Source organism: Ovis aries, chromosome 5 (genome assembly GCF_016772045.2).
Source record: "Ovis aries strain OAR_USU_Benz2616 breed Rambouillet chromosome 5, ARS-UI_Ramb_v3.0, whole genome shotgun sequence".
NCBI classification, from domain to species: Eukaryota; Metazoa; Chordata; class Mammalia; order Artiodactyla; family Bovidae; genus Ovis; species Ovis aries.
The window spans coordinates 58,548,847-58,682,710 of NC_056058.1; the positions used below are offsets into that span (position 1 = coordinate 58,548,847).

The following is a 133,864-nucleotide window of genomic DNA, read 5'->3' on the forward strand; positions in this document are numbered from 1 at the left end:
GAACGAAGGCTGCTTTAGGCGCTGAAGTTTGAGCAGCCAAGTATTCTACACTGGCGGTTGGCCGTCTTCTCAAAATTAACTCTAAAGTGCCAGCTATTCTTACCTTCAGAAAACACCGCCTGAGCCCCTCAGCTGTCTTCAGAGAGCCTAGGTATTTTTAGCCCCTAGAACAGCTGATTTAGGATTTGCTGCAGGGGCTAGGAGGGCACAGGAGGATTGGATTGCAAGGGTCTAACGGATGGGGTTGGGGGAGGGATTAGCATCCAGGGGTTAGAAGCCAGCAGGGGCTTTAGGACAAGTGAGTCCATATAGCCTTTTTTTTTTTTTTTTAACTTTTTGACTGTACAGGATGTGGGATCTTAATTCTCCAACCAGGGATCAAACTCACACCCCCTGCATTGGAAGGCAGAGTTTAACCACTGGACTGCCAAGGAAGTCCCCACACTGCATTTTTGATCAGCAAAGATTCTTGGTATAAGCCAGCAGTTCTCAAAATGTGGTCCCCATACCAGCAGCGTCAGTATCACCTGGAAATCACTGAATTAGAAACACAAAGTCTCCTCTCAGTCCCCTGCCCCCTGCCCCGCCCCCAGTTGCACACTCCCCACCTCCGCGCACCCCCCCGCCCCCCACCCCTGCAGAAAGGGCTTGTTTGCAGTGGCCCTTCACTTCACCAGGGAGAATCAGCCCTTGTTCACTCCTAGATAGGTTTCTACCAACAAAGCTCCAATAACGTGACTGAAATAAAGGCTTATAAATGCAAAGAAAGTATCTGACTGTCCTAAATGGTAGAAAGGACTTCCTAGGTAACTCAGATGGTAAAGAATCTGCCTGCAATGTAGGAGACCCAGGTTCAATCCCTGGGTCGGAAAAGTCCCCTGGAGAAGGGAATGGCAACCTACTCTAGTATTCTTGCCTGGAAAATTCCAAGGACGGAGGAACCTGGCAGGCCATAGTCCGTGAGGTTGCAAAGAGTCGGACACGACTGAGCGACTAACACTTAAATGGTATAAATGAATGTACAGTTTTGTAATAACCATCTCAGTGTTGAAGAACTCTGGGTGATGGAAAATCTTCCTCCACATTGATTGAAATCTACCTCCCACCCAGTTTTGGCTTCAGAGCCACAAGGAGCAAACCCAAGTGCTTGCTTTACAAAAGACAGCCTTTACTTTTCATCGCCTTGCTCGGCAAGGGGGTGTGGGGAGGACTGTCTCAGAAGATGCAGGTACAGCCTACGGCGATGGTCTCCATGACCGCGCGCTGGCGGCAGGGCCCGGGGCGTGGTGGCGGCGGGCAGAGGCGGCGACGCACAGGCACCTGGCTGAACACGGGCACGCTCACCATGCTGCGGTCCTCCTGCATGGTGAAGGGGTTCACGCAGCCCAGACACAAGCACTGCGCCTCTGGCAGGTCTGCAGGAATGCGGCCGGGGTCATGGTTGATGCTGTGGGAACGCAGGAGAGAGCACAGGGCAGAAAGAAGGACAATCGCGGGAAGGACAAACCGACACCCACCACCACGCCCCTGCCTTTCCTGGCCCAGGTTTCAGCACAGCAAGCATGTGCCATGTGGAGGACAGGCAGTGAACTTGTGGGCCCGCAGCCCTGGAGCTTGTTAGAAATGCAGAACCTCCCCCTACCCTAGACCTCCTGAATCAGAGCCTGCATACTCATAAGATCCCCGAGAAGGTCAAGGGCACAGCAAAGTAGAAGCCTGGCTTCAGAGGGTCTTTATAGACCCTTTCAGTTGCCACATTCAAGGTATGGGAGCCACTAGCAACATGGGGCTGTTCGAGCTTAAAATAATCAAAACTAGCTCCTCAGAGACACTGGCCACATTCTACGCGCCCAGGAGCCGCATGAGGCTAGTGGCTACCACGTTGGACTTTACACTGTCACAGAAAGTTCTATGAACATACTGTTCTAGTCTCAAGATATAAATTATGTGGCTAAAAGTCTTTGGCCTGGGTTCGTGAGTGAGAACCCCTCAGGGTCAGTCTTTTTCTTTATTATTTAATCAGCACACATACACGTGGCCCCTTCTGTGTGCCAGGTGCTGTGCTGGGAAGTGGAGCTACAACCAAGGTAAGACACCACTGCTGTCCCCCAAGGGCAGCGGGTCTTGATTCCCAAGCCCAGCAGTGTATCCTAACCATGTGGAGATGTAGAAAATGCCACTTGCTGGGCCTCATCCCTGGAGATTATGATTGGATGGGGCATGAGAATCCTTAGATGATTCTGATACAGGCACTGGGATGGTCCCATCTAGCGTGAGAGATGGATGTGCACACAGCCAACTCAGCACTGCCTGAAAGTACTGTAACTAGCGGTGTGTACAAGGCAGTCCGAGCTGGAGGACATGGCATTAGGGGAAGGCCTTTCAGGCCCTTCACTGGAGACTTGGAGAGCACAACATCAGAGCCCGGCATAGATGTCTCGTTCCATAACAAGTCAGTGAAGTAGATAACTACTATCACCTCCACGTATAGTTGAGGAATCTGAGGCTCAGAGAGGCTAAGCAACTTGCCCAAAGCCACACAGTCAGTAAAAGGCAGAGCCAGGATGCAAACCTAAGCCTCTGAATCCAAGGTCTTCAGTCTTGATAGGGAGAGTGGGAAGGGCATCCCCTGCAACCCCCAACACAAAGCTTTCCCACGGTTGCCTGGCCTAGCCTACCTGTAGCCCCAGGGTGACAGGCTCCTCTTGTTGGACAGCCACAGTTGCAGGTCGACCTCGCACTTCCTCCTGGCCGGCTCGGAGCTGTTCCTCAGCTGGGCCACCATCTCCCCCAGGTTCCTCTCATATTCCTCCATGCGGGCATAGGGCTTTGCCCGGGACACCAGGTCCAGCGGCAACTGGTGAGGCCCAGGGGCCAGGGTCCCAGGCCGCCCTGGCCCCTTTCTCTTGCCTTTGGGGTTCCTGGGCTGGCCCAGCCCCAGGAAGATGGAGATGGTGAGAAGGAACAGCTGGGGAGGAAGGCCACAAGTCAAAGGTGGGAGAGACAGGTCACTGCCTAGGCCAAGACTCAGGGCACAAGGAAGGAGGAGGGAAGAAGAAAGGCCTCTAGGGGAGCCACCTGTCAAGCCCTGGCCTGGCCCCACCAGCCCGCCAGACCTGCACTGCTACATGTATGTGCCGCGTCCATCACTAAATCCTGCTGCACCTCTTAAAACCTCCCCACCCATCCCCTTCTCTACCTGCACCAACCTGTCACTTCCCCGGACAGCTCAGCAGCCTCCTACCTGGTACTGCGTATCTCCCCATCTCCTCCTGACTCCTTCCGATCAGTTCTCCACACCTGCCCAATGATGGGTTGGAATGCCAACCTACTAATATCACCTCCCCAGGCCAGACCTCTGCTGTATTCTCCCTCCTCAAATCACACCTGGTTTCCTCTTGCACCCATGCTTCAGCCTCAGGCCTTCTCTCGAACCTTCCTCTCCTCGCACAAGGACTTCACACAGGCTGCTTCCTACAGTCACCCCACATGTCTTGGCTCCAGTGTTACTTCCTTAGGGAGGCCTCTGTGGACCTTCTTGGGCTCTCAGCACCCCCATGCCTCCTTCACAACTGCCGTCTTCCAGTGTACGTGTGCTCCTTTCACAAGTCAGGCCCCCACTAAACACAGGCTCCGTGACAGCCAGTGCTCTATCCATTTCCACATATTGCCTTGTCCCCCATGTTTGCACGGTACTGGGCACTTAGGTATTCAGTGAACATTTGCTGAGTGAATGAATGCCTGTCAGCACCCCTGCCCGTCTGTAGCTTGCAGTCTGGCAAGGAAAACAGATGGTGGACAAGAAACAAGCATCTAAGCCTCGCTAGCAGCAGAGTGGGGATGGGGCCACACAGCGGGCAGTCAGAGACAAGCAGGGCCACCCGCTTAGCCTGGTGGCAGTGGGGTGGGCTTGCAAAGCCTTTCTGGGGAAGGGGGCATGACTGATGAGGTTTGAAGAATAAGACAGAGGCAGATGTGGGCAGAGGGAGCCTAAAAATGGTATAGAGGTGGGGGAGGGAACCATGTGAGAGGAAGTTTCAGTGGCTTAAAACTTTGCTGAAAGGAAACGGTGGGGCTGAAATAGAGTGGACAGGAGATGAGGGCAGATGAAGTTGGTGATGTGTGCAGGTCATGGCCAAAGACCCCTGATTAACTCCATGACACTGGTTCTCCGCTCCTCCAACCCCCAACCATCTGCCTTCCCGACTCCTTGTCCACCCCCACCCGCTGCTGTCCACCCCTCCCTGCACAACAAGCAGCATCAGGAAAGCCTCTCATTCACATGGGAGAGGACCTGGGTGCCCAGCAGAATGCAGACTCCAGAACTGGAGTCTGGAGAGGAGGAAGCTGGGAAAGGAGGACCAGGACTTGGGTGGTCAGAAGGGAGAAGACTCCAAAGGGGACTTCATCTCCTTCCTGAGCCTAGCCAGGCTCCTACCTGCCCTGTACCCCTCACCCCGCCATCCACATGGCCCGTGCTGATCTCTCCTGCCTACCCAGCCAGTCTTGACCCTTGCAAACAAGTTTCAGCAGAGCCCCTCTTGGTAGAACCATTTCTTGGCACCAAATCCATGACAGATTCAAGTCATTGGTACAGAAAGACATCTCCCTAACAATAGGCTTTCTCATCTGAGCTGCTCACATGGCATTCTTAAACCCTGGCTCTCCACTCAGAGAAATTCAGAAGAGAACCCGTCTCCCTCCATCCCTTTATAGATGGGAAACAGAGAAACAGAAGGACCTGCCCAAAGTCACACAGCCTGGATCTCAGGACAGAGAGACTCTGGAAAAACCCCGATAACTGAGATTGCCAAGATCTCCTCAGTTGCCTTTGGCCTGAAAGGGCCTTGGTGCAGTGGGGCTGCGCCCAGCTCAGGAGCCGGAGCCGCTGGCCATGGCTGCAGGCTCTGAGACCAGTCTCTGTTTCTCTCTCATCCTGGGGGACAGGACAGAGGGAGAACTCGCCTCTGCAGATTCCAAGCCAAACAGAGGTGGCTATTAATCAATGGAGAAGAAGTAAAAAAAACACTCAGGCCCTAAAAAGGAGTGGGGGTGGGGTGGGGAATCGCCACGTACCAGGTTATGCGGCCAGTCCATCCCTCGAGCCAGGCGATCAGCCTGCAGCTGCCGCCCGCCTGGAACCCCAGATGCCTCCGCCACGAGAATGGCAGCAACAGGACTCAGCGCAGCAATTATAGCTCGTCAGGGGGCTGCCGGGGGAGTGGGTGGGTGGGCTCGTCATCGCCTGGGAACCTTGGGCTCCCAGCTGGCGGGCCTGGCGCGGTGGCAGGCGGTGAGGGGCGTGGGGGCAAGCCAGGAGCCGGGCTGAGGTGCCCAGGGGCTGTTGACTGAGGGACAATGCCCTGTGTGTCTGGTGGGGCTCTGGCGGGTGGCACCTCCGCCTGTGGCCTGCGGCCGGCCGCCCAGCCAGCACCCACAGGGCTACCTAAGACAATCAGCTTCGTTAGTTTGGGGGATGGCAAGGGGGCGAGGGTGGAGGAGGGACAGGCTGTCCGTTGGTCAGGACAGCAAATGTCCTTGGAGCACACTGGCCAGGAGCAGGACACAGGCCCCATCTCCCAGGGAGACAGCCTCAGGCACCCCAGCCTCAGCCAGCCCCAGGTAAGCTCAGAGGCCCTTGGCACCCCCATAGCTCCCAGGCAGGGAAACTGAGGCCAGAGTGAAGAAGGGACTTGTCTAGGATTATACAGTGAGTGAGGGATGCCAGAGCCGGGATTCATACCTGGTCTCCGGGCAGGGCTATATCCACCCCCAGTGTTGCTTTTCTTGGCATATTTTCTGCACGGTTCAAGCCTGCTATGAACATGTTTCTGAATCTGTGTGCTCTCACGAGAGCCAAGTCCATGAGGTCCGTGAGGACTTGATGGTGGGTTGTCCTGGGCTTCCAGATGCAATGCTCCCCCTCATGTAGAGAAGCTCTCCACTCCAAGGGCCTGTCCCTGCGTGGCTGCTTGTGACTTCCATCCTCTCTCAGCCTCAGTTTCCTTCTCTGTAAAATGGGAGCCGTGCCCATGAATCAGTGGTGGCCTGGCCCATTTCTGCTGGAAATCTTTCTGAGTCTCATTTCCCCTGTGTCTAGAACAACCTCTAGGGGTTATTACTAGGAGTAAGGGAAATAAGCCACATTAAACAGCTGACATAGTGCCTGGTGTGTAGCATGTGCTCAATAAACATAGCTGTTTATTATGAAGACTATCACCATACAATAATGGTGAAATTGTTCTTGGGAACATTCAGTTCAGTTCAGTTCAGTCACTCAGTCATGTCCGACTCTTTGTGACCCCATGAATCACAGCACGCCAGGCCTCCCTGTCCATCACCAACTCCCAGAGTTCACCCAAACTTCTGTCCATCGAGTCGGTGATGCCATCCAGCCATCTCATCCTCGGTCGTCCCCTTCTCCTCCTGCCCCCAATCCCTCCCAGCATCAGAGTCTTTTCCAATGAGTCAACTCTTCACATGAGGTGGCCAAAGTACTGGAGTTTCAGCTTTAGCATCAGTCCTTCCAATGAACTTCCAGGGTTGATCTCCTTCAGAATGGACTGGTTGGATCTCCTTGCAGTCCAAGGGACTCTCAAGAGTCTTCTCCAGCACCACAGTTCAAAAGCATCAATTCTTGCTGTTCTATTTAGCATTAGAGCAAGCACAGTTCTCATGGCCCAGACAACTCTCCTTTCTACCTCTTTGGGCCCACCCTCCTGGCTGAGAGCTTTGGACCTCACAGCCTCTGGCCAAAATTTCATGAGCTTAGGTAACCCCAGGGTCCTCTTGTCTAGGAATCATGTGCTGGATGGACCTGGTCTGGGTCTCTCCCCTCAAGTGAGCAGCCCAGCTGAATGTGAGCAAGCGAGCTCCCCTGAGGAGGAGGTAAAAGGGGGTGTGAAGAGCACAGGGGAGGGACACAGAGAGCAGGCTTCAGGACTACACCGTCCTGTTGGGGCCACTCTTGGCCATTTACAGGAATCGCCGAGGGGAAGAACGCAGGGTGCAAGGCGCTCCTGAATGTCACAAGATTAATCTGTCCGGGGCAGGTTTCCACAGCATAACTGAGAAGCTGGCTGAGGCTCGAGCTCATGAGAGATACCACCATATTTGGTCAAATACTAGACAGGGCTCTATTCTATCACTGGAAACTCCAGAGGGAGGGGGACTCTGAAAATACCTCCTCAAGCAACAAAGGCCCCCAGTCCCACCCCAGGCTGCCCCAGCCCCAACACCACTGTCCTTTGGACGTGTGAAACAGCCAGCATGAGGAGGCAAAGGATGAGGGCAAGCTGGTTGTAACCTGTGCAGCCTTCTTGCTGCCCTTCTGATGTTGCTGCTGGTAGGGTCCCACAGACATGCAGCCGGGGGCCCCCTCCCTGCATCCACAGAAAGGGAGAAATTAAAAGATGGGGATTGGGCTACAAGGGGGCTCCTCAGTTTCTCAGGACCCCTGAAACCACCACACTCTTCTTCCCTGCCAGCAACACACACTGCGGGCTTCCATCTCCCAAAGACAGGGCTTGGCTGCCTCAGCTTCCAACTTCACAGATTCCAGGGTCCTGGCCCCAGAGTTCTAATGAGGCAGTCCCAGAAATCTGCACCTTACCCAGGCCCCAGTCAGGGAACTACAGGGCTCCTCACCCATCACCTGCCCCATCACCATTCTACCACAGGAAGACCAAGGCCCAGGGAGGGACAGGCCTTACCCAAACTCACACAGCATGTTGGTGCAAAGCTGAGTAAGGCTGGTTCAAGCACAATTTATTCTCCTAATTCTTAAGCAGGGGGCCTGGATTCAGTCCCTGGTCAGGGAACTAGATCCCACATGCTACAACTAAGGGTTCGCGTGCTACAACTGAAGATCCCATGTGCCACAACCAAGACCTAATACAGGCAAATAAATAAATTCAAGTATTTTTTTAAAAGACAGAGAACCTAGAAGCCAGGCCAGTCCTTCTGGTGGCCCCAGAGAGAGGAGGGGGATCTGTGGATACTTAAGCAGGTACAGTGAGGAGTCAAGGATGGACCCAGTCACCATCATTGGGTTTCCCATTCCTGGGCCAGTTCAAGCCAGGAAGCAGGCCCGTTCTTCCAACTTTGGTTTCTAGAAACCACTGAGAGGTCATCAGACCTGAAGGGTATCCTGAGGATGAACCCTGCCTGACCACTGAGGGACCTTCCCCTGCAGGTCAGAGCCAGGCCTGAAGGAGGCATGATAACAGAGACCCCACAGAGACCCCTTAGGTCTTTTCTCACAGTCAGTGATCAATACAGGGGAATGAGGGAAGGGCTACATGGGCTGGAGAGCAAGGGGCAGGAAATGGTTGTGCTCAGAGCTACCAGGTCCCTCAGAGGCCGCCCAGCTAGAAGCAGTTCTGTACTCACCGCCAGGTGGCACCACCAGAAAGCCAGATGTCCCAGAGGAGCAGGCAAACCCTGGCAGAACTTTGACGCCAGCCACTTCTTTTCCCTGGATGAAAACAAGGGAACCAGGTAAGTAAAAGACTTGTGCCTACCCATGGCCGCCGGAGCAACCCTAGCGTTGATGAGGACCAGTGCCCGGGACACCTTCCAGATCAGAGTAGGAACTGTATGACACACAACCAGCCAGGAGTGAGGGGGCAGGGGCTGGGTGGTAGCTTCTGTCTGCTGTGTGAGTGACTGCCTTTACTTGGAGCACCTACCATGTGTTAGGCCCTAGGCCTCTGGCACTAGGACAACGTAATCTTCAGGAAAACAATAAGTAATAATAGCTGCTGCTTAATTCTACTTACTCAGACTACCTGCATGCATGCATGCTCAGCTGCTCAGTCTCGTCCAACTCCTGCAACCCCATGGACAGTAGCCCATCAGGCTCCTCAGTCCATGGGATTTCCCAGGCAAGAATACTGGAGTGGGTTGCCATTTCTTCCTCCACTTAGACCACCTAGTACAGTGAGAAGTCTCATGTGCATTGTTATTTGTGGTTGTTTGTTTTAAAAAATCTTTTGGCCACACTGCTCAACATATGGGATCTTAGTCTGCCGACCAGGGATTGAACCTGCACCTTCTGCATTGGAAGCATGGAGTCTTAACCCCTGGACTGCCAGGGAAGTACCACATGCACTGCTTCATTAAATCCTCCCAACCACCCTGTGGTGAGGTCTTAATTTTATCCCGAATCTACAGATGGGGAAACTGAGGCTCAGAGAGCCCAAAGTCACAGAGGATTCAAAGCAAATTTGATTCTGAGAGGGATATCACAGTCAGCAAGGAGGCAGGAATGTCCAACTGGTCAGCTGGTCACTGAGGAGGGTCTATGCTTGCCTCAGCCACACCTTGACATCGTCAAACCAGATCCTGCATGTTGGGGCAGTCACTGAACCCAAGCCCAAACAGAGTCCTCATAGAGATGTAAGAGTTCCCAGGCTGTGGGTCTGGCACCCAGCAATATTCCTGGCTCATAGTAGGCATTCACTAAATACCTGATGCATTCAATCCAAACAGCTATATATATGTGACACATGGTGGTAATGCTGGGGTGGAGCATGGGAGGCCAGAGCAGCAGGGAACCAGAGAAGGAGATGCAGCCCAGGAGGTCAGAGTTCAGACTCCAGAGGTTGACAGACCTGAGTTTTAATCCTGCCTCTGCCACTTCAGAGCTGTGTAATCTCAGGAAAGTTACTTGACATCTCTGAACTTAGTTTCTCATGCACAGTGGAGATAATAGTAACTTGGCTCTCAGTGGATGGTTGTGGGGATCAAACGAGATAATGCATGTTATAGCCCTTAGCAGAGCACCTGACAAAAGTAAGCCCTCAATCAGTGGCAGCTGCAATTGTCACTGTGATTGTTAAAACAAGTTTTGACTTGGGCCTTCCAAAGAATGCTTCTGGGGACCTCCCTGGTGGTCCAGGGGCTAAGACTTCACCCTCCCAATGCAGGGGGCCCAGGTTTGATTCCAGGCCAGGGAATTAGATCCCACATGCTGCAACTAAGAGTTTGCATGCTGCAACCAAAGATCCCACATGCCACAATTAAGACCTGGTGCAGCTAAATGCATAATTTTTTTTTCTAAAAAAGATTGCTACCTAGGATGTTCCTGGGTAGGAAGGGCATTGTGATAGGGGGACAAGGATAGAACCAGCAGAAGAATGTAGCAGTCCCTGTTCCCTGTGGGCCCACCCTGGAGCCTTGGCTGAGCCAGGAAGGCCTGTGGGATTCAGTGTAGAGATTTGCCCAAGTTGACCCAGTAAGGTCAGGGGAGGCAGGAGGAGACTAGCAGGCGCCTCTGCTGCAAGATGGAGGGGGCTGTGGCCAAGAGGGCGCATCCTCCACTGGAGGTCTTGGCTCTCCTGCCGAGCTGCCCACCCCATCCCCCACCCTCTCGGGGTAGGAGTTCTTCTCCCAGGCCCATATTTGCACAAATGCCTCCCTCACTGCTCGCTTCAGGGCCCCAGCCAAGAGGCACTATTTTAAGCTCCCTGGACGGGAACGCTGTTGGTGGGAACAGACCCAGCCAGAAAGCTCCCAGTTCTCAAAAAAGGGCAAGGCCTGGGTGAATGGGCGGCCACTGGGATATGCAGAAGGCCCACCAAGTCCACATGACCCTCTGCCCAGGCCAGGAGCCAATGCCTCCGTTTCCAGAGGCAGTCAAGGAAACATGAGTGGAGGCGGGGTAGAATTCTAAGAGTGGGCTTGTGCTCTGGGACTGGGTGGCCGAGGCCACTCTTCCACCCAGGATCCAGCCTTGAAAATGTCAAGTTTGTGTTTCTGGGTTGCAGATTGACACTGAGGAATATCTTATGTTAGCCTTTACTAGTTTAAGAACTCCTTTTAAAGCATCTTTGCTGGACACCTCCAGTGTAGGGCAATCATTTGTCTCTGAGATTGCACATCCCACTCTTTGGAGCTTTAGTTGTTGAAAATAACTGTGATAAAGGTTTTGTCTTTCATTATTCTTCAGTCCCCTCCTATCATGCAATAGGGTGTAGTGGCAATTGCAGACTTCAGAACTGGTGCTTGAACACTTGCTCTGCCGCGTCCATTTTTTTTTCTAACTTCAATGAGCCTCAGTTGCCTCATACGGTTGTTAAAATGGCTTTATCATAAAAATTATGATTGGCCCAGCATATAATAGATAAGATTTGGCTAGTTTGGGTTGCTTTTATAGTAATGTGATTGGTTTGTGTGTGACTGGTTTGTTGTATGGATGTTTTTGTGGTATGTGTGCTATTTTTGCTTTTTGATCATGAATAACCAGTATAGGTTAATATTTAAAGCATAGACTTTGAACTATAGCAACTGCATCCCAGCCCCACCACAAAATAGCTGAGTCACCTCAGGCAAGTAACCTAACTCTTCTGAGCCTGTGTCCTCCTTGAAAGGAGGGAAAATTTAATGGGAAAACGTACCTAAAGCACCTGGCACAGTGTGGGCTCAGTGAATGGCCGTGCTACACGTTATTCTGAGCTGTGCTCAATCAGGTCACACCAAACAATTCCAGAAGCACTTCCTTCTAGAAAGTTTCAGCTGCCAGAGTGCCGGTAACAGCATGGACTGCCCTGGGAAAGAGTGAGCTCCCCATCCGAGGTGTTTTAGTGGAGGCCAGAAGACCAGTTGTGAGGGAAATTCAAGAAAAAGAGAGAGTTGGGCTCTTTAAGCTTTATAAGTTCCCTTCTAGCCCAGAGAGGTCGAGTCTGACGTCTGAGGCCTCAGGCCCCCATGCGGGGCCGTCCTGCCTGCCTCTACTTGCCCAGACTGAGACAGGAAGGAGCCCAAGGCGGCCTGTGAAGGATGTGGAATAAACAGCCTGTCCTCAGGGCAGATGGAGGCGCCGGGCCCCCTGCCCACCAGCATATCCTCCCCTCAGTCCCAGGGGATGTTTATACTCTGGTCAGAGTTAACAGGACGTCTGGACTTACAAAATCCAGAGTTCTGATTTCCTCCCCCACCAACTGTCAGCCCCTCCTCTTGCTGGGTGGGTCTGCACCTATTTGGGGTGGGAAGCCCCATCCTCTAGGGGAAGCAGGAAAAGGGTGAGAAATGTTCTCTTCAGTCCCCCAGAGCCTGGACCCCAGAGGCGGAGGGAGCTTGTGCTGTGGGGGATGAGCAGAGAAGGCGGTGGTGTCTCACAGCTGCTTATGGGAGAGGAGTCCTGGGAGGGAGAGACAGGGGGAGGGGGGACACTTCCCTTGCAGCTTGGGTTCAAAGACCTGCTCCCCCCAACACAGCTAATAGTGGATGGTACTCACCAAAGTCTGACTTACATATTGGTTTCAGCTACTGGCTCGGATAGTGCTGTTTTTGTCGCCCAGGTTTTGGAGTATACCTGCACGACCGCAAATTTGTGGATGGGGTCTTGCCTGTGGGTGTTTTGTTTCAATATTGATTTGAAGAGTCATCAGGCGGAAGCTTCTTGCAGGCCTTGGACACACCTTATTCATAAGTGTTTCTCAAGCTCCTGACTCTGGTGTCTGGGCCTCGCTGTGACCAGGGCAGGATCTGCTGAAAAAAGAGAGAAACCCTAAGGCTACTCACTATGCACCACTTGAGGGACAGGCAGAGACTTCAAGATCCCTCACCTTCACTCTTTAGCAAGGAGCCCTGATGGCCACAGCCAAGGCTTCTGTCCCCACCCTGCCTCCCCCGACCAGAAAACAGCCTGCAAAACTTGCAGGCTCTTAGAGCTGCAGTGAACTCAACCCAGGCCCCCCAACAGAAGCTCATCCCTGTGGTCTGAGCCTCTTGGGAGACGATATTGAGAAGACGCACCAAGTGGGGGTTTACACAGCTTGTCTGGGAGGCTCTGTAAGTTTCTAGGAGCTGTGACCTTCAAGGTAGGAGCAAGGAAGAGCCTTAAAAAGTCTTGAGAAGGGTTTGTTCCCTTCATTTAACACATATCTACTGAGCACCAACTATGTACCAGGCATTGTTCTAGGCACTGGGTGTACAGCAGTGAACAGTTAAAACAGTTCCTGAGCTCATATTCTTTTAGAGGATGGTAGAGGTAACAGTATCAACATTTTAGGACAAGCCTGTGACTTAGGGTCTTGCTGGGCCCCTCTCTTCTCAGTCCCCTGTACCTCTTGTATCCGTGGGAACTCCTGCATCTCCTGGGAAGCCCATGACCTCAGCCCTCAGGGCATGTGGAGGAAGGTACAGTGTCTCCAGAATGTGAAATCTTGCCAAATTTCCATTGGAAGGTCAGTTCTCATAAATACTATATTTGTGGGGAAAGAGGAAGAAGTGCCTAGCATGGAATCTATTTCCAAAGTCTGGTTCCCAGGAAAGAAGCCACAATCCATTCTTCTGCTGTTGGAAGACAGCTCCAAGGTTTCTGACCCTGGGAGACGGAGGTGGTCCAGCCCTAGCACCCAGGCAGATGCTGTAGTTGTGCTAGTGATGACAGTGATACCTCTCTTACACTGGTCACACTCTACAGTTTACTAAGCACATTTATATCTGTGACTTTATTTATTTCTGGCATCAATCCTATGTAAATGTAAGATTTTCACAGGAGCTCTCGTAAGTAGGCAGAACAGTGAGAATTCAGATTTTTCCCTAAGATCTCTGCTTAATTACCCTACTGTGCTATCTGAAATGCTCATTTCCAAGTTAACACAGATGACTGAAAACACCAGAAGCTAGACTTCTACATTTAACAGGAGGTTATACATTAAAAGAACAAAAAGAAAAAAAAAAAAGAAAGAAAAAAGATTTTCACAGGAGTTGAAACTGAGGCCCAGGGAAGGGAAATAACCTGCCCATGTTCGTATAGTAGGTAAAGGGTGGCAGAGCTTGAGATGAAAGGCTGGGCTCCCAAAGCCACTTTTGACCCCCACCCAACCCTAACGTTCGCCCCAGTTAGGGAATGAGCATTGTATGCAGGCTGTGGTTAGAAGTGGGCAACCTGTCGTTAGGCAGTTCACACAGAGCACCAAAGCCATCCAGATCATTTCTGACACAGCCTGGCTATGCTCTACGGACAAACCTACATTCGAGGGAAATGTGTCTGAAGAGAGGGCTCAGTGCCCAAGGGATATGTTTTCTGAGTCAGCGCTGGAAAGAGTTCAAAGGTCAGGCTAACCGTGATCTCCATCCATCCTACCCCCCACCTCCACATTGTGTGCTCTTGGAAAACACTGGTTTGGGCTCTTCAGTCACGGACATAACTATGTCCATAATTTTTTGTCTTCCATATTGGGATTCCTTTGCATTCTATCTTATTATCTCAACCACAGAGCCAGCTCTGACCCTGTCATTCCAGAATCACTTACGAATCTTGTTTTTAGACCATTTCTTAGAATCACAGACTCAAGGGGACCTTACGCGTCATTTTGCTGGCGTCTCAGTGATACTCCTATCGGATGGTCCCAGTTTCTTATTAGTTTCTACTTCTTTTAAAAATGTCTATCTCCCCCGTTCTTCCATCTGCTGATGACATTTGCTCTTGAGAATACAAAGAATAAAGCTGATCCCTCTCCCTGTGACAAGTGGTATCAGTCAGGATGGGCCAAGTTGTGCTGTAGTAACAAGTAATCCTCTTGGAGGCTCGGCCCAAGGCGCCTTTCTCATCTACAAGTCCTATGTAGGCTGCCTAAGTGGGCTCTGCTCATCAGAATCACTCAGCAACACAGTGTGGTGGAAGTTTTATCGTGATACTTGCTTCCACAAGCACCATAATTGGATCAGAAGTATACAGGCAGTGGATTTACAAAGATCAATGACAGGTTCTGGAGTCTTGGCTCCAACCACTTATTTTCTTCAAGCAAATTATTTCATCTCTTTAAGGTTCTATCTCTTATCTATAAAGTGAGGATCATGAGAAAGTACCTATCTCGCAGATTTGCTATGAGATTAACTGAGAGGACGGATGTAAACCCTTGGCCCAGAGTCTGGTTCATAGAAAGAACTCAATAAATCTCAGTTATATATAATGTTACCATGGAATTATGTTAACTGAATAGTGCCTACCAGCTCCAGACAGAACAGTGGTTCTTTCCACTGTTCCTCATGTTGACCAGTTTGAATTCCTTTGAAGAGTTTTTTGTTTTTTTTTAAGAAAAATAGTCAGTTTAATGATAATTACAACAGAACGTGAGAGTTTTTTTTATGATGCAACTCATTTTCACATTATTTTTAATGTACTTTATCTCATGAGAGAGGCCCTTAAGAGTTCAAAGCTGAGGCACAAAAGGATACATCCATGTGTCTTTCCAACCCCAACCAATTTATCCAGTTCAAGGCACATTACCAAGTCCTTTTGAGGAATCCAGAGAAGAGAAGTAAAATCTGGAGAATTCTTGCTTGAGTTACAACCCTATGGCAGAGAAACACAGCAGTCAAACTGTAGAATGTCAGAGTGACAAGAAACTTTTAGAACAAGAAGGTCCCATCACGATGTCTCTTTTACAGAAGGGTAAACACAAGTCCAGAGAGGGAAGGGGGCTGATGCAATGTCACACAGCAGTTCAGTGTCAAAGCTGAGACCAGACGCACTTCCTTCAATTACAATCTTAGGGCTGTCCACACATCACATAAGGGAACAACATTCTCTACCACTGGGCAAGGAGTGGGGCAGATATCTCGGAATTATAGCTTGTCCTCATTTCACAGAGTTGTACTCTGATGGAGCTGTAAAGTTAAGAACTTTATAAACATTACCTTATTAAGGCTTCTTGGAAACCCAAAGTCACATCTCCTCTGGGTCATGGGACATGCGTTGAGCATCCAGTGAACAAACAAAGGGTAACGTTACATTTTTCACTTCGTTTAGGAAACCTGGCTTCTAATTATAGGATTTGTTTAATAATCCCGGGTGGTTTACAAAGGCTTGGAGTCAGCCTGCAGTCCTGAGGGCTGCTGAGGAGTGTCAGATGTGGAGACGCGGGTGGGGTGAGGGTAGGGAGCAGGGAGGGGGCCTCTGTGGCAAAGGGGAGAGATGGATGAGCAAAGTCAACTGAAGCCGAGGCCTGGAGGGGACTATTAAAGTAATTTTGCCTAATCCTGCCAATCAGGTTGCTCCCATCTGGAAATTATCTCCAATAACTCCCCTCTGTTACCATAACCCTTTCATACAGGGGCAGTGAACCTGAACTTGCTCTGTGGCGTGCAGGTGAAACAATGGTCACACTGCTCTTGGCTTCTACAAAAAACTGACCCCTTTCATTCAGTCATGATTAGTGCCCTTCTCCTTGGGGGAACATGGACTAGGAGTTGGTTTGATCTCCATGGTTATTTAAATAAATATATTTTATTTTAAGTAAGTTATTTTTAAAAATAAATCTTTACAAATTTTGTAAAGTACTGCTATACTAATATATTCTATCTTAACACACAAAAAAGAAATTAGATAGAAATAAAAATATAAGTCCCTATATTGTAATAACTGTATATATAATAGAATATAACTAAACCCCTTTAGTTAAGTTCATCACCTCAGTGCAAATCAGGAAAAAAAAATCAAAAACAGAAAACTACAATGAAGTAAGACAAAATCACCCAAATTCCCATATTCTTGCAAACATCCAACAGTGTATTTTCGCACACATGTGCAACCATACGCACACTCACATGTGTCACAGGCAGTTCCTTTGCACCATTCAGGTTGTGGTTACTGTGGCCCAATTGCTGCTCAGACGTTAAGTGTTCAAGGCCTCATATGCCAGTAAGAGCACAAAGCAAAGCACAATGCAGCCGCTCTCCCGGAGGCTCTTACCACTGTTCTCTTACACACCCAGCAGTCCCCTAATCCTTACGTATAGACAAGTGATGAGCCCCATCTGGTGCTATATCAACGTGTCGACCATGATAGAAGGACATGACTGTCCAAGCAGAAGCTGCTCCTGGTGAGTTACATCCAGAACTGTGGGTCAAGTTCACAATCCCCAAAGGGCCTTCAGAGTTGAAAGCTAATATTCTCCCTAGACCAGGGAAGGGCTCCAAGCCAACTGCCTAGGGCCCTTCAATGGGGCAAATCTGTCCCATTTTCCAACAGCATTGATATGCCAGAGAGTCACAGAAATTTCAAAGGACTGTACCACACCATTGCCCCTCCCCTACAACTGCTCCCTCCCCGGTGATCAGCACAAAAGATTTGATACATCCTTCTCTCCCTGCCTTTCCCAGAAATACTCCCTTCAGACAGTTCATAATGACCTTCTGTCCTGGTCTGTCCATGCGGTGGACTAAGGCAAGACGAAACACAAACCTAACCTCCAGCAGGGCATCTTGCTACATGCACACTTACTCCTCCATACAGACACATCATTTATTTTGTTATGGTAAAAATATGCACAACATAAAACTGAACATTTTAACTTTTTTAAGTGAACAATTAAATGGCATTAAGTACATTCACACTGTCGTGCAATATCACCACTATCCATTTCCAGAGCTTTTCCATCATCCCAAACAGGAACTCTATAGCCATTAAACATTAACTCCCTATCTTCTTCCCCCCAGGCCTGGCAACCTCTATTCTGTCTGTCTTTATGACTTTGTCTAGATACCTCATATAAGTGGAATCATACGGTATTCATCCTTTTTGTATCTGATTTCACTCAGCATAATGTTGTCAAAGGTCACCCACGCTGTTGCATGTACCATAATTTTGCTCCTTTCTACGGCTGAACAGCATTACACTGTATGCATGAGCCACATTTTGTTTATTCACTTATCCATTTATGGACACTTCAGCTGTGTGCACATTTTGGTTATTGTGAATAATGCTGCTACAGAGGTCAGTGAACAAGTGTCTAAGTATCTATGGGTTTTGGTGGTGGTGATAATTATTATTATTATCATAGCCATCCATCCTGAAGAGTGTGAAGTGGTATTTCATTGCAGTTTGGCAAACACATCATTTTACTTAAATGGTATTATTCCATATATCTTCTTCTATACCACAATCTTTAACCTCAAATATGTTGTGGACAGCTATCTATAAAATATTTTTGAGGGACTTTCCTGGTGGTCCAGTGGCTAAGACTCCATGTTCCTAATGCAGGTATGATCACTGGTCAGGAACTAGATCCCACATGCCACAACAAGAGTTTGTTTGCGTGCCATAACTAAATATTACACGTGCCACAGTGAAGATCCCACGGCCACAGTTGAGACCAGGCGCTGTCAAGTAAGTAAGTGAAATAAATAAATATTTTAAAATACATGTATTTTTTAAAAATTGGTTTGATGACCATTATAAGCAGTTCTTCACTAATTGTTTAATACCTCTCAGAATCAAACTAGGTCAATGAAACAAAAGTCGTATGCTCATCACAGAAACATATGGAGCTTGATTTTCAATGTTCCAAAACATGTCTCCCAAATGATCACCTCTGAGGTCTGCCTTTGGGCCGAACTAGCATCAAATAAGGGTTAGAGGGGCCAGGGACAGGTTGGGGTGAGAACATGAAGTGTGAGATAAAGCTCACAGGACCTAAGGGCTGGAAGGGACTTGTCAAGCTGTCGTTCAGTCTGTTAGCTGTCCTGGTAAAGTGATGAGTTCTCTGACCCATCAATTTATCAAGACAGCCCATTAGTCCATCTCATCCTTGAGTAAATCCACTGACTCAAAAAGTCCTTCCTGCGACTTCCCTGGCAGTCCAGTGGTTAAGGCTCTGTGCACTGGGGGTGCAGGTTCAATCCCTGGTTGGAAACTAAGATCCCACATGCCCCCCCGCCTCAAAAAAAGTCTTTCCTATGCAGGTCTAAACCCCATCTTCCTTCAGGTTCAGCTGCACCAGTTCAACCTCTTCCTTGATCACCAGTAGAGGTGGAGTAGCTTTGCTCCATTCCCTTGAGTCTCCAGGCCCCTCACCCTCCCACTAGGGATTACCTTGCCCCTGACAGCACACACCCTCTGAGGACAGGGAACTCACCAGACACTCTGATTCTTAGCCCCTAACAAGAGGCTCCCCTCACCTTCCCAGACGCCTTACTCTGGCCTCCTCACAAAGCCAGTCTCTGCTTCCCCTGGGAATGGAGGGGTTTCATGGCTGCCTCGCCACAGTGTGGAAAGAAAAGCCACGTCACACAATGGTTAATGGTTAAGGCACTAATGACTCCCAAGAGAGGGCGTGAGAGCAAACAGAAATGGTTTCCAAAATGTTTGAGACAGATCTGGGGAGACTGTGTCACAAATGGCTGCCATTTAGTTAGTCTCTTGAGATATTATGGCTCCGGGACACCTCCTCTCCTAGGATCTGCCTCCAGGTCATTTCAAATCCTTGCTCTGACCTCTAGTAAAAGACTTCCTGATAAAGGAAACTTGGCTCACAAGGGTGGCCGACTCATGCTTGGCCAAGCGCAGAGTTCATGAGTACTCAAATGGTGGGTCTCTCCGTGACTTACACTGGTTATTTTTCTGTTTTCTTCTCTCTCTTGATGTAATATCCTGATGAGACAGTAGCAGGAGTAACAGAAGCATAACTTAAGTTTCACAGCTTCCAAAGTGGGCTTTCCATAGGGCTCCATCGGGCCGGTTTATCTTTTCCCTGCGATCCGCTGGTGGTGCTTTGGATGAAAACACTGAGCAGAGTAGAGGGTGGGCCTAGAGCCTTCCTCGCCACAGTCTTACACCCCAGGGGCACACGTGTGAATGGCATCCATCTTCTCGGCTCAGGAAGGAAGCAGATGACACGAACAGCAAGCCTGCTATGTGTCAGGTGTGGGGTAGATATCCAGCATTTACTGAGCACTTATTCTGGGGCCACACAGGACTGACCCCTTCATAAGTACTGTCTGGCTTCATCTTCACAGCAACCCTGGGAGGTGAGGGCTGCTTCTGGCTCCATTTTACAGAGGAGGAAAGTGGGGGTCACAGATGTTAAACACAGTTCCCAGCCCCACCCCCTCCGGGAAGCGGCAGAGGCAGTGCTCCAGGCTTGGACCATCCCCCAGGACTGCACCCTACCTGACCCTCACGGCAACACCAAATGGCAGGCCCTGTGCTCCCCACTTCACGGAGCAGCAGCTAAACAACTGCACCCAGACCTCACAGCCAAGAAACTGCCAAGGCAGGGACAAACACAAGCTCCGAGAAGAGATTTCTTTCCTCAGAAGGAGCAAAGTTGGGGTGAAGACCCTCTTACTAGGCCAGGAGCCTCTTAAGACCAGGTACAGTGTAGGGCTCAGCATGCCACATCCCTGGGGCACCTAGCTGCCCCACGTAAGATGGCCTGAGGGAATTTTAGAGGTGATCCTGCCCCAGGAAAGGGGAGGGGAGGGGGCAGCAGTCCCGTGTGGGCCAGGGGTCCAGGGGACAGTGAATGAGAGTCTGAATGAAGGTGATTGGGGTCCAGCCAGCCTCACCACAGAAAGGGAGCTCTGAGCAACAAGGCCACTGGGAGGAGCCCTCCACCGGCCTCAGCTCCACAGGCATCTCACTCCTCTGCCCATGGCTGCTGGCTCCACAGGCATCTCGCTCCTCTGCCCATGGCTGCTGGCTCCACAGGCATCTTCCTGGCGGTCCCTCGCCCACACTGCAGGAGGCCTGGGGACTCACCCTCCCTAGGGGAGTTGCGCTCTCTGGGAAGAGCCAGATGACAAGCAACTACTTCACTAGATTCATACGAAATAGGCACAGCCCTGGAGGGCAGCAAGCAGAGGCAGCGATGGAGACTAACACTATGGCCAGACAAAGCCTCTCCTGGAGGTGACTTCTGAGTCCAGAAGCAGGAGGAGGGGCCAGCCATGGGAAGATTACGGAGAGAGCACTTTTGTCAGAGAGGACTGCAATGCAAAGGCACTGAGGCATGAAAAATGTTAAGGATTGTCTAAGAGCCTCTGATGGCCAGAGCATAATGGGAAAGGGTGAAGGACAGGCATTTCTCTAGACTAGGACTCCAGGGGAAGGAGAGCCCTAGAGGCGGGTCTTCAGACTCCTCTCCTGCTGGTTGCAGGCCCCATGTGTGACCAGGGCAGGCCCTACCCTTCCGGGGCGCCAGCCTTCTTTGCACAATGATGGGATTGGCCCCCCAGGGTCCCAACTTTCTAAAGAGAGGATTTACTTCCTCATGGTCACCTATCCCCTGCCATTCCCACCACCCTCTGGACCCCAGGAGCCAGGACGGGTATCTTCCCTGCCAGAGATTCCCAGAAAAAAATCTCAGTACTCCCACTCCAGCCCTGGGACACAGGGGCCAGGGGAGAGGGAGGAAATTCTCACACATAGCTTGCTCCCAGGGAGTTTGCTCATGTTCCCAGGCTGACAACTGGCAACCCTCAGAACTCCGGCCCCTACCCCCTTCCTCCTCCTCCTCCTCCTCTCCCTGCCTCCCGCTCTTCCCCCAGCCCCCCTTCTTGAGCTTAATGACTTCCACATGGGCCTCTGGCAGCTGGAGCCAAGCCTCCCAGCATTGTCTGAAATCTCCAAATTTAGAAGAAATATGAAAATTGTCAACCACTCCTTCCTTAGGGGGTAAAAGCAACATTCGGCACCGGGGGCAGGTCAAGGCGAGGCAGTCACGTGGCAGGCGCCTGGGCCAATGGGGGCCCCTGAGAGGACTCAGCACCCGCCTCGCCCCAACACCAGGCTCGCCTCTTCAGCTCATATAAGGTAAAAGGCAGAGGGGTCTTTGCGGCCAGGGAGCAGCGGGCAAGGGGCTAAGGGGAGGGGGGCCCAGTGCCAGCTGTTTAAAAGTGCCCCTGTGGCAGTGGCAGTGAGGGGTGCCAGAGGTCCAGTGAAGTTAGTTGAGAAGCAGTGATACCTCCAACCATTCCCCAAATGGGCTGGCCCATGTCTCCAGGCCACAAGGAGCCACACCTGGATGGACCCCGAGAGAGGTAAGAACCAGTGGCAGACAGGGGTCTGTGAGTCTAGTTGTGTGTATGTGTTGTGTGTGTGAGGGGGGTCTCTGTGGTATCCTCCTCCCCCGGGAGACCCCGGGGGATGCTGCGTCGGGGTTCTGATCCTTGCTCTCTTGCTAACCCCCTCTGGGCCTCAGTTTCCTCATCTGTGCAGAGCCTGGACTGGATGATCTCTATGCGTGCATCTTGCCCTGACCAGATGTGCAGATCTGTGATCCTGTTGGCTATGGGGACTCCTTGTGGCTGTGGTTAAATGCAGGGGGTGGGAGCAGAGGGAGGGGATGGCGTTGATGTCCCACCACCTGAGCATCACCGCTGTACCCGAGTCTGGGCCTGTCTTGCTGACTTCGCTATAGACAATGCTTCTTCCTTGTCTATGAGGTTTGATTTCTCAGCCCTAAGAGCCTGGGGCTCCTGGCAAGTAAAATTGTTTTCAAATAATGATTTCAAGAAACAAAGCTGTTGGAGAAGCTATGTCAGCTCAGGTTCCAGCAGACAGGCAGTGAGGCGGGAAGGCCAGGGTGTTGGCTGAGAGGCAGCAGTGGGTAGGGCACACTGGCTGGGGGATGGGGGCGCAGGCTCCAGCCTCAGCTCTGCTTCTCACTGCCTGGTCCTGTGGCCCCAGGCAGACACCCTACCCTCTCTGGGTTGCAGTTTCCCATCTGTACTGTCAGGCCATCAGACAACACAGTCTCTGTGCTTCTGAGGATGTGGCTTTAGAGCCCTGTTTGAGCCTAGAGGGCAGCTGATGTTGGGAAGTTTCCCCAGGAGGCCCTGAGCTGAGTCTGCCATTTGACAACAGGTTTAGAGGCCAAGCTGACACCTGGAGCCTGGGATGTTCTTGGAGGTTGAGCCTCAGGAGGTGGAAAGAGCTGAAGCATCTCTGACTGCAGGCTTGACCAAGGGAAGGGTCAGCCCACAGCCCCGAGACCTCAGGATGAGCCTGCCCCGAGGCAGCCTCTGCTGGGGAAGGTGCTGGTCTCTAAATTCAGTGTACTAAGGGTTCAGGATCTTGGAGGGAGATGGGGACAGCAGAGAGTTCCAGTGAGGTGAGGTGGTGGAGCCAGGGGATTCAGAGGAAAGCAGAGGACTTGCAATGGGGAACGTGGGAGGCAGGGCTGGAAGACACGGCTCTTCTGAGTATGCTCTGGCCACATCTAGGGCCCAGAATGGACACAGTCCTACAGTGTCAGCCTGCCCAGCACTTTCACCTCCCACTAAAAGCAGACTCTGGAACCAGTTGCCTGGGTCCAATTCTGGCTTGTTTTTACTTACAGAACACATGACCTTGGGCAAGTCACTTGCCTTCTCTGAGCCTCAGCTTCCTCTTCTATAGAACAGCTATGGTCTCTGTTCTGACCTCACTTGGCTGTCCTAAAGCGTAAGGGACATATGTACCTAAGAGCAAGCTCCTTTGTCCATGGGATTTTCCAGGTCAGAATACTGGAGTGGGTTGCCATTTCCTCCTTTAGGGGATCTCCCCAATCCAAGGATCGAACCCACATCTCCCATGTCTCCTCCATTGCAGGCAAATTCTTTACCTGCTAAACTATCGGGGAAGCCTAAAAGCAGAATAAATGGGGCTCATGTTCATTACGTTTGGACCCTAGTCCTGTTGTGAAGCAAGATGACCTTAGCTATGTTTAGAGAGAAGTGAGAGTGAGGACTGGCCAGGGAGCACCCTAAATTGCTGAAGACAGAACAGGGTCTGGAAAGAAGCAAGAGGGGTAAGTTCAGAGGTCAGAGGTTACAAGGCACAGGAGAGGGTCAGCTTGAAATGTGTAAAGGGCTAGGTGAAGTCTCATTTTCTGCATATATAATAGGGCCTTCTGTGGGTCATGTGTCCCAAAGTGTGGTGTCTGAAGCACTGCACACTCATCAGCTGACAGGGAATCCTGGCTCTGGCAGGAAGCTGCACTCCAGCCTCTCCAGGAAACACCAGGTGTATGGAGTTTGGAGAATTCTGTGCTGTCAAGTAGCCTGAGGCCCTTACAAACACAGTCGAGGTCACTGAATCCAGAAGAAGAGAAGACTGCTTTAGGTCACACAGAGAGCTGATGGCAGAGCACAACAAGCCTCTGCCAGCAAGGTGGCGCGGACAGGAGAACCACACTGCGATTGCCTTTACACAAACTACAGTCATGCACAGCAACCCTGCAAGGCAGGGGCAACAATTAGCCCTGTTGCACAGACAAGGACACTGAGAAAGAGAGGTTAAGTAGCTTACATAAGGTCACACAGCCGGTGAACTACTACACCTGGACATGGTATGTCTATCCGCTGCTCCTGCCCCTTTGTCCCCAGAGGTCTCCTACCTCCTGCCCTGCTCCTTGGACACCACACTCCATAACTTCCTGGGGACCCTCCAAAGCACCTCATGAATATGTACAGGGAATCTCCCCTCTCTTGCATTATCACTTAATCCTCCCAGGATTACCCTTGGGCAGGATCAGCATCATTCCACCATCCTAATCCATATGGAAAAAAACCACTCGAGCTTACCCAAAGTCACACAGCTAGAACTGGCGGAAGGGGTTTGAACCCACTCTGCAAAATGCGTGCTTGTAGTCTGCCCACCAGGACCCCTCTGAGTGCAGGGATGAGGAATCCCACTTCTCGAGGAGACCGAGGCTAAGCGGGTGACCACACCAGAGTTTGAATCTGAGTCTTCTAGTTCCAAGCCCATCGCTCTTCCTTTAGCTCCACCACTGCCAAAACAGAAAAGAGTCTGCTTGTCATTGGTCCCTAGGAGCCACAGGACAGCTCTTTGGGCAAAGTCAGCCCTTTCCCAGGCTGGCTTGTGCCAGGGAACAGCTGACACACACACAGCCCCGAGGAATACAAAGCTCCAGTCCCGGTGCCACCCCTGACCCGTGGGGCTGTCTTATTCACTGTGTGAGCCCTGAGGGTGGGAGGAGACAGCCTCTGAGGTCCTCATCTCCAGGCTATGCCTGGGCCCTGCCTCAACAGTGATTTCCCAACTAAACAAGCCCTGGGGCTCAGGGCCTTGGGTTGTGCAAAGGATCATGATAAAGCTTTTTCCAATTGTGGTTATTATGACCATTTTTGTCCATGTCTCCTGGGGCACATGAGCCAGAGTTTCTCTGGGATTCATATTTAGAGATGGATTGCTAGGTTCTGGTGTGCATGACTATCAACATCACAGGAAAGCACCAGATTATTTTCTAAAGTGGCCAATCCATGTCACAGCTTCCACCAGCAGTACAGTATGTGAGCAGTCCCTTCCTTGACAAGCCTTGAAATTACCTGAATTCTTGTTATATACTTTGTTCTTATTGAATTTGTATAATTAAGAAGGAAGAAACAGAAATGCTTTAATGCTACTGTCCACATGGGTATTTAGAAACTTGCCCTACATGCACCAAGTTGCAGGGCAGCCTGCAGGCCCCGGAGTAGGGGTGGGCACAGCCCACATGGCCCTCCCCCAGCCCAGCAGTACACAGGGGCCTCGGGCCAATCGGAGATTGCCTGCGATAGTCTGCAGGAATTTGGGGTGGGGAAAGAGCCCACGTGTCTGCCACCTCCTAACGGCCTGTCTAGACAACCCTGGCCCCACGGGGCTTCACCACACATGGTGAAACCCCACAGAGACCGGCCCCCTCCCTTCTTGCAAAAGAGGCTTGTTGGCAACAGTGCTTCATCACCAGAAACCTTTTCTCCAATTCAAAACAGGAATGCACCGCATGAGTCACCCACTCTCGTGGCCCATCAATCACCCACTCATCAGGCCCCTTTTTGTTTGGATGAGAAAACAGAGGCTGACTCTGGAGCCAGGGACCTTTCCAGTGTGGGCTGAATGAATCCCCATGCCCAGGTGATAAGGGGACCAGGCGGGTCAGAGCACTGCTTGAGTGAGCTAAGATGCAGCAAGCAGTTCAGTTCAGTTCAGTCACTCAGTCATATCCAACTCTTTGCGACCCCATGGACTGCAGGCTTCCCTGTCCATCATGAACTCCGGGAGCTTGCTCAAACTCATGTCCATTGAGTCAGTGAAGTCATCCAACCATCTCATCCTCTGTCATCCCCTTCTCCCACCTTCAATCATTTCCAGCATCAGGGTTTTTTCAAATAAGTCAGTTCTTCACATCAGGTGGCCAAAGTACTAGAGTTTCAACTTCAGCGTCAGTCCTTCCAATGAATATTCAGGACTGATTTTCTTTTGGATGAACTGGTTGGATCTCCTTGCAGTCCAAGGGACTCTCAAGAGTCTTCTCCAACACCACAGTTCAAGATGCAGCAGGCTGGCCATTAAAGGTGCCAGAGAGGAGTCAGGCTGCTTGGGTTTGCATCTCAGATCTGCCCCATAACAGCTGTGTGACCTTGGGCAAGGTAAGAGTACCAGCCTCATTAGGTTATTGAATCATCTGGATTAAATGAGTTACAACTCATGAAGTCCTTAGATCAGTGACTGGCACATAGTACTCAATAAATAAATAACTGTCCAAATGTGATGACAAAAGGCAGTTTCTTTAAGAGGGAGGAGGTGCCATATGAAGCCCCAACTCCACCCTCCACCTAGGGGGATAATCTACTCTTGCTCCTTCAGAAATAACAATAACTATATATCAAGTCTTCCCAAGCAGCCAGCTCTCCACCCAGCACTCTCTGAAGTAAATACCATGATCCCTCTGGAAAGCCAGAGGCTCAGAGAGATTGAGTGTCATTTGCCCAAAGTCACACAGCTTTATATAAGGCTCAGCTGGGGCTCAAACCCAGGTCTGGCTGACTCCAGAACCCATGCACAGAAACCCTAGCACTGTCCTAACTAGTCTGTGAGCAAAAGCTACTTCTGGTTGTACTCGTCTAGTAGGAAAACTCTTGGCATTTAGGAAGGGGGCTATTTGAAGAATGATGCCTTAGTAAGATAAAAACAGAGCCCCCCTTTCCCATCCCCATGCTCGCTCAGGGGCAAAAAATTTCAGACAATACTTCTCACCGGTGAGCATATCTTTCTGTGGGCTGAGTGCCCTCAGGGCCTGGTCAGTCCTGGGCTGCCCCTGATTGGCACAGCTCATTGGTGCTTTGAGGAGGAAGCCGCCTCACTCCTGCACATCCCTGAGAGCGCACATTCTACCCACACGCCTAGGTGCCCTCCTGTGAGGTCCTCCTCTGACCCAAGCGACGCTCCGAGGAAAATGGAAAACACACTGGACACTGCAAGCTTGGCAGGGACACTGCTCGACTGCCACTAGCTTCCGCCTCTACCCTCCTCCTCCTTCAGGGAAACAGCTCAGGTTGAAGTGTTCAGAGGCAGGCTGCCGCCTTGGGAGGCCATCCATAGTGGCCATGACATCACCCTGGCAGGGCTGCTGGGCTCCGGGGCCACTGATCAGTCTGCCCAGGGCCTGCTGGACCTCAGGCATATGACCCCAACAACCCCACTGTGTCTGAGGGCATCTGATGAGATAAACTGAACAAGATGGGGAGAAAGGGAAAGAAACAGGCTAAGACGCTGGCCCTGGCTCTACAGCCAACAGAGAAGTTAGTCCATCCCTCTGGGCCCTGCAGGATGAGACGCTCCATGATTTGGGATGGGAATAGGACAGCTCCCGTCACCCCTTGTATGACAGTGGACACTCAGACTCTTAGGGAAGATAAAGCTGGGGTGGGGTGGTCAGAGTGGCAGTGGCACACTTTGGACACACAGAGGTGAGAGAAGACGGCACCCCAGGGGAGTCCTGCCTGCAAAGGTGGGGAGGCAGGGCTGGAAAAATGTTTTCAGAAGAACAGCAAACAAGTGGTTTGCTGTTGGTTCCACTCGGCTGGAACCAAGAGTGGGTCAAGACCCGCTATGATTTGAGGCTGGCTAAGTGGTGAAGGTCTGGTCATGGAGTGGCTTTGATCTCCAGAAACCAAAGCTCCAGAAGATGGAAGAAGTGTTCCTGGGAGGGACATTTGTACCCTCCCCCAAAATACCATCAGACCAAGAGCCCCAGTGGAGGAGAGAGACCTGGGAATTTGGACACTGTTGACTCTGAGGTGTCAAATATGAGGCTGGGGGGTTAGGAAGCCCGAGGGCTGCAGTCATCATCTTTGAGATTTGAAGAGCTCTCTGGGGATCAGGAATTTGTTCTTTGCAGCCTGAAAACACAGGGCATGCAGCCCCAGACAGGCAAGTATCTGCAGGATATTAGGAAGAAGTCTTCAACAGTTTGTCCACAGAGAGATGAGGTGATTGGAAAGCAGTGAGCTTCCTGTCACCAGACAGGTATATGAGCTTAGCAGGGACACTCTAGAACTCAGCATTAGAGGAGGTTAGACCTCATGGCTTTTCCCACCACCAGTCTGAGATGTCACATGACAGCCCTAATGGCCCTGGGATAGTCTTGTGGGGCTGAACACCCCCTGCTGCCTAGATGTCAGATTCCCAGCTGGGCATGACATCAGTTCTGCCCTGACTTCACACAGGGGCCTCTAGAGACACCCCTTCCCTTTTCCTCCCACTTCCTTCCACCCCTCTGCTGCCTTCTGCCCTTTTCAGAGAGCACCAGGCTTGACCAGAGAGACCTGGAGCCTGGTTGTGAGATCAGGTCCCCAGGGAACAATCTGCCCAGCAGGAATGAGGCAGAGGGGGCCAGCATCCCTGGAGGCCCTGTTCACACGCCCCACAGAGACTGCATGGAAATTCCAGGAGAGTCACAGGGAAGATTCCAATTTAGAACAAAATGCTTTATTTTTGTCCCCTTTCCTTTCCCCTTACTGGGGGGAAGGGGAGGCTGTCACAGGAGGTTGGGGGAGGAAAGCAAGCATCCTCGTTGGGCAGAATCACAGGAGGACCAGTGTGGAGAGATGGGGGTGCAGGGCAGAGAGGGAAGGGACCCAGATGGGCCTGGGGAAGTGGACTCCACATGGGAGAGGGCGACGGGGAGGGCAAAATCGAGGGGATAACAAGACCAGCAGGCATTTCTGGACACTCAAGACCAGAGTTACTTCAGCTCTGGGTTCAAGCTGAGGTCAGAGAATCAGCCGAGTTTCCCAGAAGAGACAGATGGTATCAGGATCAGTTCTTTTGAGACTCTTGGACACTGGGGCCAGGCCTTAAGGGACTGTAAAGCTACAGAGTACTACTAAATCCATCTCATTCACCCTGGTGATCCTGGGAGACACTTAGTAAACACTCCTCATGTTGAATCCTAAACCCATAGCATAAAAGTCCTATTAGAGCCAACAGGGACCTTTAAGTGCATCAAAACCATCTCCTCGTGTTACAGATGCAGGACCTGAGGTCCACGATGGAAGGAGACTTGCCTGAGGTCAGACTGCCAGAGTGGCCACCCAGCCCTATGCATCTTTCTTTGCCTCTTCCCTGCCTTCTAGCCAGAGATGGAGACTATGGTATGGTCTCCGCACAAGGAGGGAGACAAAGAAAAGGCAGGTGCCCTGCCAGGACATAACGGTCTCCAGGAGGTAGTCAGAGGAGAGAGTCATAGCTTCAGTCCTGGGAACTCTGCCCAGGAGGGTGCTTTCCTTGGCCAGACATGGTCCCCAGAGTTGTCAGCTGCTGCAGATAGGGGACTCCTACAGATGAGAGCGCCCAAGGCCGGAGGGGAAGCCCTAGGTTCTGTTTCTGGCTCTGCCCCAACTCACCACATGACCTGAGATAGGGTCTTCTCTGACCTCAATGTGCCTGGTGAGGGGCTGGACCCAACCAGCTTGGATGGTCAGAGATTTCATCCATGGCCTGCCTCAGTCTCCTGAGTGCCTCCCCCGTCTCTCAAGCCATCTTAGCTTTTGCTTTGGTACAGAAGTAGGCCAGGCACAGGAGGGAAAAACAGTAGCCTGCAGATCCCCCTCTGCTGGGAGCAGCATCCTCTATGCCCTAGCTTTGCTTTCCAGCCTTGGAATTCCCGGAGAGGCAAAAACCTGGGGAGGCTCTCCTGACACTCAGACCAGTGCTTTCACTGACCACACCTTCCAGGATGATAGGCGCATGAGCCAATCTCATGTGGACCTGGGCATTGACTCACTTGACACTTAACACTCCCCACACAGGGCGCCCATACTCTCCCACCCCTCTCTGAGACTTGGTTTCTTCTTCTATCCAACTGGGAGATGGGGTGGAACAGATGTCTCTAGGAGCCCTTGCACTCCAGGACCCCAGGGTGGCCTCCTCAGCTCTTTCTTCACAGAGGGTGGGGCTACCCAGGCCAGGAAACCCCACCAGATCACAACCTCCATCCAGCCCAGTCCCACCCCAGACCCCAGGACTGGGTTTCATCCAGATCTACAGGCTCCAGCCCAGCTCCCTCGGAGGATCTGGGTTTTTCTTACCATAAAAGGGCAAGCTTGCCTCTCTGGGTCCCCACTGCCAGCCCCACTGGGGGAAAGGCGGAACTATTTTTAGAAAACTCTAGGGTTTGCTCCTGAACTCAAGATGGAGCCTGTCTGAGCCTGCACCCGGGGAGCCCTCTCCCATCTCCCTTGCGCACCTGCCCTCTGTCTTCCTCCCTCTTCACCCGTTGCTGTCTCTTCCCTCACTCCTCCTCTCTCTGCCTCTGTCTTGCTCTCTCTCACTCCATCAATCTGTCTTCCCTTTCCCTCTCCCTCTCCTCCTCTCTTCCTTCCCCTTCAATTCTCCCTTCTCCCCAGATCTCCTCTCAGCCAGCTCCCCTTCCCCCTGCCCCTCATCCCTCCCGCAGATCCTGTTTTTGGTGGTTGGAGAGAGTAACACATCTGCACCCCCACACCCTTCTTAAACACTATTTACAACATAAATTCCAAACATCCGCCATCTGGTTCTAGAAAGGGCCAAAAGATATTTAGAAAAGGAAGTCATGATTATTCCATCTTCAAAGCCAAAGGAACATAAAGGCCCTCCTCTCTCCCGCCTCCCTTCCAGGGCCCCTTTGTTAAGATCTGACGGATTAGGATTCTTCAGCGAGTGGAAGGGGTCCCAACTGGGCCTCTGATGGGCTGCATCACTTTAAGCTTGTTATTTCTCTCCACACCTCAGTTTCCTCATCTGAACAGTGGGAACACGACTAATGCTCTGAGACTTCATGTCCTAGCGCAGGAAACCCTGAGGCCCATGTCCCTGGGGCCCACCCTGGGCTGAGCAGCGAGGGTGACTCTCCCCTTGCAGCCCTGTGCCTTTCACCCCAACGAGATCTATGCATTCCTTCATGGTGGGGGCAGGAGCGGAACCAAGCCATCTCCCTTTTTGTGACCCCAGGAGGACTCTGGATTCCACAGAGTCCAGTCCCTTCCCTACATCATAGTGAGGTCCAGAGAGGGGAAGGCACTCATCTACAATCACACAACATGCCTACAGGAGACCCAGTACCTAACCTGCTGCTCTTCCCTTCAAAAACCTTCCAGAAGAAACCAACCTTTGTATTACCCAGAAAACATCACTGAGCCCAGCAAACTGGAACCCTAGAGGTCTCAGTTCTTTGCAAAGTAGACAGGAGAGAAAGAACTAACTCCTTTATCATGGAATTTTCTTCAAATAGACCACATACAAGGGAGAAATGCTGTGGGAAGTCCCCTGTTTCCAGAGACACACATTTGCCAGTGCTGACAGAGCCTTCACTTAACTGAAAATGTGCTCTCTGCTCACAGCCCCCTTTCCATAAGGATGCTTTCCATAATACACATTTGACGGCATGTCCTAAGACACTGACTCATGACTCAGGCTGTCTCCATGAATAGTCTGGTCTTACAGGGGAGCCTGAAAAACACAAGCTAGACGGCAACCCTGATTCTGACGCCTACTAACCGTGTGACCTCAAGGGACTCCTGTAACTCGTGAAAGCCTGTTTCCTCATCTACAAAACAGGATAAGAATGGTACCTGACTCATAAGCAATGGTGAGGATGAGAAAAACCTGTGTAAAATAAAGCCCTTAGCAAGTGTGGAGTGCATCGAAGACACCCAGTGGGCCACCTGTAACATGTACTGGCCATTGTTAAGATTATGGCATGTCCCAGTGTGGTAGGTGGGGGGTGGCTGTCACCGCTGTCACTGTTCTCCCAGTCTGGCCACACTGAAAAGTCAGGGTGATGGGGAGTCTCAGGGACCCTGGTCTCTACCCCCAGCCTCCCAGAGCCCAAGCTACTCAAGGCTGGGTTTGGGATTGTAGGCCATGGGGCTGGGCTCCTTTCTTTCCCTCTCTTCCCTTTCTCCTGCATCGTCTTGTGTTAGCCTCAGACTGCATTCCCAGGCCTTGCTCAAAAGTCCCAGGCAGCAACCTTCCCTGGGGAGGAAGTGGGGAGCGTGTGAGGCTGGTGAACTCAGCGGGGCTGTCAGGGGGTGGGAGGGCGCTCTGGGAACACAGGCCCAGAGAAGCCACACAGTGGAGGGGACACGGGAAGGGGCCCTACACGGCAGCTCCCACATCTCGAGATGCCGCGCTGGACCTTTGCCCTCATCCTTCCTGCTCTCTTGCTCCCGTGGTTGTGTCTCACTGCCGGCTCATAATGGAAGCTGCCGCTGCTCATTGTGGGCTTACAATGTGCCAGCAACCGCACTTGCACTTGACATCCACCTCATTTGACCTTCACAAACAAGCCAAAGTCCAGAGAGGCAAAGCCACCAGCTCGAGATCACATAGCTAGAAAGTGCTTTGGGTGAGAATGCAAACAGAGGTCTGCCGGGCTCCAGGGCTAGCGTCTTCTCAATTCTCCCCAGACATATGCCGGAAACCCTAGGGCCCTGGAACCCAAGGAGAACACAGGCCGGAGGACTTGTACCTGGGTGAGGGAGCCGAGGAAGGGGAGTTGTGGGTAAAGAAGCCCATCCAGAAAAAACTGGCGTGGGGTGGTGGGGGTGTATTCACATGGGGCCCCAACCTCAGCCATCTCCCAGGGTAGTGCCATCTGGCTTGCAGATGTGGCCTATTCCCAGCCCCTCGGACTTCTTGGAAATGAGCAAGACCAGGAGAAGGCACAGGGCCTTTATGCAACATCTATGACGACGTGAGCTCTGTCTTGTGGTCATCCAGCCGACTGTGGCCCAAGCTCAGGGGACAGCTGGGTTGAGAGTGAGCAGCCCAGGGGTCAAGCTGACCTCTGATACTCACCAGGCGTTGACCTGAGTACACTGCAGAGCCTCTTGGAGCCTCAGTAAGCAAGGAAGTCACTCCTATCTCTGGCAGGGGTTTTGAGCATTTCCGAAGCTATGGGAGGGAGCATTTTGCAGGCTGCAAGCCTTGTGCAGCTGGAAGTGGTCACAGGTAGCCCCAGGGCTGTCCCTTCAGTCTTGGCTACTATGTTAACGACAACTTGCCATCTACCCCTAAATGGCTCCTTATCCCTGGGTGAGTCTAGAGGTGGGGGCATTGGTTCACTGGGGCCTCTGAGAAATTTCCTTCCAAATCCACACTTCTGCCAATGGAGTCTTGGTGCTCTGAAAAGGGTAGGCAGCCCCTCTTGCTCTTGGAGCCTAGAGCTCCTCAGAACAGCCCCTTTGAAAGCCGGGCAAGCATTGCAGAAAATGGCAGCCTAGGGGCAGAAGGTGGAAAAGGCAAGGGCACCCACTCCAGTACTCTTGCCTGGAAAATCCCATGGACAGAGGAGCCTGGTGGGCTGCAGTCCATGGGGTCGATAAGAGTTGGACACAACTAGGTGACTTCACTTTCACTTTTCACTTTCATGCATCGGAGAAGAAAATGGCAACCCACTCCAGTGTTCTTGCCTGGAGAATCCCAGGGACTGCAGAGCCTGGTGGGCTACACAGGGGTAGCCCACAGAGTTGGACACGACTGAAGCGACTTAGCAGCAGCAGCAGCAGCAGGGGCGGAAGAACAGACGCCTCGAGGCCTGGAAAATCCCCGCAGACTCGGCCTGAGGCTTCTAAGGACCCAGCAGCAGCCCAGGCTCATCCTCAATCCCTCGGAGCCCAGCAGCCTGGTCAGGACCCACAGGCACCCCAACATTCTCTGATGGGGGCATCCTTGTTCCTTTCAGGCAAGGGCACTGGCTGGTGGGAGCCACCCCTTTTCAACCCTCACACTGACAGAGCAAACACCCCAGACAAGGGCCTCCTGAGGACCCGAGGAGGGCAGGCAGCGGGTTCCCTGGACACAGAACTGTGAGTGCCACCCCTCCCCACCCACTGGCACCCACATCCTCCCCTCTACACCCCGCCGACAATAAACTCCCCATCCCATCCTCAGAATGACCACGAGAGCAGGCCTCAGAATGGGTTAACAAGGAAGGCCCTGTTGATTGACGGGCTGAGGACAAGTCAGGGCTGTTGGGTTGGGGTCGTAGGTGAAAAGAAATGGAACCAAGGAAGGGAAAACCCACCAGGAGCCAAGAATCCACCCCCATCCCATGCTCCCTACAAACCTACAAACACAGAGCCTGCATGCTACCGAAACCAAAGGACTTGAGAGAGCTGTGGAGGATGGTGGTCTTCTTCCCTGGAAAGGAGTAAACGGGGTAGGATTCTGAAAGCAGGTAGATGCGGGGCTATCAGGTTGTCAGCCTCTGATAACAGAAGCCGCTCTCAGGGCTTTGAGAGGGCCAGGTGTGCGTGCGGACTCACAGTGCTTGGAACACGGTGAAGCTCTAGAAACCCACGCGGTTGTGTTCACTGTCCACCACGTTCTTCCCACGCTTACAGCTGTTCGTGGAGCAGGCAGGGTTAGGGACCAGCTCCATAAGACAGGTGGAGAAACTGAGGCCCAGGGTGGTGAAGGGACTCCACTCAGAGTCATTCAGTCTCAAGTGCCCAGGGGCTTTCTGGTACAAGATCTCACAAAGACGAAAAAAGAGGAAGACTTGGAAGTGAACAGAGGAAGCAAGACTTCGAGAAGGAGCTGACAAGCCAAAGACATAGGGTGCCCCAGGCCTGGATTATATAACACAGCACACCTGTTTACCTCTGCACACCGCACACGTGCGTGCAAACGTGCGCCCCAGCACAGCACACACACCTGGCCCTCATTCACTAGCAAATGAACCTCGGAACTGGGTCCAAACAAATTGGATTAGGAGGGCTGCAGGCGCCTCCTCCCCCACGCTGTCGGCTCCGACACTGAGCAGGCCTGCAGAGCAGCCAGCTGCGGTCTCTCGGCCATGCTGACAGGTCGGCCTCCTTGGTCCCCTCACCCCGCCCCTCGGCCCCGGGAAGGGGCCCTGGGTCCCAAAGAATGCCATGATGATGGATGGGCTGAGGGAGGTTCCAGGGCTAGCTCAAGAGCACACAGGATGTTCGTGCTTATGCGAGGCTCATTTCTGAGCTGTTTCCAGCAAACCAACTCCACCTCCCTTCCCTCCCTCCCCTCCAGCAACCTCTCCCACGGTCACCCGGTCACTGCTGCCAGAGCCCAGACCCCGAGCAGATCTGCCCCCAACTCTCGGTCCCACAGCTGGACTGAGTGGGAACTGGTCACTTAGGAGACAATGCCCTGGGGCTGAGACACAGGCACTTCAGAGGGGAAACAAAATCTGTGAACTGAGACGATGCCATCATAAAAGTGGCATCTCTGTGCTTTCTCATCCATTGCTTTATTTGATCCTCAGAATGTACCAGGGAGTTGGGACATTGTGCCCATATTACAGACATGACTACTGAGCTTCATTCATTCAGTGATCCCATAGCCCTCCTGTCCTGAGCCCTGTGTCTGCACCAGGCCCTATGTGGGGTGCTGGGGAATGACTTGCAGCCTATGCCTGCATGACTTAATGGAACAGTCACCTTTAGGCCAGATCAGTCTTTTGAAGCCTGTTTTTCCACCTGTAAGATGGAAAATACAAAAGCTCCCACCTCGTAAGACTGACTGTGAGGACTAATTCTTATTTCCCCTACGCTTATTTGGGACACAGGGAGAAACAGGGGCCTGAAGAGTGAAAGGGCTCGGCCAGGGTCACACTGGGGGTTAAGTCATAACCAGGTGGATCCCTTCCCCTTGCCCCCCAACCTGCTTCACCCTAAGGAGCCCAGAGCCACAATAGCTGGCCAGTTTGTGCAGGGCCCACAGGGACATGTCCTGGGTCCTGCCCTCCTTCTTGAGCCCTGCCCAGCCTCTGCAGCACCAGAGTCCCAGGTGGCCAGCGGTGACCCCCCGCCCACAGAGAAGGCGGGGGGTGGGGGCACTTAGCAGCAGGCTCCCAGCCCAGAGCAGCCTGGCCATATAAGGGAAGGAGCCAGGAAGGTCTCCTCCTCAGGCCTGGCGAGAAAATCCAGACAGCCACTGTTTATTTTCTCCTTCCCAGCCTCCCCAGAGCTTCCCGACAGAAGACACAGGCTGCCCCCCGGGGCCAAGCGACATTTCCTGAAGACACTGGGGAACAGTGAAGAGAAAACAGTCCGTCCTCCAGGAGTAGAAGGATGTTGACAGCCAGCACCAGGTAAGATTCTGCCAGGTAAGATTGTGAGGCCACCTGTTTGACCGCCTCTTTTGATGAAGTGGGAAACAGGGAGACAGTGAGAAGTGCTTGTGAGAAGGGATCACACCACCTGAGTCTCCCTAGTGGGACCCATCTCCTGACTGGGGACCCAGAGCAAGGAGGGGCCTCTTGCAGAGTAAGTGGAACAGGAGAGCTATAGACCCCCTTCTCAATGGGGCCTCATTTGAAAGAGAAATGGGGTCAAGGCCAGCTCTGTCTGCCTCCCAGCAAGTATGCAAAACTCAAGGGAGGAGTTCCTGGAGCCAGAGAGCGACATAATGACATCTTTCCTGCACCTCTGCCCTCGTCCCAATCCAGCTGCACCACCTTCTCCAGGAAGCCCTCCTAGCTCCCCCAGGGAGGAGGAACCTAAGCCCTCAGCAGTCCTCTCTGGGCTGTCTCTAAGGCCACTTGGGTCTGTCCCCTATTCAACTCACCAAGGGCATTTATCCTTCCATCTCAGCCTGACTGCGCTCTTCCAGGATAAGAACCATATCAGATGCAGGCCTGTCCCCTCTGCACGCAGAAGATGTATTTGGTTTGCTAAATGGATGGATGAAAGGTTAGACCCTGTCCTCAACCCTGATAGACTGGTATAGTGGTCAGGGGAGGAAGTGTTCAGCACAGAGGTTAAAAGTCATGATCCTGAGGTGGCTGTTCTGATAGGAACCAAAGATGGGCTCCTAGCTCTGTGCTCTTAGAAAATCCCCTTCTTGTGGAACCTTGGGATGCACAGGGATTAGCACAATGAAAACATTCAAAACATGACCGTTCTTTTTACCATCAGCGTCACTGTGGTTTTTCTAGAGACAAAGGAACAGAACCAGGCAACCTACAGCCACAGAGGATACGGAAGCAAATACCTTCCCCTGGTCAAAGGCCTCAACCTCTGGCCCTGTGTCAGAGTTTCCCACAGGAGCGTGGGACTGCCTCCCATCCATTTCCTGTCTCTGCACCCAGGAGAGCTGCTATCTTTGCGGCAATACTCTGAGCCCAACGGGGTGTGCTGGAAATAGCTGCCAATTCCCCTAGTGCAAGCAAGGCTGTGACCCTGGAACCATCTCCTCCCCTTCCTGGCTCGCCATGTGCAGTGATAAAGCTCCCCTGACCACTGCACAGCAGTTCTGCAGATTAAACGTGGTGGGGTGGTTTTTCAAATGGCAGGCACTCAGATGCCACCCACCCTTTTTTTCTCAGATGCCCCCTTTTTAACTTTTGCCATATCTACAATCATAAGATTTTAAAATTTGAGGTGAGTCTTTTTTCAATACCTAAATAGGAAACTAAACACTGTCCATAATTAGGAGATAATAAAGATAAGACAGACAGTAAATACTCAGCGGTGCTCTTACTCCTTCCCCTTGAGCGATGGCTTGCAAGGCCCTGGACTTGAGGGAGATAAACAGGAGCCTGAAAAGTGTCAGAGACACGATAGCACCAAACTGAGGCTCTTTCTCCCGGAAAACAGAAGGACTGGAAGCAAACTGACAGGGAACAGCCTGGGTCACTGTGTTTTCCAAAGTCTGTGCTCAGGCCACATATGCAGCAGAATTGCGAGAAGCCAAAAGTGGTCAGGTGAAAGAGCTTTGGACAGAGTCCCGCACCGAGGAATGCAAGGGGCTGGCCTATCAGCTGGCCTCCCAGCAGCAAAGGCTCACTTCTGCTTCTTAGCAAAACTTCCACGTTGGCCAGGCCAGGCATCTCCCCTTGCAGAACTAGTGGGAGCAGTCCGAGAGTGGAGTAGACACTGTGGGCTGTCCAGGACCCCCCAAGCTGGGTCCTGTTGTTGGAATCACTCCCCAGCCAAATGCAGTTTGGAAGAAGTTCCTACTCATATTAGAGGAAGGCAGTTCTTTGGGTGGGAATACCTCACAGAGGGGCTGACCTACCCCAAGTAGCAGACCAAAGGAAAACACTCTGCTGTTTGGGGCCTGATGTCAGGTTTCCATCCGAGGCATAAGAGACACTAATTTTGGAAGGATGTGAGTGTTTCCCTGCTCTCTCCCAGCCCTGAGAAAAGGCTGCCGGCCCTCTCCACCCTTCAGACATCCCTGAAAGTACATGTCATCCAGCATCAAGGCCATCACAGTGGTATCAGCAGTGCAGGAGGGGTGCCCTGAGATCTTGGCGGGACAGGAGAAGGGGGTACAGGGCTCTGCCTGCTCACTCAGAGGTTCCCATCTAAGCCAGGTCTTAACAGGAAAACGAATGATCTACAAGGCCATTCACTCATCTACCAGCAGCACTCCCTGGGGTCCCTCACCATGTACAAAGGCCTTCACAAGGCCCAGGGATCCCCACCACGAACAAACATGGGTGCTGGGTCTACCCCAGTCAGACCCAGAGGCAAAGAGCTCTGACACTGGAGAGATGTGGCTGAAGAACATGATTCATTCACTCGGACAACACATATTAAGCATCTACCATCACAAATGCAATAAAGGATGAGAAAGAGGGCAGAGAGGACTTCCCTGGTGGTTCAGTAGTGGAGAATCTGCCCTGCAAAGCAGGGCACTCAGGTTCAATCCCTGCTCAGGGAACTAAGATCCCACATGCCATCGAACAGCTGAGCTCCCACGCCACAACCACGTACCGCACGAAGACTGCACGTGCCGAAACTAAGCCCTCATGCAGTCAAATAAATAAAATTTAAAAAAGAAAGAAAGAGGGCAAAGGATGCAGACCGGGGAGTTCTGACGTCTGAAAAAGTCAAAGGGGGCTTCACAGGAAAAGTGGCCATTTAAGTAGAGACTCATCCCACCAAGAAGAGATGGGCAGGGGAGTGAGAGGGAGTAACATGGTTCCTGGGAGCCCCAAGGTGGTGTGCACAGGACTCCCTGGAGGAGTGGAAAAAGAGGGCAGGGGCCCAAGAGAAACAGCCCAGCTGGGCCAGATAGGGCAGGCCTATAGCCTTTTGTAAGGGTTTTAGAATTCAGCCAGAAGGAGACTTTTCACCATTTTAAACCCAGGAGAAATATGGGCACATTTGCATTTTGAGAAATCATTCTGAGAGGATGGGTGGGAAGTTGGTGGGAGCAGAAGCAAGGGAAGCCAGGTGGGAGGCTGAAGCAAATGCTTGATGGTATAAAATATAAAGTACCATGAATGTGCCATTTGGCTGGGCTACACCAAGCATAAACGTGAGGTATGGGGTCAAAAAGGTAGACCATCACCCAGGGTGAGGGGTGAGGGGGCAGTAGAGGGTTCTTTGGGAATGATGAAATGTTCTAAGATTGTGGCAATGCTTGTGACACTCTGTGTTTTTGCACTCACGCTCGGTCGTGTCCGACTCTTTGTGATCCCATGGACTGTAGCCCACCAGGCTCTCTTCCATCCATGGAATTTTCCAGGCAAGAATACTGGAGTGGGTTGCCATTTCTTCCTCCAGTGGATCTTCCCGACCCAGGGAAGGTCCCTCATCTCCTGCAACTCCTGCACTGCAGGCAGACTCTTTCCCATTAAGCCATCAGGGAAGCCCAACTCACCACTCTGTGACTGAACTAGAAGAGCATTTCATTGTGTAATTTGAATAGGAGGTTTATATCTCAACAAAACTGTTTAAAAAGAAAAGGAAGGGTGAAGCTTGGTCCCAGAGGGCTCAAATGCCAGGCTGAGGGCAGGAAGCACACCAGTGTAGCTGCAGCAGCCTCCAGGGCAGGAGCTGGAGGGAGGAGCCGAGGCCCCTCTAATGCCCCTTCTCCTGCCTAGGGTGGACTCCCTGCCTTCGGCCCCTGGTGCAGAGCGGTGTGGCGTCCTGTCTCCCAGCCTGAGGTGCAGTGCTGCATCTCTGGTCAGTTGGGAGTCTGAGATGAAGCACTGTAGCTCGGGAAGGGAGAAGTTGTTCTACAGCCGTCGCCAGAAGTGGTAAGTGGTATGGTGCCTGCAGGCACCAGGAAGGACGGGAGTGTTTCCATTCTCCAGAATGTCCGCTGAGGAAGCACTGGACTTGAGTCCTATCTGTGCCACTATCTGCTTCATGTTTCTGGGCAAGTCCTGACTCCTCTGTGCACCGCAGTTTGTTCATGTGTAATATGAGATTTTGGAGCATTTGGTGGTGGCCATTACCCAGTACCCTGACTCTGCTTTCTCCTGAGCCCATGGCAGACATGGCTAATCAGTCAAGGCATCCTTTCCTAAAGCATTCAGATGCGGCTTCAGAATCCTTCTTAATGCTAAGTCCTAGAGAGCTGCTATTGATTCAAAGCTGAAACACTTCATCATTTGTGAACTGGTCAATTCCTAAAAAATCTTTCAGACTAAAGACAAAGTCCTGGGCTCTGAGTCCAGCTCTTTACTCTTTGAGGTGTTGCCTAAAATAATCCAGGCATCTCTCAAATATCTGATCCCTCTCAGGGGCTTCAGACTAGTCAGAAATAGCAGAGGAAAACCACTGGGCTAAGCACAATTTATTTAACCTTCCTACAAGCTTGGGAGGTGGATTTTATTGACACATTTTCCAGATGAGGAAACCAAGGCTCAGGTAAGCAACCTGCCCAAGGTCACACATAAATTATGTTGAGCTAGGCTTGGAACCTAATCTGTCTGCCTTCAGATTCATGTTCTTACCCACTGCATGTGACTTGGGAACCTGGGATTAGGGGAGCAGGAGGAGAACATAATAAATCCTATTCTAGTCTTGTCCTTACATCCTGGGTCACTTTTAGCAAAGACAGACTGAGACATTTTCCAGTAATCCTATAGACTTCCTTCCTCTTCTTCCTGCCCCCCACCACTGTATTTATCTCACCTTTCAAGTAGGTCCTATACCATCCCATTTTATAATTGGGGAAGACTGAGGTTAAGTGAGTTGCTGGAGGTCACCGGTAAGGAAGGTGCCAAACAGAGACTGGGAACCAGAACTGTCCAGGTGGTTTCGAGTAGAACCCTCCCTCTGGCTGGAGACTCAGGAACACACAATCCATGGCAACTGAACCAGGGGGTGGGGTGTTACTAGATGATTTCTGGTCGACAACATGGCCTCTGACTACAGGAAGGTACTTTCCAGGGACACTGAAGTTCCAGTCACTACCCCCTCCCCTGAAGCAATCATCCACATCCCGCCAGACATGGTGGCCACACTGGCTTCTGCAGATGGGGCTGGATGCAGAAGAAAACTCCAGTTGGTCCTTAGAGATATGGCAGGGCCTGGGTGCTGAAGGCCACTCTCTCACCTTGTCCTCACGGTCCAGTTTTCCCAGGAATCCCTTAGATGCTAAGATGGGGATTCCTGGAAATACTGTTCTTGAGGTCATGGTTTAACAGCTGGATTCGCCTCCTTCCCACCCCAAGTTGCCCCCACGGGACTTGGGCTCAAGCACGGCATGAGGTCACGTGGAAAGCCATGCACTGGAGGTAAGAGGACTTGAGGACTGCGTTCTTGACCTTTAAATTGCTTTTCTTTCCATTTTGTCCATTTCGCAACATCCTGTGAGGCTGGAATGGGAGCTTCACCTCTGTCCTACTCTTGGGAAATTTGTCCAGACACTCAGTTGAGCAGTGGTTGAACCAGGACACCATAAAGCTTGTGTCTCTTTCCACCTCCCCCAACCCCCATCCCACTTCCCAGCATGCCAAGCAGTGGTGGGGGTGGGGTCACAATATCAAATCCACATTAGTGATAAATAAATATATGTGAATTTATTTTAAAAGTTCACTAGATCAGTTAACGTAAACTAAAAATCTGTAAGTTTTAGTTCGATTTGGAATACCACAGAAAAAGTTTGTAATTTTTCATCAAGGTAGAGAAGACAAAAAAGCTCAGACTGCCCTCTTGTGGTGACGCCTGCCACAACCCTGGAGAACCAGGAACACTGGGCTGTCCTACACACACACATACACACACACACAGACTCCTTTTGAACCAGCTTAAGTCACACACACTCTCTCTCTCACACACACAAACACACATACACAGAGACTACTTTTGAACCAGCTTAAGACCCATCCATCATTTCATTACCAATGATGTCTCCATCATTTAGTTTAACTCACATTACCTGGCTTTGTCCTCAAAACTCCTGAAGGTCAGTGAGATGGTGAAGTTCAGAGAGGTGAAGTGACCAGCCCCTGGTCACCCAGATAACATTAGGCAGAGCCAGGATCTGTTCCGAGTTCAGTGACTCAGCCAAAAGTAAAAACTACAAACATAAAAAATAAAAGGAAGACATCTGAATAGATGCAGAAAATGCTGGCTGAATACCAGAGGCCTGATGTGGTCCAGGGGCAATCCTAGAACTTTTCACAAAACCTTCTCAGTGCTTTTTATGGAGTTTGTAGAGACAAGAGGTGCCATGACCCCAGGGTCCTTCCTTTGGGGTCTAGTAGCCATGTTCCTAGGGACCAGGTGGCTCCCACTTATGTATCAGGCTGTCTCTCTTAACAGGCCAGGCTGCAGACAATTTACAAAGTATCAGATTCCCGTCCCTCTCCTCCTCAGAGACTGGAGCTGGTCTGACCATGAAGAAATCTGATTTGCTCCAAATGATAATAATAGCTTCCACTTACTGAGTATTTGCAACTTACCAGGCACTGTGTTAAACATTTTCACAAGCATTGTCCCATTCAATCCTCACAACAACTCAGTGAGATAGGTTCTATCACTTATTCCACTTCACAGATGAGGCAGCCAAGACACAGAGACGTTAAGAGACTTGTCGAAGATCACACAGCTGACAGTTGTAAGACTGAGTCAAATCAAGTCTGTGTTTATACCTGTCACCTGCCCTTGCCCCCTCTCTACCATTTGGCCTGGTCTGGCTGGTAGAGCTGTCTCCTGTGGCTTCCCCTGGGACAGATGGTAAAATAAATCTTCAGTGAGACCCAAGCGGTCCCTCCTGTGTTCCGTGACTACAATAAAGTGTGAGACCCTTGACTTGTGTCCGTGTCTTTTTGGGGAACATGAGAGGAGGAGAGGGGAGGTGAAGGCAGCCTAACAGCCTGTATTAGTTCACGAGGGCATCCGTAACAAAGTGCGACAGCCTGGGTGGCTTAAGCAATAGAATGTTACTTTATCACAGAGTCTGGATGTCTAAGAGCAAGGTGTCAGCAGGGCTGGCTTCCTCCGAGGCCTCTCTGTCTTGTAGACAGCTGTGTTCTCCTGTGTCTTCAGTCAGTACACGTCAGTGTCTTAATCTCTTCAGACAAGGACACCAGTCCTGTTGGATTAGGGCCCACCTACAGGTCTCATTTAACATAAATTATTTCTTTAAAGACCTACCGCCAAATAAAGTCAGAGTCTAGGTACTGGGGTTTAAGACGTTCATCATGAACATAGTTGGGGGACACAATCCAGCCCACAGCACAGCCCCAGTTGAGGTAACCCTAAGGTGACTTCACACTGCTGGACATTTCCAGGGGCCAGCTACACAGCAACCAGGACCCACACCAGGATAGTCAGAAGCTCCAGGAAGGTGCCAGGCGGTGTCTGAGAACACCCACCAAGGGAAGGGGGAACGTCCCCCAAGGTGAGGTCCCCTCGGGCGGGGGCCAAGGCGCAGGCTGAGGAGCCTGGCCACGCGGCAGCCTCTCCCCTTCAGTCCCAAAGGTGTGACTGACCAGGTGGAGGAGGCGAGACAAACTCTGAAATCACACCTCACACGGTGCCAGGAATCAGAGTGAATGCAATATCAGCTGCACCACAGGCATCATCCCAACTGTGCAGACATGTTAAACACACTTCTCTTCCTTTGGGGCTGACCCTCCAAACTCCGATAAATTCTGAGGGGGAGAAAAAATCAACATGACTTCCTACCTGCTGATTCCCAGATGCCCAGGGCCTCCCCTCAATGCTCCTTTGAGCCGCAAAACAAGGCCTGCATGCCTGCGCCGCACTGCAGAGGAGCCCAAGGTCCCACAAGGCCCAGGGGAGCAGCTGGGGAGCCACAGGGATGAGGAAGAGGCAGGATGGAGAGCTCCCCCGCCACCACCCAGCCGTCCACCACACCCCACGCCCCGACGACACACCCTGTTCTTGTTCAGCTTTGGAGCGTCAGTCACTGGGGCCTCCTCCAAACTCACGGGCCTGGTCCTGCTGAAGTCCTTCTAGAACTTTCCCTCACACCCCTGGGGCATTATCGGTAAGACGCAGCTTTCTGACTCCCACAGGCAGGTTCTGCTCTGTGGTTTGAGATTTCCCCGGAGTGGAGGGAGGGGTGGGTGGGAGCTTCAGCAAATGTCCGGCAAAGCTGTGTCCTCTCCATTTACCCCTGCCAGCCTTCTTGACTGGGCGCCCGGATGCGCCCGCTGCTGGGGACACAGCAGTGAACCAGACTACCAGAGAACTCCGCCTTGTGAGGAGGACTCGCTCACACACACACACACACACACACTCACACAACCAGACAACCAGAGAACTCTGCCTTGTGAGGAGGACTCGCGCACACACGCACACACACACACAACCAGACAACCAGAGAACTCCGCCTTGTGAGGAGGACTCGCTCACACACACACACACACACACACACTCACACAACCAGACAACCAGAGAACTCTGCCTTGTGAGGAGGACTCGCGCACACACGCACACACACACACACAACCAGACAACCAGAGAACTCCGCCTTGTGAGGAGGACTCGCTACACACACATACACGCACGCACATACACGCACGCACACACACACGCACACACACAGGTGTGAGGTCTCGCACTCCTCTTCCAGAATTTCAGCGTCAAGACCACTTCTGACCAACACAGCCATAACACTCTCTCAAATACGTCCCGACATGCCCAGGCAAGCCATGGGCCTCTGTCCTGTAGGGAGAAGGAATTGGCACCCTCTGACAAGTCTGGTGACAGATCTTCCAGCAGTGAAGACCGGCACCTCCTTTCACTGACAGGGCAGCCGGGACCAGGTGCCTCCTGGGGGCGTGTCCAAGAAGGCGGCGTGACGCACGCAAGAAGGAGGCGGTGCCCTCTTGTGGCCCACCCTGGAAAGACAGCTAACTTAGAAAGAAGTGCTTGTTGTTATCAAAGACCATTATCTAACATATTTGCATAGGATTCTGCATCTCCAAAGGGGGTTTCCCAGGTGACGCTAGTGGTCAAGAACCCGCCTACCAATGCAGGAGACAAAAGAGACAGGGGTTTCGTCCCTGGGTGGGGAAGATCCCCTGGAGGACAGCATGGCAACTCCCTCCAATATTCTTGCCTGAAGAATCCCAGGAACAGAGGAGCCTGGCGGGCTACAGTCCATGCGGTGGTAAAGTGAGACACGACTGAAGTGACTTAGCACATATGCACACTGCATCTCAAAACACTTCTCATCTCATGATCTCACTTGATGCTTGTTTTAAGAAGGGCACTCCAAAATTGCTACAGGCTATGGTCCAAGGATGCTTTTTGGAGAAGGAAAACAGCAACCCACTCCAGTATTCTTGCCTGGAGAATCCCATGGACAAAGGAGCCAGGTGGGCTACAGTCCATGGGGTCGCAAAGAGTCGGACACGAGCAACTAACACATGGTCCGAGGATGCAGACAAAGGAGGTGAAAAGGACTGCTCTGACCCTGAGGGATCCAGAGCCGGAAGCTGAGAGGAAGACAGTCAGTCTAGTCCAGGGAAGGTTGCATGCCTCCAGGAGTCCTAGGGGCCTGGCTAGCAGCCTGTGCAAGCTAATCTCCTTGCTGTGAAAGGAGAGTGGCCAGAAGAGGGGACTCGGGCCTGTCTGGGCATTTCAGACCTAGACAGCCCTGCTCCAGGTCACGGAAGTAGGCACAGTGAAAAGCAACCCAACAGGGAGGGGATTGGTCTGAATTTGCTCCTTCTATGTAAAATATGGGGATGGCACCCAAGTGGCCTCACTTTGGGGACATCAAGAGCCATGTCAGTTGCACTCCAGTCTGTGGGAGCCTGGAAGGAACCACAGCTGTATTAATTTAGAAACTGTCCCCTTTGCCTTAATCCATCTACCACTCTGAAGTCTGTTTCCTTCGCCTGCTCATGGCACAGTTTCTGACAGATGGGCATGCACATCAATTTGCACACCTCCAGTGACAAGGACCTCACCATCCTACCAGCCAGGCTATGTCCTTGATCAGCAGGGATTGTTAGGAGGTCCTTCTCTTGGAGTAAAAGCTCTGTCATTTTCCCTAGCTCCTTTGCTGCCCACAGATATGAACTAAAAAAGACGCACAACTTGAGAGTTGTGAGTGAAGTTTTATTTGGGGCAGAATGAGGACTGCAGCCTGGGAGGCAGCATCTCAGCTCGGAGAGACTGCTCCAAAGCGGCAGTGGGGGAAGGCCAATATACAAGGTTTTGGTGAGGGGGGAGTTCAATACCATGAAGTACTCATTTTACAAAAGGTTTTTTTGTTCCTCGTGAGGATCTGATGTCACCATGAAGGGATTTAGTGCTTCTCTATGAGGAGATGCAAGGATTGAGATCATAAAATCTGTTCCTAAAAACATCCAACTATCTAAAGACCTGTCCCACCAGATTCCCTGGAGAACAGAGTGTCTCTCTCTCCCCTCAACTCCCTTAGGGATTGTTGAAGGTCAATAGCTGAAGCAGCATGAGTTTCAATCTCGGTAGAGGCAGATGGCAAATGCCTTTGTTGTTCAGTCCTTGGTGATGCTCTTGGTAAGTGCCAATTTGTAGCTGACACAGAGATGTACAAACAGTGGCTTTGGCTTCTTTCTTCTCCTCCAAGATAAACATGCCCAGGGCTCCCAGTGGGCCTCTGAGACTGAATTTAAGTTTGTTTCCCTGCCTGCACAATCAAGACCCCTTCTTTGGGGTCAGGACGTTCTTTGAGAGCCTAATAAAAACAATCAACCATCTCCAAGAAAATAGCACTACTCACTCCTTTAGAGAGTTCATAGGCCCTTTCTTTAATGCATGGCACAGTTTCCAGAAAGTGGTTGGCCTTTAGTACTAATTTATGTATTCAACAAATGTTTACAGAGAACCTACCACATGCCAAGCACTGTTTCTGGTGCCCAGGATGGAAGGGTGATTAAAACAAATCTCAGCTCCAATAATTTACAATCTGGAGCAGGAGAGAGACACAAACAAATCAGCCACCACATCTTTAATTTTCTATTGTGACAAATTCAAGGAAGAAAATGGAGAGTGTTACAATGAGAAGTGGCAGGATTAGGAGAGCTGTTTTAAATTGGAAGGCCGGGGAGGGCCCTGGAGGGGATGGGATGGGGCTGACATTTAAGTAAAGATCTGATGACCAGAAGACATTGGGGTGGAAGGGGGTAGGGGTCAGGCAGGAGCAAGGATAGGTGCCAAGACTCGGAGGCGAGGGACTTCTCTGATGGTACAGTGGCTGAGACTTCGGGATCCCAATATAGGGGGTCCAAGATTCAATTCCTGGTCCAAGAACTAGATTCCACATGCTGTAACTAAGATGAAAGATCCTAGATCTCGTGTGCCACAACTAAGACCCAGCACCACCAAAATAATCAATTAAAAAAAAGACTCAGGCAGGAGACTAGGAAGGCTACAGCCTGGAGTGAAGGAGGGTGTATAAGACGTGGTTGGGGAGCACAGGGCCAGGCTGACTGGATGGTCTTGGTCCCATCTAAGGACAGTGAGTGATATAGTCAGGTGTACATTTGAAAAGATCACTCAAACTGGGGAAGGGAATCAAAATGTATTCCCCTCTCATGTTTCCTAATATCTGCATAGAGAAATCCTAGAAAAATACAAAAGAACTTAATAAAGAATGGTTACTTAGAAAAGCAAGACTTCTCAATATTTACGTATTATGTTGTTTTGTTTTGACATTTGAATGACCTGAATATTTTACCTGTGTTAGTTTCTTGTAGCTGCCATAAGAAATTATGGTAAACTAGGTGACTTAAAACAATAGAAATGTATTCTCTCATAGTTCTAGAGACCAGAAATCCACAATCAAGGTGTTGGCAGGGCCAGGTTCCCTCTTAAGATCCTAGGGGAGTTTACTCTTGCTTCTTCCATTTTGTGGGGACTCAGAGCATTCCTTGGCTCATGGCTACGTCACTCTGCTCTGCTCTGCCTTCTTCTCAATGGTCTGACAAATCTCCCCTGTGTGTCTCTTGTAAGAGCATTTATCACCAAATCAGGGCCCACCTGAATAATCCAGTATAATCTTTTTATCTCGAGATCCTTAACTTAATGACATCTGTAAAGATCCTTTTTCCAAATGAGGTCACATTCACAGATTGCAGGAATTACTGTGTGGACTTGCCTTTTGGTGTGCCACCATTCAACCCATCACGATGCCTATCCGATAAGATCAAAGTAAACTTTAAAATGGGGCTCTAGCTCTGGGGTGGCAGAGGGACTGCACATTGACAGATAGAGTAGGTATGTATGAGAGCAAAGGCCCACTGGACTCTGGAAGGATCGGAGGCAGGACGGAGTTCAGCTCAGTTCAGTCTCACAGTCTTGTCTGACTCTTTGCAACCCCATGGACTGCAGCACACCAGGCCTCCCTGTCCATCACCAACTCCCAGAGCTTACTCAAATTCATGTCCATCGAGTTGGTGATGCCATCCAACCATCTCATCCCCTGTTATCCTCTTCTCCTCCTGCCTTCAATCTTTCCCAGCATCAGGGTCTTTTCAAATGAGTTAGTTCTTTGTATAGGTGACCAAAGTATTGGAGTTTCAGCTTCAGCATCAGTCCTTCCAATGAATATTCAAGGCTGATTTCCTTTAGGATGAACTGGTTGGATCTCCTTGCAGTCCAAGGGACTCTCAAGAGTCTTCAACACCACAGTTCAAAAGGATCAATTCTTTGGTGCTCAGCTTTCTTTATAGTCCAACTCTCACATCCAAACATGACTACTGGTAAAACCATAGCTTTGACTAGATGGACCTTTGTTGCAAAAGTAATGCCACTGCTTTTTAATATGCTGTCTAGGTTGGTCATAACTTTTCTTCCAAGGAGCAAACGTTTTTTAATTTCATGGCTGCAGTCACCATCTGCTCTTACAAGAGACACACAGGGGAGATTTGTCAGACTATAGAGAAGGAAGCAGATTTTGGAGGCCCCAAAAATGAAGTCTGTCACTTTTTCCATTGCTTCCTCATCTATTTGTCATGAAGTGATGGGACCAGATGCCATGATCTTAGTTTTCTGAATGTTGAGTATTAAGCCAAATTTTTCACTCTCCTCTTTCACTTTGTTCAAGAGGCTCTTTAGTTCTTCTTCGCTCTCTGCCATAAGGTTGGTGTCATCTGCATATCTGAGGTTATTGATATTTCTCCCGACAATCTTGATTCCAGCTTGTGCTTCATCCAGCCGGGCATTTCTCATGATGTACTCCACATATAAGGTAAATAAGCAGGGTGACAATATACAGCTTTGATGTACTCCTTTCCAATTTGGAGCTAGTTTATTGTTCCATGTCCAGTTCTAACTGTTGCTTCTTGACCTGCATATAGATTTCTCAGGAGGCAGATCAGGTGGCCTGGTATTCCCATCTCTTTAAGAATTTTCCACAGTGTGTTGGGATCCACACCGGCAAAGGCTTTGGAATAGTCAATAAAACAGAAGTAGATGTTTTTCTGGAATTCTCTTGCATTTTTGATGATTGAACGGATGTTGGTAATTTGATCTCTGGTTCCTCTGCCTTTTCTAAATCCAGCTTGAACATCTGGAAGTTCATGGTTCACGTACTGTTGAAGCCTGGCTTGGAGAATTTTGAGCATTACTTTACTAGCATGTGAGATGAGTGCAACTGTGCAGTAGTTTGAGCATTCTTTGCCATTGCCTTTCTTTGAGGTTGGAATGAAAACTGGCCTTTTCCAGTCCTGTGGCCAATGCTGAGTTTTCCAAATTTGCTAGCATATTGAGTGCAGCACTTTCACAGCATCATCTTTCAGGATTTGAAATAGCTCAGCTGGAATTTCATCACCTCCACTAGCTTTGTTCCTAGTGATGCTTCCTCAGTCCCTCTGGACTTCACATTCCAGGATGTCTGGCTCTAGGTGAGTGATCACACCATCGTGATTATCTGGGTCTTGAAGATCTTTTTTGTATAGTTCTGTGTATTGTTGCCACCTCTTCTTAATATGTTCTCCTTCTGTTAGGTCCATACCATTTCTGTCCTTTATTGTGCCCATCTTTGCATGAAATGTTCCCTTGGTATATCTAATTTTCTTGAAGAGATCTCTAGTCTTTCCCACTTTATTGTTTTCCTCTATTTATTTGCACTGATCACTGAGGAAGGCTTTCTTATCGCTCCTTGCTATTACAGGATGGAGGGACCCTCATAAAGCATGCCCCCACCATTCCTGGGTCTGGCTTGAGCAAATGGGCAGATTTTGGTACCTTCCCTGAGTCTGGGAAATCAGAAGAAAAGGAGGCTCCAAGGAGGTGAGATTGGGAGGGAGAAGTTGTAGACATTTAAAGAAGTTACCATGAAGGAAGCTGGATGTATGTGGCAAGGCCTGCAAAAACCTTCAAGGGAACAGAAGCCTCAGGTGGGACAACAAGCCCAGGCTACAGAAAACCCATCACCTCCTTTGTTCGGAAAGCTCAGCATCTGCTGATGCAAGCCCACATCCCAGCCATATCACAGAGGTAGCTGTGACTCAGCTTGGGAGATCTAGGTTTCTTCCATCCTACATTTATGCTACCAATGCTTTGACTCTAAATGCAAGACTTCTTGTCTTCAGTGTAAATTTCAGGATCCCTGTGACTAATCTTTCCACATGATTCTGCCTCCAAACCAAACAGGGCAGTATGCATGGTGTGATCCTAATTTCACAGGAGAGAAAACGACTCTCTTTAGGTGTGTCTACAACAATAGTCATCTTCACTGAGTTATTATGCTGAGCACTGCATGCTCTATTTCATTTAATTCTCTCCATCACACTTTGAAGTAGGTGATATCATTGTTCTCACCTTACAGAGAAAGACAATGAAACTCAGAGAGGTTAGATGCAGTTCCCATGGTCACCCAGCTAGTAACTGTTAGGACTGGGACTTGTACCCTGGCAGTGTTGGCTGTTGTGTCTATAATCCACTGCCTCTCCTCATTCATGCCCTCTTATGGATATAAATGCTCATACAAAGTTCAAGGAGATACCTACAGGGCTGTTAATAGTGACTGATTCTGAGAAGGGTATGAGAAGGACTACACAATCTCTAGTTCTGCCCTGCTTTGAATTATCTTCAAGGAAAATGCTTTTGTATTAATATAAAAACTTATCAAGAGAAAAATCTGGAAGAGCATACATCAAAATGTCAACAGCATTTACAGCTGGGGAGCATGAACAGGAAACTACCTTTATTAGTTTAGTGTTGTTTGAACTTTATACAACAGGCATATACTGCTTTTGTAAGCAGAAAAAGGCAATTAAGACTTTAAAAAGAGAAGGAAAGCGAGGAGGGGAGTGACTCAGCATCTCTCCTGGGATCCCCAGCAGCTCCCAACAGAGGCCCCGCCCACCTACACCAGCCCCTTTTTCACTTCTCCATCCACCCCCTGTGCACATCCTAACCAGAAAAACCTGTGTCTGGGCAGCATCTGGCCTGCCTCTCCCTTCTCCCAGCCTCTTAACTAGGCCACTGCCAACCCCAGTCCCACAAGGCAACACTATCCCCTCATCCTCCATTAGCAGTTTTGTAGTTTATGAAGTGCCTTCCCATGCCAGCTCACAGATCATCTTCCCCAAGACACTGTGAAGTGGATATTCTCATGCCCATTGTACAGATGTGGAAGCTGAGGCTCAGCGTGGCTAAACTCATTGCCCAGAGTCACACAGAGTCTGGAATTGTGCCTGGACTGAGATTCCCAGGCCAGATCTCTCCAGTGCTGCATCAGTTCAAGCTCATGTCGGAAACTTGTTTCAGGACCTAAAGTTGACCTGTTGGATCTTGTTGAGACCTGTGACAGAGGCGTTCCTGTTCACTACAGAACCATTCCTGCAGCCTCCTTGGCACACTCAGCCACAGCGCCAGGCACCTGAGACTCGTCAGAGCCTTACTGTCCACTGCCGAGGCCCTGGGGCTGAGCCTGAAGAGAAGGCAGAATGGAAGAGCCTTTGGGCCCAGAAGAAGGAGTGTGGGAAAAGGGAGCAGGAAGCCAATGTGCTTACAAGGCAGGAGCAGACAAACCCAACAGTCTAGGACAGCACGTCATGGGCTTGGGTGGAATCCTGGATATAACTTTGATCAAATCACTTAGTATCTCTCGGCCTCAGTTCTCTCATCTGGAAAATGGATATTATAATTGCATCACCTTAGGGAATTCCCTGGTAGTCCAGTGGTTAGGACTCTGTGCTGTCACTGTCAAGGGCCCGGGTTCAATTCCTGGTGGGGGAACTAAGATCCCACAAGCGGTGCAGCCAAAATATAAATAAGTAAATAAAATAATACTATCATCTTAGAAAGCAGTGCTAAGGACAATGAGCAATTCTTGTAATGCATACAGCACAATGCCTGGACATAATACATGCTGGCTAAAAGCTTCTTATTATTACTAACAGGAGTGAATTGGTTTGCCCCAATCAGTTACGTTCCTTCCGGTGAACATTTACTGAGAGGCCACACTGTGCCAGGCCCTCGGCTAAGCACTGGGGACATAGCAATAAAGTGGACGCAGCTCCTGCTCACTTAGATCACAAAACATCAGGGGAAGCCAGCCCAAAAGGAAACTAACCATTCCTATAAACCTGCGGTGGGAAGGAATAATGGCTGGGGTGGCGTTAGGCAGGACTGGTGGAGCCTTGAAGGCCCAGGGCGGGTTTCACAGCAGAAGAGTGGCTGACCCAGTCATCTCACTTAGAAATGAGATCTTAGACCCTACGGCCCCACAGGGCCCCTGGGCCATCATGGAGGCAGGCATAATGGGGGAAGGGACAGAACAGGAGGGAGGTCACAGAGGCCTATCCTTGAGGTGGAGACAATCTGGGTTCAAGGGACAGTGGCTGGGTGGACTGGGTGAGGCCGCCCGGAGAGGTCAGGAAGGAGAAGTTCAGTCCTGGAGAAGGTGGACGGGGAGGAATCCATTTAGCCTCCGGCAACAGCAGAGTGAATGGGCCTATTTGGGGAGTGGGGCTGATCACTGGTTGGTACCTCAGGTGGTTTTGCTTTCTTTCTGCTTCTCTGTGCTTCCCCTTTTTCTGCACTGAGCAACTAGTAAAGAAGGGAGTGGGCTATCTCTGGGAGCCCCAGGCTGGGAACCAGGTGGCCCTGTCTCACCGGAGGGACACGCCCAGGGCAGCCCGTGAGAGCAAACGAGCCCCCCTGGGGAGCTTCTGGGTCTGGTGGGAGAGGCTTGAACACCTGCAGGGGCCTTTGGCAACTCAGCCTCTGGTGTCTCCCTCTACCCCGAGGGATAATGACTCTATAGCAGAGGCAGTGGGTGGGGTGGACGCGCCTAGGTTCCCCCTCCCCCAACACACACACACACACATACCCTTAGGCTCCCGGGTGTGTCTGTGTCAGCAACATTGTGCACCCGGGCGTGGGCCGCCAGCTCAGCAAAGTCGCCGTAGGACTGGCCTGGGCACCCGGCAGAGGCAGGCTGGGTTCTGCTCCTCACCGCCCACTTCCCCAGTCTGGCCCCGTTGCTCCAATTAGTAGGGCAGCCCAGTGAGCTGAGAAAGGTTCATGCTGAGCAGGAAAAGGCCAGGACTCGCCCGCCTCCCCGTATCCATGAAGCTACGGGAGGGCAAGCCTTGGGCACTTGATAGTCTGCATTCTGCGTGAGCAACCAGCTCACTGGGTTCCCCGACCTGGGCCTCAGTTTCCCCTTCGACCAGTGAGCCAATGTATACATTCATTTTCTCTTCCTGGCATCCAGCGAGTGTCAGACCTGCAATAAGCATCGAAGAGACAATAAACTCGGATCCTAGGCCTTGGAAAGCGTCCCCCTGAGCCCTGTGTGGCAGCAAAGCGGGTGGGGTGCGGTGCGAGGCCGGCTTCCCTCTGCGTCCGCAGGCGACGGACGCCCAGAAGAGGGCGGCAGAGAGCGGGATCCCAGCGCAAGGGAGCCGTGACCTCGTCAGTCCACGAAGGCGGAGGCCTGGGGATTTTCAGCCTCACTGCTGTCAGGAAAAAGTTTCACAAGGGCCTCTGGCGCAGCGGCATTCTCTTGGATCTCGGCCCTGGGGCGGCCCACCTCTCATCACTCTCCTACCCGCGGAGGGGCAGAGCAGCCTTGGGGCTGGGGCGGGGCGGTGCAGGGGCAAGGGCGAGGTGGGGATGCCCCAGCCGTGATCAGCTTGCGGAAGGAGGCCACAAGGGCAGAGGAAGGGGGGGTGGGGCGGGGGTGGGGATGGGGGCGGGGAGGCTGCCGGGACAGTCTGTGGGGAAGGGTCACAGGGTCGGGTAGGGGGCTGGTCCTAGAAGCAGCTCACACCCAGCACTTTCTTTGTCTGTGAACCAATCCAGAAAACTAGGTTTTCTGAAGATCACGCTGATGCTGTGATGGGGAGGGACTTAACCCACACACACTCAGCATACACTCCTGTTCTCCCATCAGCATGCTCTCAACACACTAACATGCATTTCCACCCACATCACACCCAACTGATACACACATAGACATTCATATCGCACCAACACACACATTCATGATCACACGCACGTTCACACAAACACCCTTGCACACACGAATCCACATCCAGTTTCACCCAACTTTCTTCATACTCACACTTGTGTACACGCATAATTCACATACATTCATACTCTCAAGCACATACAAGCACACACCCATTTTTTTCACCCACCTCTCACAAGCACTCACACACACAACTTGTACACATATACACTCACACACACTCACACATTCACACACCGGAGGGCCTTTCCCAAGAAAAGCCAGTGGAGTCAGGGGGCTGTCTGCCAGCTCTGGTCCCTCATGTTGGGTTCCAGGGTTAATCCCAGCTCTCAGAATACTGTGAGCCATTGCCTCCCACCCACTTTCAAAAGGGATTTGAGATGATTTAGAAGGTTAAATCCTAAATAAAACAGGATAATGAAAAAGAAACACAAGAGGGTAGAAGCATTAAAAGTGTAACACTTGTTTCTCCAGACCTGGGCCTTCTAACCTTGTAAGGACCCAGTGATCTGTGATTTCAGAGCCCCAGGGCCAGCCTCATGATCTCCTGACCATCCCTCTGCACTCGCCTTCCCATCCACTGCCAGTCAGCCTCTTGAGCTGAACCCTTGACCTTGGCCTCTCTCTCCCACCAGCTGAGTTCCCAGCCACTGAAAAGCAAAATTCCTCTCCTCATCGTCCTAGAGTCTCAATTCTCAAGCTCCATTCATTTGACCTGTGGTCTTGACCTTTTCCACCACCACCTCTCAAAAAGGCCCTCATTCAAACAAAACACCCAGTAACACATCCTGATATTTTAAAGTTGCTCAAGTGGGCATTTCAGTCAGCTATCGCTGTGTAGCAAACTGACTCAAAACTTAATGACTTAAAGCAGCAATTGGAGGGCGTCTCCTGGCGGTCCAGTGGTTAGGACTTGGCCGTTACACAGCAGGGGGCACGGGCTTGATCCCTGGTCAGGGGACTAAGTTCCCGCATGCTTCGTGGCAACAAAAAGCAGCAAGTTTTCTTTCTCGTGATGCTTAGGTTTGGGTGGACTCATCTGGGCTCTGTTTGGTCTCTATTTGGTGTTGGGACTATTCCGTCTACTGCATTCAGTTCAGTCCAGTTCAGTCGCTCAGCCGTGTCCGACTCTTTGTGACCCCACGGACTGCAGCACGCCAGGCCTCCCTGCCCATCACCAACTCCCGGAGTTCACTCAGACTCACGTCCATTGAGTCAGTGATGCCATCCAACCATCTCATCCTCTGTCATCCCCTTCTCCTCCCACCTTCAATATTTTCCAGCATCAGGGTCTTTTCCAATGAGTCAGTTCTTCGCATGAGGCGGCCAAAGTACTGGAGTTTCAGCTTTCGCGTCATTCCTTCCAAAGAACACCCAGGTCTGATCTCCTCTAGAACAGACTGGTTGGACTGCCTTCAGGCATGGCTAAATCCAGAGGCTCAAGTAATGTCATCGGAGTGTACCACACTTCCTGTTCTCTGCCCTGCTTGCCTGGGGCCAAATGTCCAAGATGGCTCCCCTCACATGCTTAGTGTCTGCACTGCGGTGCCCAGAACATCTGGGGCTGCCTAGACCTGCTCTCTCACATGCTCTCTCACATGATCTCTCTAGCAGGTTAGCCAGACTTCCTTATATAGCAGCTCAGGTTGTAAGAGAGCAAAAGCACAAGCCGCCAGTCCTCTTAAGACCTAAGCCTGACACTATCGCAGCATCCCTGAAATCACATTGTATGGGTCAAAGCAACTCATAAAACAAACCAAGATTCGTGGTTTAAGAGGAGAAAAATGGATTTCACTACCCAATGGGAAAAGTGGCAGCCATGCATAGGGATGAGAGGAATCACTGGCAATCACTCTTGCAGGCACTCTGCCACAGTTGGCACGCTCGTTAGCTCCCAACACATTTTCTGTGAAAGAAACTGAGCAGCAGGTAAATCTAGCGTCTGTGGTACCGTAGCATTCTTAATCACAAAACTCTTATCTCCACTTTCAGGCAGAACTGTAGTCTGGCTAGTATATAACTGAGGACTATTTCATTTGTGAGTGATGGGAACTGAGTTCAAACTGGCTTAAGCAAAAAAAAAAAAAAGAGAGAGAGAGACTATATTGACTCATATATAGGGAAATTTAGGGAAATACTGGGAAATTCAGGAATGGGCTGGCCTCAGAGGCTCAACTCATGTCATCAGGAATGTGTTGCTCCTGTCCTCTGTGTTGCCTCATTCCCTCATTCTCAGGCAAGCTCTTTCTACAAGGTGCAAAGATGGCCACTAGCAACTTCAGATTTGTGTTTTATCGGCTTAACGCCCCCAGTGGAAAGCAGGTACTTCTCCCACTCTTTAATAATATCTGCAAAAGTCTCAAGGGTGTCATGTAAACATCCCAGAGTGAATCATAATCCAATTCAGGAAGCAATCACTGTGACTTCAGTTGGCCAGGCCTGCACACTGTGCCTTCCCCCTGGAGGAGAAGAGGAGGCAGAACCAGCCCCAGCAGAACCACATGCACTGGAAGCTGCGGTGGGGAGTTGGCATGGGGTGTTCCCCGAATAAAAGCTGGTGACGCTACCAAAGGGAGGGGAGTCATAATGCTAAGACAGCACACACAACAGAGGGCTGCTATGTTATCTGATGTGTTACAGAGAAAGAAAATCACGTGAGCCCAGCTAGAGATAAGCATTTCCCTGATTCTAAATTCCAAACTGGATCCCTTCACACAGCAGTGAAATCCAGTGCTGTTTCCTGACATGGTGGACGGCAGCTTCACCCCCTTTTTGGCATAGATATGGAAACATCCTTCAAGTGTGTGTTTTGTAAATAGCCCACCTGTGAAAGCCAACAATGTGGAGCCATACACCAAGGTCACAGATGTGGAAGCGCTATACGAAGGTCACGTGATAAAAATCTCTGGAACTGATCGAGCCCCACAGCAACTGTTGTCACGAGCCTCTGAATCAAGACTGGCCAGTTTCCTGACCCAATATGAGGTTAAAATACCCACCCTATTACCTACCCTGTAGCATCCTAACCAGGTGACTGGTTATCCTAATGCCACCATTCTGGTAGGAATTTTCTCTGTCTTGAGATTATAAAAACTGGCTGCTAGCCTGCCAAAGGGTTCTGCTCTCCCCTGAGCCAGCACACTGTTCTAACAGCGTTTCCCACCCACTCCAATAAACTTTATTCTCCTCTCATTCTGCCTCATGTCTGGAAATTCTTTTCCAACCTGCACATGGACCACAACAAACTACAGAACATTTCATTACCTCAAGGAAAGGCAATTTTGTAGGTTGCTGAGCTCATGGGTTCCTGGTGAGAGGCTTCCAAATATCGAGTCAGCACTCAGCATGGAGGAGAGAGAGGCAGCTCCCTCTCTGATACAGCATTTCTGTGATCCTTCCTGCCTTCCCTTAGCAGTCTTAGCCTGTCCTATTCTATTCAGATACCCACTTTGGGTCAAAAGTAAGGGTTTGGACCTTAGTTACAGTGATACAAGGTCAAGAATCACAAGGTTATGGGCTTTTGGAACTGAAGGATATCAGAAACATGCTGATTGCTCCTCAATCTCGATTCCCTCCTTCCGCTAAAGGATTTATTAGCTAGAACTGTGGCTACCTAAGGGGCTTCACCTTAGAGACACAGGTTTGATCCGTGGGTCAGGAAGATCCCCTGGAGAAGGGCATGGCAATTCACTCCAGTATTCCTGCCTGGAGAATCTCCATGGGCAGAGAAACCTGGTGGGCTACAGTCCACAGGGTGGCAAAGAGTCAGGCACGACTGAAGCGACTTAACACAACGGGTTTCCCAGGGGGCTTAGTGGTTTGCCTGCCAAAGCAGGAGACGCAGGAGACGCCAGTCTGGAGGAGGAAATGGCAATCCACTCCAGCATTCTTGGAGTGGAAAATTCCATGGACAGAGGAGCCAGATGGGCTACAGTCCCTAGGGTCGCAAAATCAGCCACGACTGAATACACGTGCTCACGCTAACGGCTACCAAAAATAAAGACTACGTTCCATTTCCCATGCCCCTCTGCCACTAGGTGCAACACGTGACTAAGTTCTGCCAGGAAGACGTGGCACTTCTGAGTCTTTCTTTGCTTCTCCCTTCTTTGTCTGCTCAGCTCTCTGTCTCTGTCCCTTCAGTCTTGCTTCCTGGAAGGTGGGTGTGACGGCCACCTGTTTGTACCACTAGGGTGAGTGCTGCATCACAGGGAGGTGGACGTGAATGAGCTAGGAGAGCCACCACGGCCCTGGACGTCCCGTCTTTATATTTTCCACTTTATACTTTTATGAGAGAAAGAAATAAGCATCCATCTTGGGAAGCCATTGTTTTGAACTTGTTTCCTTTAGTCAAATCAATTCCTAATGGATGGCATTATCTCTTCCAAATTTTCCATATCCTCCACCACACCCTCAAGAACCCCATCTTTCCATCCAAGGCTTGAATCCATTCCTTAAAGGACTAGGACAGCTCACACAATTACTACCTCTCGAAGTCATTTCATCTTTAGAACTGAATTGTTAGGAATGTGTTAGAAAATTCTCCCTCATCTTCATTCATTCAGTCTGCATACAGCCAATTTTCTCCCTCAGGAGGGTTAACCAGAGTCCTGCTGACAGTGCTCACAAGGGCCCAGAGCTTCTATTCCTGACTCCTTCCTTTCCTCCAGGATTTGCCTGTGTTCAGTGTATCCCTTATGCCATTTCCCAGAGCCCCATGAGAAAAGAGACCCAGTGTCCGCAGCTTCCCCGCACATAGGTGAGGCTTCAGGTTTGCAAGCAGCTTTTGATTCTGCGATGCAATGTATTATATATCAATGAAGTTTGAGACATTTGGAATATGTGATAAGAATTCCTTCTATTTGCATAGCAGCTTACATACTTTCTCCCATATTCTTTTTGTTTTTTCCACATTCTCATTTTACTACTATTATTGGTACTACTATTAGTAATAATAATAATGTTCCCATTATAGAAATGTAAAGAAATATGTAAAATGTAGCATGAAAGTGCAAAGTTAGGAACAAAGGGAAAAAGAAAAACAGAAGAATGGATTACAAAATATAATCAGACAATAGCTATAAATCATATATACACAGGGCATAACTAGATACTTTGCTACCATTTATTGAGTACTTATTCTTCATAAGGCCCTGGAATAAGCTATGGAATTAAATCCTCGTGAGTATCTTGTAAGTTAGATATTTTGGCTAATTTAAGATGATGACAATGAGCCTTGGGGAGGTTAAGGGTCCTTTTTACGGTCCATGGGCTCTAATGGTGAAGTTAACACCTTGGTCTGCATGCCCCCTACTGAGTCTTTCCTCCTCACTCCTTCAGACAGACCAGTCCTGCAGCCTGGAATGCTCTCTTCTGCCCCTTTCTTGATGACATGGGCACCATCTCTTCCCCCGCATCTCAGCTTCAATGTCACCTCCAGGACAAAGACTTCCCTGCCCACCACCCGCCATCTCTCACCACTCTGATAGTTTATTCATGTGGAGTCTTCTCCTTCTCAACACACTTAAGTGTCTGGTCAATGCCTATCTCCATCGCTGGTGCCAGGGATTGCATCTGTCTTGCTTGCTGCTGGTTTGTTGGCACCTAGAACAGAATGTGGCACATTCCGTGCACATTCCATCTTGGTGAATGAATGGCAGCCTGGGCTCACAGCCCCCAAATCACCCTGCCTCCCCAGGACTTTCCGCTGACCCCTGGGCCTGAAGGGGCTCTCAGAGCTACCTAGTCCTACCCCTGCATAAGAGAAAGGGGAAACTGAGGCCAGAGAGGGAAAGGCACCTGTGAGGGCTCCACAGTGGTTAGACACACAGCTAGGGGAGAGCAGGGTCCTGGTTCCAGGGCAAGGACCAGAAGCCAGTGGGTGGCCCCGACTGGCCCAGTTTCCTATTTGTGGAAGGATAAAGTGATGTGGGATAGTCCTGAAAAGTGGCTGGTGGGAGGTGCTGCCTAGAACCATGTGGCCAGCCTGGGAAGGAGGCAGAAGGTCCTGCTGGTCTGGATGGGAAGGAATCCAGCAGGGCCCTTGCTGGGTTTCCTCTCAGCAGGGGGGGGAAGTAAACACATTCCTTGGCCATGCAGGCATGCCCCGGCTCCAACCGCCCCACCAGCTGCCAGGGCCTTGGGTCCAGTGGTCTGCTGCCCTTTGGAGGAAAGGGCCTGGAGAAGGTGTGTGACTCACCAGGGTCAGAGATGTGTGTGGTGGCTGGTACCCTGTGCCAAGCTGCCTCCTGCCCCCAGGGCACAAAGATGAGAAGAACAGTGTGTCCCTCTTCCCATCCTGCTCCTGCAGAAGCCCAGGGACCCCTGGGCCAGCTCCCAGCCAGGACAGTGAGGAGGGCACTGGAGACGGCCGACAAGTCAGGAGTGGCTATAGAAGCGCTGGATCCTGCCTCTTACTGTGCTTATGTCCATGTGCTCAGTCGCCTCAGTCGTGTCTGACTCTGCAACCCCATGGGCTGTAACCAGCCAGGCTCCTCGGTCCATGGGATTCTCCAGGCAAGAATACTAGAGTGGGTTGCCATTCCCTTCTCCGAGGGATCTTCCCAACCTAGGGATAAAACCCACATCTCCTGGAGTTCCTGAGGAGCAGGCAGTTTCTTTACCACTGGCTAGTGGTAAAGAAAAAAGCCCCCTCTTACTGTACAGATGGGGAAACCGAGGCCCAGAAGGGCAGGGGCTTGCTCCAAGAGCCGCAGCAAGGTGGTAGCTAAGCCAAGACCAGAACCCAGGTCCCGAGGACAATGGTGTCATGTCACTGAAGCCAGGACTCAGGCTGCTACCTCCACCTCCTCCTCCACCCCCGCCCACCCTCCTTCTCCCTTCAGCTCTGTCACTCTTTTACACATGCTGATTCTTCTGCGCAGAATTTCCTCCTTGAACTGTCTGGACTGGGCAGACTGTTACCTGTACCTCAGCACCATTCTGTGCTTTCTCGGCACACAGACCAGCTGCCCTGGGGGCAGGGTGCTCCCTGCAGCAGCAGCAGCAGCAGCTGTCCTCGGAAGCCAGTGCCAGGGCTGCAAGCACAGCAGCTGTGAAACCTGGTTCTTGGCAGCAACCAGCAATGATTCACAGGGAGTGGGAAGACAGGAAGGCTTGGGTGTCACCCTATGTAATAAGTCTGATGTCAGGAAAAAGAGCCTGGGGTTCGGATCGGGAGAACCAGCCTGCTTCTCTCTCCAAGCTGTAGGATCTGGTGGAGGCTCTTCAATCCCCTGGAGAGGAATCACTGAGGCTCAGACTCCTGGGTCTGGAATTGGAACCACAGGGCAGCTATTAACCCTTCTGTCAGATCCATTTGGTAGATAATAGCTCTGGATGGGGCACTGTGTTGAGGAGGATTCAGAGGGAGGAAATCTGATGGTTGTTGTTCAGTCGCTCAGTTGTGTCTGACTTTTTGCCACCCCTTGGACTGCAGCACCCCAGGCTTCCTTTCACTGTCTCCTGCAGTTTGCTCACATTCATGTCCATTGAGTCGGTGATGCCATCCAACCATCTTCTCTGATGGGAGACCTGTCATTATTTGATACCCCTGCGCTGGGATCTCTCTAAGGGCCCTTCCTCCCTGATGAACAGACTGCTGTGATCAGAATCAGCAGCTGTCCAAGCTTTGGCAGGGTCCCAGCACAGGCAACAAGGCCTTTGGTCAACACAAACACACACACACACACACACACACACACACACACACACACACACGAGATAGGGGCCCTTCCCAGGCAAGCGGCTCCGGCTGTGGGCTCCAACCCTCTCCCTTCTGTTGGCCCCAGATAAACATTCCTTCCAGCTTTGCCTGCTGAGCTGCTGCTGGCTTATTCATGCCAGATCAGCACAGCCCAGATCTCAGCAGAGTATCAGGCTAAGCTGCTTCCTGGGAAGGGCTGAGGGTTCTGGGCCTGCAAAGAAAAGGGAAGAGGGCTGGGAGGCTGAAGTCCAGTCCCTGGGCTGATAAGCAGCCTTGGACGTTGCCCTAAGAATTTCCTGTTGTTGCTTCCTTCTTCCTCATAATTGTAGCTCCAGTCTCTCGTCTAGCAACCTAGCATCTGATCGCCATTGCAGACTCAGAGGCCTTTTGTAGGTCAGGGACCTGGGTTTGCTGTACGGCCCTGGGCTGGTGTGTGCCTTAGTTTTCTCATCTGTAGAATGGGGGAAATAATACTGAATGCATTCTGATAGGTGATAGCTAAGGGATTGTACTGGGTTGAATAGTGTCCCTTTAAAATTTACACCCACGGGAAGCTGTGAATTTGACCTTACTTGAAAATAGAGTCCTGGCAGATGTGATCAAGAGGGCATAGTGCAGTAGGATTGCCCTAAATCTATTGTGACTGCTGTCCTTATGGGAGATTTGGACGCAGAGACGAAACACAAATGCCCACAGAAAGAAGGCTGTGTGAAGACAGAGCCAAGACCGGAGTGCTACAGCCACAAGCCAGAGAGTGCCAGAAGCTACCAGACTGGACGAGACGGGGAAGACTTCTCCCGGGGCCTTTGGAGAGGGCATGGCCCACCTGATACCTGGATTTTGGGCTTCTGGCCTTGGGAGTTGTGAGAAAACAAATTCCTGTTGTTTCAAGTCACCAGTTTGTGGTAATTTGTTATAGCAGCCCTACAAAATGCCTACAGGGACGTCTATATGCATGTGTCTGCCACACAGTGGCCACTCAGGAGAAGGACTCCCACCCCCACGTGGCTCCTGTGATGTTAGTGCTTCTTCTTCCTAACCCTGACCCTAAACCTTATCCCTAACCCTGAATGCCTCCCTCTCCTTGAGCACGGGCTCTGCCAGCACCTGCCAGCCAGGCTGGGTGGGAAGGCAGAGCAGTACTAGATATGTGCGCATGATATCAACCTCACCAGGGCTGGCTGAGACCAGACCCAGAAAAGACCAGTTTCCCCACAGCGTGGAGGTCAGAAGTGGGCAGGAGTCCCCAGCAGCCACTGAATCCTAGACTCTATGCTCCGTGGGGGCAGGAGGCAAATCTACTTGGTACCCTCAGCACCTGGCACAGGGCCTAACACTTAGTAGCCCTACTATGTGCCCATCCTACTTTAATCCCTCACCGCATCCTTGTCAGGGGCCCTCACTGCCCCCCTTTTACAGCTGCGAAAACTGAGGCACCGGTAGTTTACATGAATTAGTCAAAGTCTTACTGTTGGTAAGTGGTATATCCAGGGAATCTGGCTGATAAGCCCAGCCTCTTATCTGTTCATCTTCAATATTTATTGAAATAATGAAAGGCTAGAGCCAGGCTGCCAGAGAAGGCAATGGCACCCCACTCCAGTACTCTTGCCTGGGAAATCCCATGGACGGAGGAGCCTAGGTGGCTGCAGTCCGTGGGGTCGCTGAGGGTCGGACATGACTGAGAGACTTCACTTTCACTTTTCACTTTCATGCACTAGAGAAGGAAATGGCGACCCACTCCAGTGTTCTTGCCTGGAGAATCCCAGGGACGGCGGAGCCTGGTGGGCTGCCGTCTAGGGGGTCGCACAGAGTTGAACATGACTGAAGTGACTTAGCAGCTTAGCAGCAGAGTCAGGCTGCAGCCTCTGATGAGTTCACACATGTTCTCTTATGGCCCAATTCCCCACCCCCAAGAGAGATTTACTAGACCCTGTGAGTGAGAGGTGGTGCATAGAGAGTGTGCTCTGCCCACAGTGGCCCAGGAATGTGTCTGGCACGAGTTCTAATGGAAGTTGGCTGTCACTTTAATCAACCCACCCAGGATCTGCCCTCTGGAGCCCACCCTGACAAGCCATCCCTAGCAGAAAGAAAAGCCCCTTTGGTCAGAAACAGATTGAGCGGGTTGGAGGGACCTGACTGTTTTCTTTCTCTCTTTCTTGCTGTGCTGGGTCTTGGTTACTGCGCATGGGTTTTCTCAGGTTGTGTCAAGCAGGGGCTGCTCTTCGTTGCGGTGCATGGGCTTCTCATGGTGGTGTCTTCTCTTGTTGTGGAGTGCAGGCCTTAGGTGCACAGGCTTCAGTAGCTGTGGCTCGCAGGCTCATAGCACGGACTCCATAGTTGCGGTGCATGGGCTTCTCGTGGTGGCGTCTTCTCTTGTGGAGCACAGGCCTTAGGTGCACAGGCTTCAGTAGTTGTGGCTCGCAGGCTCAGAGCACAGACTCAATAGTTGTGGTGCACGAGCTTAGTTGCTCCGTGGCATGTGGGATCTTCCCTCACCCAGGATTAAACCCATGTCCCCTGCATTAGCAGGCAGATTCTTATCCACTGGACCACCAGGGAAGCTCTATAGGGCCCTGATTACTGATAAACCAGCAAGCATGGCTTTTGCCCTCCCACACCCTCATCCATGGGTACTGCCATAACTGGTGTGTCAACTGCAGGAACTGGGAGGTTGTCACTCTAGGGTAGTATATCACTAACCCCATGCAGCTTCTCTCTTCTCTCTGCATTTCTGTCTGTTGATCAGCTTTGGTTCTTGCAGTCAACTGTTATCTTTGCCTTCAATTCCTGTTCCCCAAAAAGAATGGTGCAGTTAATTTCCTACCATTCCTACCAAGCTACCTCAAAGGCTGGTGGATCAGACTGTAGACTGGGTCCCCACCCATGGTCCAGTCGGCTGCAACCAGGGAGGTGGGGGGAGGCGTCACGTAACACCAACATGACTGCTTCTGAAGGAGATTGTGGGAGTGGCAGGCAGGCTGAGGCTGGCTTGGACAATGTGCTACTGGATGGTCATGCCCACAATTGTCTCCTTCATGCCTTGGCTCCCTTATTAACGGCTGAACCCAGCTCCCTCTCACTAGCTACCCCCAACCCCAGGAAGGACCCCTGAACTGGCCCACAGACCAGAGCCAGGATGTCAATCTGGGGCAAACCCGCCACTCTTTCTTTTCCCACCATGGCAGGTGATACCAGTGGATTGCAGGTATCTATTCACTGAGCTGAGCGCTGAATCAGACTCAGAATCAACAGTTTTCTCCAGGAAGCCATTGCCAAGCGATTCTAGCTGACATGAAAGAACTAGATAGGATGGGAAGATCTCTAGAGTTGCTTTGGGCACTGGCGTAGCTTGTGTCTGAGTCAGCGCTCCCACCTAAGCAGAGCACCCAGCCTGGGAGGGGCCTGAAACCAGTGGTCAGGGCGCCCCAGGGGAGAGAGTCTAATTACTGATAACCCTTAGGATATTGGCATCAGTCCGGCTCGTGAGGGGATGTCCAGGTCAAGGAAAAGGCTGAGGGTGAGACGCTGACTCACTGGCTCTGGGTTTGAAGTTCTTCATCACTTGCTCTCATTTTGTCTCTGTCTCTCTGTGAGTCAAACAGGCAACATCCCCCACATCAACAGGTGCTCCTCAGCCAGCTTAGGGAGACCTGCCCAGGCCTTTGAGAAGATGCCAAAGCATTTACCAGGTGGGGGTGCGGTGGGCGGAGGGAGCTGCCCCAAAGGCACAGGGACTGTCTGAGGAGGCACCCACTCCTTGTCTGGGGAGACACCCACTATGTCAGATGGGAGCCATTATGCTTTGGGAAATATCAGGACTTCCCAGAGCCTCAATATATTCATGTGGTCTGGGCATGAATAAGAGCAGGAAGAGTACGCAGGGCTTCCTCAAATTACTGGACTTATTTTGACAGCTGGACAACATGGGACTTAAAGAAAATTCACCTCCCTGTGGAAGAATGCAGATAACAGAAAGAGCGAAGAGGACTGGATAGAAGGAGAATGGGTCGCTGTTAAAATGATCCTGCATGAAGAGCTAAGCCAGAGTGAGGACCCTTGGCTCCTGCTAATTTTTCCACACAAGAGCCCAGTCCCAATGTTACCAGAGTTTCCAATTTTGCAACAGAAGACAAAAATCCAGATTTCTATGTGAAATACTTTTAAATTGTGGTAATTCAGAAAACACATTTTCACTTGCAGTGTTCGATTTGTTATGTGTGTGTTTAATATCCCTAGAGGAAGAATCTCAGGTCTTTTCCTCCAGAGTTGTCTGTGAGCTTCTCTCATGTCAAGGGCTGAAGACACCAGAGCCTGAACTCAAACTGCAGATTCTAGCATGCTTTGGCCAGAGCTCCGATCTGTGCCAGCCTCTGGGCTGCTGTCTCACTGTGTTTACATTCCAGTGAGGACCAGAGAGGCTTTCCCAGAGCCACGCTCTGCTGGGTGCTCACACGCTCCAGAGCCACCCACTTCGTCATCATAGAAACCAGGCAGATCCGATCAGCCCAGGGCATGGCTTCTCTTTTCGGTCGTTTTGGAGTCCTGAGTGACCAGCCAGGATGCCCACACATACCCTTGTGGCGGTGGCTCCAGGAAGTGGCATGGAAAGAGTGTAACATGAGGCCAGCCCAGGGAGTGCTGGTCCATTCAAACATTTCATAGCATTCTCAATACATCAAAATGTGAGCCAAGCACGCAGAGCAGGCTGACAGGGTGGGTCTGGACTGGGTGCTGTAGAACAAGATTGGACCCACTGTGAAACCTACTGTGAGAACCCTGCTGTAGAGACTGCTCGATGCAGGGCTGGGCTCCGAACAGGGAGCCCAAGGGTCCAAATACCAGACATGCCTCCAGGCTGGGCAGACCCTTCCAGAAAGCCCACACCTGAAGGCCCCAGAGGGTGTCAGAGGAGCCTGGTGGCAAGTAAGCATACAGCATCAGGCAGCAGGTGAGGAGCCTTGAGACCCCAGGGTTCAAGGAAGGCCTGGTCCTGGGAAACGGGAGCGGTGGGTTTACTCTGGTCACGAGAGGGCCCGAGTTATAGCCAGAGCTGGGACCTTTCCCAGGCCAGGCAGGGTTGTGGCTGGTGCTCAGGGCAGGGTGGAGGGAGGTGGAGGAGGGCAGGAAGGGAGTGGTGCCCACACCTGGTGAGGCAGTACGCATATTAAAACAGCACCGTCCCTTAACTGCCTTCTCTCCATATTGAGTCACGGCTGTGGCACCACGTCCCCCCACCTTATTCTTAATGCCATCTTTAAAAATTAGTCAAAAAGGAGGCACTTCTGGCGAATATGCTCAGGGGAGTGGCCCCAGTGACAATGTGGTGAGTGAGGATGGAGAGCAGAGAGGGCTGGAGCAGTGAACAAGTTCTGGAACAAAGCTACGAAAGTGTAAGTTCCGTCTCTGCCAGTTACTAGCTGCAGGACCTCAGGGAAGCTACCTGCCTCTCAGAGACCCATTTCCTCATCTGCAAAGTGGGAGAATAATAGCAGCTACTGGATAAAGTGTGTGGGAACCTTTGCCCCTGGCACTTAGGAGTCACTCAGTGAGTACCTACTGTCATTTGAGGTAAGGAAGAGCATCCAAAATTTCATCACCAAAAGGAACCATCAGTTGGTTTACATGCGGGGAATTAGAGGCCCAAGTCTTCCAATGCCAGTCCAGAATGAGCCAAGACCAGAGCCCAGATCATCTGCCCCTCCCAGCACACCCCATCTGGGGAACAAGTCAAACCCAGAAATGATGACTCCCGGAAAACCCCGCTCTTTCTGGCACCCTGAGGAAGACAAGCAACAGCCAAGTAGCTATTTAGAGCCCCGGGTGCTAGCACAGCCCTGGCACTAAGGATGTACATCTGAGAATTGACGGAGACCCCTTCCTTCTTCCAGCCTAATGCAGAGGCTGCAAGAGCTAAAATCTGGCCCTCCCAACCTCCCTCGACCTCACTCAAGATCACCCAAGGAGCTGGGTGATCTAAGTCAGGCATGAACCTAGGCCTGACAGCTGGTGCCCCATGCTCTACCTCTCTATACAGGACACAGGAGACCTTGCTCCTGCCACAGCATATTCATTTTCAGGATTGGTTCAGGGTCATCCCTGTAACAATCATTAGAACAATCAATAACACTGTGTCCTTAATATGTCCATGGGCTGTGCTAAGTGAGATTTTTTTGCCTTTTTTTTTTTTTTTTTGGCAGTTGTGCACAGAATGTGGGATCTTAGTTCCCCAACCAGAAATCCATGCCCCCTGCATTGTGAGTGTGGGGTCTTAGCCACAGTACCACCAGGAAAGTTTAAGTGAGGGTTTGTTGTTTTTTTTTTGCCACCATTTTATTTTATTTTATTGCCACTATTTTATAATGTAAGGCTATAACATTATTATTTCCATTTTATAGATGGGGAACCTGAGGCCAAATCAGACCAACTTCCCCTAGCCAATAAGTGAAGAAAACACAGTTTGGACTCAGGCACATCTACTCCCTCTTCACCACTTTCTCCAGACATGGCAACACTTTCCTTTTGTGGCTGCGCCCTTGCTGTTCCACTCCGTGGCCTTGTCAGGGTCTTCTCCTAGATCAGAGGTCCATTTAGGATCTTGAAGAGTAAAAGAGTAAAAAGAAAAGGCTATTGTGGTAGCTCCTCTATCTTCAAGCCAGACCCTCCCGCTGTGGGTGTGAGACCCTTCCCTTTCCCGACTGCAGCCTCTGAACTGTGTTAGTAGGTCCCTTCCCTAGTCATTGACTTCAGTCTTCAGGCCTTAAGAATGCGAGGGAACAGAGAGAAGCCACCAGGCTTGGCTGTGAAACTTCCTGCTGCTGTAAGAGTGGACGCCCCCTGGCAGGGAGAGGGGCACACCTGCCCAGCTGGCAGGGCACAGACAGCCCCTCGGGAGCTCTGCTGCTCCCACCTCAGATGCTCCATCATCCCAACTCTCTAAAGCCCCACGAGGGGCAAGCCTCAGTCTGTACTGTGATAGTTTGTTAGGGTTATTGTTACGAAGTGCCATACACTGGGAGGTTTGAGTAACAGAGGTGTATATATGAGGGCTAGGAGTCTGAGATCAAGGTGTCAGCACGGTTGGTTTCTTCTGAGGGTTAATTGTACCCAGACCTCTCCCTGAGCTCTTGGGGGTTTGCTGAGAGTCTTTGGCATTTCTTAGTTTTCAGACTCATCTCTGCTTTCATCTCCACAGGACCTCCTCCCTGTGTGTGAGTCTTTGTGTCCAAATTTCCCCTTTTTATAAGGATGCTGGTTGAACTGGATGAGGGCCCAGCCTATGACCTCATCTTCACTTCATAATCCACAGTGACCCTGTTTCCAAATAGGTCACATTGCCAGTTACCGGAGGGTTACGAATTCAACATCTTTTAAGGGGAGACACAATTCAACCCAGAGTACCACCTCACAGAATTGCAGAGTGGATTAAATGCACCAAGGCATGAAGCGCCTGCTGCAGATTCATCACTCACTCAATAAATGTTCATTATTATCATATTGTTATTTGCTGTGCAGTGGCTGCCAGCGTGCTGCAGTGGGTCTTGTGGGGCAACTGCCACAGGGACAGTGTGAGCATTCTCCGGGAGCATGGCTCCAGAATCTCACTGCAAGGAGGACCTTGAGGGTGGAGGGGCTCAGTGCTCACCGATGGCCCTGACCTCACCAGCAAAGACAGCAAGGGTTCTGAAGACACTCTGAGTCCCATTTAATCTATGACTGAGGGACTGTCAGTTGTGGCCCATATCAAATACTATTTAGAACCATCACTGCTATCAATCTTTCAGGATGGTTCCTAAGTCATCACGGATGGTAGGTAGCGACCAAGCACTCCCAAGGCACCCTTGACACAGAGTATGCCATGTCAGTGTGTTGTGGACAGGCCAGGAGCCCCAGGAGCTGAGTCGTGGGGTGACTTTGGGAATCCCATAATGTCCCAGCCCCCTCTGTGTGTGGCCATGTAGATGGGGACCACAGCTCTCTAGCTGGGAGGCAACAGCCCCTCCTGGGTGGGTGGGAGCAGCCCAGGTGTCTCCCTAGAGGGGCGGGGGGCAGATTGAATCTCAGATTGCTACCTGCCTCCTGCACTTACGCTACCTCTTCACTCAGCACTTTGCGGGGCTCAAGTTCAAAGTCCTGCCAGAAAGACCTGATAATGAATCTTAGCCAGTGAGGATACAAAGCTTTCATTATGGTGCTTGTAAACGTATATGTGTCCTTCCTCCTGTTCCTTCTGGTTTCCGGTTGCTTCCCTGTCCCTATTTATAAAAGCACTTTGAAAGTTGGGAAACTTGAAGCCTGAGCAGGTAGCCCAGCAGGGCTGAGGAGAGATGGCCAGGAAAGAGCTACGGTTTGGCCTGTGGGGCAAAGATCCTGGGAGACAGTTCTGGAGGAGCGTCAGGTGGTGTAAGCAGTAACAAAAACAACTAGCATTTATCAAGCGTCTACCATGCCCTGAGCACCAGACTCACACATCATTTTCTTTAATCTTCACAGCAGTGACACGGTGGTAGTGTAATTATAGTTCCATTTTACAGTTGAATAGAAGAAATAAAGGGAGACTTCCCTGCAGGTCCAATGGCTAAGACTCTGTGCTCCGAAGGCAGGGGGCCCTGGTTCAATCCCTGGTCAGGAAACTAGATCCCACAAGCTGCAACTAAGAGTTCGCATGCTGCAACTAAAGATCCGCATGCCTCAACGAAGACTGAAGATCCTCAGTGCTGCAACTGGGACCTGGTGCAGCCAAATACATAAATAAACAAATATTTTTTTAAAAAAAGAGAAAGAGAGAAAGAAAAGAAAAGAAACAAAGGTTTAGGGACTCACCCAAAGTCACAATGCTGAGAAGTGACGATTAGCGATTTGAACCCAGACCTGATTCCAAGGCCCAAGCCCTTTCCCACAACACTGGTCCACTTCCCATGGTCTGTGATGAGGTCCCCAAGTCTGGAGCAGAGCAACTGAGTCTCTCTCTAGCCTGTGTGTCCACGAAAAGCCAGAGACCAGAGGGCTGAGCCAGTGTGCGGGGGCTCCACATGTCCTTTGTGAGGCTAATGAAAGATTTGGTCCAGATCTTAAAATCTATGTTCAAGGGAATTCCCTGGCAGTCCAGTGGTTAGAAATCCAAGCCTCCACTGTAGGAGGCAGAGGTTCAATCTGGGCAGGGAACCAAGACATGGCATGAAGTACAGTATGGCCAAAAAACAACAACAAAACAACAAAAACAAGCAATCCACACTCAAGAAGACGTGAAGAGGAATATAAACAGCGATAATAATAGAAAAAAAAACCTCCTGTAACACAGGAGAATGCAGGAAATCCTCACAGAGACAATGCTGAGCAGAAGAAGCTGGACACAAAAGTGCCGTGCTGTATGCTATTGTTAGAAGTGGGGACCTGTAGGGAGACCTTGTGCGGAGGGAGAGATGGCTCAGATCTTGAATTGTGTGGTGGTCACCCAGGTGGGTGTATATGTAAAATTTTCCAAGCTGCAGGCTTCAGATCTGTACCTTTTATGGAATCCATGATTAAAAAGATGTGGAAAAAAAAAAAATAACTGGAGATAATTCAGTCAAGAGTAACAACTGAGACCAAAGGGCGGATTAAGCGCTCTGTAAAAAAAATAGAAGTGTGTTTGGATGGGGTCGGGGAGTGAATGATGGCACTTGGTGGTTTTATCAGCTAAGATCCTGACCCACAGCTTGGCCCCTTTTCTCTTACAAAAGTCCACATCTGGCATTTTTCAGGATTTCCATAACCGGGAGGGAACTTCCCCTGCCTGGGAGGGCAAAATAGCATATGCTGTTCTCTTAATTAATTTCTGTATCCCCTCGCTCAAAGGCATTTGTGGAGGGCCTGCTGTGGGTCGAGTACGGGCCTGCGCTCCAAGGATATAGTGGGGACAGAACATCTGCTCTCACACTGCGGGCATCATAGCCGGGCCTGAGATGACTGTTACTTTACAATGATAACTAAAACAGCCAGTGCGAGTTTTAAGTCAAATAACCAGTATGTTGCATTCATGCTCGGTCGTGTCTGAATCTTTGAGACCCCATGGACTGTAGCCTGCCAGGCTCCTTTGTCCATGAACTTTTCCAGGCAAGAATACCAGAGTGGGTTGCCATTTCCTCCTCCAGTGGATCTTCCCAAACCAGGGATCAAACCCTCATTTCCTGCATCTCCTGCATTGTAGGCAGATTCTTTACCGCTGAGCCATCAGAGAAGCCCAGCCAGTATGTTAGCTGGAGAAAAATAAAACAGGGAGCGGGGTGAGGAATGAAGGGCGATCTGCATTTGCCAAGAGAATGGTCCTGGAAGGCCTTCTCCCTGAGAAGCTGGCAGTGAGAGGTTGAGAAGAGGGAAAGGGAGGTTAAGGGAGAGCCACACAGATAGGTCAGGGAAGTGTCAGAAGGCCTGAGGGAAGGGCTTGTGTAGATTTGGGCTTTACCCAGACAGAGGTGGGGTTTTGCCTGGGGGCTGATGTGACCTGGCTAGGTATCTGTAGAGGGGAACTAGGCTGTCGCTGCTGCACTGGGAGACTTCAGGAGGGCCGCGGGCCCCAAGGCTCATTCACTGCCTGTTCTCCCTACTCCACCTTCTCCGGTGGACCGTGACTGCATCCAGTGTGGCGGAGAGGAGAAAGGCCTCCCTGTGTGTGGAGGCTACCAGGACAGGCTGGTAAGGGGGTGAGGAGCAGCCCAAGCCGCTCTGGACAGAGAGCATGAAGGTTTTTGGAGAACACAGAATGCAAGCAGGGGCAGTTTCCTTGTGATTAGCTTTCCAAGGAAGGAAAGGTTGCAGAGCAAGGTTTATCAGAAGCTCCTGCCGGTAGCCAGAGGGAGAAATGAGGTGGAGACAGGGAGGCCATGTCGGGCCGCACAACACCCTCCTCTCCTGCTCTGAGAGCTGCTGCCCTCAGCTCCTTTCCCTGGGGTGGGCGTGGGATACCACTGGCTGTGGGGGCAGCAAGTGGAGGGGGGTGAGATTTACGGGGGGGTTGAGGGGCTGGAGTGAAGGGAGGAGCTTCTGCATTTGTGATCGCCTGCTGTGTGACTTGTGCATATAAAGCTCCCACTCTGGCCTGTTCTCTCTCCTTCAAATATGGCAGGGCAGGGCCAGAGGCTCTGGTTCTTTGGCTCTACACCAGAGAGCCTGGTCTCTAACTGGGCCTGGGACTCCTGGGAGCTCAGAGCCAGACTCCTGGAGTGAAACCTTGGCCACCCATTGGCTTCTTACCTCCCCCGGGGGTGAAATATGAAGCTGATCCCTGCTTGTGGGTGTGGCCCAGGTAGGCTCATGGTTTGCCTTGTCCTAGTTTCCCGTCACTTCCCCAAGGAAAAGTGCCAAAACTTGCACTTGAAAATATAGTACCGTTCTGCCTTCCAGTGCTTTGAAGGCATCTCTACCATCTCGACACATTCAAGGAGTCTGTGGCCTAAAGAGTAGAAGTCTGTCTCTGCAACCTGGTCTTCAAGACCCCAACAGTTAAGGCACCTTCCTCTACTCTTCCTGCCTCTCCTTCACCTAATCCCACCCCCTTGAGTTTCTCTGTTGCCTCAACTCTCAGGAGAACATCACTTTTCAGCCTCAGACCCTTAATTCAACTTTGGCTGGAAGGCCTCCAACTCTATCAGCTAGGCATCTGTTTGTTGTCGTTCAGATGCTAAGTTGTGTCTGACTCTTTGAGACCCCATGGACTACAGTACGCCAGGCTCCTTTGTCCTCTGCTGTCTCTGGGATTTTGCTCAAATTCATGTCCTTTGAGTCGGCGATGCTAGCTAACTATCTCATCCTCTACTGCCTCCTCCTTTGGCCCTCAATCTTTCCCAGCATCAGGGTCTTTTTCAATGAGTTGGCTTTTCGCTTTCGGTGGCCGAAGTATTGCAGCTTCAGGTTCAGCAACATTCCTTCCGATGAAAGACATCAGCAGAGACCTTTATGTTGAAGTGAGTTTTACAAAATGTCATTGAATTCTCACCAAAAGCTCAGGGGACAGATATCAGCCCTTTCTTCAGAGTTGAGAGGTTGAGTGATTTGCCTAAAGTCACACACACACAGTGGGCAGTCAAATCCCCTGAGATTTCAGCACTGAGATAACCATTCGCACTCTCTTCCCAGCCCGTCTATAGATGGGTCTCTGCTTTGGATGGACCACCATTGTCTGAGGGCGGGGCCTGGGCCTCCTCAGCCACCCTGGTGTGGGCCATGGTTGTCCAGCATGTCCTCTTTTCCTTGCTCCACTGGACCATTTTCTATCATCCGCCTCAGGACTGGGAGTGCAGGCTTTTCTGGGTAGCCACCCTGGGGCAGGATAGGCTCTCCAGGTGTCCTCAGCATTTCCTTCACCAGACGGGTAGGCTAAGTGCTGCCCAGACATGTGGCTACTGTGACTCACCCGCCCCCGCCCCAAGAGCTGTGGAAACCAGCTGGGTCGGTCCCATCTGGGGAAGCAGCTTGTGCCCCCCAGCCCAGGCCTTGATGATGGGCTTATGGAGATAGCGAACACACAGTTGACTGTGTGCTTGGCAATGCTGTAGCAAAATATAGCACAACTTTTGCCTTTCCCCTGATCCTGGGTAGGAGAAGACAGAGTGAAAAAGTGTATCCAATTGTTTAGCTACAGTAATGGAGTGTCAGGAGTGAAGGAAGGCTAACCGGGGCAACTGTGGGTGAGACTGAAGTTGTGTAACTTTGGTCTTCTGTCTCCATCAGCTTCCGTGCTATTTCTGAGGCATCAAGCCACGTTCCAACAACACAGAGGATTCTGGTTTTTGTTTCACAGCAAAGGTTAAACCTGGAGGAAGTCACCAATCTACACAGCTTTGATGTTGTGACTCCATCTTTATTAGAAATGGGAGTGAGCCAAAAGGAGGCCCTGGTGGAACCTGAGGTAATGAATGTGGTCAGAAAGAGGCACAAATCCAAGTAGGCTCAGATTCAAAAGCAGAGCTAATGCCCTGAACTAAAACGCTAACAGAGGCAAGTTGGGGCCAGCACCACCCAATTTTCTAGAGTGGTTTAGTGAACTGAGCCTGCTAGTTTCCTACATTGTGTAAGAGCTGATTGTAAATGGCTCACAAAGCTGACACTGAACGCTTTCAGCAAACTTGTCTTTTAAAAGGCACATCGTTCTGAACCTGGGAATTGAATGTGGTAGGCCAGCCTGCAGAGGCCATCTTTTGGTGGATGTTGTCAGCACCATCATTTTAGATTAGAGTTGATTTGCTAACTATACCAGTTGAATCTTTGCCCTGCATAGACAGTCAGCTCAGGAAGAGGGATTTTAATAGTGGGAGGAATACAATCCAGGTACTCAGACCAAGAGTTTCAGGCACCAGATCCAGAGATTCAAACCTGGAGAGGGAAAGGAGTTAAGTGAGAGCCACAAGGAAACTACTGGTGACACCTTGTGGGCTTAGGGCCTGAGACCTTGAGGGGAGCCCTGCCCTGGAAGTTTCCACTCTCATGGGCCTCCATGTCCTTGTGTGCATGCTCAGTCGTGTCCAACTCTGTGAGACCTCATGGACTGTAGCCCACCAGGTTCCTCTGTCCATGGGATTCTCCAGGCAAGAATATTGGAGTGGGTTGCCATGCCCTCCTCCAGGGGATCTTCCTGACTCAGTGATGGAACCCACCATCTCCGATGTCTCCTGCACTGCAGGTGGATTCTTCATCCACTGAGCCACCTGGGAAGCCCCATGGGCCTCCAACCAGTAGGCATACTGTAAAACTGCTCTTCCTTGTTCCAGAAGCTCCTTCAGGGGAATGGCCTTACAGAAAAGAGGTTGCCATGGTACAACATTGAAGAAAGTTCTGAATTGTACATTGCTTTTCAGTAAAAGATCTTTAAGTGATTTAGGCATGTATCTTGGAAAGATTGCGAAGAACTGAGTGACACCACAATAACAAAACCTCTTCCAGTTACATATAATTTTGTGAAGACTTCTAATAAACATTAAAAATTTTTTTAATCCTTCTCAATAACATTTAACTCTCCATATTCAAATTGTTATCAAAATGCATTTAGGTGATTGTGATCAATTAGGTGTAATAACTGTAATGGCAACTCTACCAGAATAAATAATACTTCAAGGTTTATGGTCACAAGAAATTAAAATCCTCACTAAGTGCCACAGCTTCCTAGAGCTGTTTGAACGGAACAAGTGGACATATTGGAGAAGAAAGTATATAAAGGCACAGTGAATGCTGGAAACTGCAAGTGAGTGTAGGCTGTTGGGATGGAGACTGGGGCTGGGGAGAGAAACCAAGAGATGAGGCTGAATAGCTTGATGAGCAGGCGACAGATGATGGACTTTGGTCATTATCCTGAAAGTAAAGGGGGGTAGGGGTGGCACACTCACGAATGGAGTGGATAGGTTATATTCCAAGTAAGGAGATTATATTAGATGCTAATCTAAGAGTTCAGAGAAGAGATGATACAGGCCAAATTAGGCAGAACCAATGAGGAAAGTGAGGAGATGGACTTGAGAGATGAGTCAAGATGGCTCCCAGGGCTGTTTGGGAGTTTCCATTCAAGGGAGAATTAGGGATTTCCCTGGTGGTCCAGTGGCTAAGACTCCGAGCTCCCAACGTGGGGGTGGGGGTGGAGTGGGGAGGGGCAGGTTCAATTCCTTGGTCAGGAAACTAGACTCCACGTGTCGCAACTGAAGAATCCACATGCAGCAACTAACCTGACACAGCCAAATTAATATTTTTTTTAAAGATTTTTTAAACAATTTAAAGAATAGGTTTAAGGAGGCAAAGTAGTAGGTTCACTTGCAGACACAGTTAATCAGTCTTGACACTTGGTCCTTGCCATGCATGAATCTTGAACCTAAGGTTACGCGAGAGCCACAGGTGAGCTTATCACACACTACATGTGGCAAATCATCAGGTACACAAGATTACCAAAGTAACAGGCCACCTTCAGTGTGGGCTCTGAAGCCCAGTAGTAAACATATCCAAATAAGTTTTCAAGTCATCTTTCACAGTCTTTAGGAAAGAAGGGACAGAGGAACAGCAGGTTCTTAAGCATTAGGCAGGAGAAGGCAATGGCAACCCACTCCATTACTCTTGCCTGGAAAATCCCATGGACAGAGGAGCCCCGTAGGCTGCAGTCCCTGGGGTCGCTATGAGTTAGACGTGACTGAGTGGCTTTGCTTTCACTTTTCAGTTTCATGCACTGGAGAAGGAAATGGCAACCCACTCCAGTGTTCTTGCCTGGAGAATCCCAGGGATGGGAAAGCCTGGTGGGCTGCTGTCTATGCGGTCACACAGAGTCAGACACGACTGAAGCGACTCAGCAGCAGCAGCAAGCATTAGGCAAACATAAGAAAGCACTTCGGTTTTCACGTCAACCTGAAGAGTTAGCACGGTTTGGAGGAAAAAAAAAGAAAGAACTAAAGTTGTCAGATTTAAGTAGGCCTGCAACACTGACCATTTGAAAACACACTTAAACACAACATAACACACACATACGTTCCAGATCAAGTACTGGTAAAATTCCTTTTACAGTTAGGGAAATTGTAATTCTATTAATCTGGTTTTTCCTGATCTCTTCTGGGAGTAGTATTGATTAATGGTGGAGTCATCTAAAGTCTTTGAATCTAAAATCATCAGCAGATAGGGTGTATTTTTTTTTTTTTGGCATAGGTCCAAAATAGATGTGGTCTGGCAACAGATCTTGGAAAGAGATAATGCAGGTTTTAAATGACCACAAATTCAATGAATCAAGAGCATTCTACTGCTGAAAGCAAGCTAATACTATCCTAGTCTTCATTGACATTCAACAGCGGTTTTACCAGCTATCATCTTGCTCTAAACTAGCAATTCGTGCATATGTGCTCAGTACTCATTGGTGTCCCACTCTTTGCAACCCAATGTACTGTGGCCTGCCAGGTTCCTAGGCCCATGGGATTATCCCAGCAAAAATAATGGAGTGGGTTGCCATTTCCTCCTCCAGGGGATCTTTTTGACCCTGGCATCTTCTGTGGCTCTGGCATTGGCAGGCAGATGCTCTACTAGAACCACCAAGGAAGCCCAAACTAGGAATACAAGGGAGGGAAAAAAGTTATGGCTTCTGCTCTACAAGAAACTCCTTTTCTAGGAGAGTAGATGCATACAAACTCTCTTCTTCCTATGCCAACATGGATATATCTCCCAAAAAGGGCAAACAGCTGTTGGTCATTTATGGGAAAGTTGCAACGCTAAACCCTCAGCAAGTTTACTTCTTGCTGTTTATGTATTTCCTAGCAACAGTGACTTCATGGCTTGTTTCCCTATGTGACAATCCCTGAAGAGAGGCAAGGAACCCATGCCAGAGAAGCCATCAGAGTTTTCTGACTTCAGTTCTGGCTTCCTGGAAGATCTAGCCTGGATACCTAAGAGTACAGAGGCCAGTCTGGTGACACAACCAGCTTTCTCCATCATAGAACTTGCAAACAACCTGTGCCCCAGAGTTTATAAGCCTCCTCTGCAGATAGACTGAGCTTGACCAGTCCTGGTCAATGGTCTGTAGGGAAAAGTGACACGTCAATCCTGCTGAGGCAGTTCACTGCTGGTGTGCCTCCAGCATCCGGCCCCTGAGGCATCAACCTGGGAGGATGAAGGCCCCTCTCCTCACAGAGAGCTTATCCTTGCATAAAGTCATTACTCCACACCTTGTCTTTTGCAGCAAACACCACCAAGTACCTTGACTAGTAAACAATGCCGCTTCCTTCCCGACCCCTCCATATGATCCTGATCAATTTCTGGATGTCCTCCTTTGTGACTGCTCCCCACTTTTCCTCAGTAATTCATTATTCTTTATACTTGTGTCACCCCAGATTTCTGTCCTCAACCCTCATCACATTCAGATCAAAAGTTGAGTCCAAATACCTCTGGCTTGGGGCGCTGCTGGCCTTAAAAGCTATTCAAAATACGTGAGCGCAAATGTGTATGTATGTGTGTGCATGCACACATGCACTCCTGCAGTGCTTTGAAGGATTTGAGGATAACTGTTTTAGACAGTGAAGTCCTGCTAAGATGTATAAATCAAATTTCTTTCCTAAATTAAGTTTCCAACGTGAAGAGATTCTACTACCTCAGTCACTAAAAAAGTCACCAATTTTAACTCAAGATCTGTCCTTTAACTCAAAGGAGAAAGAAACTTTAGATAAACTGTTATGTGGAACCAATGGTATACTGATAAACGGACTGGGAATGGTGGGTAAGCTTTCTAATTTACCAACAGTTTTTCGGTCACCATGTCACCAGTGTGGAGTGGTGAAGAGATGCAGCTGGATTCTTTCCTAGCTCTGCTGCTAATCACCTCTGTGACCTTGAACAAGGTATTATTCAAAGGAAGATCAGAGCACTTCAAGATACAGTGACATTATTGTTAACTTTCCATGTTAATAATAACTGCTATTTTCTTATTTATCCATCTTAGCCTGCTATCACTGCATGTGTATTATCTAGAGACAAAAAAGCAGAGCTGGGTACCTCCAAATGTCACAAGCAGCAAAACATCCAAAAGACAAGTGGCATTTTAAGACATTACAATGTATTTATCTTACAGGAACAGAAAAACCACCTTAAAATACTACAAAGACTTGCTTTAATATACAACAGAACCTGGAGTCTTCACCACTACTAACTTATGACGCTGCTACTTAGCAACTGTTAGCTTTGTGCATAGAACATTGTAGCGGGCTGGACCCAGCGCAAGGGAATTAATTAGAAACCCTACTACTGTTGGGACTGCTCTGAAACCATCCTATTGACCACCCACGTGGCCCAATGCATTTCCTTACATGTTGCTGCTTGGACTTTCTCACAACTTAGCACCCTCCTCTGCTTCTACCACTTAAGGTCATTTATCTTATTATTGTTCTCAGATCTCCTTGATGGTCATGCAAAGGCTTAACTGGATAAGAACATGGCTGCACGGAACTTCGCCTTCTCCCTAAACTTCTGTGTAATTTTAACTTTTTGTTTAAAAAAATTACATATGACTTACATATTTCCCTCAGGTATTTGCTTCATCCTTCAAGACGCAATTCAGAGATTTATCTTCTCTGACCGTCACCTGTACCACTAGTACTGAATCCATCTTGGTTAACATCCCATATTGCAGTCTCATGTGAACTGTCAATGCCTGAATTCCCAGGGAGTGGCACAGTGCCTGGCACTTAAGAAACCCATTAAATATTCCTTAAACATTAATCTGTTTTCTAGTATAATTAACCCCTATTGTTTGTACAAAACTTGAACTTTTGTACACAAGCTTTAAAAATTATACCATCATATAAAATTTAAGATTAGGCAGTAACACTTTTTTCACCATTTTGCAAAGGGGGAGTATAGTCAAGGATATTAAAAATTGTATTAACGTATTTTTTGGTGGTCACACACTATCTGGAGACTAACATATTTCTTTTTACCCTCTATATCAAGACTAAAACATTACACTTTTAATGCAATCACATGTTAGCATAGTGCAAACCAATTTTGCAATTAATGAAAAAATATTTACTTAGCAACTGTTGAGAGCAGTTTCTAAAAATACCCACCTCCCACCTTTCTTCCAATCCTAAAAATCTAATATAGCACTTCATCACCAAGATTTGTGTCACTGTTCACTGGCAGAGAACCAATGGATGGCTGCCTGACAAAATTGTTTCTAATGGTTATTCAAACTATTTCATATCCCTACATTAGTAAGGCTGACTTAATATGGTAATGGTGAGAAAGTGCCACATTTTTCTACCTAATACATTCTACTCCATAAATAATCAGACTACAAATGTACTATGGTACTAGAGGGTGAGAAAATCCTGTCAGTGAATATACTAATACATTAGAATAGCATACCTCTATAAACCTGATTACACGAAAATGCTCCATAATTGTAAATATTTACCATAGGTAAAAATAACCTGATCAGATTTCTTATTCAGTAGAATGCAGACTTTATTAATGCATCCTCCTTGTATTTGGTCCTAAACATGGACTCGACTAATAGCCCAAATAGCTGAAGTGGATGACTTGTTTATGAAATCCTATCTTATCAGTTTGGATTTTAATTCCTCCTACACTACTATCCTGTTTGATACTCATTTAAGACACACAGACCATAAATTATAAGGGGTATAGTTAGCTCTCACTTATGAAGCCAAGAATAACGTAAATACTCCCTTCAATCCTTTACTTTCATTACCTTCAAAAGTAAAATGGAGACAACTTACCTTAGGGGAAGCTGTGACAATTAGGCATATCCAGGTAAAGCGCTTAGAAAAGTGACTGGCATACAGCACTAAATAACATTACCAATCTCAGTGTTTAAAATGGTGGAAAATGGTGATGAAATGCTATCTTATTTTTAGGGACACCACAGTCCAACAGGCTGAAAAACTAAAGGTTATCAGGTTTAGGTCCTTGCTCTGCAAAATTTACTGAGCTGTCTTGCCTAAGGTAGTCCCACTGTCCTCAGTTACCCAATGGGAGCAACAGTAACTTTTTCACACTGTTCAGAAAACTGACATGCTGCACCTAATTTTGAAAAAATCCAAGTTTTATATAAATTCAGTTCTGCACTTTTAGGTTTACTCGTCAAACTTGTGCCTTCTCTAATATATCATTCATCTTTTATTAGCTTGGTACTCCCCCTTCTCATTTTTCTATCAATGTGCAAATCATGTGTCCTTGTTCAGTAAGTTAACTTGCTATCATTATTTTGATAATGTAAATGATAGATCTGGCCAGTAAGAACCCTTCAAGTGAGTCTTGTGTCCTTCCAACCCATACCTAACACTTTTTGAGATTTCTTCTCTGACACAATAGAAAGTTCCAGGTTCATTTTGTACATTCTCTGCTCTAGCCCTGAAGTCGGACATTTCTCCAAGCAGCCATGTTTTCTTTTAGTATTTAGAAATCAAGATTGAGGTCTTACATGTGCTCACTGTGACTGCAGTATCATGCCTTCTAGGTCCTCAGTGAACGCAGCTGGCAAGTAAAGGAAACATTACATGGATACACACAAATACTAAACTCATAGAAGATAAAGGGTAAGGAACTGTCCCCAGTTATAGAATGCCACACACACAAACCAAAGCAGATACATGGTCCTTCTGTTGGATCCATGAGAGGACTCAGGAAAAGAAAGTTATCAAACATTAGGGTAACTGATGAAACTGAATAGACTGGCCTAGAAAGTTGGGTCAACATTAAACATGTCTCATTTTTTAGGAACTCTACACGTAGGTGTAAAGGATCATGATTCTGTAACCTACTTTCAAATAGCTAAGTATATGTTAAAAGAGCAAATATACAAACAGAAGTGTAAATGGGACAAAATGTTAACAATTGCTGAAGCTGTCTCAAGAGCATTCTGCTTTGAATAATATCAAGATAAATTACAAAATTAAAATGCTTAAAAGCATCTCATCAACTAAAGGACCATTAACACAGGGTAAAGCCTTGATTGAGCTCATTAAGATGACCTAGCATTAAAGCAGCTCTGGCTTGTTAGTTTGAACAATGGCTATATTATTTAGTAGATAAATGGGTAATTCATCAATGAAAATCAAGACACAGTGAATCTGACCAACTTAAAATGTGTCTTGAGACAGTTGATATCTCTTAACAGCTCTGATATTGCTCAACATTTCCACTGTATACCTGCACATCCTCAAAAGCGGCCTAATAGGTCATCTCAGAATACAAAGCACTAAACAATACACCTTTTGACAACTGACTACAAAATGCATACCATAGATTCAGGTCATGTTACACCTAATTCATTACTCTTGGGCAGTTTCAAAAGATGAGAGGTGTACTAAAAGTCAATAAATATATTCCAGAGAAGAGTGGAAGTTATCTTTTTCTGAGGTGGGAGGGAATCCCTAAAATGTTGTGAGCAACCATAATGTGCTTATAGTCTCACTTCAAAGGGACTAGCACATCTCAGATTCATAAAATCATTGGTCAGTTATCACTGTCTAAAAAGTGACAAAGAGAAAATCTGAAAGTCAACTATCTCCCAGACTACCAATTTTTAGGAGCTAAGCTGAAAACATCTAAGATGCCCCTTTCCAAGGTTCACTCTAGTCAAGTTGCAAGAACGTAATCCTGATATCTCAGCAAATGTTAGAGAAAACTAGCTCAATGGCTTGGCTTCTAAAATCCTTTTGCTTGGTATTTTTATTACAATGGAATTAAGTTTATAAAGTATAGTTTGCTCAAAACATTGCAAGGACTAGCAGAAATAGGAAAAAATCTCTTAATATTTGTTGATGGAAAATAGCAAAAGCAACCCTCCAAAATTCCACTCGTAGGCCATAGGAGCATGAGCACATCCATGTGGGAGGAGATAACCAGTCTCTCCCTTCATATATTTTTTTTATTTTCTTGTTATACCTTCCCAAAACAGAGACATTCAACAGTAGTTAGAATGGCCATCTCCCAACATTTAAAAAAACTGCACCCCCCAATGGGTGAACAAAGTAAAGAGTAGTAACCTAGAGTTCAGCTGAGTAAGCCACTGCGGAGCCTTAAGTGGTGAGGTCTTCCAATTTCAGAGTGATGTGTCTTCAACTTGTATCATCATTTTAGTGGAAAAACATAATTTAATTTTGGTGAAATGAGATTCATCTCCCGACAGGATTAGTAACAGCATTCACTGAATTTCACATTCTTCTTCCGTGAACTGTGAAGAAAATGAATGGTAGCTAGAAGATCAATGAGATTCCAACTCCAGCTGCAGATGGAACGACAATATACCAGGACAAAAACACCTATATTTTGATTTACAAAGCTAACAGCAGTTTTAAATCTGCAACTTAATTACAGACCAACTACACCACAACCTTTTCAAATGGCAAAAATACAAAAAAGTTAAGTGTTACAAAAATATTTCAGAAAAAGTGCATAGTCTAAGTGCATAGTAAATAAAAGCACTGAAAAATATCTTGCTAGAGGGAGTTCAGCTTGGAAAAGTTATTACCAAAGCCAAACATTTTTATTTTACACAAACTATACTCAAAAATAGCTTTATGAGACTGATTTCTGGCTAAAAGTATCAAAGGGTTTATTAGTCAAGAAACAAATACCTTAACCAACACGGGTGGATAGAAAGAAAACAAAGAAGCTGCCTACCCCAAAGTTCATATTCATTAAGATTTCTGCAGTATGATGGTGCTAATATATCCTTTAATGGCAGAATGTGGTAATCACTGAATTAATTATTGCTAATGTAGTTTTCAAATTAAAAAAAAAAAAAGGAAACAAACCTGACACAATCTGACCAAACACGTGTCAATTTACAATTTCAAGGTTATTTTTTACAAAATACCTACATTTACACAATAGGTCCCTGGCAGCATTTTTAGACAAGTTTTTAAATTTATTCTGACATGCTATTAATGAATAAATTACACTAACTTCCCTTGTGGCTCAGCTGGTAAAGAATCCGCCTGCAATTCGAGACCTGGGTTCAATCCCTGGGTTGGAAAGATCCCCTGGAGAAGGGAAAGGCTACCCACTCCAGTATTCAGGCCTGGATAATTCCACAGATTGTGTCCATGGGGTTGCAAAGAGTTGGACACGACTGAGCGACTTTCACGCTACATTAACGAATTAGTCATGGAAAGCTTTTCTTTTTCTTGGGTCAGAAAAAGAGCCACAGTTAAGACTGAGAGATAAACTGCAGATAATTTATAGAAATGGGTGGGGGCTGGGGAGGATCACCAATCACAAGAATCTCTCATGGTATGCTCTCCAAGATTAGGAGTCAATCTGCCCAATCAACCAGGAATTTAAAGAATAGCTTCATTTTATAGATAAACCCTTTAACGCTTTCATTCTTATTCAAAATCAGTCCAGCTGTTAGTCTGAAGCTGCATAAGTTACAATACCAAGTCCTGGCAGCTGCTGCAGCACTAGGTATTGTGTCTGCAAGTCACTAAAAAAAAAGAAGAAAAATGAAAGAATGCCTTTCCGCTTCAGGGCAAAAAAATTTTTTAAATAAAAAATTTGAGAAAGTTATGACAGTAAATCTAAAATGATTTGCAAAAGAATATTACATAACAAATGGTTTGAAGTAGTCTATTAAAAAATTGGGGAGATTTTGATTTCATAGTGAGTCAGCAAGGCATTTTTTTTTTGTTTTTTAAAAAATCTCATTTCCTTACAGAAACAGTTTATAGTTTTTAATGAATTTGTAAACAAAAAAGCTCCCATTTCAAAATAAAAACAAAATCCCAGATCATATAGATGTTTACAGTGATTACATTTATCTAAGCAACATACATACATGTTCAGTTGTAAGATGTTAACTAAATTTCTGTGACAAATATGCGCGCTTTTTTTTTTAATACCAAGAACATTATAGAGTTAATGCAGAGTCCTAAGGATAATCTAGTAGTCACTAAGTTTTTCTTAAAGTCTTCACTTTAGATGCTGTTATTTCTAGCACAGGTAAGCAGGCAGAGTCTTTCATATGCTCAAACACTGGAATCTTTGGTTGCTACCATATCAGCTGGCTTGCAAACAAGAAGCCAACCATTTTAAGAATGTTTTAAGTGAACAACTTGCAAACCCCAGGGATGGATAAACCCTAAGAATGCACAATTGTGAGCATTTACAATCATCACAACTGTGGCTGAAGACTGTTCATGCCGTTCTTCTGAAATGAGATCTCAAAGCAGTATAGTTCAAAATAAAAGATTTTAACAAAAAATTGGCATATGCACAATTTCTCCACCAATTTGTGTGTGTCAACCATTTAGTGAACTTTTCCACTTGAAAAAATGCAATAGAAAACTGACACCATGTTTCACTATCTCAGTTAATATTCACAATTACAGCGGCTACAACTCAGGACACAGCATCCATCACCAATGCTGCCCAGAGCCAGTTTATACTGAAATTAAGTTCTTTACACCAAATAAATGGTTGTCCACAACCACTGGCTAGTGTACATATGAACTAAAATTTCTAGATTTGGGGAGAAACAAATGCTGCTCCGATCATCTGCTCTGCTTCTTCTGTTCCTTGATTCATGCTTAGAAACCTATTAAAAAAAAAAAAATCAAAACAGAAAAACAGGTTAAAATCCAAGTTAAGTACATTTTCTTAACCATACCCAAAGTAGGGAAATAATTACTTTAGAATGATACTCATGCTATTTTCATCTATTTGAAAATCAACAGGTCAGGCCAACTGTTTAAGAAAACAGCAAACTTCTGTTCAGGATGCCTCTAGGCAAGAGTGGTATACAGTGAATTAAAGCCTTCTAGTCCAGCATCCAATTCTCAAGATGGAGAATTAGTGTTACTTCCAATAAGCCTATTCACTTTATTTCTGTGTTTTTAATACCTAGAATACATTATATGTGTTTGTCAAGTTAAAAAAAAAAAGGTTGCTTTATCAACTAGAAAATATAGTTTTAACCACATTATGATTAAGAACTTTTCTGTACGTTATTTCTTTTACGAATGAGGGACAATAGGCTTTAATAACAAATGTATTAAAAGCATAATTATCTGAGTTATTTCACTGAATACAAATCTGGCAATAAGTATATGGTTTTTATACAGGAACCATAGATCTTTACAAATTATCAGTTACATTAAAAACACTAGTTTTTTACCACTGATTTGATGTGTAAAAATGAGTGACGCCTTCTGGCTTTACTTCAAGCCTCCCCACTATGTAAATATAACCCTCCTCTTTCACAAATTAGACCTTAGGGCTACTACATAAAGGCAGGCTTGAATAGGAGGAGGCTTCAGGTATCTAATTGCCATATTCTACCTACAGCTGAAGAGAATCAGAAGAAACAGGTCTACCTCTAATGCCTGTAAGCTTTACCTGTAGCTAAAAGGAATATACTGTCTCTCAACATTAGGAATATCCCATCAGCACCTTCTCTCACCTAGAGGCATCAATGCCCTCTTGGTCCAATCCCTCCTCTTAAAGCCTATATATATATAGAGAGAGGCCATATATATATATATATATATAGGCTATATATATATATCATTCTAGCTTACTCCATTGACTCACTTCCTCAGCACAAATTGTTTTGCCAATCATAAGCTGGTTTTTTTTTTTTTTTGGTTCTTCTTTTTAGGACCATCTCCGACAGGTTTTGTGAGATAAATGAAACAGTTCTGTAATTTACTTTTTCTACATATATGTCTTTGTTTTTTCATTTAAGGGCAGAAAGTCATCTTTATTCACCTAAAAACTAGATTGTGACAAGCTCTGAAGACAAAGATGTACTTTGTCTCTGCATAATGCCTAACAACAAAATAGGTGTGAAATAGGCGTTTGGTACCCATCCTAGTACCAAGTTCACAAAGTAAATGCTAAAAATGAAAGATAAAACTTTCTGGAAATGTAGTTTATCACAACAAATACCACCTTGCTGATGCATATTAAGCAGGATTAGCAGTATAACCACAAAAAGGCTGTCAGATCAAACCTGAATTTAAAAAAATTCTGACCATAAGCTTTAACTTAGTTTCAATGCTAAAATACAGAATATTTTGAAACAAATTGAAACTATGGGTTAGCTAAATAGCAATAAGCCTTATCCTGATGAGTACCTGATGGCTTCAAGTCTTGAAATTATTTTTTTTGCAATTATTGAAAAATACAATAAAAATGTTTTCACAGCCACTAAGATTGCTGGGTCTTCATTTATCATAGCTTCTTACATGATTACATTACAGTGCATAATTACCAGTGTCCCCCTTACTTTTCAAAAGTTCATTGTATGCCACTTGATATAGGAAAGATCTACATTAGAACCTATTTTAACTAACCAGAAGAAATTCAGATATTGTTTTTACAAAAAAAAAAAAAAAAAAAAAACACGCAAAATCAAAAAGTGTTGTGTTTCACAGCTGATCTAGAGGCAGTATGCACCTTGAGTAGTAAGAATGGCACCTCCAAGTTCTTTTCCCTGGGAACTGCTCTCAGCCCTTAAATTGCCACAGCTCTGAACTGTGTCAGCTAGCATCTAAGCATTATCTCAGTGTATCAGCAACATTTATCTTAAGCTAACTGTTTTTTCACTTTATGCCACTGTAGCTTTGGAAAAGCTTCAAGAACACCCTACTTTCAGGTAGAGGGCAAACCTGTACTATGCTGAATATCCAAACAGCTTTAAAATAAAAACCACTAACAAACTAAAAAGAAAAGTTACATCATCAGTCAAAATATTAGAAAACTCTTTTGTCTTTAATGAGGATAAGAATTATATCTGTTCATCTTTTTAATCTTATATTTGAAGAACTGCTGGGTTAATTAATGATTACAATTGTTCAGGGACTGGTTAAAGGCTGGCCTAATAATATTCCTGGTAGAAGAGAGGAGTCAAATCCAGATTCAACTCTTCAGACGGGCCAATGGTAGGATGTTCCATCCAGAGATAAATGTTTCTCCAGTGAATTGTCCTAAAATGTTACAGATGTTTGTTCAGGAAAAATCTCAATAGGAGCATTCAGCAGGCATTCAATCTTCAAGTATTCTTTTCCCCAGTGTGCATTAGTCCTTGGTTTGTCTTGTAGTTGTTCAGGTTGTGTCTCCTGGCTTCTGAAAGTCCAAACCCATCTTCATTACAACAGTTAAAATAAGGAATGAATCCATCTGTTCCTAAAAAAAAAAAAAAGAGGAGGAGGGAAAAGTTAAAACAAGGCTGGAGGACTAATGTGACAAATTCAGGAGTTAATAGCTACATTTAAGATTTAACAAATCTGCAAAACGAGAAAATATGCTCATTTGTATACAATTAACCAGGAGATTCTATCCCTCAGTCTGATATCTGAAAAGTATAAATTAACTTCATATGAACTTGACTTTGTTTTTCAATAGAATCACAAGCTAGTTTAAAGAGATATTTATCTAATACTAAGGCTAGGAAATTTGTGATGAGCTTTTAAAATTTAGAATTCCTTAAGAAGACATTACTTTCAAAAATTGACAAAAAAATTGACTATAATATTTATATTCACTATGAATGGCATTTATATTAATTAACTTTTTCCCTTTTCCTATAATACGCTTGTGTGGTTTTTTTTGTGCACAATCAGAATCAAGCTTGGAGAATTCTGAATCAGACTGACAGTATAGAAGTCAAAGAAAAAAAAAAAAACTTCAAAGAAAGAGCTACAATAATTCTTCCTTTTCCACAGAAAGCTAAAAAATGTATTCAGTTGGGAAAGATAAAGGAAACATTTTTATCACTACAAACAAAATAGATGACAACTTAGTATAGAGGGTACACATCATCCTTACACTGCATTTTAAAAGGACTGATGATCTGATTTCTTGTCTTTTCTTTTACACAATTAATTCTGCTACAGATTTTGAAGGATGTGAATTTTAAAATACCTGTTACAACTGATTGCTTCCCCAATTGGTAGATGGTCTCCATTATACACCACCGAGTCGGCAGCACTGTGCTCTTCTAGGTCTTCTGACTGTTGCTCTAGGTCTTCTGTGGTTTCCAATCTGACAAGTTGAAAAGTTTGATAGGTCCAGCAAGCCTTAGAGATGTGGGCTTTAGATCATGTCAAATCAACTCTTAAGCAATCATCTTCATTTCCTGTTGGGTTATTTGGTTCTCTTTTCTCCAGCTTTATTGTCCACGGTGAAAAAAACACCTGATAAAAATTTCAGCAGCAGCTGAAACAGATGTAGCTCCCTGCCACTCCTTTGGGATTGAGAGTATTCAGAGCAAAGCAGTCTCTCCAGATATTTCAAGGTCTTCCCCTGTGATCTGGTTTACGTTGCTGAATGACCAGCCACGTTCCTAGCAGCAATTGGTGAAGCCAGAAAAAGTTAAACTGGACATAAATGGTAAGTGAAGCCCAGTAAATACTGGAAGGCAATTCAAGGAAGATCACGGACATGTAGCATAATGTGATGGGAAAAGTATTTCTAATCTATTAAATGCCAACCACTTGACATCCATTTACACTATGATATGATTATGCTTAGTAGCCAGTGGAACAATAAACAGATGGGTTAAGATGATGAGTATATTAGAATTCTGAGAGGATCCACCTTTGGCTTCACTACCTTCTGCAATTTTCCCCATCTCTGCCCTATACTAAAGAAACAGTGAACTTAGGTGAATTCTGAATCTTCTAAAAATATTTCTCTTTCCTTTACTATGTCTTAAATGTCTTTAAAAGTACCCTCCCTATAATCAATACAGTTGAAGAAAACGGAGTGGGAAAAAAAAAAAAGAAAAGGGAGTGGAAATGCATTTGGAAGTGTACCACATGTAAATCTTTTCCTCTATAATATGTATAAAAACAGTAACTGTAGTATTGTGGTACCTGAGCACTTAAAAACAGCAGCGATCACAGTGAGCTTTACAGGAGATGCCTTGTTTCTTAGTCTTTCGATGGTCTTTGAAATGGAGTATTTCAAAAGATCTTTTCTTTACAAAAGTAAATAGACGTCTACTACACATAGGAAGTCCATCTTAGCTAAGTCAGACTTTGAAGTCTTTGCACATTCTTAGGCAACTGCTAAAACAAGTTATAGCTTTTGATGGAAGAAATACTAGATGTGGATTTTTCCAATATTATTATATAAAACATATTAGTAAACGCTACTATTTGGGGGATTCCCCCCCTCCCAGGAATGCATGTGCTTGCAATACAGAGATTTACCTAAAAACTTACAGTAGGGAATCCTAAGAGAAGAGATGCCTTCAAACACCTTTATTACTTAGAAACTCCAGGCTTCACAGGAGATTTCTTACTGGATGACCCAGATAACGGAACTGTGGGTAGAGGTTAGTTAGGGGGAATAGATTCTCCATTTCATGCCACCTTCAAACATGCGATGCTTTATTGGCTTTATATATGGATGGGTTTGTGTAAGATTTGGTTAGGGCACTAAGTTTTATATCCCAAATAAAACAAGTTAAAGAATTTTGTTCTTAGTAGTCTGTGGTGGTATGGGGTATGTTTTATGAAACATCCATGTTTGTGTGATATTTGTATAACCCCAGTGTCTAAGAATGCTATGAAATTTTTACAAGATTTTGTTGCTTTTATGAAAAATGGCTACAATACAAAATAAGGATCAAACTTCAGTTTAATTACAATCTTTTTTCCAAGGAAACATACTAACTCAGCGGATCCAACTTCTCATCTTTTAGACCTGGATAAGGCAGGACAAAAATTCTGCTTGTTTATTGAGTAAGAGATACAGTAAACTAACAACGAAACTAGCTCAAATAAGGTTATTCTTTCTGAAGGCTGCTGAATGCCTGAAGGAAGATGTTCTAGGTCAGGTAAGATTTCAATCTAATTTTAGTTCTAGAAACTGCAACTTGTGATGATCCTATTATCCCAGCTAGCTTTAGGCAAAAATTTGTTTCATTTTGTAAAAAAAGCACAAATACACTAATATACTGTAGGTGTCAGGTCCTCATTTAGAGAGTCTTTGTGGTCTTACCCAAATGGCAGAACCACTTCTTAGCAATACTAGCTAGCTAGCTACCTACCTCATTAAGAAACTGTTGACACTATGATTAGAAAGGGACAATTAAATCCCAACTATGATGCAGAGGCAGAGCACAGGTCGAGCATTGGTGTTTGCCATCTCTAAGAACTCCCACTACATCAAACTTTCAACTCCGGATCCTTCCCAAATACAGAAACATGGAAGTGAACTACCTCAACTTCACTCTAGTAGATGAGCTGCTGGGATGAGGATGACATCAGTTAACTATACTACTTGAACAGTATCTTCAGATTAGAGCCTGTGGGCTTCCCTGGTGGCTCAGAGGTTAAAGCGTTTGCCTGCAAGGCGGGAGACCCAGGTTCAATCCCTGGGTCGGGAAGATCCCCTGGAGAAGGAAATGGCAACCCACTCCAGTATTCTTGCCTGGAAAATCCCATGGACGGGTCGCAAAGAGTCGGACACGACTGAGCGACTTCACTTCACTTATATTACAAAATTTTTTAAATGCAACACTAATAACACGGACCAAAGAAAATCAAGTTCAGACTAGAGCAGTCATTCAGAAATTACGTAATTAGAAACAACAAGAACAAAAGAAACCCCCAAACAAACCTTACCCACCCACTACACTTTTAGAAAGAAGGCAGGTATCAGGAGTTAAGACTCAGAAAGGGGAAAAGAAAAACAGACAGAAAAACACAGGAATTGAACTGTGTGGCAACAGTGATAAGAAATGGTACTGTGTCCTAACAGTTCTACTCCTTAGAAGTACTAACAATGCCAGAGAAAGAGAAGGGAACTAGACTAGCGGCCAAGCGGCATTCGCCCCAGTTTTCCTTTTTTTCTGATTTGCAAGGAGTTAACTGCAGAATTCACTTCTACAGTAGACCCCATTTAGATCTTGAATATTTGTACAATTTAAAAAACTGAAGCCCTAAGGAAAAAAATCATTTTAAGAACACATGTTGGTAAATAGCAACTAAAAACAAGAGATTTATTTTTGTGATGAGAAAGGATGTGTCGAGCTTTTCAGTTATTTGAGCATTTAAGAGAGTAAATGAGGTGCTCTGCAACTGAGAAGACAGACACTCCAGGGGCAATGCCAGACTCTCCCCTTGAAATTAGATCATGTTCTCAATGTTCCATTTTAAATGCTAAAGCATTAACATGCAAAAAATTCTTAACATTGTTAGTTGAAAAGTCAAAATACCATAGCTAACCAGATTCATTATTAAAAATCAACAAGTGTTAGGTCTAGGATTTTGGATTGATTGATTATACCATATTCCCAACACCGAATGTTTATTTTGGTAAGGGTTAATGAATGAGTAAAAAAGATGCAATTGTTAAAAAATGACCCAAAATCCCAAGAGAAATGATATAATATACACACATATATGTATATACAAATACATATACATATATATATGAACAAGGACATTTGGGTTTAAAGTTAGTAGTCAAATTTTCCAAGGACGTCTTTTTTTAACAACAAAGAGCCAAATTTTTATGTATTTTAAAACCACCTCCTCGATCTAACACTGTTACAAATGGATGAATTACCCAATTTTGTGTTTAATTTTTTTTCCCTGTAACGTCACTTGGTTCTTGGCTACTAACCTTTCATGTTACTCTTGGTTTTGTCAGTTTGCTTGCCTGTGGGGGTTTGGGCCTGCTGACCCTGCCCACTTGAAGAGGCTGCCTGCTGTGCTGCTTTCTGCTTTAACATTGTCCAATCAAATGTGTAGTCATATTGGTGATTCAGGGTCCTAGAAAATGTAAAATTATATGTTAATCCATTAACAACAAGGTCCAATTTAAATGCTCTACTGAACTTTCAAAACAGTGAGAGCATTTTTTTTCTTTTGTGGTAGCTCCTGTAAGATTTCTTTCCCTATAGTTGACTTCCTTTTTGATTAATTAATTTTACTTTTTACACATTTTGATTGGAGGGAAATGTCACCACTTTGGTCTGCTGTATTCAAGAATAATTAAATCCTTCCCCTTTGCAAAAAGAAGCTGCCTTTGAACTTTTTTGAAAGGAGCAGGAGAGTGGGAATGAAGGGCAGCGTGAGGGAATTCCCCAATGGTCCAATGGTTAGGGTTCCGTGCTTCCACTGCCAAGGGCAGTTCTATCCCTGGTTGGGAACTAAGATCCCAGAAGCTGCTCTGTGCGGCCAAAAACAGGAGGGCAGCATGAACAACAAAAATACTGAGTCAAGCTATCAGTTATCTGGGGGAATATTTATAACAGACGGTACCCCGTGAAGACAAATCAGAGTAGACATGGAACTGTTAAAGTTTGAGAGAGAGACGTCTATGCTGACTTTGTCCATGCAAGACTTTTGTAGGATTACAGCATTATCCCTAATTCTTCTCTTCCAACTAAGATTTTTGAGTCACATGTACTTTATTTTTCCCTTTTGTTCAAGATCAACTATAGGTTGTTTACATAGGGATCTGAGAGTTTGGGCCTACCTCTACAGTATCATAAATTTTGTCTGATATTTTAGTTGTTACTCATTTTGGTATTAAACAGGATTCTCTACCAAGTTGGAGAATCCCCAGTTCAACAACAGTTACTTGTATCTAATACTCACAATCTACTTTGAGCATGATTCAATGGTTTCTCCATCCAAAACTACAACACTTCAAGGACATTTAGAAACAGAAAAATGTCAAACTCAGTTCCTTAACATTTCATTACTACTCGTTAGATCGCTTTTATCTGCTACTTGTCAGAACAGGTACGTTGAATGGATTGAACTAATTTCCCTCACTGGAGTTTACAGTCTTAAAACTGACCTGAAAAGAATGCGGAATAGCTGCCTCAGGTACATGTAATCCGGGGCTTCCTCAAAGCGCAGCCCACGACAATAGTTTAAGTACATGGCAAATTCTGCAGGAAATCCCTACAAGTTCAAGAGTTAAAACATAAAATTAAAAACAATTATATGACTTGTTATCCACATGAATTTAACAGAACTTCATCATCCAGACCACCTTATTATGTATAGGTAAAGGAAATGTATATCCTTTTCTTACAGTACCAGGTTCTTAAATAATTTAGATATCACACTTCTTAACCTTTTATCAACATCCAGTAATTGGATGGCCACACAGAATAACTAAAATGAGGCCTGTAATGTTCTTTGCCAGAACTGGACAATTAATGGGTGTTCTTTCTCCATTCTGAAATTACTTTTAAAAATAGTAGTATAGACCTATATTAACAGAGAAGTAAAACCACCAAGAGTGTAATCAATCATACAGAGCAATCAAAATTATGATACAGATCAATCCAATGCTTCATCCTATGAATCAACTGGGTTTATATATTTTTTCCCATAACTGTTATCATATTGCACATATACATATTCTCTTTTCCATCAAAAGAAATCCATTAAAACATTCTTCTATATTATTTCCAACCTCCCCATGAACTATTTAGAAGTTCATAGCTGGGTATTATTTGACCTACTGAATATATCCTAATTAACCTGTTCCCTATAATTCGACATTTGGAGTATTCGTTTTTCTCTATTATACTAATAAGTACATCTATGGATATAAACTTTTTCCATGTTCGGTTTATCAGCAAAGACATCTCAAAGATGTATATAAACATTTTTTAAGGCTATAGATATTAGTCACCAAAAGGATTTTGCCATTAGGAATGTAGAAATGCAAACTATTAAAACAAAAACTCCCAAGTCTCTTCCACATGAGTAAATGTGAATGGCGATGAGTTACAGAGGCAGTCTCTTCCCACAGCCTTATGGTTTTGAGAAACTTCTCATATACAGAAGGTAGGATTGAATGTATATACCTACAACCTTTATTTTTATTGATTATACTGATAGAAACAAATTTAACTTTTACAAAGTGCTTTTATGCTATTTCATTTCTTGGTAGACAGTTAAAAATAAAACATACTGCACAATTTAATTTTTAAAAATCTTTTAACAGGGCTTTTCACTTTTTAATATACATTCACAGTCTGTATTAACAGTGTTCCATATTTATCATATGAACTTGCTTTTACAAAAGAAAACTACCAACGTTAAGTGTTACCTGGTAAGTTATTTGGGTGAACTATAACATATGAGTATTTTACTCATTAGCCTAAAATTTATTTCATAATTTAAAACAAAGACTCTCAGAAAGGGTCTTATTTTCTCAACCCATCCCCTCTATTCCTCCAGATATGCAGAAAAGGTGAAAGCCAATTTGTAGGTGGGGAGAGACATAAAGACATCACCATTTTATACCCTTCCACAAAGTACAATTTCAACTCATGCTGATTTTTCCCTTCTACCAGACAAATATGTAATTATATATTGTTTCCTAATAAGTACAGGTATGCAACTGTCACAAAGATGACCATGTGGTCTTCTTTCTATGGAAGAGACATCATGACACAAATATCTTTCTATTCTCAACTCACAAGCTTCTGTCTATAATGTTTGAGATTTCAGAGAAATGAGCCTGATTCAAACTACCATCTATATACTACTGGACACTTCCTATTTTTGGATTGTTCTAATCTGCTTGCCTTTGTTTCCCTAACTCTTCAATATGCCAATTGTGGATATTCTTTCTTCTCTGGCACCAGCTTAGGAATAAGGGGAATGTTTCTTAATTGAATTTTGTCACAGATCGGTGAGATTCCATTAGATAAGTTTACCTGATCTCTTATTTTTCCTCTAATTTAAAATGGATCATAGCATGTAAACCAGAAACAATTATTAAAATGACTCATATGTTCAAGTCATTCTTAAAGATACCAAGAATCAACCAAAAGTAAAGTTAAAACAGTAAACAGCTACTCAATAGGAAGTTTAAGTTCTGAGGCTGGGAAATAAAATGTTCCTTTTTGGTTCTGGATCATTTATATTTTTAAACAAATCATCAGTGTACACTTACCTTACATAAAACTTCAACGGGTGTGGACATCTTCTTTTCGCTAATTTTTTCATATTTTTGCTTTTTTGTTGCAGCCTGTGGAGAAGAAGAATCAAACCATACAGACATACTCAATACTATGAAAGATTCTTTTAGTTTAACTTGTTACACATAAAAGTAAACTTGAGATTCAAGAGGAATCATAACCTAGGGAAAAGAGGAATGAAAGCATAATACATTTAAAATTTTCCCCCTAAGCTGTTAACTTTTCATATGACTTTCGGCTTCAAGAATGTTTTTAGCTAATAGCAAAGAGTGAGTTTAACAGGAACATCAAAATGTATGATTTAAGTAAAAATAGGTAGGGTCAAATTTTAAAATAGATTTCTTAACCGATATTCAGCAAGGGCAAAGGTATAAGCAGATCAATACCAAACAAATGTGCTCATCATTTAGTTAACATTAACAACTGCTGTTACTTTTCCAGTGTAAAAATATTCACATTGGATAAAGCTACCCACCCAGCACTGAGCAATGTGTCAAGCTTACAGGTGCTCAATAAATATACAGACTATTTACCTTGAAAGAACCAATAATGTACCTAAATAGTCATTAAATTCTTGAACACAGTAATTAATCATTAATTTAATAATCCAAAAGTAATGGCAAAACTCTTAATTAACGGAAACAAGCAAAATGTTAGGACAATTAAATAATACAGAATTACTGGAAAAACTAAACTGTACATGAAAGTAGACATTTTCAACATAATGGCAACACACGAAAACAAAAAGCAGGCAATTTGAATCTGGTTTACCTTTAGTCCTTGCCATGGCAGGCTGGTTCTATTAAAATACATCAAAACATATCCTAATGATTCCATATCATCTCGGCGACTAGAAAAGAAAATGTAAATTTATAAGCTGAAGTTATTATGAAGAACATGTGAAAGAAAGCCAGGTATACAAGGAGAAACATTTCCAAGCAAGGAGAGAGTAATTTGGTATCATGAGCAAGTTAAAGTAATTTTAAAAAGCTCCTAATGGGTTACTTCTAAACAAAATTTTCTCATAGAATCCAAAATTATAAAATCCAACATGATCCTGCAACTTAACTTTTACAGAGAAAAAAGAATGTAGCTAAATGACTTTCTTTTCATTAAGTTCCCTAACCTGGAAGTGTTTAATTTGTCATTTCTATGCTTATTTTAAGGGACAAAAAGAAAAATGATTGACAAAAGATGAAAGGAGAAGAAAAACTAGAATTCAAGTCAAAAAAATAGAAAAAGCACAGAAATTATGACCATGTTTAAACCAAATCATTTATGTAGGGGTGGAAGAGGAGAACAGAGGATGGTCCAACAATCAAATTTTGATTCATTAGGAATCATGTAATATTTTCCATATAAAAATAACCAATATATTCTTCCCCTAAACTCAGCTTGCATCACTAATATACAAAAAGCACAAGATCACCATTAAGGAAAAAAGTATTGTTTTTAGCTGCAAAAATAAAGTTGCCTTTACACTTCTTACTTCCAAGGTGCAATATTTCTTCCCCAAGAGACAAGTTTCAACAAAGAAAACAAAAAGGCTTCATTTAATTGGCTTTTCTGCAATGTCTAAAGAAGCAGGTTAAAGGATTAATACGTGTCTTTCAAATCTTCAGCCAAGAGACATCTTTAGATATTGTAACAAACTAATTAAAATATTTCAAAAACCCATAATGGCTTTTGCTATAGATTTGATAAATGCATTCATTCCAAACTCACCTTTGTTCAATACCAAGATGCGCATTGATGCTAGCATACCGGGCAGTGCCAGTGAGATTTTTATCTTCTCTGTATGGTATGTGTTGCCTTGTCCTGTTGTCTCTGTACTTTTTGGCCAAACCAAAATCAATAAGGAATAACTTTAAAAGAAAATAAAGAGACATTAGATTCCCAAGCTTACTCAGTCAAACTGCTTCTTATTTATTAAATGTCATTTATTCTATTTTGTTCAACCGTATCAAAATAAAGCATCGTAAGCAGAACAGATAATGAACAAACTTAACATTCCAATAAGCTTTTACTAGACCTCATCAATAAATCAGGTTTTAAAAAAATACAGTTACATCAAGCAGTTGATCCCTGTCAGCTGAACAATTTCACAGGCCCAGCTCATTAGACATTCAGAAGCCTGTCTCTGGAACCTCCAGCGTAGTGGAGAAATGTACACGTGCTTGATAGCAGAGTTGCTGACAAGTGTGCTGTGTGCCATAATGAAGCCTGACATCCTGTTACTAGTGGTAAACAAGCAGGGGGTTAAAAAAAAAACCAAAAACTAGACATAAGCCACCTGGAACTTTCCCATTCTACAAAGGCCACTCTTTAGTATGCCAACAGAATGTTCATTATCTGAAATAAGACAACTCTGAAAGTTTGATATTGACAACAAAACCAGGATTTTTATTTATAATAAATGAGTACTTTAAAGCAAGCATACATTTCATTTTATTCCCAAATGACATTTACACATGTGATCAGCTTAAGCTTCTGGAAAATATAACAAGTTGATCTATTACTTAAGTCAAGGTGGCTTACAATTAGCAGCTTAAATGAGCTAACTAAAAACCAAAGTATTAACAGTATTTCAAAACAAAGTAACATTTAGTGCTGTTTCGTTTATATGATACACAGGGAATAAGATGTTCATTTATAACGTAGCTAATTTTTTGAAATAATTCAGGTTTATTCTCCATGATTAAAACTTTTATAAGAAGAACAAAAAAAGCAAAAGTATTTTTAGGGGAAAAAACCCAAAATATGTTCATATTTACCTACCTTCTAATGCAAAATAATCTTAACTAAAAATTTTATTTAGCCTTTACCATAAAATCACTTATTTAAAGTTATGCCTACAAAATTTATTAAGCAAAGCAGATCTATGTGCTCTTATACTATGTGGCCCTACACTATTCTTTACCTCAATTTTGTACTTTTTCTTCCTATTAGGCTGACATTGGGCCCCTTCTGCTACAGTTTAGTGTGTGATGTACTGGGAAACATGATCACCTAGTCTGTTAGGGTCTGCCTCAAAAAATAACTAAAGCAAGTTATTGATTTAAGTGGAAAAGATACCACCAAGTGTTTCTTTTAGAAAGATGAAAAATACTTATTGCAGGCAGGCACTATAATCTAGCCTCAGTTAGACACTGGGTAGGAAAGACTGAGATTTGTGCTTCTGTAACCATGTTAACATTGAAATACTTATTTTCATCTAGTCTGTTGCAAAGAATAAAGGTTAAATTATTAAATACAGGTAATAATGAAAGTTCTTTAGTATGATTAAATGATTGAACAACTGAGTTACTATAAAATAGGAACAGAGAAGTTAATGCAATAAATCGCTAAGAGAAATAGGAGACTTAAAAGTATGAGCTTTAAGTTTCTTTTGATATGAAAACTGGCTCAGTACTCAAATATTAAAATGAGCAATATATACTTCTGTTAAGCAAAACAATCCATGACTAAGTTCTACAGATTCACACTGAAAAAAAAAAAAAACAACCCACAAAGGAAAAACAAACACAAAAGGACGTCCACTTTCACAGCATTTAAAAACTATCTCTAAGAATTATGTGAGTTATGAATAAAAGGTGATTAGGACAGACTTTCTTCTAAGGACTATCTTCTGAGATTGTTTTCTTTAGTACTCCAAAATGGAGAAGAAAACAATAACCAACTCTGATAGGGTTAAGTCTGCCAGTTACATTCATGTCTAGATTCAACAGCTTCATGTGCAACTCAATAACCATTTTGTTAACTACAAGACTCTGAGAGTTCTTTCCTTCCACAACTCTAAAGGACAAAATCTAACTTATCAAGGAAACAGAAATGAAACACTATCTAACTATCTCAGTATCAAAGTAAAAAAATTACAAAGCAAATGAATTTAAAATTTTCTCCTCCGATAAAAACTGAAAATAAGTCAGGGAAAGTAATGTCACTGATAAACAGGTATTCCATTTGAAGAGCAAAACAAATGAAAACTACTTAAAATTTTAAAAGTTTAATTATCTTGATAGTTCATTATCTAATGGTACCTATTCATGCATGCTTCTTTAGTAGCTCTCCATGCATTGAATTTAAAACGAATAAAAACATACATAAATGGGAAATGTTTACATGAAACCATGTGATACCAAGGATACAACCAAAATAGCCGCAGATATGTAAAAACCGAACAAGGAAAAGTCAATACCCAATGTCATAAAATAATGTATTTTTATAGGTCTGCATATACAAAGGAGACATCTAAACTCTTTGGTGGTCAAGCTGCCTTTTTGTGGATTTTTAAACTACATGTTCAAAAATTTGTGCCTGTTTTAAAGAAAGCAGCATATTCTTCAAAGGCATGTGGAAATGAGTTAATGTTGGGTATACTGGGATAACTCATTTAGCAGAGGTATATTTTCTTCAGAAATACTACTGCCAATTTCAGGTTTTAGTATTTCAACCATTTTTCTCTTCACCAGCAGTCACATTTCCTTGCCCTTTCAAGAATTCACAGGAACACTTTTCCTTATAACCCAGAAAACCTATAAGTAATTATGCTGTAAGATGAGTAAAATGTGTGACTGTATATGGATAAAAAATAGGGCAGTAAAGTTGCCTTACAATGTACCTAATTAACCACCATTCTCTCTCTGCCCAGTCAAGACCTAGTTACCACAGTTGGTTATTTCTTTGTCTGTGAATAAAAAAATCTAATTTCTGAAACCTTTTTAACAACAGGAGAACATAGTTCCTGATATAAAGCTGGGCAGTTTGGAGAAGGATTAAATGAATGCCCAGATGATACATGTGGTTTAATAAAGAAATTACAAAGTATGCTCACACATCAAATGCAAATATTTTCCTTTTTTGAGACTTATGTCAACACTTACTTCTCAGTGTATACTACTGATAAAGATTCATTCATTCAGGAGTTTCAAAAATTAAGTACCTAGGTGATTTTTTAAAAATGCTGATTTTTTAAAAATTTATTTTCCCTTGTTTATCTGAAAATTCATACAATAAATAAAGCCAGCTTCCCAATAGTAAATGAAGAGTAAGTGAAAAGTTTCCTTACATTAAAAAAAAATTTAGAAAAATTGAGTGTTTTATCTAGCCTGCCAAACACAAATCATTAGGTTATACATCTGTTTATCTTATTTATGTGTTATTAATGGTAATTGATATCAATTATGTTATCACTGGAATGCAGTGCATTCTAGTTCCAGAGCATACAATGTTCTTTAAGCATTTTATGCTACTTGGTTGAAGATGAGAGAATTCTCATACTGAAGCAATCGATTCTAAAAAAACTAGATCTGAAATCTGGTCTACACTTAACTCCTAAAGTTCATTAGGGAAGGGGAAGAGTTGAGGCAGAATATCAACATTCAGCAGTGATGCAACTCCAAATTATTTTTTAAAAATTGAACAGTCTATCTCAAATCTACCATTAGCTAAACAATATCAGTGTTAGACCAATATATCTCCTCTTGTGGATGTTAGAAATCTATACATAATTCTGTTTTCATTTAGGTTTTCTCTAAGTTTTACAAGCTTTAAGCAAAAGCCATAAAGAAATATCTTAGTAATGTTATATGTTTGCCAAGTATGTCTGAATAATGCCAACGTAAGAGTGCTTGAGCAAGATCTATATTCTCCAGAATTAATACAAACAAAAATAATCAAACAATAAGAGAGAAAAGCACATGAATTTGGGATTGAGGTTGGAATAGGAGACAGTTTCAGACCTGGTTTAATCCTGAGAAAGATGGGTCCTGAGAAGTACTAACAGTCATGCTTCTTTTCCTCTTCCCCACTGGAGATTCTAAACACTAAACAGACAATAGAGGTGGCAGTGCATCAAACAGTATTGCTTACATTGCAACAATGGCCGGCGCAGACAGGCAACACCGAGGCATTAGAGAAAGAACAGGGTAGCCAAATGCCATCCTTCTTCCACCAAGCACTGTAGCTTCTCAGTTTTCCAAATAAGAATCACATGCTTAAGAACATTTGAATTCTGGAAAGTACTCAGGTTTTTAATGCCACTATATTGTGTCACTGCCTGAAACAGGGATAGCAATGGTGACATTTGGCTCTTTAATTTCTTAATACCAAACAGGGAATTTGGATCTGCAATCTTTGGCACCACAATCTGCCCTTCCCCTAAAAAAAGATTGCACGGGGGGGAAAAAAATCTTCAGTAAGGAAGAGGTAGAAGGCATTTAGTCACCTTAAAATTTATTTTCATAAGCATGCAGGCCTGATTACTGGAAGAGTTGAGCAAATTCACTACGGTTGCAGTGACTACTCCTAAAATATCAAATTCAGAACAATTTTCCAAATAAGAAATTTGATTTAAAAAATCAACCTCAAATGCCCCCCCCCACCCCCAACTCTACCCACAGATAGAAAACTACTACAACAAGCTGACCAAAGAATCCAGTCTCATACAACTGGCATATTTCAAACTACAATACAGAAAACACTAAAACCCAACTACATAAACAAACACTAACCTAAAATGTTCAAGAACAACATTCAGAATCTTAGGTAAAACACTGCACTTCTAACCCTAGGGTCTCTCTGAATCTGTGTAACAGCAAAGCAATTTCACAATCTTCTTTTTAGTATCTCTAAAAGAGGACACAAGATTCTAAAAAGGTTTACATATCACTGGGCAATCTGGATTTCCTAACACAACTAAGTGATGAATAAGCTATTTGGGGCAGGATGGGGAAGCAAAGACATTATCCGGACTATCATTAAGTTTAAGACAAACCATGTACTGCAACATCAACTTGCAGAACATGGATTACATGAGGATAGAAGGTCTTTAGCAGGAAGAAAAGGCTGGGAAATGGTCAAAAGATTAGGGTCATTCTGACAAAACTGCCTGCCAAAACTAAAACTAGCAATAGTTCAATTAAATTACCAGGTTTTAAAATAATAAGAACCTGGATGCTTCAAAGAGAGAAGCCACATAATATTTTTAAAAAAAGAAAAAAGATGCGATTTGGGAATGGCACGAAAGGTTACATATAGACTACACACCTTCTATCATTTAAAGTTCAGCTTTCAAGAAAAATAAAATTAAACTCTTAAAACCTGGTCAGACCAACAATGTCTCACGCATTAACAAATACTACCACTTCTAATGGTAATGGCTCCAAGTTGGCATTCATACAGGCAAACAAAGGTAAACATTTATAGCTAGACCTAAAAACATCAAACATTCCCTAATGACTGAATAAAATAAATAGGAATGTTTCTTCCAAAAACAAAACAAAACAAAAAAAAAACAAAAAAACCCCCAAGTTGTCCTGAAGTTGAGAATTTCTATCAGATCGTCAGATCATAACATGCTTAGTGCATTGCCAATGCTGCCTGTCTGCCCGAGCTCAACAATTGAAAACAAAAGCAATTCACTCAGTAAAACTAATCATTGCAGAAAATTGTCAACACAATTAGTTTCTAACTGCAATCATGCGTCACTAGCTAAAACCCAATCACCCCGTAAGTTCAACCATTCTGTGGCCCCCAATGAACACTAATTTCATTGTATGAAAGTTCATTTCACTTGTCTACACTTTCCTTTGAACAGGAGAGAAGAGGGGTGGCGACCCCACTCAACTTGGCACCCAAATAAACTGTCAAACTACTTTTGAAACAGGTCCAAAAGTTATCCTTTTGAATACACAAATCCAAGGACTGAAGAATTCTCATTATCAACCTTGCTCAGTCAGCAAATGTTAACGCCATGGTGACAGATGGGTGGGACAGTGGTTCCCACACTGGCACAAGCACATATATTGCAAAAACCCACACTTCAGAAAGAAAGGTTAAAATCTGATATTTAGCATTCAGGAAGAAAAGTATATGGGTATATGGGTTTTTTTTGTTTGTTTGTTTGCTATTCGAATGAAAAATAGATACAATAACATAGATGATTACATTTCATTATAAAGCCCTTGGAATTTCATATTTCCATATAAATAACTAACTTTGGTTGGGTTAAGTTGGAGAGAATTTATTTCAAGTTACTAAGTTAATGGATTAGCCTTCTAGTACAATCTTTTAAAACAATTATCAATAGCAAATTCAACTATGACTTTTTTTTAAAGACTTAAAAAGTTCACCAAAGTTCATCAAAGCAATTCTTGGAAGTTTTATTCTTTGTTCCTTCATGCAAAGAACATGTGACTAACCTTATTACAGTGACGCCCAATACCCATTAGGAAGTTATCTGGTTTAATGTCTCTGTGTATAAAATTCTTTGTATGCACATATTCGATTCTACTGATCATCTGGAAAAAAGAGAGGAGAGAAAATCAAGTTAAGTGATTTGCACTAAGGAACAAAAGAAAGCAACATATTGTGTCTCAATTATTTCAATATGTCAATCATTTTTCCAGATCACAAGTATACTTTATTAACTTTATTTAGAGTTCAAAAAGACAGTGCTAGACAAAATTAAAAAGGACAACCAGGCTCTGCATTTACCTCCAGACTAATGGATATAAAGCATAACCAGCAGTTTCCTTTGAGTTTATTCTTTCAATATGAATGATTATAAACATGACAGCACCTAACCTGATAGAAATGTTTTTTTTAATTACAAAAGTAATAAATTTATAATTGTTTCAGCTGTTGAAAATTATATAAAGTAAACATCAATCCTATGCCCCTTGAGGTACCTGTGTAAAAACAGCCTGGTATTACTCAATCAATTTTTATTCTCTTTTGTATGTACACACACAAACTTACATAGTGCTTCAGAGTATGCGGCGCTGACCAATTGACAGATACAGTTATACATTGTTATTGCTTTGAACTAAAATAGAGGTAGTCTACTCACTTTATTTTTGTTCACTTGTTTTTAACTAATTCTATCCCAAACATTTCTCGAAGCTGGTACCATACAATGTAAGCATGAAATTTTTATACAAATGGGGACATATACATGCTGGGTTTCCTTTCTGGCATGCTTTTTTGACTCTCCCATGATTTTTCTCCACATTTGTATGATCATATCCCAAAACTAACAAACATGGCATTATAACAAGCTTTTCTTAATTTCCTGGAAATTCTGCCAAGTCAAGTGATATGGTCTTACCATTCTTTTTAATGGTGGTAAATATTCTATGGCATAGATGGAAGTACTCCCCAATTATTCCAACTCACAGTATTAATGCTCATTATTTCCAATATTCTCTCACCATAAACACTAATATACTTATATATCCTTATCAACTAGCACTTCTATTTCTATGGGTTGTAACTCCCCTATCATTGCAGGTGGAGTTGCTGCTTTGAAGGCAAACTGATTGCCTCTAAAAATAGACTATAACAACTCATTTTTTCAGCACTAGTGTTTTTTCCCCACTAGCAGTTATCTCAGTTTTTTCTAAATCTTGCCCATTTTCACAGGTACTGACTTTACTTGTAATTTCATAACAGTTAAGAAACCTGCTCACTTTTACTGACCTTTTGGATTTAGTACTATACTGTGAACTGTCAATCCATACTTATCCATTATTTTTTTGGCTTGTCCTTGTCTTGTCAGTTTTTAAGAATTCTTTGCATACAACAGACAGTCTTTTATCAGTCATTTGTTATGTAAACAGATTTAAATTTTTTCTTCTATAATAGTTTAAATTTCTAAGTTATCAATTATGTCTACCTTTTCCATAAAATACAAGTTGTATTTGAAAATGTTTTCCAAGTCCAAAGGCTGCCAACATTCTCTCTCTGCCCATATGTTTTCGCTCTTCTCAGTAGTGTACGTCAGGATTCTATTTTTACTTGCCTGCATTTTCTATAGAGCTTTTATCACCAAGGATATACATTCTAACTCTTATTCCTCTACCTGGGCAAATGGCTTGTGAAGGCAAATTGTAATCTCTGGCTTAAACTATACACTCAAGGAAGTAGATGTATACAATGTCCAAATACCATCTTTAGGTACAGCAGCAATTCATATATTAAATAAGTAAAACAAAACATCTGTCTCACTTTTGGTACCAGTCAAGTACATGAAATATTTGTTCTAGCCAAGTAATACTTATTCTTTCTTAAACAAATGCCTTCCTACAACCCCCTTCCCTAAATTAATTATTTCTCTGATATTACCAGAGTATCCAATATAGACTTTCATGACAGAAGCCATCCATTTCTCTCCACTAACTCTATGTTACACGAGGGAAGAAACTAGTTCTTATTTTTTGTACACTCCAGTGCTAAGTACAGTTCAGCTCAGTCACTCAGTCGTGTCCAACTCTTTTCGACCCCATAACTGCAGCACGCCAGGCCTCCCTGTCCATCACCAACTCCCAGAGTCCACCCAAACCCATGTCCATCGAGTCAGTGATGTCAACCAACCATCTCATCCTCTGTCGTCCCCTTCTCCTCCTGCCCTCAATCTTTCCCAGCATCAGGGTCTTTTCAAATGAGTCAGCTCTTCGCATCAGGAGGCCCAAAGTATTGGAGTTTCAGCTTCAACATCAGTCCTTCCAATGAACACCGAGGACTGATCTCCTTTACAGTGGCAGACCCTGAATAAATGTTCACTGCATGTATGCCTATGTGTTACTGAGGCTACAGAATACAAACTCTTTTATTAAGATTTGCTCACATGTCAGTTAAAGCATATTAAGTCGTCATGTTTTATGCAAGGTCCTTGACATTTACCTGTTGTCTTTGACCATAATATCTGTTTCCTCAAGGTCTGTTCCTGACCCCATTCTCCCATCTTAAAATTCTTTAAAACTGGTTTTTTTTTATTACCTTTAGCTAAAACAAAATAAAGCAAAACAAAAACCAAAAAATCTAGCCTTGGGCTTTAAAACAATTTCATCTAACCTCAATCAATGCATAAATCCAATTCATGACATAAAAATTTCCATGGTTTTGCTTAAATATTACCAATAGCTGAGAGTCCTGTAACAAGCATCTACTCGGTCAAAAACTGTTCATTAAATTATTTCAGTACCTTATTTTCCTCAAAAATATACCTTTCACAAGGGTTCAACACATAATACCATTCAATTTGCTTAATTAAAATTTTAATATATACATATTTATTTATATTTGCACACACACAAACACTCCCAAATCCTTTCTTCAAACAAAATCTTACAAAGAAACCTGTTATACTCAACACTAAAACAAATATACTATATGATGGGAGTAGCTCGAAAACTCTTACGCTTATAGGTGAATATTAAACCAGTATAATTCATTTTTGTCTTATACCACAGGAAAACATCTACAAGACTTATCAGAGTAACAAACTTGAATAACTATACTTTTTAACCCAAGGATTATACAGGATTATAATACTCTGGTTTCTACTCTGAAATTATAGTTAAGTAGTTAATTATAGTTAATACTAAACAGCAGTATTTCTTAGCTTTTATTCTCATAAAAGTTTCACATACCTGGTCAGCTAACATAAGTACAGTTTTCATTGTGAACCTTCTTGAACAGAAATTGAAGAGGTCTTCAAGGCTGGGTCCAAGAAGATCCATAACTAGCACGTTATAGTCTTTTTCCTGACCATACCACCTAACAAAGAGGGAAAGAGGAAGGCATTACAAAAAGCTGATTATCACTTAACATCACCAAATTTTAAAAATGTAGGATTGTTTTCCTCTAGGTTTTTATTTAAGGTTGTTTTCCTCTATTTAGCTGATGACCTCGCTTACTGACTACATTGCCCAATACAAAATAATGTATAAAGAGATTTTTTTCTGTCAAGCAACCCACTGTCCCATTAAGGTAGTACTTGTGTGGCAGCCTTAATAACGCTTTTTAAGCAAGGCAGGTGAATTCTCTATCCACCCACCATTAATTCCTGTAACCTTGGGTGAATTTCTAAACCTCACCTGGTCTTACTTTTTAATTGAAAAAACGAAGGAGATTTTTATCAGTCATTCCAAAATGTTTCACAGAGTAAATATCCATTTTATTGTAACTTCTGTTCCACTTCCTACCAAGTTCTATTTATAAGGAGTCATATTTTTGCTTAGTTCCAGATTACAGAAAATACTCCTATTACAAGGATGACACTCACTTTTTATTGGAAGGATCATGCTTTAATTATCCACTGCTGTATTTCTGTGGATATACATTTATCCACAATAACTCTAGGAACATCAACTGCTAATTTCAGAGACTCCAAGGACTAGGAATCACTGCAGTAAGTGATTGCAAATTTCTATGTCTCTAGGTCAGATAAGGGTAGTTTCTGAAAAATACGCACTATCATTTTTATTTTAAACTTAGCTAAATTATGAATTTTGCTTGAGGGAATTCCCTGGCAATCCATGGTTGGTTGGACTTCTTGCTTCTACTACAGGAGGCATGGGTTTGATCCCTGGTCAGGGAACTAAAGATCCCACACGCTGCACAGTGCAGGCAAAAAAAAAAAAAAAAAGACCAGCTTGGAAAAAAAAGTGGCTTTTATTTAAAACGTAAACAAACAAAAGAGTAAGCTATTTTAAAGCTGGACTGAAGTGATGTCTTTAATAACTCTCATAAGAAACTATACCTGGATTTACCATTTGAAAAGTTTATGTGTTTTTAAAATATTCAAAGCAGGGAAAAAATGCTTTAAAAAATCTGTTTTAAAAAATGTTTAGTGTTTTTGTTGTTATTCAGTTTCTCCATCATGTCCGACTCTTTGTGACCCCACGGCCTGCAGCACGCCAGGCTTCCCTGTCCTTCACCATCTCCCAGAGCTTGCTCAAACTCATGTCCATTGAGTCGGTGATGCCATCCAACCATCTCATCCTCTGTCATCCCCTTCTCCTCCTGCCTTCAATCTTTCCCAGCATCAGAGTCTTTTCAAATGAGTCAGTTCTTCCCATCAGGTGGCCAAAGTACTGGAGTTTCAGCTTCAACATCAGTCCTTCCAATGAACACCCAGGAGTGATCTCCTTTAGGATGGACTGGTTGGATCTCCTCACAGTCCAAGGGACTCTCAAGAGTCTTTACACCACCACAGTTCAAAAGCAGCAATTCTTCAGTGCTCAGCTTTCTTTATAGTCCAACTCTCATATGCATACACGACCACTGGAAAAACCATAGCTTTGACTAGACGGTTTGATTTAGGATTAGCACTGACTGGTTTGATCACCTTGATGTCTTATGTAAGTGTGGTCCCATATTCAGGTCCAACGAATACTATCCCTGGAATTTTATGTGAAAGACCACAAGGGGACTAGACTTAAAAAGCACACATTGTTTCCTGTACTTTTGTTTCGCCTGTTCCTGAGGACTACTTTGCAAACAGGAAACATGAATAACTACCATCAAACACACACAGAGGAATTCATTTTCATGTCTTTGCTGAAAAAGATAGCCTGGTTGGCAAAGAGTTTTTTTTTAAACTGTACAGAGATTGTGCCCACTCGCCTAAGAAAAGCAACAGAAGGGCCAATCTGCTAATGTCTGAGATTGTATCTAAAATCGTGTTCAAAGCTTCTGCAATTTTCTTATTTCAATCCTTTGTTTTCCATACAAGAATTCAACATTCTTCACATCCATTCCAACATTTACTTTGAAGAAAAACTCTTTCACACATAAAAAAGGTCACAGTGGTGGGTTTTTGGAGGGTGAGGAAAGGGGCGGAGGTGGGAAGAGATGGGTGAAACAAAACAATAATATTGAAAGATAAGTGATGAACAAAATGAAATATGGTTATGTTCTCCTTTCCTGATTCCTCTATTTTGTTTTCTTTTTTCTTTTTTTTTATCCTCTCTGTACTTAATTGCAGAGGCAAATCTGTGCTGGGAAGCTATTAGGAACTTCAAAACCCATTCTTAACACTATAAATATCCAATACTAAGAATTATGGCAGATTTTTAATATAAATCTAATTTAGCTAGGTTTTAAAGAAAAAGAAATGACTCTAATCAAGAATACAAAGTATAGAAAATGCTAAGGAAGTGAGGGGAAGTCACTAAAAGTCAAACGCAAAAGAGAAAGCAAAAATCAACTCTCCTAAGACTACACCTCACAAGTATATCAACAAATTTGTACCAACAGCTCCCTAACAAAATTACAATAAAGTAAATTTTACAAGCATCCAACCCAAACCACAAACCTGACATGTCAAAGGCATAAATTCATACTTCACATGGCCATGAGAAGTCATATGCAAAGTAGGCCTTTAACAGAATATTCTCAGAATAATTAGAAACAAGGGGAAAAAAATCAGATGAATTTAGAAATATACTTTAAAAAAAAATCAAGTCATCAGGTATTTTTCTTCTTATTGCTTTAAGTGTGTGAGTTTAAGCCCTGCTGGTTCAGCAGTAAATAATCTACCTGCAATAAAGAAGACTCAGGAGACTTGGGGGCCCCTGAGGAGAAAATGGCAACCCACTCCAGTATTTTTGCTGGGAAAATCCCATGGACAGAGGAGCCTGGAGGGCAAGGAATATATAACTAATTTCTTGAAACCTAAGACCTCACAGCCTCCCCATCTGTGTCTTCCACTTGTGCAATCCAGCCAGACCTGATTACACACAGATTAGGTGCCAGAACAGTCTTCTGCTTACCCAAATCATACTCACTCAGTTTCTGCCTTCACCTCCATGTTTTCCTTTTATTCTGAGAGCTTCTAACTCTCCATTTGCAATTGCAACATCCTAATATCCAGCTGTCAGAAATCTTCCTTAAGTAGCCTGTCTCACACAGATCTCCCATTTCACAGAATTCTCACAGCCACTGACTACTGCTTGAATCCAAGATCTAACCCTTTGACGGTACAAATATTCAGGTACTGTTACTTTGGTGCTTCTCTCTCTCTCTCCACCTGGTAACACAGGGCTTAGTGTTTGTTTTTTTATAAGTCTTCACAGAACCTGGGTAATGAGCAAGCACTAACCTGATTCTCTGAGATCATTTAAGTTTGCAGACTACCTGAAATACACCAAAGTGAAAGCCTCACTCCTGTTTCTGCTTTCAACCAGAAACTCAAGGTCCTATCTTTAGACATTTTTTAATGTATGTAACAATGTGTTGTTACTAGGTACATACACTATGGTAAGAGGCTTCCCTGGTGGCTCAGAGGGAAAAGAATCTGCCTGCAATGCAGAAGACCTGGGTTTGATCCATGGGTGGGGAAGATCCCCTGGAGAAGGGAATGGTATTCTTTAGTATTCTTGCCTAGAAAATTCCATGGAGAGAGGAGCCTGGAGGGCCAGAGCCCATGGGGTGGCAAAGAGTTGAAAACTGAGCGAATGACACCTTCACTTTCACTTCACACTATGGTAATGTGCACATTGTAGGTAACTCTGACAATTTATGAGATTAAAAAAAAAAACTGGTTTGATTTGGACCTTATTTAGTTTCAAAACATGCAGAAGAATCAAATAATTTAATGGATGAAAGCAAAAATGAAAGTACAAGGTCTCGTTTTCTGTTTCAAATGTCTTTAGACTCAGTGTTGCCTGATCAATCAAGGAAACAGGCCAAAGAATGAGTCTGTAATTCAAAAAAATGATTACTTACTGAGACCATTAAAAAAGGTACCTTAAGGTCTGAAGAAAATTCTAGCAGAAGGCAAGGTCCATCTCTGATCTCATCTTGTTCTTCTAAATCCCTATCCAAAGTAACTCTAGCTAAAAACTTAAGACACATGTAAGAAGCACAAAGCTAAGATGGCACATACATGTACAAGTCACTGGGGCTGACCAAAATGCGCTACCAGAACTCAGAGAAGCAAAAAAAAAAAGAAACGAAAATCAATGGGCTGAACGACATCTGTCCAAAGAAAGAAACCTAGTGAAAATGGTCTATCACCAGTCAGATCCTGAAGGAAGGATAGTATTTCGATAGGGAAGGTAGAAAAGGATGTCTTAGGCAGGCGGCAAGAATAGACACAGGTTCGTATAAAGGGGAGAATCAAGGTGACTGATAGTTTGGAGCTATATTATAGACTCTTGAATGCCAGGCTAATGTGCTTTAAATTTTATAGATAGCTGGGAAAATATCAGTAAGATATGTCTAGGACCTAATATAATTAAGTCAATATTAAAAGCTGGCCGTGGTATCAGTATGCAATACGGAGCCTGGGGAGTAAAAGGAATGACAATGACATGAAGACCAATTAGAAGATTTGGAGAAGAGTTTCTTTCTTTTCCCTAATAAATCTCTACAAAAATAGAAGTACCTTAAAAAAGAATGAAATGAAATATTTTAAATATTGCTGTGAGACCCAACGACTTCCAAGAATAGTAAATCAGTGTAATCGTCATAAATACTCAGTTCAGATTAAAGCACCTAAATATGTTCCATCCCTATAACTAGAACAATAACAACAGAAAAAGGAACATTTGTTTAATGTAGGCCTTCTCTTATGGCTTGATTAGTGTGATGGTTAATTTTATGTGTCAACCTTACTGGGCTAAGGGATTCTGGAATAGCTTGTAAAACATTATTTTGAGGTGTCTGTGAAGTTGGCTCCAGAAGAGATTAGCATCAGAATGACAGGCTAAGTAAAGAAGATCACTCTCCCTAAAGTGGAGGACCTGAACTGAACAAAAAGGCAGAGGAAGAGAAAATTCCCTCTGCTACACTGAAATAATCACCTTCTGCTCTCAGACATCCATGTTCCTGGTTTTCAGATCTTAGGACTCAACCTGGGACTTAAATCTTTGGTTCCCCTGGCTCTCAGGCCTTCAGGCTTGAAGCAGAAATGCACTACTGATTTTCCTGAGCCTCCAGCTCATATAGACCACAGGTCCCGGGACCTCTTGGCCATGATTGTGTAAGCCAATTCCTCATAATAAAACTCTATCTATAATACAAACATATCTTTCTTTATTGCTCTTCACAGGTATCACTTTTTTTTTTTTTAAACAAACTGAAGGTTTGTGGCAACCCTGTCTTGATCAAATCCACTGGCGCCACTTTACCAACAGTACATGCTCACTTTGTGTCCGTCACATTTTCATTATTTTGATATTTTTGTTATTATTATATCGTTGTGGTGATCTATGATCTTTATTTTTGATGCTATTATTGTAAAAACTACCACTTGCTCAAAGCTCAGATGATAGGCTAGCACTTTTCGGCAATAAGGTATTTCAAAATTAATACAAATACTTGCCAAAAAATGTGTGTGACTTTGCTTTATTGTGGTGTTCTGGAACTGAACCTGTAATAACTTTGAGATATGCCTGTATATAAGACTCATCGGTTCAATTTCTTTAGAGAGTCCTAATGCAATAGGAAGAGCCATTTTATGTCTTGTTCACAACTCTGTATTTTCAGCATCCAGCACAATGCCTTACAAGCAGGAAATACTCAGTAACATTTGCTGAATTAAATAATAAAAAGCTGTATTAGAGGTTTTAAGAGGCCAGGGCACACCTGACATGGCAGATGAGAAAAACAAAGCAAGGAATAAAAAAAAAATACTCCCTGTCACCAGGAAGCATCTGCTCATCTTTGACTCAAAGAAGCCAAATAATAAGTAAAGTGGGCTTTGGGAAGCATCCCTACGAACAAAGCTGGTAGAGGTGATGGAATTCCAGTTGAGCTATTTCAAATCCTGAAACATGATGCTGTCAAAAGTGCTGCACTCAATATGCCAGCAAATTTGGAAAACTCATCAGTGGCCACAGGACTGGAAAAGGTCAGTTTTCATTCCAATCCCAAAGAAAGGCAAAGCCAAAGAATGTTCAAACTACCACACAATTGCAATCATCTCTCATGCGAGCTTTATTTTTCTGGGCTCCAGAATCACTGCAGATGGTGATTATAGCCATGAAACAAGAAGACACTTACTCCTTGGAAGGAAAGTTATGACCAACCTAGATAGCATATTCAAAAGCAGAGACATTATTTTGCCAACAAAGGTCCGTCTAGTCAAGGCTATGGTTTTTCCTGTAGCCATGTATGGATGTGAGAGTTGGACTATAAAGAAAGCTGAGCGCTGAAGAATTGATGCTTTTGAACCATGGTGTTGGAGAAGACTCTTCAGAGTCCCTTGGACAACAAGGAGCTCCAACCAGTCCATCTTAAAGGAGATCAGTCCCGGGTATTCGTTGGAGGGACTGATGCTGAAGCTGAAACTCCAGTACTTTGGCCACCTGATGCGAAGAGCTGACTCATTGGAAAAGACCCTGATGCTGGGAAAGATTGAGGGCAGGAGGCAGAGGGGGACGACAGAGCATGAGATGGTTGGATGGCATCACCGACTCAATGGACATGGGTTTGGGTGGACTGAGAGTTGGTGATGGACAGGGAGGCCTGGAGTGCTGCGGTTCATGGGGTCACAAAGGGTCAGACATGACTGAGCGACTGAACTGAACTGAACTCATGCTAGCAAAGTAATGCTCAAAATTCTCCAAGCCAGGCTTCAACAGTATGTGAACCGTGAAATACCAGATGTGGAAGCTGAATTTAGAAAAGGCAGAGGAACCAGAGATCAAATTGCCAACATCTGCTGGATCATCGAAAAAGCAAGACAGTTCCAGAAAAACATCTAATTCTGCTATACTGACTATGCCAAAGCCTTTGCCTGTGTGGATCACGACAAACTGGAAAATTCTGAAAGAGATGGGAATATCAGACCACCTGACCTGCCTCCTGAGAAATCTGTATGCAGGTCAAGAAACAAGTTAGAATCAGACATGGAACAATGGACTGATTCCAAATTTGGAAAGGAGTACATCCATGCTGTATATTGTCACCCTGCTTATTTAACTTATATGCAGAGTATATCATACAAAACGCCAGGCTGGATGAAGCACAAGCTGGAATCAAGATTGCCAGGAGAAATATCCATAACCTCAGATATGCCACACTTATGGCAGAAAGTAAAGAAGAACTAAAGAGGCTCCTGATGAACGTGAAAGAGGAGAGTGAAAAAGCTGGCTTAAAGCTCATTCAGAAAATTAAGATCATGGCATCCAGTCCCATCACTTCATGGCAAATAGATGGGGAAACAATGTAAACAGTGAGAGACTTTATTTTGGGGGGCTCCAAAATCACGGCAGATGGTGACTGCAGCCATGAAATTAAAAGACGCTTGCTCCTTGGAAGAAAAACTATGACCAACCTAGACAACATATTAAAAAGCAGAGACATTATTTTGCCAACAAAGGTCCATCTAGTCAAAGCCGTGGTTTTTCCAGTAGTCATGTATGGATGTGAGAGTTGAACTTAAAGAAAGCTGAGCACCTAAGAATTGATGCTTTTGAACTGTGGTGTTGGAGAAGACTCTTGAGAGTCCCTTGGACAGCAAGGAGATCCAACCAGTCCATTCTGAAGATCAGTCCTGAGTGTTCATTGGAAGGACTGATGCTGAAGATGAAACTCCAATACTTTGGGCCTCCTGATGCGAAGAGCTGACTCATTTGAAAAGACCCTGATGCTGGGAAAGATTGAAGGCAGGAGGAGAAGGGGACGACAGAGGATGAGATGGTTGGATGGCATCACCGTCTCGATGGACATGAGTTTGAGTAAGCTCCAGGAGCTGGTGATGGACAAAGAAGCCTGGCGTGCTGTAGTCCATGGGGTTGCAGAGTCGGATACCACTGAGTGACTGAACTGACTATAAATCTCAAGACACTGTATCTCAAACTCAGTCTCTTGCCAACTCATCATCATCCAACTTTTACCTTCCCTCTTATGAGGGCAGACGTTAAGGACCTTGTCTAGTACAACCTCACTCAACTCTAAGTAAACAAGCTAGAATTCCCCCTTTAGGTTGTTACTGCTAACAGTTCTAATCACCCTAGTCTCATGTCTGAATTTCTTTCAATGTTCCTATATATTAAATTTTGCCTTTCATAATATTATAAAAATTATAGACAGCTCTTCTTCCTATCCTTCAATAGCACCCAAATTACCATGGGCCAAAAAAATTACCTACAGAAAATTCTTGTGCATCCTTTCCTGTATCTTCCTTCTTGCTTCTCATCGTAATCATGCCTGGCTGCCTTTTCTTCCCATGTTTTGTTTTTGGTGTGTGTGCCCTGGGATTAATAGTTCATTTACGACAGTTAAGAAAAGCACTTCCTACTACCCGTCCTCCTAAATTACCAGAATCCCACAGGAGGCCGCCCTCAATTCTCAATTTAAATTCCCGAGTCTCAAGAGTTACCAGTCCTCCTGGTACTACATTCAATAGTTGATTGAAAGGTAGAACCATCTATGAACTTCAGTTTTAAGACACTGTAACTCCTTTAACCTAAAACTGTTAGTATTTATAATGCTCTATTTTACTAATGGCATTTTTCATCACAAAAACAGAACCATAATGCACCAGTTTGACTATATTTTTGATTCATGGTAACTCTTCAGCCTTTCTGAAAGAGAACCAGACACAGGACTAAATGTGGGGCATCTCCTGATTTTCTATTAACTTGGTACATAAGACTGTTGTGTAACTATCATTCTCCAAAAGCTTCTCTGCCCTTATTTGTTCCTTAGATTAGTGGCTTTCATTTTACTTTGAATACAAGACACCTAAAATCTAATAATATAAACTTCTTTTGCCATCAAAACATCAATCTATTTCCTCTCCTCGCAATTTCACATTTAAAACACAATCCATATTTCACAAGTTCAGTAACATGAAATTTTTATTCACAATCCTTTGGACTTATAATTGCAGAAATACCTTTGAACTGGTTTGAGATCCAGAGGGCTTTCACTAGAGAATGACACTCTATGCTGCTATTTGGCTACTGCAAAGAACTGGAAAATCAAGTTTTTTTTTTACTTTGCTGCACTGCCACACAGGCAATTGGGATCTTAGTTCCCAGACCAGGGATGGAACCACACCCCATGTACTGGATGTGCTGAGTCTTAACCAATGGACCGTACCAAGGAAGTCTGAAAATCAGGTTTAGTAAAGAAATTTAGACTAAAGTTTAGACAGAACAAAAGAGACAGTTTTAGAGGTAGATATGGTGATCAGAGGAATAATTTTGATATGATGATTTCAAGAAATTTTAGATATTAATTTTACCTTTTACTTCACTGAACCTTTCCCAAAACTTTCCCAGGTCTTTAACTGGCTAATTGTCCGATCCTTATAATCTCACACCAGTGAGGGAGGGTATTAACAAGCATGGAAGTAATTTAATAAAAACTGAACAAGACTAGATAGGGGAAAACAGTGGATATCCACCGAGACCAATCCTGCATCAAACAAATGTTTTTTTACTTAGCCACAATGAGAAAGAACTTGGGCTTCCCTGGTAGCTCAGTTGGTAAAGAATTGGCCTGCAATGCAGGAGACCCTGGTTCCATTCCTGGGTTGGGAAGATCCACTGGAGAAGGGAGAGGCTACCCACTTCAGTATTCTTGGGCTTCCCTGGTGGCTCAGCAGGTAAAGAATCTGCCTGCAACATGGGAGGCCTGGGTTTGATCCCTGGGTTGGGAAGGACCCCTGGAGAAGAGAGCGTTTACCCGCTCCAGTATTCTGGCCTGTAGAATTCCACGGACTGTATAGTTTGTGGGGTCACAAGAGTCGGATACGACTGAGCGACTTCCACTTTCACCAAGAACTTGCTCAAGCAAGTTTTGTTTGGGTGGGTGGGAGTTGGAGTCACTAGTTCTGCATCAGGAGTTCTAAATCTTTTTTTGTTGTTATGGACTCCCCCCCCACACCTTTGACTGTCTAATGAGGCCTATTGATCCCTTCTCAGAGTATTTAAAAAGCATAATATGTAGCATTATAAAGGAAACTAATTTTAGAGCGATTCAGTTACCATAAAATTACTTCAAAATAAATCTTGATATAGTAAAATACATGCTCTTTATTAAAGCACTACATAATAAAATATAGGGGCAGGTCTAGTTAGTAGTGTAATTTTGAAGTATGATGGGAATAAAGACTATTATGAGATTCATGCAACAATGTGATACAAAAATATCTGTGATTTCTATTGGTGACAAAGCCACAGGTACTGTCCAAACTAGTGAGGTACTTGAAAATAACTTTGGAATTTTTTTTCATCCAACTCACTGACCTCTTGAAGGGAAGAAGGGATATCCCTGAACCAAGTTAAGAACCCTGCTCTAAACAGATTTTCTTTTTTAATTTCTGGTGGTATTGGGTCTGTTACTGTGTGCAGGCTTTTCTCGAGCTGTGAGCAGGGGCCACTCTCTAGTTGCGGAGCGCGGGCTCTAGGACACCCAGGCTTCAGCAGCTGCAGCTCCTAGGCTCTAGGGCACAGGTTCAGTAGTTGTGGTACTGGGGCTTAGTGCCTGCGGCATGTGGGATCTTCCCAGATCAGGGATCGAACCCTTGTCTCCTGTGTTGGCAGGCAGATTCTTTACCACTGAGCCACCAGGGAAGCCCCTCTAAACAGATTTTCAAGGTAAACAGACTGTAGATTAAGATCTAAAACTTGTGCAGTGTGTTTCAGTCAGCCAATAACAATGTCAACTAACATGATTCACTTTCCTTCTTCATCCTAACCCTCTTACCTGCTACTACTAACCCTCTGCTGACAATATGACCCCTAAGATCTTTGAATTATGCTGTAAGGTTTCCATTTCTCAGTCTTCCTGTTCCTTGCCCTCTGCTTTAAAACATGCATAGACGTTCCTTAACCTGCAAATTTTTAAAAACACAAACAAATGTGCCTTGATACTTGGTACTACCTACTACTAAAGTTCCTGTTCATTTACCCTTCAACATTTATGGTGGCTAACAAGACAAAACCAAGTAATTTTTACTCTCATAGTTTATACCACAGTCTGTGTCGGCAAATGATGAAAGAGAAACTGATGGTGAAAGGTACAAATTATGGGGACCCAACCAATTTTTTAGAGAGAAGCATTAGGGAAAACCTTTCCATGAACAAGTAAAGTTGATTCTTGAAGCATAAACAGAAGATGGTCAGGTAAAGAGGTGAGCAGGGGTTAGGAGTACACACTAAGCTTTGTTATTCACAAGAAACTGAAAACAGCCAGCATTGTTGGTACATAGCAAGACAAGATCACCCTACTTTCTTGTTCACAGGTAACTTGTTAAAAATCTAGTCTGTATCGGCCATCTTAATTTTTTTCTTGGTTCCCAGTATAATGGTTATCATTCTCATCTCATCATACTGCCCAATATTATATTTCAAAGGTCACAAATGGTTCTTGCTGTCACTGCTTTCTCTAGCCTTGGATATGATTGTACTGGAAGACAGTATGTTAAGACCTGGAACCTCCAGGGGAATACAAGTATTAAAATATACTTTTCCACTGGGAAGTAGGACAATACATCTGTAGTTTTCACAATACCAATTATAAAGGGTTGATCAAATCTTTTTTAATAAGCAAACATATCGAAAGTAGATGAGTGGCTATCTGGGCCTAGTACGATATGGAGAGTAATCATTAATGTGTTCAAGGTTTTTGGGGGACAGGAGGGGATCAAAGTATTCTTTAATTGTATTATGGTGATAGATGGCAGCACAACTCTGTACATATAGTAAAAACCAATGAATTGCATACTTTAAGTTGATGATGCTTACACACATAGTCTCATTAAAACTGTTAAAAATCCTTTATTAAAATCTGCTCTTCAAGTCTGACTCAACACTTATTAAACAGCTGCTCTCTGTGTGACACTGCCATAAAGGATGTCAAAAGCATCTTAAGGTCTAGAAGAACTGGAGACAAGTACAATATAAAAGCAACAATAAAGTAAATATGAAATATAGAGGAGTTAAGTAATTTACTCAGAGAAGATAAAAGGGAAGGCTTCTTAGAAAAGTTGTCATCCGAGCTAAATTTTGAAAGATGCCTTTCTACATAGTCATCTAGTGTTTCAGTCACTCTTCTACAGTTTCGTGGTGCCCTTTCTCTGCTATGAAAATAATGTCCCTCTCCCACTACATACACCAAAAAAGCAGTTTCAAATACAATAAGAAACTCCAAAAATCTGGCCTCTGCCTGTCCTTTAAAACTGGCTTCCACTGACTGTAACATCCCATTATCGCAACACTCCTATTGCCTTGATTAACTTTGCATTTCCAAAGAATTCAGTCCTTACCTCTCAATTTCCTTTCTCTACTACCACTTCTACACTAATCTTGCTCAGATCTAAAACACCAGTCCTAATTCCCTAGCCGAAGTTTAGGTCTGTATCTCTGCTAACTTAATTATACAAGAGCTAAGACTGGGATATCCTATCACCTTAAACTCAACATGTCCAAAGATATAACCATCAATGCTACTTTCAAAATATCAAAATTAGGCCCCAGAGGGATTTCCTTGGAAGTCCGGCGGTTAGGACTCTGCACTTCCAATGCAGGGGACATGGGTTGGATCCCTGGTCAGGGAATTAAGATCCCACATATGCATGGTACAGCCAGATAAAAACAAAACAAAACTGGGTTCCCTTTTCCTTCTTCCTAAATTAAATTTCAAATTCTCAAGGCTGAAATGACTTACCTCCACTCCTTAAGAGAAAGTATGAGAAAACACACATTAAAATCTTAGAGCAAGTAAGTCCAGAAATCAAAGTATCTCTCAATACACTATTTAGAGACCAAATAGTGTACCATTTTCTTTAGGGTACTTTTAGCAATATAGGAATCATTTGTATTAAAGACAGTTTTACATATAAAGATCTAGGAGAACAAATAATTTTGGCTGGATGAAACATTCCCCCTCCACACACACACACTACATTAATTAATTAATTTGCTTAGTAAATCCTTCGTTAAGTAGATTATAGATTTTAAAAATAACTCAAATTTCTCTACATTAGCAAATGAACATACACAAAAAACAAACAATTCCAAAGTTTGATATAATCTTTTAGAAGAAGTAATAGAAGAACGAACACAAGTCTGGGCATGATACGTTAACACAAGTATAGGAAAGGGGAAAATGGAAGAGGCAACACAAGTTACCAGAATGATATAAGCTGCAAGAAAAAAGTAATGTATAAACACATGAATATCTTTTCATAAATTGAATTCAATATAAATCTAAGCTAATAATACAGAACTATGCAACGTGTACTTATAAAAATGCCCTTCAGTGAATAAACAAAAAGTGGCTCAATAAACCAGCAGTTGGACTAGAGAATGTTGAAAGCTGGCTAAACTCACAGCATATGCAATATAATGAAAAGAATAATGACTCAATCAGTGGCCAAAAACACAAGTTCCAGTTCTTCCTTTGTCATTTTCTTACCTGCATAAGCCATTTTTGCTCACTGGTAAACATTTTTATACTTATCTATCAAGAAGTCTCCTAGTAAATATGAGATTATAAAAGCACTACACAAATATAAGGATTACTTTCATTACAAAAAGCAGTTGTCCAACAGTTATGAAATAACAAGCCAATAGCATCTCCTTACAACAGTCAGAGCCCTCTCAACAAAATAATCACTAACTACCCCCAACAGCTCAAAACAATGAAGTGTCAAAACCTCAGCACAGTATTTCTCTAAGTGTGGTTCTCTGGTCTTTAGCATGAATTATCTGAGGTACTTGATAAAAATACACTCGCAAGGCCCATTCCAGTACTGGTCAAACAAATCTAGGGGTGAGGCAGAAAACTTTACATTTTAAACAAGCTCTGAATGTAATTACTATGCACGGATGATGTTTGAGAAATGTTGACTAAGTAGGATTCACAAGGAGACATAATGGGGTCTCTACTGACCTCTCCAATCAAGGCAATCTCTGGATAGCTCAGCCTGCTGTCTGATGTTAAGGAAAGGTTATGTCCTCACAGTATGAAATTTAGATATCTCTGCCACTAACTGTTAGCAAGGGACAAAGTCACAACTATATGTCAGGCACATGGTATATATTCAAAAAGAATGTAGGCCTCACAAAAATTATCTGTTCACTGAAATGTGCCCATTATCTGACTGCACAGCATACAGTTAAGTACTCACGTATACATGTATTTGTTGAATAAATGAAATGTTTGCTTATTCTCCAGAAGGTACCGTACAGTTCACTGACTCTCTCCAAGAAAAGAACTTTAATTTTCAGAGAAAAAGCCAACATCACTCCCTTCCTTAAGGACACAAAGTATTAATATTATGAAGGCTCAAAAAATGAAAACACTAGGTTTTCAGTAAGTAGATATATGTGCTCAGATGCTCAGTCACATCTGACTCTTTGTGACCCTATGGATTGTAGCCTGCCAGGCTCCTCTGTCCATGGAATTCTTCAGGCAAGAATACTGGAGTGGGCTGCATTTCCTTCTCCAGGGGACCTTCCTGACCCAGGGATCAAACCCAAGTCTCCTTTATCTTCTGTATTGGAAGGGAGATTCTTTACCTGCTGAGCCATCAGGGAAATATAGTGTTAAGAATAATTTCAATCAAGTGAGAACAAAAAGCAAAATAAGGAAAGTATACAATTGAAAGACTTTGAAAATTTGTAATTTGAAACAAAATTTACAAAAACTTCATGCTACCACTTTCCAACAAACAAGGTAGCTTTAAATCAGATCGCATCCTCCCCTCACCATAAAAGCCACCTTACATGTAGATAGAATAGTCTGGCAGTGTAAGCAAGTACTCAGAGCAGCCTCCAGAGGACCTGAAATATAGGATAGCCTCAATTTCAGGTTAATTTGCAAACACTGTCATTGTACACTTAATGCTGGCACAAATGAAACATGTGATATACACCATGTATGCTGAGTCACTGTCACCATCTTGCTTCCTCAAAAAAAAAAAAACAACAACAACAACAACAAAAAAACTTCTCCTGTAGAAAAATTTCCAAGTGTGAGCCAAAAGAAGTTCCAAAAGGCCAACAAACCACTGATAAATACTGAACCTGACAAAGGTCCACATTAGCAAGCCTTTACCGTGAAATTAACAGACATTAGCATTTTGATATGTCAGTATCTCCACATCAGGATTCAAAGCTAAATCAACCAGTACAGCCATGTTTCCATTTGTTCACTTTAGAAATACTAGATTTGGTCCAGTGGTTAGGATTCTGGGCTTCCACTGCGGGGGGTGGGGGTGGGGCCCAGTTTCAATCCCTGGCTGGGGAACAAGGATTCCATAAGCCGCATGGTGCAGCCAAGAAAACCCCAAAACTAAATTAAACTAGAAATCATACCCTCAAATCAATTAATTCGAAATATCTGAGGTTAGAAGCCAGGTGTCAATATTTTTAAGTTTTCTAAGTGATTACAACGTGCAACGAAGTTTGTGAACCACTGATACTGTTGAAAGAGACAGTAAAATCTATTCAAATATTACATTAGCTGTGCGACTTTAGGCAAATTAACTATTCTGACTCAACTAACAGAATTCCTGTAATGATTACATGAGACCATGGGCAATGCCTGGTATTAATTCTTTTTTTTTTTTTTTTTGCACATAGATGGTTGCCACTAATTTATAGAATGCATTTTAAAAAACTCAAGACCGAGATAGTCTTACAAAATCCCTTTTATTTCATTCTAGGTTCAAATCTAGATGACACCACAGACAGAACCTAAGTATTGACTCTCAGTATAATGCTCTTTCCATTTCGTTTTTTATTGAGAATCAGAAAAATAAAATATAAAAATAAAAATAAGGATCAAAATGTAATGTCCAACTAAACATTTTTCTACAGCACTTCTGAAGTCCCTATTAAACATACCCCACTGATGACTATCAGACAAGGAAAAGGCAATATTTTAGTTATTCAGACAAGGAAAATAAGTAAAGATCTCAACTGCCACTGAAAATCACCAACCCAACTCAGTCATTTTATTATGTTAGTATACATCATGGTGATAAACATATTACTAACTTGTAGTTGTAGATACTGACAAATCAACATCAAATCCAGAAAAATAAGGTTACAATAATTCAAAAGGTCAATTAAAAAATATATAAAACCTATGTTGTCACAAAATGTCGCCTACCAAGAATTAGCAGTATTAAAATAAAAAAAGAAATATTCTTTATGTCAATAGGGAGTGTGGGTTACAGTGTATGAATTTGTCAAAACTTATTCAACAATACTGGAGAAGGCAATGGCACCCCACTCCAGTACTCTTGCCTGGAAAATCCCATGGACAGAGGAGCCTGGTAGGCTGCAGTCCATGGGGTCACTGAGGGTCTGACTCGACTGGGCAACTTCACTTTCACTTTTCACTTTCATGCATTGGAGAAGGAAACAGCAACCCACTCCAGTGTTGTTGCCTGGAGAATCCCAGGGATGGGGGAGCCTGGTGAGCTGCTGTCTCTGGGGTGGCACAGAGTCGGACACGACTGACGCGACTTAGCAGCAGCAGCATTCAACAATACATTAATCTATATACACTACACTGTATGAAAATTACATCTCGTTAAAAAGATTCCATTAAGACATGGATCAGTATATGTTATTACTAGTTTTTTCACAATTTTCAAGAGCCACTTGTATAAAAACAGTACAGAAAACATCATTTAGACTAGGTATTCATTTATATTATGAAAGCTATTAAGGTACTCCTTTAGCTTCAGAAACCATTCTGTTAAAACTCAAGGACTGATCTTAAAAATAAAATGGAATACAGCTTCCCTGGTAGCTCAGTGGTAAAGAATCCACCTACCAATGCAAGAGACCAACACAGGTATTCCATCCCTGATCTGGGAAGATCCCACAGGCCTCGAAGAAACTAAGCCTACGTGCCACACACCACTATTGAGCCCATATGCTCTAACTACTGAAGCCCGCCTGACCTAGAGACCATGCTCCACAACAAGAAGCCTGTGCACTCTCCGCAACTAGAGGAAAGCTCACCTGCACAACAATGAAGACCTAGCACAGCCAAAAATAAACACACAAAATTATATTTTTAAAAATAATAAAATGGAATAAGTTAAAAAGATTAAATAGCTAACATTTGTTCCAAATTCAAATTCTCTTGTACAGACTTCTTGACACTGAAGTTTCTGCTAAACAGATCATGAGAAAACCTTAGCAAATCATATCTTAGATACATATTAAGTATTAGATATTGTTTTCTAGTCACTAAGTCATGTCCGACTCTTTCTAACTCCAAGAACCGCAGCCCACCAGGCTCCTCTGTCTATGGGATTTCCCAGGCAAGAATACTGGAGTGAGTTGTCATTTCCTTTACCAGGGGATCTTCCTGACCCAGGGAGCAAACCCATTATCTCTGTCATTGGCAGGCAGATTCTTTACCACGAAACCAGCAGGGAAGCCCCACAGATTAAGTATACTCAGAAACAAAATGACCTAGCTCTAGAAAACGACTAAAGCCAAGGCAGTAAAATCCACAGACTATACAAATGTTTACAAGTATCACTCCATTTTAAGATACAAATCAATAACGTCCACTAAAGTTCTCATCCAGCAATCCATGGACTCAAAAGGAACAGAAAGGGTTATAAGAATTATAAGGATCTAAAAAAAAAAAAAAAAAAAAAAAGAATTATAAGGATCTAATAATGGGCTTCCTTGTGGCTCAGACAGTAAAGAATTTGCCCGCAATGCAGGAGACCAAGGTTCTATCCCTGGGTCAGGAAGATCCCCTGGAGAAGAGAATGGCAACCCACTCCAGTATTCTTGCCTAGTGAATCCCATGGACAGAGGGGCCTGGGGTGCTACAATAACACTTTCACAATTAAGTGAAAGTGCAAACAATAGGTTACTTACATTTATCAGCTTTCCTGTATGAGACCAAATGCCATAAAAGAAGAAGGCACAATATGGGTCTGCAGTATCAAGTGAAAAGCTGTGGGGTATGACATAATTTGATCTTGACATAAAGGTGAAAACTGCCCCAAGAAAACTGGAAGTTAGGAGACATCTAGTAAGAAGTACTGAAGAAGACTCAATTGTCTAATCTGTACCATTGAGTGTGGCTATTATTTCTCAAAGTTTCATCCAGCTCCAAATGCTATCTAAGCATCATTCCATTATTCCATTACTAGAAATCCGGCATAAGCCAATGTAAGTACCTTTAGTCTATCACAGATTTAGTATATCACAGTTACTCTATGGATTTACTCTATGGATTTAGTTACTCTATGAACTGAAATCACATTTCTCATGTATCGGGTGATCTGTAACATTATCTCTCTAACAAAGTCATACCCACTGTAGATGTCATCTTTGTTCTCTGATAACAGTTTTAGAATTTATTTACAGGATATATGTTCAGTGCCAAAAAGCTAAGATTAAAATTTAAGCTGCTTTTAACACTGAACGGTAAGGATTAACTAATACTTTATAAATATCTCCTAGGATTTCTGACATTCAGGGGAAATGTCAGAAATGTTAGAGGGGGAAAAAAACGGGGGGGCAGTTAAAAAAAATACCCAGACAACCAAAATTATCCTATGCCCTTTCCCATCTTCTTTACCATATTTTCTATAAAACTGTACCCCATTAATTTACTTCCTCCTAAACAGTTAACTGATGGTTTACCTGATGCAGATAGTATTTTTAAGGTCCTGAGTGGTATCTCACTAAAATATCATTCAAAGGTAAGATCTAGACTAAACACCAAACTGTGATGAAATGCTTTCTAGCTACCATCATCTGAAAATAAATCTTAAAATTTCATAGCCACAAGTCCTAAGATCAACTAGGCCAGTAACTTATTTAAGTAGGGAAACTTGTTTAAACAAAACCCTACCTGGGTTTTCCTGGTGGCTCAGTGGTACAGAATCCTGCTAATGCAGGGGACACAAGTTCCATCCCTGGTTGGGGAAGATCCCACATGTCTCGAAGCAACTAAGCCTGCATGCAGCAAATGCTGAAGCCTACGTGCTTAGAGCCCAGTGCGCCCCAATAAAAGATGCTGAAGTGAGACGCCTGCACACCGCAACCAGAGTAGCCCCCGCTCACTCCAACTTAAGGCCTATGCGCAGCAATTAATGAAGACCCAGCAAAGTCAAAAGAATAAAATAAAATAAATGCTAAAGACAAAACAAACCCTACCAAAAAGCTCAGTGCGCAAAACTTTTTCCAAGAGAAGAGTAGGAAATTCTCCAAACTTTTCTTTCCAGCACACTTCTACCCCAACAAAATCAGAAAATTACCAACTTGGTAAAATCCTCTTATTTCAAAAAAAAGGAAATTGATATCCCCCAAAAGATTAAGGGACTGACTGATCCCAGATCACTCCGTCAATACCACATGGCAGATTTAAACTGAACAACAGATTTGAATTCAGTTCAAAGTAGCACCAAAAAAGGAGGGTTGTAACAGAAACACAGTAACTTAAAATGAGTTCCCAGAGGTCGATTCACAAGGCCCAAAGGCTTTTAGTTTCTTAAACATACCTAAAGACTGAATACCATCCTCCCCCTTTTGCTCTTTCTACTCAGCTGTGCTTCTGCACAACAGATCCCTTAATAAGGTCCTTATAAACTAAGGACTTGATAAGGCAGACATGCTATAATATATAGGCCCGGTAATTTTCAGCCTTTGTTTTAGAATATCCCATAGAATCTTCAGACAATTTTCAGGGTGAGGGTGGATTGAGGGAGTAGGTAGATATTAGTGAGGTCCAGAAATTTTGGTGTCAAATTCCTAATACAATGGGGAATAGACTGCCTTATTTAATTTAGCTAGTAAGCAATCTAATTTATTATTTCCCAAGTAAATATTTATTGAGTGTATTTATTGGGCTTCCCAGGTAGTTGTAAAGAATCCGCCTGCCAATGCAGGAGATGTAGAAGACACAAGAGACGGGCTCAATCCCTGAGTCAGGAAGATCCCCCAGAGCAGGAAATGGAGACTTGCTCCAGTATTCTTCTCTAAAAATTCCATGGACAGAGGAGTCCATGGGGCCGATAGAGTTGGACATGACTGAGCAACTAAACACAAACACACACGCATATAGTTAATGTGGAAATAGTGGGGAACAAACTAAGCAGAACAGATGATGTTGCCACCCAAAATAAAGAAAGCTTATGCATAAGTCTTTCTTATCCTTCCCAGATCGGTAGACAAACAGTTCTCTCTCATACTTTAAAACCAATGATCCACTTTTTGTTTCTATGTACCTGGACTATACCACTCCTAAAACAAGTTCACTCTTTCCTCACCCTCATTCAATAACTACATTCGGCTTTAGAAACTACTCCCAGTAGCCAGACTTCACTCTTGGACAGCCTCCCTGACCAGTTCACCAAGCTTTTTTCCTTAAGAGTCAGTCAGATCCTGAAATCCCATCTCCTCTCCCAAGAAGTCTTAGCTTGAAAGTCAAGTTAATCTCTTTAGCTCCACCCAGTTTGTAACTCCACAACTCCCTCTCTCAACTTCTTAGAATTTTACTCACAGGTCAATTTCATTTATTTATGTGGGTAATCAGCATATTAACTACTGCCCTCATTGGTCTGTGTAAGTGCTGTTCTTAAATAAAGCTACCAAATAAAACTCCACGTACTTAATTTGGAGCTAGCACTGAAAATGCCAGGTACTTATTGCTTTTGTAAAAATGATTTTACATTAAATTCAACCTGATTTGTGAAATTTATAAAACCTCCCAACCTCAAAAGCATTAGGTTAGAGAAGCCAGACACAAATGACCTCATACTGCACAATTGCATTTCCATTTAATTCTAAGAAAAACTAGTAATGGGAAGTAAATCAGCAAGGGCCAAGGTGAAGAGATGAAAATATATGCGAAAGGAAAGAAATTTAAAATTCTCAGGCTAACACAAATTTTTTTATTCTGTGACGAAAAAAGATAGTATTTTAATCAAGGTTTTTCATTTTTCCACAGCAAGGTTTTTTTAATGGATGAGAACCATTAAAAATCTCACATCCGATCATCTCAGATTTCACATTAATCTTTATCTTGTAAGAACCTGGTATTTTCTTCCTAATAATTTATTCTGACTTCCAACCAATAGAAAATTGTATCATTCAATTTCTCCATTAAAAATGTTTATGACCATTGAAAATTTTTTTAAGGATAGTGTCTCTCTGGTTTTTACATCAGAATTAATGTATATAATCCAGTTAATTAAAGATTTGAAGAATAAAAGCTAGGATAGTAAAAGAGGCTACAGTAAATACCATTCCAGTTATATATATGGATCCACTGTATCTGGATCTTTTTGCAAACGTTATTATATAATTGTTGGAAAAGGGCTGGGTCTTAAACAGTGTTTTAGTCTCTATCCTAGGAAGATATTCTTTAATCTTAAAAGTCGAACTTTTCTAAAATCCTTTAATAATTTAAAAGGACCCAATGTCTTCATCTGATCATCATCTATCCTTATTACTATTTGCCTTCACCAATATCCCATCTCCAAAAAAAGCTACAATTTCCCAGATGTGAGGAGTTACTGACCAAGTAACTCAACAGGTTAAAGTTACTTGTCAAACTGCAGTTACATGATTAAGCTTCCTTTTAATACAACTGAGTCAATTTCAACATAGTGTTGCTCAAGCTGCCTTTGTCATTTCCCACAAAATTTCGTACACAGACTGAAATGCAACAAACATTACCATTCTTTACAGGGTTAATTAACACTTCTGGAAAGGACTATGGGAGATTTTGCATAGTAAACTTAATTTCACATCTCATCTGCTGCAGAGATCACAAACAGGCTGTCACTATGCCATCTCTTTCCTTGAACCTCACCACTTCCTGCGGCTTTATTCTAGGCTTTTCAAAGGTTTAATCAACTCGGAGCTGCCAAAGACGGAATCCAGGAAGCATAACTTATGAACCCAAGCAGTGAAAAGGGCAGGAATATGTGCTTGAGTCACGTCGTTCCGCCATTTTCTAAGCGGAGGAGGAAGACATGTTGGAACAAAAACACAACAAAAGAGCAGCCATTTCCCAAGCCAGCTCCAATAGCAACCCGAACTGGCCCAGCCCGGTCACTTCGGCACCCTCAAATCCACTTCGCTGGACAAACCTAAGGGAACAGCTGAGGTGAAAGAAAGCAGTAGGCAACCCTTCCGCGTTGGGATCAAAGATGGCCCGCATACTTTTCACTGCAAATGAAAGAAAGCCTCGGGAAGAATGACCGAAGCTAAACGGAGCAGAGTGTTAACAAACTGAAATCCTAAACTAAGTTGGCAAACTAAAATCTACTGTGATTGTGGTGACTTACGCTTCACCGGAAACCCAGGTAACGCAAATGCCAAGAGCCGGATTCAGCTGGTCCCATTGCCTGCCTCTTACACATTTTCTCCCATTCTGTACTTTCCTCAGAAGATCGCCTGTTTGCTCAAGGATTCTTACCGTATGTGGGGGATGCCAACCCCACCTTGAAGAATCTTATAGAGTTTGCTCTCGTACAGCAACTGGGGATGCCTGGCCTTCTGGGATTCTAGCTTCACTGCCACCTCCTGCAGGGGAAAGAGGGGATGATGGCATCAACATCCTTATGGATTCAATGTCACTTGGCAAAAGAGGGGGAAACGTGCACATCTCCAACTCTCGGCTAGAAGGTGGTGAGAGGCTGGGAAGAGAAAGATCTCTGTAATTATAAAACGAGGCAACCAGCCTCAAAGGCCTCTTCAGGGGGCAGTGACGAAAGCGGCACGTCCTCTAAAGTATAAGAAAATGATTCATCCAGAAAACGTAATGAGGGTTATAAAGAAACCAGGCGATCGGTAGCTGGCCTAATGGGAACAAGAACCCCAGTCAACTAAAAATATAGGAAGAAAACGAGGGGACCCCAGAAATAGGATTTTTCCGTTCTCACCTTAAACAACGGTTTTTTAAAAGTTCGATTAAGGTGTATTTTTAACAAGCTAGGAAACTTCCTAGTACACCCAACCTTTCTCTCGGGTTCTTTCCTTTTAGGGAAAGAGAGCGGGGGAGGTTCCTAAGACAGGAAAACTGGCTCCCTCTGGACTTCCCAGTGCGTGAGTGCGGTGGGAAAAGGCCCGAGCAGTTCGCGGGGCGGGGGAGTGAGGACAGGCGCAGCGTAGTCGTGAACCCCACCCCAGGTGATTACCTCGCCGTTGGTGATGTTGATCGCCAAATAAATGTCCCCGAAGGAGCCAGACCCGATCTTCCGTACCAGTTTATACTTCCCTCCGACAATGAATTCGGCCTTGGAGCCGCTGCTGCTCGCCATCCTGAGAGACGAAGATGGAGGCTGGGGCTAAGCCCCGACACCTCTAAGGGGAGGATGGAGGCCTCTAGGGCTCGACCACGGAAAGGCTGTGGAGAGCGGCAGGCAACAGAAAACGATGGCTCTTTTTCGGCGTTACAGGGCCCAGAATCGGCCAAGGGGAACCTGATCACCGCTGCTGTCAGGTTTTTTGGCCAGGCCGCAGATTGTTGAAGGAGTTCTCGCGGTTACTAGGCTGAGCCACTTGTTTCTGGCGGCCGCCGCTGCCTCGCTTTCCCGGCGACGCCGCGGGCTGGAAAAGGAGAGCGGTGAAGCTAGGGCGGCGATACCGCTGCCACCACTGCCGCCGGCTCCCGCCCGGAGGGACCCCTGTCACTCCGCCGACGCCGCCATCTTGTTACTCCGGCTCCAACCAACACAAAATGCCCCCAGTCCCCGGGAGCCGCTTCTTCACAGCGCAGAGCACTGTGGGAAAGGGATCGCGAGCGCTAGCCCCGGAGGGTCGACAGCAAGAAGGAGGGCGGAACCGGATCCGTGAGAGTCGCGGCCCACGCTCTGAACGTCACTCCGTCACCGCCCAATTGCGCACGCGTACTGCCACCCTGCTTACTGCGCAAGCGTACCGTGGTCTCTTCTAATCCCCGCCCGGGGCCCATTTCCACTTCCGGTCGTCGACTGTTGCAGTGTGAGCTACCTGTTAGTCACGTCAGACCCGCCTGGTTTCTGAAAGGCTTCGCGGCCCCAGGCCTAGAGAGCATATTAGGGAGGAGTCACCTTCATTTTTCTTGGAAGATGGTGCGTCAGGCCTTAAGAGTTGGGTATTGACCTTTGCTCTTTGTTTGAGGCGCTTTTTAACCTTTTGATCTTTACTGGGGCTACTCCCCCCAACCGGCCCATTCCAGTTCAGTATCTCTTTTGAAAGAGGCTATCGCCTCTGGTGGAAAGAAAGAGAAAAGCAGGCCTGTACGGGCTGGATTAGTTCAGGGCTCGGTGTTTTAGCAGTCTAGCTGAGGAGTCTTACTAGAATTCTGCGCTTCAGGGAGTGTTGGATTCCCTATTTTAACAGAGAGGAAAAGAGGGAAAGCAGGAATTAACCCTGCCCCTCTAAGTCTTTGTGTTGTTTACCCACTGATACTTGATACCCAAGGCAGGGGAGAAATCCGAGTAATGTTAGTGGCCAATATATAGTCAATAGAAAATAAGATTTAGAGCCGTGAAAAAACTTGCACATACAAAAGTTACCCTCTTCACAACCCCCACCCCGACAAAGAAACGTGGAAAAATCGTGTCTTGGTCTTGTTGAAAACTGCAGTCTTGACCCAAAAACATTCGGTAGAAAGAACTTCATTATAGAACTATGTTTAAAACTTTACACAATAAATTTTTTTTTTGACTAAAAATTGGTCAGAGAATCAAATCTTGAGCACAATTTCGTTTAGAAAAATTTGAACTGGGAAAATTGGGCTTGGTAGTAATGATAATCTGAAAAGAAAGCTGCATGATGGTGTTTCATTTGCAATATGAATCAAGCCCTGATGGATGAGTGAATCAAAGCCTCGGTTGTGAAAACTTACATAGAAAATCCATCCCAAATAAGATAATTTTTGTAAAACCTGACAAAAATGTAGACTTAGTTGTAGCCTCAATAGCTGATCAAGTAGTAATGGGGTTCATCCTGGAAGATATCTTAAGTGGAATTCCTACATGGTACTTTATTTCTGGCTTAAATATTTGTATTCATAAAGCTCTGACCTAAATGTCTTGAATTTGATAACGGAGAAAACACTAAGGTTTAACGTGACGTTTTCGCGCTAACAAAACCCAAGCCGCCTGACTCCCAAATCAGCACTGTTGGACAGCCTCCTTTGGTGATTCTAAGTGTGTCTGGCCTACTTTAAATTCTCTGCTGTCAGGATTCTGGTGTTTGTTTGCTCTTAAGTCAAGTTTAAGCATCCTGAATTTTTCAAGTTTCCAAAGATGGCTATTATTCTGATTTTTTTTACCACAGCCATCCAAAATTTAATGGATTCCTCAGCTTGAAGAGTTCCCTATATAAGGGGTGGGGTATAC

General features: G+C 45.2%; 2 protein-coding genes, 1 long non-coding RNA gene and 1 other non-coding gene across 19 annotated transcripts; 2 read left to right on the top strand and 2 right to left on the bottom strand.

The window, feature by feature from the left end:
- Positions 1-1,147: 1,147 nt before the first annotated feature.
- Positions 1,148-27,767, bottom strand: IL17B (interleukin 17B). 3 transcript variants are annotated; one of them, XM_042250653.2, is made up of 7 exons: positions 24,301-27,767; positions 15,242-15,307; positions 12,255-12,489; positions 8,392-8,476; positions 5,744-6,010; positions 2,679-2,968; positions 1,148-1,447 (listed from the first exon to the last, which is right to left on the bottom strand). In XM_042250653.2, coding segments are annotated over exons 3-7 (876 nt in total). In that variant the 5' UTR covers positions 12,257-12,489; positions 15,242-15,307; positions 24,301-27,767; the 3' UTR covers positions 1,148-1,215. The 3 variants fall into 3 exon arrangements, with proteins under 3 accessions (XP_042106587.1, XP_042106588.1, XP_004009006.2); XM_042250654.2 differs by lacking the exon at positions 5,744-6,010; XM_004008957.5 differs by lacking the exons at positions 5,744-6,010; positions 8,392-8,476; positions 12,255-12,489; positions 15,242-15,307; positions 24,301-27,767 and adding an exon at positions 5,077-5,169.
- Positions 21,569-43,026, top strand: LOC114114896 (uncharacterized). Its single transcript, XR_003589462.3, has 2 exons — positions 21,569-21,774; positions 35,982-43,026. It is a non-coding gene; the product is annotated as an uncharacterized LOC114114896 (long non-coding RNA).
- MIR143 (microRNA mir-143) lies at positions 39,905-40,005 on the top strand. Its single transcript, NR_107945.1, has one exon. It is a non-coding gene; the product is annotated as a microRNA mir-143 (primary transcript).
- A 40,698-nt stretch (positions 43,027-83,724) lies between the features above and the next one.
- On the bottom strand, positions 83,725-132,263 carry CSNK1A1 (casein kinase 1 alpha 1). Of its 14 annotated transcripts, none has more exons than XR_006060062.2 (12): positions 131,675-132,263; positions 130,954-131,060; positions 108,219-108,345; positions 104,988-105,086; positions 102,528-102,611; positions 98,512-98,651; positions 97,558-97,636; positions 96,762-96,836; positions 94,641-94,747; positions 93,456-93,604; positions 89,742-89,861; positions 83,725-89,003 (listed from the first exon to the last, which is right to left on the bottom strand). XR_006060062.2 is itself a non-coding variant. In XM_027970389.3 (11 exons), the coding sequence occupies exons 1-11, from the start codon at positions 131,795-131,797 to the stop codon at positions 86,405-86,407; spliced, it is 1,062 nt and encodes a 353-aa protein (XP_027826190.1). In that variant the 5' UTR covers positions 131,798-132,263; the 3' UTR covers positions 83,725-86,404. The 14 variants fall into 14 exon arrangements, 9 of the variants coding, with proteins under 9 accessions (XP_027826190.1, XP_027826187.1, XP_027826193.1 ...); XR_003589463.3 differs by having other exon boundaries at positions 89,742-90,162; XR_009600700.1 differs by lacking the exon at positions 102,528-102,611.
- Positions 132,264-133,864: the final 1,601 nt, after the last annotated feature.

What these genes read in the sequence shown, in the direction of transcription:
- IL17B (XM_042250653.2), bottom strand. An exon ending in TCTGGTGGTGCCACCTGGCG is followed by an intron (nt 6,011 to 8,391) that starts GTGAGTACAGAA and finishes CCCATTTTACAG; the next exon opens with AGAAGGAAACTGAGGCTGAG. An exon ending in TAGCCCTGCCCGGAGACCAG is followed by an intron (nt 2,969 to 5,743) that starts GTATGAATCCCG and finishes CTTCCTCCCCAG; the next exon opens with CTGTTCCTTCTCACCATCTC.
- CSNK1A1 (XM_027970385.3), bottom strand. Translation starts at nt 131,797, where the DNA reads ATGGCGAGCAGCAGCGGCTCCAAGGCCGAATTCATTGTCGGAGGGAAG. An exon ending in TACTTATGTTAGCTGACCAG is followed by an intron (nt 105,087 to 108,218) that starts GTATGTGAAACT and finishes TCTTTTTTCCAG; the next exon opens with ATGATCAGTAGAATCGAATA. An exon ending in CTATTCCGCATTCTTTTCAG is followed by an intron (nt 93,605 to 94,640) that starts GTCAGTTTTAAG and finishes TACATTTTCTAG; the next exon opens with GACCCTGAATCACCAATATG.